This window comes from Callithrix jacchus, chromosome 13 (assembly GCF_049354715.1).
Source record: "Callithrix jacchus isolate 240 chromosome 13, calJac240_pri, whole genome shotgun sequence".
NCBI lineage: Eukaryota > Metazoa > Chordata > Mammalia > Primates > Cebidae > Callithrix > Callithrix jacchus.
This window is the reverse complement of record NC_133514.1, coordinates 63,174,275-63,303,758: the sequence shown is the minus strand read 5'-3', so window position 1 is coordinate 63,303,758 and position 129,484 is coordinate 63,174,275. Positions and strand designations below refer to the sequence as shown.

The 129,484-nt window shown below is 40.0% G+C and overlaps 1 protein-coding gene, 1 non-coding gene and 2 pseudogenes across 2 annotated transcripts; 2 read left to right on the top strand and 2 right to left on the bottom strand.

Annotated features, from left to right (window-relative positions):
* Positions 1–8,457: 8,457 nt before the first annotated feature.
* YES1 (YES proto-oncogene 1, Src family tyrosine kinase) lies at positions 8,458–118,305 on the bottom strand. Its single transcript, XM_008979575.5, has 12 exons — positions 118,138–118,305; positions 48,367–48,645; positions 44,128–44,227; positions 34,083–34,181; positions 31,481–31,584; positions 31,241–31,390; positions 28,966–29,121; positions 28,622–28,801; positions 25,140–25,216; positions 22,506–22,659; positions 18,813–18,944; positions 8,458–11,034 (listed from the first exon to the last, which is right to left on the bottom strand). Exons 2-12 carry the CDS (start codon positions 48,635–48,637, stop codon positions 10,826–10,828), a joined length of 1,632 nt encoding a protein of 543 aa, XP_008977823.1. The 5' UTR covers positions 48,638–48,645; positions 118,138–118,305; the 3' UTR covers positions 8,458–10,825.
* On the top strand, positions 66,869–67,370 carry LOC108588059 (small ribosomal subunit protein eS19 pseudogene; annotated as a pseudogene).
* Positions 97,282–97,428, bottom strand: LOC118147109 (U1 spliceosomal RNA; annotated as a pseudogene).
* LOC118146975 (U6 spliceosomal RNA) lies at positions 116,789–116,895 on the top strand. The gene has a single exon (XR_004733158.1). It is a non-coding gene; the product is annotated as a U6 spliceosomal RNA (small nuclear RNA).
* Positions 118,306–129,484: the final 11,179 nt, after the last annotated feature.

Below are 129,484 nucleotides of genomic sequence, written 5' to 3'. Positions count from 1 at the left end.
GAAGAGTAAATGAGGCCGGGCGCCTTGGCTCACGCCTATAATCCCAGCACTTTGGAAGGGCGACATGGACAGATCTTCTGATGTCAGGAGTTCGAGACCAGTCTGGCCAACGTGGCGAAACCCCATCTCTACTAAAAATACAAAAATTAGCTGGGCGTGGTGGTGTGCACCTGTAATCCCAGCTACTAGGGAAGCTGAGGCAGGAGAATCGCTTGAATGCAGAAGGTGGAGGTTTCAGGGAGCTGAGATCTCGTCACTGCACTTCAGCCTGGTAACAGAGCAAGACTCTGTCTCAATACTGGTTCTTTGAAAACATGGATAAAGTCAATAAGCCTCTAACCAGGCAAGAAAAGAGAACGCAAATTATTAATATCAAAAATGAAAGGAGGACATTACTATAGATCCGATGGACATTAAAATAATAAAGGAATACTATGAACTCTATGTCCACAAATTTGATAACCTGGATGAAATAAGCCAGTTCACTGAATGACACAATCTGCCAAAACTCACACAAGAAGAAACAGACAATCAGAATAGGCCTATATCTATTAAAGAACTTGAGTAAATACTAGCCTTCCAAAAACTGAAAGCACCAGGCCCATGGCTTCACTGGTGAATTCTACGCCAAACACTTAAGGAAGAAATTACAACAATTCTCTGAAGCTGGAAACAGCCACGAGCTGACGCTGTGGTGAATGATTAATGCTTTCTCCTTAAGATTTGGAACAAGGAAAGGATGTCTGCTTCCACCACTTCTATTTGACATAGTTCTGCAGGTTCTAGCTAGGGTAATATAACAAGAAAAGAAATAAAAGGCAGATTGAAAAGGAAGTAAACCTGTTTATTCTTGGTGACATGCTTATTCATCTTTGTTAAAAACTGTCTTTATGCAACTTATGAAGAAAGCTCCTAGAACTAATACTGAGCTTAGCAAGTATGCAGGATACAAGGTCAATTTAAAATCAATTATAGTTGATGTGCTAGTAATATAAAAATTGGAAACTGAAATTAGAAAACAATACTTTTTTAAACAATTGCATCAAAAATATAATACAAGTTTAACAAAAATATGCAAGATTTGCACACTGAAAACTATGAAACATTGCTGAGGGAAAAATATCTAAATAAATGTAGAGAAATTCATATTCTTGGATTGGAGGACTCAATATTGTTAAAATATCAGTTCTTCCCAAATTGAACTACAAATGCAATGCAATTGGCTGGGCGTGGTGGCTCACTCCTGTAATCCAAGCACTTTGGAGGGCAAGGTGGACAGATCACCTGAGGTTGGGAGTTCAAGACCAGCCTGACCAACATAGTGAAACCCCATCTTTTAAAAAATAAAAAAAAAAAATAATAAATTCAATGCAATCTAATCTGAATCCCCAGCAGGATTTTTCTAAGAAATTGACAAGTTGATTCTAAAATTTATATGGAAATTTGAATAGCCAAAATAATCCTAAAAAAGAACAAGGCTGAAGAACTTAAACTACTTGGTTTTAAGACTTACTATAAGCTACACTAATCGAGTCAATGTGAAATTGACATCAAGACAGACAAGTAGATCAATGGAACAGAAGAGGTCTTGAAATAGACTCAAACATATGTAGTAAGTTGATATTTAAAAACAGGAACCAAGGAAATTCAATGAGTAAGACAGTCTTTCCAACAAATGGTGCAGGAACAGTTGAATATTCATATGAACAAACAAACAAAACAACCCTGGATCCTTACCTTATATCATACACAAAACTCATCTCAAAGTGGAATACAGATCTAAATTTTAAGAGCTAGAATTATCAAACTGAAAACACAGGATAAAATCTTTTCTAATTAGATAAAGCAAATACACTAAAAGCATGAATCATAAAAAACACTGTAAATTATCAAAATTAAAAATGTTTTCTCTTTGATAAAAACCATTAAGGAAATGAAAAAGCAAGCTGCGGATTGGGAGAAAAATATTTGCAAAATATATCTGTTGAAGGACTTGTATGCAGAATATTGAAAAAATTATAACTTGGTAAGATGGCAACTTGATAGAAAAATGGGCAAAAGATTTTAATAGACATTCCACCAAAGCAGATATATGAATTTGAAATAAGCTTATGAAAAGACTCAACATTATGAGTCATTAGGGAAATGCACACTAAAACTACAATGATGTACTACTAACATGCACCAGGATGGCCACAATTAAAATAACTGGCAATACAAAGTATTGGCAAGGATGAGAAGCAGATGGAACTCTCATATATTGCTGGAGGGGTGTGAAAGGATATAGCTTCTCTGGAAAATAAATGGTCAGTTTCTTAGAAAGTTAAACATACAAGTACCATACAACTCAGTAATCCTACTTATAGGTAATTATCCAAGAGAACTTAAAACCTATGTTTATTTATTTAAAACAATTTTTTTGAAACAGGTTTTCACCATGTTGCCCAGGTTGGTCTCGAACTCCTGAGCTGAGGCAATCCATCTGCCTGGGCCTCCCAAAGTGCTGGGGTTACAGGCGTGAGCCACCGTGCCTGGCTCAAACCTATGTTTAAAATAAAAACTTGTGTTTGTTCATAGCAGCTTTGTGATAGTCTAAAACTAGTACCAATCTAGACATCCATCAACTGGAAAAAGGACAAAACCAAGATGTGGTATATCCATAGGAGGGAATGTTACTAAACCATAAAAAGATGAATCTCAAAAGCATTATGCTGGATGAAAGGCATCAGACACAGTGACTACATATGATTCCATTTATATAAAGCCCTAGAAATGTACAATTATAGTGACAGAAAACACTCAGTGGTTGCCAGGGGTCAGGGGTGAATGGAAGAGATTGACTGTAAAAGGGCATAATGGAGGCCGGGCGCGGTGGCTCACGCCTATAATTCCAGCACTGTGGGAGGCCAAGGCGGGTGGATCACGAGGTCAAGAAATCGAGACCATCCTGGCCAACATGGTGAAACCCCGTCTCTACTAAAAATACAAAAAAAATTAGCTGGGCATGGTGGCGCATGCCTGTAATCTCAGCTACTCAGGACGCTGAGGCAGGAGAATTGCCTGAACCCAGGAGGTGGAGGTTGCAGTGAGACGAGATCACACCATTGCACTCCAGCCTGAGTAACAAGAGTGAAACTCCGTCTCAAAAAAAAAAGGAAAAAGAAAAAGGGCATAATGAAACTTTCTGAATTGATGAAAACATTCCATGATTGTGGTAGTGGTTTCATGGCTGTATACATTTGTAAAACACTCATCTAGTGGTATACCTAAAATGGTGAGCTTTGTTGTATGTAAATTATATCTCAATAAAACAAAAATGTTGCTTTGGGGTGCTGCCTCCTCCTTGAATTTGATTCTAAGTTTGAATTTTCTTTGAAATTGCACTTAAAACTCTGCAAAAATATTTTCTTGTATTTTAGATTTAGTTTCTTCTGATTCCACAAATTTCACAAAATTTGCTGAACCGATGCCACCCTTTTCTAACTTTCTAGCAATGGTAAAGATTACAAAACCAACCAAAACAAGTTTGCCATCTAGTTCCATGACATATCCTCTCAATGTTTTAGGAGAGTTAAGACTTTCTGTGAAAATAGGTAATTATGAGTGAATAAATGGAATTTGATAAACTTTAGGGGCCACATCACATTCAGTTATTAGAATCACTGTCAACGTTTTTGGCCAACTGCAGGGTTTTACTTTCTATTTCTCTTATCCCTATTATCACAGGCTAGTGACAATTTTTTACTTTGGATTGTCAAAGTCCTCCAACTTACTCAAGTTTACTTGACTTTTAAGACTGAAGTGAAGCTGTATTGAACCCCTACCCCATGTCCCTGTGAAATCCGGTGTCTCTCCAATTATCTCTGGAAGTACTTGGACTTTTATATTTACCTGATTTAGTTTATTTGCTGAATTTATTTCCCTACTACATTTAAACTAGATTATGAAATCCATCTCTACTCTTTCTTGTACCTTGTCATTACACCTTCTGGCCATGACTAAATCCCTTTTCTTCCCTAAAGGTCACTGCCTCACAGTTGTGTGTAGCTGATTTGAAGGAAGGTTTGGGGTAACAAGGACTCTGCAAGCAGCTTAAAATTGAATATCGTATCTTTTCTTAAAGGTCCCAGGGGTTATTCCTCCTAATGGAGAATTTTCACATTTTATCTATTTAGCTTTTATTGTTTTACTAAGTCTCATTTCTAGTTTTGTTGTTTTGTTTTCTGAGACAGGGTCTCACTCTGTTGCCCAGATTGGAGTGCAGTGGTGTGATCAGTTTACTGCAGTTTCTATCTTCTGGGCTCAATTCTCCCACCTCAGCCTCCTTAGTAGTTGGGACTACAGGCACACACCACGCCTAGCTAATTTTTGTAGCGATGGGGTTTCGTCATGTTGCCCAGGTTGGTCTTGAACTCCTGGGCTCAAGCCATCATCCAGCCCAGGTTTCCAAAGTGTTGGGATAACAGGCATAAGCCACCGCATCCAGCCTCCTTCCTATGCATTTTAAAATTCAACTAATAAAATTCATTTTTGAACTGCAGTTAAATAGCGAATTGAACATCCTGTTCAACAGAAATGTTTACTAATTTTGGGAAAATAGGCATTGAAAAACTCTTTTAAAAAAAGATTTGTTTTGGGCTGGTCGTGGTGGCTCACATCTGTAATCCCAGCATTTTGGGAGGCTGAGGTGGGTGGATCACTTGAGATCAGGAGTTTGAGACCAGCCTGGCCAACAGGGTGAAACCCCGTCTCTACTAATTATACAAAAATTAGCGGGGTGTGGTGGTGCACGCCTGTAATTCCAGCTACTCAGGAGGCTGAGACACGAGAATTGCTCGAACCTGGGAGGCAGAGGTTGCAGTGAGCCAAGATGGTGCCACTTCTCAAGATTTGGTATGCTCTCTCTACAGTTAACAGTCTTGTAATTTTCTCGATAGGCTGAGAAAAAAAAAAAAGTCGTAATTTTACATTTAATATTGCATATATGGCTGCAATTTTATATACACAGCACTGAAAATGTTTTGTATAAACTGTCACTTTGATGTGATAATTTGAGTTTCCTATTTTTTGATAGAGCTGTTGGCATAATGAGTATCAGCCAGGGTCCCAACTGGAAACAGATTGTATTCTCAAATCAGGATAAATCAAGAGGCCGGGCACAGTGGCTCACACTTGGTAATTTCAGCACTTTGGAAGGCCAAGGTGGAAAGATTGCTTAGCCCAGGAGTTCGAGACCTGCATAGGCAGCATAGCAAGACCTCATCTCTAAAAGAAAAAAAACTTAGCTGGGGATGGTGGCCTGTGCTGTAGTTCTAGCTACTTTGGAGGCTGAGATGGGAGGATCCCTTGAGCCCATGAGTTGGAGATTGCAGTGAGCTATGATTATGCCACTGCCACTGTACCCCAACCTGGGCAGCAGAGACCATCTCTAAAAAACAAACAAAAAAATTTCAAATCAAGGATATTTATTTACAAAGAGGTGGGCAGGATAGAAACCACAAGGATTAATGCAGCATTAGTAGCAGCAAAACTGTCATCAGCCTTAAGGCAGAAAACATGGAAGGGAAGCTGCTACCAGTTTCCAAAAGGTGTATGAGGGAAGTTGGACAGGGAGGAGCTGAAGGACATAGCCAGCCCAGATTCTCAAGGAGGGAGCCCGGGGAATAAATACCTGGCCCTCTCTGTTTTTCTCCTGTCTGCTAGAGCTCCTCACTGGCCTCCGTAACAGGAATCGAGAGCTCCCTAAGTACAAGTCAGCCTTCTAGTAGGAGCAGGCAGTCTGGATGTGGAGGGCAAACATATGACACTGGGCACAGATTTCTTAATCAGAAGTATTGCTTTCTCTCTTAACAATTTGAAAATTAATCGGGACTATAGTCGTCAGTGGCAACAACTCAACTTGATATAGTTTAAACAAAAAAAGGAGATACTGAAAGACAGGGAGTTGATTTTAGGGAAATAGACGCTAGTGTGGCACACTGCTTTTCAACTCTGCATGTTGTTTGTTGGTTTCTTTTGTAACGCAATGGGAATCTGGTCTCCAGAAGCACTGAATGGCACCCTATGAGCAGTGTAATCAAACACAAGATGAGACTCATCTTCCAACTCCACACAGAAAGCTTAGAGAAAAACTTTATCTAAATGAACACTTGCACAAATGGGATGAGAAGCCTGATGGAAGATGCAAATTCTTAGCAAATTAGTTTATAAGCATAATGTTATCCCAACCAAAATCTCACAAATTATATAGGAATATAAAAAAATAAAGGCTAGAGTTAATCAATAATTTGTCAGGACACTAAAATTTTAAGAAAAGGAATCATGAAGGAAACTTGCTGTATTATTAAAATGCATTATCAAGTGACAGTAATCAAAATGCTTTGATGAAAGATAATTGGACAAAACACACGTAAGATATATGTGTAATAAAGGAAGGAAACCTAAATCAATTGGAATTAACCAATAATTGGTGATGAGAAAATTACCTATATGGGGGAAAAAATCATGCTACACGAAGTCATTTTTTTTTAAGGCAGTCTTGCTATCACCCAGGCTGGAGTGCAATGGCATGATCTCTGCTCACTGCAACCTCCTCTTCCTCCTGAGCTCAAGTGATTCTCCTACCTCAGCCTCCCAAGTAGCTGGGATTACAGGTATCTGCCACCACACCCAGCTAATTTTTTTGCATTTTCAGTAGAGATGGGATTTCAGCATGTTGGCCAGGCTGGTCTCGTATTCCTGACCTTGTGATTCACCCACCTTGGCCTCTCAAAGTGCTGGGATTACAGGCGTGAGCCACCGTGCCTGGCCCTTAAGTCACCTTTTATACTCAAATTCCAAATGAATTAAAATGCTTTTAAAAAAACATAACCTATAGGGCTGGGTGCAATGGCTTATGCCTGTAACCCCAGCACTTTGGGAAGCTGAGGCAGGCAGATCACTTGAGCTCAGGAGTTCTGAGATCAGCCTGAGCAAAATGGCAAAACCCTGTCTCTACAAAGTATGAAAAATTAGCCAGGCAAGTGTCTCGTGGCTGTACTCCCAGCTACTTGGGAGGCTGAAGTGTTAGGACTGCCTGAGCCTGGGAGATTGAGGCTACAGTGAATCACGATGGTGCCACTGCACTTCAACCTGGGCAAAAGCAAGACCCTGTCTCAAAAAAAAAATGCATAAACTGTAACAAAGATAGTTGAATATTAATCTTGGGGTGGACAACATCTAAGCATAAAAAAGGAAATTAAAAGGCAAACAAGAAACTAGAGCAACATTTTTTTTTTTTTTGAGAGAGAGTCTCAATCTGCTGCCAAGGTGGAATGCAGTGACAAGATCTCCGCTCACTGCAACCTCTGCCTCCCAGGTTCAAGTGATTCTCCTGCTCTAGCCTCCCAAGTAGCTGGGACTATGGGTACACACCACCATGCCCAGCTAATTTTTGTATTTTTAGTAAAGACGGGGTTTTTATCACATTGGCCAGGATGGTTTTGATTTCTTTTTTTTTTTTTTTAAGACAGAGTTTCGCTCTTGTTGCCCAGGCTGGAGTGCAATGGCTCGATCTCGGCTCACCGCAACCTCTGCCTCCTGGGTTCAGGCAATTCTCCTGCCTCAGCCTCCTGAGTAGCTGGGATTACAGGCATGCGCCATCATGCCCAACTAATTTTTTTTTGTATTTTTAGTAGAGATGGGGGTTTCACCATGTTGACCAGGATGGTCTCAATCTCTTGACCTCGTGATCCACCTGCCTCGGCCTCCCAAAGTGCTGGGATTACAGGCTTGGTCTTGATTTCTTGACCTCATGATCCGCCCACCTCGGCCTCCCAAAGTGCTGGGATTACAGATGTGAGCCATCACGCCCGGCCAAAAAACATTCTGAAGTTGAGGAACTATTGCTATATACTACAAGAATAATAAATGTTTACTAAATGAAGTGTTTTAGAAATCAGGGAAAAAGCTAATAATTTTAGATAATAGTAAAATGTAATTAACACTATTATCTTATTGAAAATAAATGCTTTTGAATGACCAAAATTTAGTCTTAATTTTATTTTCATTATATCTATATAATAATTATAAAACACACAGAGATAAGGTAAAGCTCATATATTTTTCTTGTCTAAAAAATTAGGCCCCTTAACTTATAATAAAAGTGGTCATTCTACTTTAAATTCTTCAGAGATTGTGAATAGCTCCACTCAAATTACTTAGGTTTCTGTATTATTTGTACTTGCTGGTATAATTTTAAAAAGAAGAAAATACTTGTAAAAATAATGCCACTCATTTGACATGGAAAACTGACCACAAAGAACAAGTTCAATAATGTTCTGAATTTAATAAAGGATTACATTCTGTTCAGTAGTTACAAGTAACTGAACATTTTTTTTTCCAGTGGAAGAAATTCAGAATATACTAATTTTAAAAAAACTAATGAGAATATGAATAGCAACTCAAAAGACTGACAGATGCATTTGATGAGAATTTTTTATTTCAATTATCCACAAAACAATATTACAATACTTTATAAAAATATTAAGTTTAGGCTACCATTATTCATTAAAAAAAAGTGTGCTAGAAGGCTGTTTTTGCCAACTTCCTTTTTTGGTAAAGGTTAACTTCCACATTAAGACATTGAAGACGAAAAGCTGTTGGAAAAAGAATCTTCAAATATACAAACTTGCTTATTTTTCTTGGCAAATTAAAAATACAGAACAATTTAAAATGAATACACATTAAGTTAGTGTTTTATCCCTATTATACAAGTTATTATATAAGGAACTGCTCCATTCAGTTAAAACCTAATGAATACTATCAACTTTTCCTGGCTTACTTTCCTAATCAGATTTAGTACATAATTTTGTTACCCTTCTGAATATGCTTAGACAAATTACAATATCATAGTTCACATAAAGCCCTTTAAAAATCTCATGTCACAAGTTGTTGACAAGAGGAATAATGACAGCACTCTTCTTAGGAAGACCCTCTTGGTAGAGTCAATACTAAGCAGGTTTCGTAAACATAAAAAACCACCACAATTTTTAGTACCAGAACCATTGCCAACTTGCATGAAGTCCATCTGTCACATTTTAAAATGGTTTGAATTTGAACATATATGCCATGGCACAGAATTTCAAATTTAATGATCAAATCAGGTAAATAATGATAGTTAAGAATTACATACTGAAAATAGAGGAACCTAATATAAGGCTTAATTTAAGGTGTGACTATATGAGAGTATTTTAAAACATACACAGCAGACCTTCATTTTATTTATCAGGTTCAATTTTTCCTTTGCTAGACACTTAAATCACTAGGGCTGCTATTCAAATCTGTATTTTGAAATTTTTAAGTTGCTCTTAAAAATCAGTCTTATTTTGTATGTTTCACTTTTGTACTTTAGGGTAAAAACAACTGTCCCCTTTTCCCCCCACTGTTAATATTCAGAACAAGTTTTCCTCCCAAAATCAACTATTTAATACATTCTAAAAGGGAAAAAAATGACCACCATTAAGTAGTCTTTAAAAGTGAATGCAGATTCAAACATGATTTGAAAACTGGAGTTCTAAAACTGTTTTGCATAAAAGCCATATCCTACTGGAATTAATGTGAAGCTGTAACTTCACTATTTTGAACAAATAACACCCATATAGTGTATAAGACAAATTAGTTTTATAGTTATACCTTATAATTCTTCAAAGTCTCAGAACATAGCTAAGTGAGGAGCTTTGAGTGCCAGCAAAGCCATTTTGTCACTCTATGACATCAACATTAAACATTTCATTCCATCCCTCTACTTGCAAAACTTTTACATTTTCTTATCTCGTATTTCTTTTAAATACATTTTCCTCTCTATTAATCTATATTCAACATGAGCAAAAGTGCATTCAAGTCCCTGATCTGGTCATATTTTCTATTTGTGGCACCCATCACCATAAGGACATATTAGCAAATCTCACCAGTACCAAGTCTGTTTTTTAAAAAGGGCTTTTTAAATGCTGGGTCTTACTTTGCATGCTACCTAAAGATTAAAAGATTTCCCCTTTGATTGGATAGTAGCTTCAATTACACAACGCCTTAAAAAAAAATCAGTGCAACCTCATAAGATTAACTCACTTTCTAGTTTTACCTTCATTATTCTAAGCCAAATTCTTCAAAAAGGACTGAAGTGAAAAAATTCTTATTCTACTTTTCAGTTTCATGAATATGAATATTAACATACTTTCAAATTCCACTTCTGTGGTCTAATATTTAATCAAGTTTGAGATCCTGTTTATATTCTTTTTGAAAAACCTGGCCCATGTCCATGCAAAAGGAGGCATATATTAAGATTGCATATTGACTATTTAACTTAGAAAAAACTTTTGAGAAGAATAAATGCAAGAAACTTTAAAAAACTGGAATGGAATTATTTGGTCCCATGATATTCCTTAATTTTAGATTTCATTATGGTAATAGTTTTTATCTCTCAAGTTTCATCGGTAACAATAAATAATTTTCTTTGAGCAATTCTGAGTTTGGGGAAGAAAAGAAAGAAAATGATTTATAAGCAGTAGCCTCACTGTCCTTCATGACCATGCTATCACCCACACTGTCATCAGTATCTTAGCTCTATTTTCTTTGGACCCTGAAATAGGTTGGAAAATTCATCATTGGTATGTTAGAGTTTAATACTTGGGAACAAAAAAAGTGGTTTTGTGCAACCATATCTGGGATTCCAGTTTGCCACTAAAAACATGCAGAGTAAAGAAGAATTTCTTCTTTTGATTCCTGTAGAAATTCTATACAAGTTATTTATATTTTGGCAGATTTGTGCATATAAAATAGGCTACTTGAATTATAAATTTTCTCCTGGCTGGTACTGTGGCTCTGTGGCAGTGAAGTAGTCTTCCAAGAAGGACTGAATATATTCAAATGTTGGTCTTTCATCAGGGTCCTTCTTCCAACACTGATTCATCAAGTCATGGAGGGATTCTGGACAGCCCTGAGGGCAGGGCATCCTGTATCCTCGCTCCACCTGTTCCAGTACTTCACGGTTCACCATACCTAACACACAAGATTAAAACATTAAAGAACAATGGTCCTAAGTACCACTAGGAAAACATAAACCAAATAGTCACTAACTGATTCAAAGTATATTAATTTTATTTAGTGAAATAATTCTTTTAACAAAGCAACAAAATATATTTTGAAGGAGAGTATCAAGAAAAGCTTAGAAAATGCTAACCTATGTTTTAACATGTCTAATTTTTCATTCCATCTAATATCTTATTTTTAATACCAATGTCTTCAAAAGCCAACCCCATTTGATTAATAAGAATTAGGGAGCCGCTCTGAGGTACTGGTACTTTCTAATGTTAACATTAAAGAATGACCAAACTTGGGCTACTGAGGAGTGGTGGCAAGATTGTGTCTGAAAATATTTTAAAATAGGAATTGAGAAGAAAGTTCTAGTCTTGGTTTTGCCAAATATACTAACTATGTAACTTTATACCAAATTACTTCCTTGAAACAGTGTCCTTATCTAGTATCACCTGTTTCACTTTCTTCAAGATATTACACATAGTTTCTTTTTTGTGTTCCTTTATAATTCCCCTTCCCCCAACCCCCTAACAATAAGCAGCTCATCCCATCTTATCACAGGCCAGCAAAAAGCCTCCTTTTCCAAATTTTTCCTGACAGTGTCTCACCAAGCCGACAACCCCACCATGCTTCCCATCTGGCGCATCACCTTCCCTGCCTGCCTAAGTCAGGCCATCCCTCATATCTCTTGTAAACTTTATCAACCAATCAGGAATGGTTTTTAAAATGGACTTGATTCTCTCAAGAAAATGTAATGGGGTTAAATCATTATTTAGATTTTTAGTTATTTCTTTTTGAAGAATAACTGATTTCTCAAAATAAATTTCTTAAACTATCTTTAAAAAAGCCCTATATGACATTACTTTGAAACTCAATACTTAAAAGGAAGTTTTCTGAACTTTTCATCTAAATAGGTAGTGTTATCTTCATAAGTGAAATCCGGCCAGGCGCAGTGGCTCTTGCCTGTAATCTCAGAGCACTTTGGGAGGCTGAGGCGGACAGATCACCTGAAGTCAGGAGTTCAAGATCAGCCTGGCCTGCATGGTGAACTCCTGTCTCTACAAAAATACAAAAGTTAGCCGGGCACGATGGTGGGTGCCTGTCATCCTAGATACTTGGGAGGTTGAGGCGGGAGAATTGCTTGAACGGGAGGCGGAAGTTGCAGTAAGCCGAGATTGTGCCACTGCACTTTACCTTGGTGACTTAGTGAGACTCTATATCAAAATAAATAAATAAATAAATAAAGTGAAATCCAGTATATTTTACCAACCATCAAAATACAAGAAGTTGTTTCAGGGGAGGAGAAAAGGAGCAAGGGAATTAATATTCGATGAGGGCTTACTATAATTGAACTTTTTTTCCTTTTTTTCTTTTGCTATGCTAGAAAAATCCTTTTAGTACGTTTTTTCTACTCTGTTCTTTTATTTTAATTGACTGTTAGGATTAATCAATCTAAATAAGCCAGAACCTACAAAAATAACTTCTAATTACTAATAAGCTTTCACTTCACTCTTCAGAATTCTATAATAATTAGAACTATTATTTTATGCCAACCAGGTGTGGTGGCTCACACCTGTAATCTCAGCACTTTGGGAGGCTGAGGCAGGAGGATCACCTGAGGTCAGGAGTTTGAGACCAGCCTGGACAACATGGTGAAACACCATCTGTACTAAAAATACAAAACTTAGCTGGGTGTGGTGGCACATGCCAGTAATCCCAGCTATTCAGGAAGTTGAGGCAGAAGAATTGCTTGAATCCGGGAGGCAGAGGTTGCAGTGAGCTGAGATCATGCCACTGCACTCCAGCCTGGGTGACAGAACAAAACTCTGTCTTTAAAAAAAAAAAAAAGAAGAAAAATATATAAATACTCAGCATACTGTCAATAAATGTAAGCATTTCATACCTCTTAGCATTTATCAAGGTTTATTACTGTCCCCAAATAAGAATAGTAAACAGAAGCTGTTGCTTTGAAATGGACAATCTTCTGTGAGAAGAGCATGCAGTGGAAAGGTCTGTGCTATATGTGGAAAGTTCTTTCCAAATCCTCTAAAATCATAAAAAAAAAAGACAGTAAGTGTCTATTTTCCTTTTCCTTTTTTTTTTTTTTCAGATGGAGTCTTGTGGATTGGGGTGGGCGGGGTCTCAAAAAAAAAAAAGATGGAGTCTTGCTTTGTTACCCAGGCTAGAGTGCAGTAGCGCAACTGGCTCACTGCAACCTCCATCTTCTGGGTTCAAGCAATTCTCCTGCCTCAGCCTCCTGACTAGCTGAAACTACAGACGACTGCCACCACTCCCAGCTAAGTTTTGTATTTTTCGTAGAGACAGGGTTTCGACATGTTAGCCAGGATGGTCTTGACCTCTTGGCCTCGTGATCCACCTGCCTCAGCCTCCCAAAGCGCCGGGATTACAGGCATGAACCATCACGCCTGGCCTAAAGTATCTCCTTTTCTACTTTAAAGACGGGTAACCTACAAATTGTTTAGATTTGGATTCTCATCTGAACATTGAATTTAACTAGAATATCCTGATCATATAAATGTTTATGCATTTTGAAGCTATGTAGTTACATAGCTCATTTTGGATTTTTATGTTTCCCTGCTGTACTGACCCTTTTATCATCATAAAATGTCCCTTTTTGCCCCTAGTATTATTTCTTGCTTTAAATTCAGTCTACTGCTATCCAGGCTTTGTTTCTTTGGTTAGGATTTACAGAGCACATCTTTTTCCATCCTTTTAATTTGTCATTTTTAAATACCTTAAAGCATGTATCTAATAAATGCCATTACAGTACTTGTGTATGTCTTTAAAATCCAGTCTTACCTTTTTTTTAATTGGAATGTTTAGTGTACTCTAATTTAATTATGGATGTAGCTGGGTTTAATTCTACTATCCTGTTCTTTGTTCCATCTATTCTTTTCTCCTCTCTTGCTTTTTGATTAAACAAGCATTTTTCATTGTTCAATTTTTTTTCTCTCCTCTGTTAGCTTTTTATGTTATCTTCTTCTTATTTTAGTAGTTATCATTAAGACTACAATATGCTTCCTTGGTTTATTATATTTTACTCAAAAGAAATACTTTTACCTGTTCTAAACTTAGAGCGGTTTACCTCTTATTCCTTTACCCGCTCTACCCTTTGTGTTATTGTCACAGAGTCTACTTTTATATACTTTATAAATTCAGTAAGATTTTTTTTTTGAGATGGAGTCTCCCTCTGTCACCAGGCTGGAGTGCAATGGCACAATCTCAGCTCACTGCAACCTCCAACTCCTGGGTTCAAGCAATTCCCCTGCCTTAGACTCCTGAATAGCTGGGACTACAGGCACCTGCCACCACACCCAGCTAATTTTTGTATTTTTAGTAGAGACATGGTTTCATGTTGGCCAGGATGGTCTCGATCTCCTGATCTCGCGATCCGCCTGCCTCAGCCTCCCAAGTGGTGGGATTACAGGCATGAATCACTGCACCCCACCCAGTGAGATATTTTTATTGTTAGTGTTTTATATCAGCAGTTTTCCCCCAAGCAGTTTAAAGACATAATTTCATTCTTTTCTGGCTTCCATATCTGAGGAAAAATTAGCTGTCTGCCTGTTGTTCCTGTGTAGGTAATATACAGGCTGAGTATCCCTTATCTGAAATGTTTGGGACCAGAAAGTATTTCTGAGTTTGGATTTTTGATTTTGGAATATTTGCATATACTAAGTGAGATATATTAAGGAATGAGACCCAAGTCTAAACACAAAATTGATTTATGAGCCAGGCATGATGGCTTGCATCTGCAATCCAGCACTTTGGGAGGCCAGAGCAAGCAAATGGATTTTGAGACCATCCTGGGCAACATGGGGAGACCCCATCTCTACGAAAATACAAAAATTAGCTAGATGGATGACACACACCTGTGGTCTCAGCTACTTGGGAGGCTGAGGTGGGAGGATCACCTGAACCCAGGGAGGTGGAGGCTGCAGTGAGCCCTGATTGTGTCACTGTACTCCAGCCTGGGTGACAGAATGAGACCCTGTCTAAAAAAAAATTTATGTTTCATATACACCTTATGCATATAGCCTAAAGGTAATTTTACATAATTAAAAAAATAATTTTGTGCACAAAACAAAATTTTGATGGCATTTTGACTGTGACCTGTCACATGAGGACAAGTATAGAATTTTCCATTTGTGGTGTCATGTCAATGCTCAAAAAATTTTAGATTTTGGAGCATATCAGATTTTTGAATTAGGAATGTTAAATCTGCACCACCTCCTTATAGCTGTTTGGCTTTGATTTTTGTAATTTTACCATGATATGTTTGCTTGAATTTCACTGAGTTTATTTTTTTTGTCTGAGGTTCACTGAATCTGTGGGTTGGTATTTTGTTTTATCATATTTAGAAGATTTTTCACCATTACTTTTTAAAAATGTTGCTACTGTTTCATTTTTTCTCTCTTCTGCTTTTGGGCCTCCAATACATATAAATTAGACCTTTTCACTATGGCCCACTAGTTTCATACATTCTGTTCTACTTTCTTCTTCATTAGGTTTTATCTATGCATTACCTTTGGATACTTTGTTATTGCATCTGAACCCACTAATTTTGTCTTCTACTATGCCAATCTAGTGAGTTCTTATTTTCATATAATGTTTTACAATTCTAAAATTGCGAATTGAGGGCCAGGCGTGGTGGCTCATGCCTGTAATCCCAGCACTTTGGGAGGCTGAGGTTGGCAGGTCATTTGACATCAAAAGTTTGCAACCAGCCTGATCAACATGGTGAAACCCCATCTCTACTAAAAATGCAAAACATTAGCCAGGTGTGGTGGTATGTGCCTGTAATCCCAACTATTTGGGAGGCTGAGGCAGAAGAATCACTGGAACCTGGGAGGCAGAGGCTGCAGTGAACCAAGATGGTGTCACTGCACTCCAGCCTGGGAGACAGAGCCATACTCCATCTCAAAATAAATAAAAAAATAAATAAAATTTCCATTTGATTTTTTTATAGATTCCAATTCTCCTGAAATTCTCCACTTTTTTCATTATTTTGCCAAACTTTTCTTCTATTTTAATAGTCTATATATTGGTATTTTGAAGCCTTTAGCTAACTACAAGATTTGAATTATCACAGAGTCTGCTCCTACTGATTCTGAACTCTTGATAATCAGTCATCTCTTCCCTTCTTCATATGTCTAGTAACTTTTTATTTTACGCTAGACATTTAGAATTATAAACTGTAGATTATCTGGATATCATGTTATCTTTTTCTGAAGGATGTTAAGTTTAATTCCATTTGTAATTTACTGGCAGATCATCTATCTGTCAGGGCTTAGTTTAAGGTTTTGCTCAGTTTTGCCCTTTCTCCTAGGGTATGCACTTTCTCGGGTCTCAACAAAAAGCCTAGGGTATTCTCCAGTATCTATCCACACTTTGGCTGGGCAAGAACTCCCTAGAACTCTGTAGCCTCTGAACTCTGCTTGACTCCCCAGCCTCCTAGTGGTTATTTTCTGTTAGGTCTCCCAGAGCCTGTCCCTGTGTATGTGCAGATAAGGAACTGACCAAGGACCTGAGGTGTTTTTTTTTTTTTTGAGACAGGGTCTTGCTCTCCTGCCTAGGCTGGTGTGCAGTGGTGCAATCATAGCTCACTGCAGCCTCCAATTCCTGGGCTCAAGTGATCCACACACCTCAGGCTCCAAAGTGCTGGGATTATGGGTATGAGCCACCACACCCAACTGGAATTTTAAAGCAGAATTTTTAAATTTTTTTAAAGCAGAGTTCTTTCCCTATGTTCCTTCTCTGGGACCCTGTCCTTCAGATCCCAGCACTTGGATCTCTGCCTCTTTTGCTTAGTAAGACTTATGCTTTCTCTGTCTGGGTTTTGTTGCCCTATGCCTTTTTAGAAAATACCTTCAGAAAGCAAGCCAATATAAATGTAAGGCTCATCTCATGTCCTTGCCCTGTCTTAAGGAATATGGCCTTCCTTGGTGCAATGTCCTACCAGTTCTTTTATATATTTTATCTAACTTTTGTAGTTGTTTATAGTGCTATAGTAACCTGGATATTAGGCACTCCATCACAGCTAAAACTAAAAGCTCCTCATGGTTATACATTTAAAGTGAAACTATGTTGCATGGCTGTGTTGTTTTCTCTAGCCCTGTTTGCAGGTATAGTGGAGGCAGAGTTGGATTTATTTAGTGTGGTGATTTTGCTAAGCAATGATGACGAAATCAGAGAAGGAAAAAGGGCAATGTAACTGCAAACAAGTGATTATACTGCTTCACCAGGGAATAAGGAGTAGAATGGTTTCATGAAGTGGTTGAGAAGCAGGAAAAGGTGGCAGACACAATGGAGTAAAGATCCTGGTAGCATCAAGAAACTGCTAGGGCTGGGGGAGAGAAAGTTAGCTAGAAAGACGGCAAGTGGTGGTCAGAAAGTAGATGGATGAAATAGATTCCAAAAGGATTGTAGTTATTGGCAACATTAAGGTTTAAGTTATGAAGATAGGAACACTGGCTAAGGTAGAGTGAAAGACAAGATGACACAGGAGAAGAGTTCAAGCCACACGAAACCAGGGTAATAGAAAAATCATCACCATGTGTATTAAGGTGACAATGAATTAAGACAGGAGAGGAGTTGTGTTAGAGAGGGCAAGGGTGAGTCATTAAATGAGAAGAACTTATCTGCGAATAACAGCAACAAGACAAAGTGGGTGAAAAAATTTGATGGCATTAGATCTACAGTTGGAGGTATTAGGGAAGAGTGATATGTTAGATTATATGCAAAACCCATAAGATTAGCAAAATAGTTTTTCCTAAAGACTGAATTTTACATGATTTCACTCTCAACATTAGGATGTTCAGTAGAAGAAATTGAGAAGTAACAAACTAAAATAGTACTCAATGATAGCTGAATTTCAGGAGAGCTAAATTTTCTCTTTCCCCCTAGAAACTATTCCTCTTTATTAATGGCAGATATATCTCTTAAAGTACTGGTTTTATAAATAGGTTTTGTTAGGAGAAATAAAGCAAGAAAATGATCTCAAAATAATCTACTGAAGAAAAGAAGGCAAATAAATATTTTAAAACATATACCAGGCTGGGCATAGTGGTTCAGGACTGTAATCCCAGCACTCTGGGAGGCCGAGGCATGTGGATCGCCTGAGGTTAAGACTTCGAGACCAGCCTGGCCAACATGGCAAAACCGTCTCTACTAAAAATACAAAAAAATTAGCCAGACGTGGTGGTGGGCACCTGTAATCCCAGCTACTTGGGAGGCTGAGGCAGGAGAATTGCTTGAACCCAGGAGACGGGAGGTTGCAGTGAGCTGAGACTGCATCACTGCACTCCAGCCTGGGTGACAGAGCAAGAGCCTGTCTCAAAAAAAAAAAAAAAAAAAGAACAAAACTACACCAGTCACACTACTGGAAAAGAACAATTATTTAGAGTATGGGGTGATGACCTAGTATATTTAAGATATGTGTTTTATCTGAAGGGACAGTAAGAGGCCCTTTCTAAAAATGTCCTGAGAAAGCTGAGGTGAATGTGGGGCATACCTCACGTGCTCACCCTATCAAGGATTGTGGCTTTCATTGACTGTTATCCATCTAATGCCATAGAGTAAAGGGAAGGCAGTCGGGAGAGGGAGAGGCAGGGGGACTATGAGAAGAAATAAAGGCCTTTCTCCCTTACATTTCTCTTCCTAATAAACTCCTGATAAAGCCACTCATGAGATAACCAACAGCTAATAAAATGCAAGCTTACCTGGATATGGCACTCTGCCCTTTGTTACCAGTTCTGTCTGTAGAATTCCAAATGACCAGACATCAGACTTTATTGTAAACCGACCATACAGTGCAGCTTCAGGGGCTGTCCATTTGATTGGAAATTTTGCACCTAAAATAATATTGATAATCTTGCTTAATTGTTTTTTTTAATCTATTTGTGTAAACATAGCATAAGCAGGGTTAATCCTGTCAATAGCTCTACTGTAGATAACAGTGTCAATTCTTTAAAGGTATAAGATACATGGGGAAAAAATTCTTTAATTTTTAAAATTTAAATTGAAATAAATCACATTTCTTCCTGATAAGATAGCTGATGATAAAAAAATAAGTTAGTTGTGGAGACAGAAAACAATTTGAGAAAACAGAGGTTGAAGCTCTAGTAAGCCAAAAATATGGATTATAAAATGTGTAACTTTTAAGTATAATCTGGCACCTAATAGCTGTAGTTCACTATTGGTTGACGAGTGAATATTCTATTGAGTTCTAATGTCTACTGATTTTCAACTATAATTTCTTTCCTACTTTATATATCTTTCTGGAAAATTTTACTATACTAGCATTTTTTTAAAGTCCATGTTAATTTACTCAAACATTTAGTGCATGTCTTTTCTGTAGAAGGCATTATGCTAATCATTATGGAAACCTAAAAAGCACAGCTTTCATCATAAGACTCCTATAATCTTATTTCCACAGTAAATTCATAAACTTATTGTAGAAACACATATAAATAACTTATTGTGGAAATAAGATTATAGGCATCTTGACAAACAGAAGATCAAGTTTCCTTGGCACAATCACAATAGGTTTCATTTAAAAAGTGGCAACTGGTTGGGCATGGTGGCTCATGCCTGTAATCCCAGCACCTTGGGAGGCTAAGGCAGGTAGATCACCTAAAGTTAGGAGTTCAAGCCCAGACTGGCTAACATGAAGAAACCCTGTCTCTACAAAAATACAAAAATGAGCCAGGAATGATGGCAGGTGCCTGTAATCCCAGCTACATGGGAGGCTGACGCAGGAGAATCACTTGAACCCAGGAGGTGGAGGTAGCAGTGAGCCAAGATCATGCCACACTCCAGCCTGGGAGACAGAGGAGACTCCATCTCAGAAAAAAAAAAAAGTCGGGGAAGGGGACAGCTACATCACTATCATCAGGGAAATGCAAATTAAAACCACAATGAGATACTATCTTACTCGCAACAATGCCCATAATGAAAAAGTCAAAAAAAACAGTAGTTGTTGGTATGGATGTGGTAAAAGGGAACATTTTTGGACTGATGGTAGGAATGTAAATTAGTGCAGCCACTATGGAAAATAGTATGGAAACTCATTAGATAACTAGAAGTAGAACTACCATTTAATCCAGCAATCCCACTACTGGGTATCTTCCCAAAGGAAAAGCAGTTAGCTGGGTGCAGTGGCTCATGCCTGTAATCCCTGAGCTTTGGGAGGCTGAGGTGGGTGGATCACCCGAGGTCAGGAATTTGAGACCTGGCCAACATAGTGAAACCCCATCTCTATTAAAATACAACAATTAGCCAGGTCTGGTGGTAGGTGCCTGTAATACCAGCTATGCAGGCTGAGGCAGGAGAATTACTTCAACCTGGGAGGTAGAGGCTGCAATGAGCTGAGATCGTGCCACTGCACTCCAGGCTGGGCAACAGATCAAGACTCTGTCTCAGGGAAAAAAAAAATCATTATATGAAGAAGATATGTGCACACACATTTGTAGCAGCAGAATTTGCAACTGTAGATATGGAACCAACCTAAATAACCATCCACCAATGAGTGGATAAAAAAAGTGTGGCAGATATGTACCATGGAATACTACTCAGCCATAAAAAGGAATGAAATAATTTCTTTTGCAGAAACTTAGACGAAGCTGGAGTCCATTATTCTAAGTGAAGTAACTCAGGAATGGAAAACCAAATATCGTATGGTTTCACTTAAAAGTGGGGTTAAGCTATGAGGACAAAAGGCATAATAATAATATAATGGACTTTGGGGAGTCAGGGGGAAAGGGTGGGGGGTGAGAGGTAAAAGACTACATATTGGAGGTGAAACCCCATCTCTACTAAAAATACAAAAATTAGCTGGATGTGGTGGCACGAACCTGTAATCCCAGCTACTTGGGAGGCTGAGGCCCCCAAGAATCACTTGAATCTGGGAGGCAGATGTTTCAGCGCCAAGATCACGCCACTGCACTCCAGCCTGGGCAACAGAGCAAGACTCTATCTCAAAAAAAAAAACAAACAAAATACTACATATTGGGTACAGTGAACAATGCTTGGGTGATGGGTCCACCAAAATCTCAGAAATCACCAATAAAGAACGAATCCATGTAACCAAACACCACCTGTTGCCCAAAAACTGTTGGAAAAAAAAAAAGTGGCAGCTAAATTAAGCCTTAAAGAATGGTTAGGATTTTCGTCTCATGCCTGTAATCTTAGCACTTTGGGAAGCCAAAACAGGAGGACTGCTTGGGCCCAGAAGTTTGAGACCAGCTTGGGTAAACACAGGAAAATTTCATCTCTACAAAAAAACACAAAGAATGGCTGGGTGTGGTGGCTCACTCCTGTAATCCTAGCATTTTGGGAGGCTGAGGCGGACGGATCACGAGGTCAAGAGATTGAGACCATCCTGGCTAACATGGTGAAACCCCGTCTCTAATAAAATACAAAAATTAGCTGGGCATGGTGGCGCACGCCTGTAATCCCAGCTACTCAGGAGGCTGAGGCAGGAAAACTGTTCAAACCCGCCGGGAGGCGGAGGTTGCAATGAGATGAGATCGTGCCACTGCACTCCAGCCTGGTGAAAGAGCGAGACTTTGTCTCAAAAAAAAAAAAAAAAAAGGAATTAGCCAGGTGTGTGGTTTGCACCTGTAGTTGCAGGTAATCAGGTGGCTGAGGAGGAAGGATCACCTAAGCCCAAGCAGGTCAAGGCTGCAGTGAGCTGAGATCACGCCACTGTACCCTAGCCCTGAATGAGAGAGACCCTATTTCAAAAAAAAAAAAAACAAAAAAAAAAAAACACAAAAAAACAAGATTACAGATAGGAAGGCATTCCAGATGGAGGTAACTGCACAAAAGTATGGAGGTTGAACGAAAGCACTATGTCTCAATCTCGGTACCACTACCACTTTGGACCTGATAATTCTGTGCTGTGGAGGATCTTGCCTGCACATTTCTGTACACTGTAGGAGGTTCAGCAGTATGCCCAGCCTCTACCCATTAGATGTCAGCAGTATCCCCTAGGTTGTAACCACCAAAAATGTCTCTAGATATTGTCAGCTGTCCCCTGGTGAGTGGCGGTACAGGGCAATATCTCCTCTGATTGAGACCCTCTGGCCTTAGGCAATACAATGATTTATAAAGTTTGTTAGGAAAAAAAAACGTTTGATTGGCATGTCAAAAGAAGTGTAAAGAGGCTACTACTTACTATACGTATAATGCAAAAGATACTTTAGTCAAATTCTTTCTTGGAGGAAATAACTATTAGAAAGCCACAGTGGTATTTATTGTACATGATTTTATTCATAAAATCAATGACTCTGTGACTCTTCTGAGTGAACCTAGAATGATTCTTATTCTAGAAAACCCTGTATATTCAAAAGAGTTCCGTAAAAAAAACATGGAACACTACATTACAAGCTTTTATGTAAAAGTAATTTTACCTTGTCTTGCTGTGTATTCATTGTCTTCGATTAACCTTGCTAAACCAAAATCCGCTATTTTGCACACAAGATTTTCACCTACAAGAATATTAGCAGCCCGAAGATCTCGGTGAATATAGTTCATTCTTTCAATATATGCCATACCATCAGCAATCTTGGAAAGGGAAAAACAAAAAACACAAAACATATGATACAAAGGGAAGTAGAGAGAAGACAATTATGATTAATATCAAATTGTGTCACTGAAAATCATATATCTCAAAAGGTGATGATGGAAAGAGGGCACAGTCTAGAAGATAATAGGAAAACCAGAAAACAATACAAATGCAGGTTAAGGCTGGGCGTGGTGGCTCACGCCTGTAATCCCAGCACTTTGGGGGGTCAAGGTGGGAGGATCATGAGGTCAAGAGATGGAGACCATCCTGGCCAACATGGTGAAACCCCGTCTCTACTAACAATACAAAAATTAGCTGGGCGTGGTGGTGTGCACCTATAGTCCCAGCTACTCAGGAGGCTGAGGCAGGAGAATTGCTTGAACCCAGGAGGCGGAGGTTGCAGTGAGCCAAGATCATGCCACTGCACTCCAGCCTGGTGCCTGGCAACAAAGATTGTCTCAAAAAAAAAAATGCAGGTTAAATCCAGATTTCAAAAATCTAACACTGGCTGGGTGTGGTGGCTCACACCTATAATCCCAGCACTTTGGGAGGTTGAGGTGGGCAGATCACTTGAGGTCAGGAGTTCAAGACCAGCCTGACCAACATGGCAAAATCCCATCTCTACTAAAAATACAAACATTAGCTGGGCATGGTGGTGGTGCATACCTGTACTCCCAGCTACTCAGGAGGCTGAGGCAAGAGAATCACTTGAACCCAGGAGACAGAGGTTGCAGTGAGCCGAGATTGTGCCACTGCACTCCAACCTGGGCAACAGAAGACTGCGTCTCAAAAAAAAAAGAAAAAAGAAAGAAAAAATCTGACATTACTCTGAAGAGCAAGATTAACCCTCCTAGTATATCTAGTCACCATTAGCAACATAATATCCTAATGTCCTTTGTGTTAGTGGTTAGAAGAGAGAAATCACAAGGTTATTTAGTGCCTCTGGACACAAGCTCATCAAGGTCCCTATGAAGCACAATCTAAGATGATCATCACACTCTAAGATGTGGCCTGCATTCTGTTTTTGCATGGCCAGAGAACTAAAAATGTTTTTTACATTTTACTGATTGACTGTGACAGAGGGTTTCACTCTGTGAAACCTCTATCTCAACCTCTATCTCCTGGGCTCAAACAATTTTCCCATCTCAGCCTACTGAGTAGCTGGGACTTCAGGCATGTGCCACCATGACCAGCTAATGTTTGCATTTTTTTTTTTTTGTACAGATAGAGTTTCACTATGATGCCCAGGCCTCAAAAAGTGCTGAGATTACAGGCATGAGACATTTTGCACAGTCTGGGTTTTATATTTTTAAAGGGCTGTAAAAAGAAAAAAGTATGACAGATTGGATGTGGCTCACAAAACCCAAAACTTTTTCTTTTTTTTTAACAAAAATGGATTGCCAACCTCTCCTACCATAGAGTGTCTATCTTAGAGGCATGAACTGGCCTGGCATATGCCTGTTGTCTATGTATAGTTTCTCAGTATAAAATTTCTCTAAACTGTCAGATTCTGTGGACATTTGGATGCTAAGAGGTTAGATTCCAAAACCAACATGTCAACCAAAGCCAATAATAAGGCCTCTCACATACTTACCACGTATCTGAAGAGAAACTTTTAACAGTTTTCACTGTATATTTAAAACAAAGTCAGAAGAGTAAAACTGTCCCATTTTAAACTGTATATACTATCTTAATTCTTGTGCTGACTAAAGCAAATAAAAAAATTCAGCATACGCTTTAGATTACTAATATTTTCTTTGGAAATATTAGTAATGGATGAATCAAATTAATAGTAATATTAAAATGGATGAATGGAACAGCATTCATCCATTTTAATTTTCTTAAAATATAAATACATATAGACTTTACATCTGTGGAAACATCTATTTTCTAAAAAGTGGTATAATACCAGATTGGCACTGGACTGAGAGTTATATAACTGGTTCTAATACTGGTTCTGTTACCAACAAGTCATGTGAATTTTAGATACCACTGGTCTTTAGATACTTCATTAATCTGTAACATTAAGAGCTCACATTGGATTATCTCTAATATTCTTGCCAGTTCTAAAATTCCATTTGGCCAGGTAATCCCAACACTTTGGGAAGCTGAAGTGGGACAATGCTTTGAGCCAAGGAGTTTGAGACCAGACTAAGCAACACAGAGACAACCCTGTGTCTACAAAATAAATTTTTTTTTAATTAGGTGGGCATGGTGGCCTGTGCCTGTAGTCCCAGCTACTCAGGAGGCTGAGGCAAGAGGACTGCTTGAGCCCAAGAATTCAAGGCTCTTCAAGCAGGAAGCTACCAGTGAGTACACCACCGCATTCTACCTTGGGTGACAGATGAGACTCTGTCTCTAAAAAATTAAGAATAAAATTCCACTGTTTCACTATATAAACTATAATATTCTGCTAAGATTATTTCATATCTTAATATATACTTTCAGTTCAAACAGATACATGTATATATACAGATACCTGAGCAGCCATATCAACTAGTTGTGGAAGCTTCAAATACTTTCCATCTCCTTCCTTAAGGAAATCTAGTAAGCTTCCTGTAAGAGACAACAAGATAATCATACAAAATAAGTAAATCTTATATTAGGATTGAAATGAATACTCCTCCACCCGGAATCACAACACAAAACTTCTTAGCTTTTCATTTTTTAAAATTTTGTGCAGTTTTGGAATTTCCAAATAATTATCTAGCTCCTAGAAGAGGTTTCTAAGCTGAAATTTTGAAAACTTCTACTGCTAACATATGCAAAAAGAAAATGTGTTAACTTTACCTGACAAGAGGCATTTTTTTACTTTGATTAATATCCCAATTCTGATTCAAAAAATAGTATTAAACACTTACATATTTTTAAGTAAATCTGAATCAAGAATTCAGACAACTAGGAATAACTTGGGGGCAGTTAAAACTAAATATAGGTGGCTAAATGAGTTGCTATGGAACTACATCCCTGACCAACTTCCTCTGGAACTGCAAAGTACAATAAATAACAGCAAAGAAAAAGGCTAGAAAAGAAGTCTGATTATGGTTTTTCTATTACTTGCTAAAAGCTTACCATGTACTTGAATTTAATCAAGAGAAAACATCACACAAACCCAAATTAAGGCACATTAAAAACATAAAAGTGGTCTACTCTCTTCAGAAGTAGCAATGCTATGGAAGACAGAGGAAGGTTGAGGAATGGCTCTAGATTAAAGGAGACTAAACAGAAATGACAACTAAATGGAATGCCTGACTATAAACTGGATTAGGGAAGTGTAGTTGGTGGACTGGTTCAGAGCTAGGGAGACCAATACAGGACAGCACTGGACTGAGAGTTATGTAGCTAGTTCTAATACTGGTTCTGCTACTAACAAGTTATGTGAATTCCAGGTGAAAGAAAAACATGAGGAAAATCAGGGAAACAAACAATGAGTTTGGACAGATAAAGAGTTTTAAAAATACAAGGGGCTTTTGTTATCTTGTATTCTAAATCTCTCCCGCCTGGAAATAATCCTACCCAGTGGTATGACAACATCTAATTCTATCATGTTCTCCCAATTAATTCTTAAGATTAATATACAAAGCTAAATGGGCTATTAGGCTTACTGCCATTGTATTTCTTATGCTCCCAATATATTTTTTTTAATTGTTAAAGTCTTTATTTATTTATTTATTTGAAATGGAGTCTTGCTCAGGCTGGAGTGTAGAGGTGTCCTCTTGCCTCACTGCAACCTCGGCTTCCCTGGCTCAAGCCATTCTCATGCCTCAGCCTTCCAAGCAGCTGTAACTACAGGCACAATCCACCACACCCAACTATCTTTTGTATTTTTACTAGAGACAGGGTTTCCCTGTGTTGGCCAGGCTGGGATCAAACTCCTGACTTCAAGTAATCCATCTGCCTCAGCCTGCCAAAGTGCTGGGATTAGAGGCATGAGCCACCATGCCTAGCCTGCTCCTAATATCTTGATTTAAACATCTTCCTTGTCCTTTTCTCCCTTACTTTTTTTTTTGAGACAGGGTCTCATTTTGTCACCCCATATGGAGTACAGTGGCACAATCACAGCTGACTGTGGCCCCAACCTCGGCTTCCCTGGCTCAAGCGATCCTCATGCCTCGGCCTCCTGAGTACAGGAGTACTCAGGAGTACTACATGTGGGTGCCACCATGCCCTGCTAATTTTTTTATTTTTGTAGAGAAGGGGTTTCACCATGTTCGCTATGTTGCCCAGGTCAGTCACCATGCCTGGCCCTCCCTTCCTTTCTGGTTCATCTAATCTACTCTTTGGAAGGGCATATTTGGGCTGGGTGTGGTGGTTTACGCCTGTAATCTCAGCACTTTGGGAGGCCAAGGCAGGCTGATCACTTGAGCCCAGAAGTTCCAAACCAGCCTGAGAACATGGTGAAACCCTATCTGCACAAAAATACAAAGATTAGCTGGGTGTGGTGGCATGCACCTGTAATCCCAGCTACTTGGAAAGCTGACATGAGAGGACCACTTGAGCCCAGGGAGGTCGAGGCTGCAGAGAACTGTGACTGCACCACTGCACTCCACCATGGGGAATAGAGTAAGACCCGACCTCACAAAAACAAAAAGAAAAACCAAACAAACAAATACCATATTTGGCAACTGGTTTGCAGTAGACATTCCTTCCAAAGAGCGCCGGGTGCTTTGGGTTTTTAGGTGTGTTCTGGTTATCAATTAATAGGATGTATCATTTCTTAACTTTTGGTTTCCGTCCCTTTGAGGGGAAAAATTTTCCTGTAGCAAACAAGTAACTTGTAGTTGTCCATGTCACCACTAGATGGAACTACATCACTGGTCAAGGTAGACTACTGGAGAAGGTGACATAGTGACTACTGCGTATTGCTGATTCAAGAGTAAAAATAACAATAATAAAGCAGATCAAATCAAGTAGATAAAAATCACGCCTGTCAGCTTATCTGCTTACTTACTAGTTCCTCTTCTAAAGTATCATTTGCACAGGGAAAAGAGGAAAGAGCATCAATCTTCTCTTTTCTTCCTCCTCCCCCTAACTAACCCTGTTACTGAAAAGCCCATCTTGTGGTCTAGAGTTTAGGAAAATGAAGAAATTTTCATTGAAAGTAGTGGGGAGGGCCCAGTGTGGTGGCTCACTCCTAGCACTTTGGGAGGCCAAGGTCGGTGGATCACGAGATCAGGATATGGAGACCATCCTGGCCAACATGGTCAAACCTCCTCTCTACTAAAACTACAAAAATTAGCTGGGTGTGGTGGTGGCAGGCGCCTGCAATCCCAGCTACTTGGGAGGCTGAGTCAAGAGAATCACTTGAACCCGGGAGGTGGAGATTGCAGTGAGCCGAGATCGTGACACTGCACTCCAGCTTGGCGACAGAGGGAGACTGTCTGGGGGTAGGAGGTTGAGGAGGCTGGGCACGATGGCTCATGCCAGTAATCCTAGCACCTTGGGAGGCCAAAAAGGGAGTAATGCTTTGAGCCAGGAGTTCAAGACCAGCCTGGGCAACAGAGTTGAGACCCCTATCTCTATTTTAAAAGAAAAGTAGTGGGGAAAAATTTCTTAGAAGTCCTGAATGTCGGGAATATGTTTATATTATTTTAACTTTATCTAATTTCTTTCTTTGCTTTAGTACTAAAAATACAAGTTTCTTTCTGATTTTATCATTTTAATTAAATGTGTGCAAACATTTTCTATTTTTACCTTTCTAGCTTTTGCATTTCTTTCAGTCCAACTTAATTAATTTAGCCTACCTACTATTCCTTTTAAAAGTCACACTATCCTCTAGAATAACTGGATAATCACTAACTATTCCATTAACAAAGTGTCAGGTTTCTTCTATTCAAATGTCTACATAAAAGTCTTAAATCAGGAAACAGTATATGGCAAGTCTACATGCATACAAACAGAAATAAAGACTTATAAAAATTGTCAACCTGAATATCCAAAAAGATACTAATACACGCATACCTTTTGACATAAATTCAGTGACAATGTAAATTGGCTCTTCAGAAACAACAGCATATAGTGGAACAAGTTTATCATGTCTTAATTTTTTCATTATCTGAGCTTCTTGAAGAAAAGCTTCTGGCATCATTGTACCTGGTTTTAGTGTTTTGATTGCTACTTTTGTGGTTCCATTCCATGTTCCTAAAGAAACAACACATTTTATGAATTTGTATTTTATAAAGGATTTTAGACCAAACTTCAGTAAACTGCAGTTATCTTAAATATTGAAACATATTTTATCATAAATTGTGGCACTTTAATCCATAGCTAAACAGTGACAGAAAACAAAAATTCAGGTTTCTTACCCATCCACACTTCGCCAAAGCATCCTTGTCCTAGTTTAACCTCTAGTCGCAAAGATTCTCGAGGGATTTCCCAAGCATCTTTTGCTAGACCTTGAGTCTGAGGTTTCACAGTTGGACATACAGTGGTTAACTTGTGGCATAAACCATCAGCATGTTCTAGATAAATGAATAAACTACATTGTAAAATCAATTACAAAAATTAAGGCGCATAGAGTGTATCAATATTTTAATAAGTTTAAACTAGAAAAACAAAAACAGAAGTCCTTTCAAGTTTTACTCTAAAAACACAAAACAAATAGGGAGTTCTCCATAAGAGGCCAAACATGAAGTATACATAAGTGAAACATTTTGTAAAATATAATTTTTAAGTTATTATTATGATTTTGAGACAGAGTTTTGCTCTTGTTGCCCAGGCTGGAGTACAATGGTATGACCTCTGCTCACTGCAACCTCTGCCTCCTGGGTTCAAGCGATTCTCCTGCTTCAGCCTTCAGAGTAGCTGGAATTACAGGCATGTGCCACCACACCTGGCTAATTTTGTATTTTTAGAGATACAATAGGGTTTCTCCACATTGGGCTGGTCTCGAACTCCTGACCTCAAATAATCTGCCCATCTCAGCCTTCCAAAGTTCTGGGATTACAGGTGTGAGCAATCACAACCGGCCTTAATTACTATTTACTAAATGCTTAGTAAGCTCCAGTATTGTGCTAAATCAGCACTTTACAAATATCTCATATAAATACAGCTTTGAAAACCTATGCAACTTTTCCCCCAAGGTCCCGAAGTTAGTAAGTGGTAGAGATGGGACTCAAATCCAGGTCTATCTGCTTCCAAAGTTCTGCCTTTGTAAACTGGGCTTTATTAATTCTCAAAGAGAATGCTATCATTAAATGTTACCTCTTATAGCCACTAATTTGTAAGAGGCATACAAAAAATCAAGAAAAACGTTCATTTATGAGACTGCTGTTTTTCTTTTTTTGAGATGGAGTCTTGCTCTGTCGCCCAGGCTGGAGTGCAGTGGTGTGATCTCAGCTCACTGTAACCTCCACCTCCCAGGTTCAAGTGATTCTTCTGTCTCAACCTCTGGAGTAGCTGGGACAACAGGCACACACCACCACGCATGGCTACATTTTTTTGTATTCTTAGTAAAGACAGGGTTTTGTCATCTTGCCCAGGCTGGTCTTTAACTCCTGACATCAAATGTGCCTGCTTTGGCCTCTCAAAGCGGTGGGATTACAGGTGTGAGCCACCATGCCTGGTCTGTTTTTCTTTTTTTGCAGAGATGCAGTCTCGCTATGTTTCCCAGACTGTTCTTGAACTCCAGGCCTCAAGTGACCCTCCTGCATCAGTAGCTGGGATTAAGGGCACAAGCCACCACACCTAGCAGGAGACCGATTTTTTAAATAAGGGAGACACAAAGTCAGGGACCCCTAGATTCATAACTGCTTGACTTGTGAATTCTGCTTATACAATCTTTCTTATTGTAAATGAAACATACTCCCTGCTCTTCTCACTAAATAACCACATAAATTCACATTTTAACAAAGGCAATTACAAGTGATGCCACTGCTTGGAAACAGGCTTGATCAATGTCAAGACTGCTGGTTGACTTGATAGACTCAGTTGGCAGCTAGCTGTCATTCAAGAAATTACCATGGAAACATCCCCTCTCCTAACACTAATCATGTAAAGACTTACAGGTGCATTCATATGCCAAGTTGGTAATGAAAAATTTTGAGACGGAAGATTCTAATATTAAATACCTTCAGAGGTCCTTGAAAGACAAAAATGTCTATAATTGTTATCAGTTTATTTTCTAGGATAAGAAAAATGCATCATCAGACCAAATTTCATTGGATTTATACTTTAGGAAATCTTAGGTGATCCAGCCCATGCAGAGAAAGGTAATCCTTCTGATATAATTTTTTCTGTTAAATGTTTAGTTTTACTTATTAAGTATCCATAAATATATACTTTTATGTTTATTTTCACAATGTATATGTGGTGAAATTAATGCCAATGTAAATACTATGCCAGCAAGATATGAGGACTCAAATGATGGCAGTCTAATTTTAGCATATTATCTGAGTAGCACAATGCAAGTACTAAGCATTACCTGTTCCTCCTTTTAAAACTAGAATACAACAGACATTTATTGGGGATGTATTATGTGTAAATAAGTATGTTAAATCTTAAGAGAAATGAGGATATGGATTTTGTTCTCATAAATTAGAATGTGAGAAAATAATTTTTACCTTTGAAATATTCACATACCTGTGTAGTGTTTTACCAATTTCTGCAGAGTTTCAAATTGTGCTCTAGTTGTGATATAGTATCCACCATTGTCAAGTTTCCTAATTTTGTAGTGCTTCACATTGTCACCCCTTACCTCATCCCAATCACGAATAGAGAGGGAATAAGCACCTGGGTGGAAAATAAATATTTTCATTATATCTTTCTCAAAACACTGTCCCAAGAAATTTTATACTTACACTAGTATAACAATATTCATACCTTTAGTAGTTTCACTCTCTCTTACTAAGAAAATACCTCGTTGATTTCCAGGATTCAGGAGTAATCTTTCAGCATCTTTTCTCCCCATTTTGCCAAAATACCATCTGGAAAAAAATTGTGTTTTGAATCGAAAAGTATGAGGTTCAGAAAAATTATACACAAGTGTCAGTAAGAATGGAGTGGGATAGGTTTGAATGACAAAGAATAGCTACAGAACACAGCTCAAAATATAAGAAAATGTAAGAGTTTTATTAAATAGTAATATCATAAATATTACTGTTAGCATATACTCTTAATAGTATTTCCATCTATTAACTACTCAATATGTCTCTTAAAACTCCACCTGACAGTCACAGGAACAGTAAATGGAGAAGGAAAGACAGCAAAATAACAGATCTTTTCTGCCAGTGACAAATGGAAATATTAAGACTATGATAGGAGGAACAGAAGTGGTTCCCTGGTAACAGCGTCAATCATCTGTATTCAGTAAGTATATCATACCCAAATTATTAGTAACTCTAAATGTGTGAGGTTTAATTTATAAGTTTTGTGGAAAAAAAAAAAAGACAGTATCACCGGGTGTGGTGACTCACACCTGTAATCCCAGCACTTAGGGAAGCCGATGTGGGTGGATCTCCTGAGGTTAGGAGATGGAGACCATCCTGGCCTCCATCTTTACTGTAAAGATGGGTGAAATCCCATCTTTACTAAAAATATAAAAATTAGCTGGGCATGGTGGCACACGCCTGCAATCCCAGTTACTCGGGAGGTTGAGGCAGGAAAATATCTTGAAACAGGGAGTCAGAGGTTGCAGTGAGCCACTGTGCCATTGCACTCCAGCCTGGCAACAGAGCGAAACTCCATCTTAAAAAACAAAAAAAACACTGTCTGCTGTATACTGTGGAAGACCTCACAGAATACTGGAGAAGACAAAAGAACAAAACAGAAAGCAAGAAGCACCAAAGAACAGAGTTACTGAGACACATTACATATCATTAATAAAAGCAAACAAACATTGACAGAGCACCTATCATTGCAAGGTCCTGTGTTAAGTGTTGCAATATGAACATAAACTAGCGTTTATGAATCCTAGATAAACTGGTTTGACCTATACGTAGTATGTTACTGAAGGAGAATTTTGACATTGTAAGAGTCAAAAAATAGGACACAAAACTCCCATGCATCCTACATAAACCCTACAACTAGATTCCCCAATGGTTAACATTTCGCTTTGTCATACTTTCTCTCTCTATATATGTATGTGTGTGCATGTGTATATATGCTTTTTTTTTCTGAACTAATTCTAAGTTGCAAACATGCTGAATTATTACCTCAAATACTTCAGTGTGTAATTCCTAAAAGAGAAGTATACTTTCCTACATAACTACAATGCAAGTGCCTAACTCAAGAAGTTAATGGTCATACAAAAACTAACTGAAGGTAATTATTTTTCCAGGGGCATATTACTTTTGCAATCATAAAATGGTATTAAATCTCTGAAATAGTAAAACTTTAGAGAGTGTAAGTCTTTGGACCGGGTGCAGTGTCTCATGCCTGTAATCCCAGCACTCTGGGAGGCTGAGGTGGGTGGATACCTGAGGTCAGGAGTTCAAGACCACGCTTGCCAACAGGCAAAACCCTGTCTCTACTAAAGATATAAAAACTAAGGTTGGGCGAGGTGGCTCAACCCGTAATCCCAGCATTTTGGGAGGCCGAGGTGGGTGGCTCACGAGGTCAGGAGTTCAAGACCAGCCTGGCCAAGATGGTGAAACCCTGCCTCTACTAAAAATATAAAAATTAGCTGGGCATGGTGGCAGGCACCTGTAATCCCAGCTACTCGGGAGGCTGAGGCAGGAGAATCGCTTGAATGCCTGGGGGTGGAGGTTGCAAAGAGCCAAGACCACACGCCACTGAACTCCAGCCTGGGCAACAAAGTGAGACTCTGTCACTAACAAACAAACAAAAAAAGATGTAAAAATTAGCCGGGCATGGTGGCACATGCCTGTAGTCCCAGCTATTTGGGAGGCTGAGGCAGGAAAACTGCTTGAACCTGGGAGGCAGAGGTTGCAGTGAGTTGCACTACTGCACTCCAGCCTGGGTGATAGAGCCAAGACCCTGTTTCAAAAAAAAGTAAGTCTTTGTGTCATATGTATGGTATGCATATAGACACCAATATCCCCATCCCTACCACCACACCCCCATACATAAACTGTAAGTTAAAAAAGAAGTCAAGGCAGGGAATGGGGATAATCTGAAAATTTTTGAAGTGAGACAGTCTGAAAAATATGTAAAAGGTTTATAGGTATATATTTCTTTTTTTTTCTTTATCTGCCATCTAAATTCCAAGGTATATATTTCTTAAGTGAAAACATAAAGGAGAGAGACTCAGCATAAAGAAATATAATTGATGCAGATTCTTTTATGCGTCTACTCTAAGTGAATACTATGACATTACTTATTAAGTAACATCTATTAATACAATACATTAGCTGTATAAAGCCTGGTATGTAATTCTGTGTGTGTAAAGTTGTGGCTAAGTAGAATGTGCATTAAAATATTTTTAAAATCAAAATAATTAATAAAATATGAAGCAGTGCCATACTCTTCTGCCTGAATGGAATCTGCAGGTGCTACATAATTGCTTGGGATATAACCATTCTTTCCTGTAGCGATTGATCTTGCTTCCCACCAGTCTCCTTCCCTGCAACACATAAAACAGCAATCACAGCAAGGTAGAGACTATTGCCCAAAGTACAATGAACTGCAGTGCTATCTTGTATCTGAAGTAAACAAAGGCTATTACTTTCATTTTTTATTTATGCATTTCATTGGATAAAGAATTAAAAAAATGATACTAAAAAATAGGTTACATGAATTAAAGGAAGCGTAATTGCATACTTCTACTCCAAATAAAACCCCAAAACCCTACAAACTTTTAGTTACAAGAACTCTTTAACATAATTCTTTCAACCTTAGACAGACTATAGTGAATAAAACGATTTGGGAGATAAATTTTCAAATTACTCAGTTTCTATTGTTTTCTTTATTTTATTATTTTTTACACTTTAAGATGTAATTTGCAGGCCATAAAATCCTCCCACTTAAGATGTACAATTCACTAGTTTTTAATATATTCACAGGGTTGTACAACCATTACTACAGTCAATTTTAGAACATTTTCATCACTCCAAAAAGAAACGCAGTCACTCCCCACCCCCATTCCCTCCAACCACTGTCAATCACTAATATGCTGTCTCTATGGATATGCCCACTGCATACACTTCATATAAATGGAAATATGTACATTTATGTGGTCTTCTATAACTGACTTCTTTTACTTGACATTTTTTTTAAAAGATTCATCTAGGTTATAGCACGTATCAGTAGTTCACCACTCTTTATTGCCAAATGCTTTTCTTTTTACAGTACATAAAATTGTAACATTCTTTTTTACTCATTTTAGGAGGAAAATTGAAATGCTCTAACATTCCTGTAGCCAAGCAACAAAGTTAAACACTGAATTTCTGGACCAGGCACGGTGGCTCATGCCTGCATTTTGGAAGGCTGAGGTGGGCAGATCACCTTAGGTCAGGAGTCTAAGACCAGCCTGGTCAACATGGTGAAACGCGGTCTCTACTAAAAATACTAAAAGTAGCCAAACATGGTGGTGCACATCTATAGTCCCAGCTACTCAGGAGGCTGAGGCCGAAGAATCACTCGAACCTGAGAGGCAGAAGTTGCAGTGAACCAAGATCACACCACTGTACTTCAGCCTGGGTGATAGAGCGAGACTCCCTCCAAAAACAAAACAAAACCAACAAACAAAAAACTGAATTTCTGGCCCGGTGTGGTGTCTCACGCCTGTAATCTTAGCACTTTGGGAGGCCAAGGTGGGTGAATCACCTGAGGTCAGGAGTTCATGACCAGCCTGGCCAACTTGGTGAAACCCTGTTTTTACTGAAAATACAAAAATTAGCTGAGCGTGGTGGCACATGCCTGTAATCCCAGTTACTCAGGAGACTGAAATAGGAGAATCACTTGAACTTAGGAGGCACAGTTTACAGTCAGCCAAGATCATGCCACTGCACTCCTGCCTGGGTGACAAGAGCAAAACTCTATTTCAAAAAAACCAAGAAACAAAAAACTGAATTTCTAGAGTGATGCATATTTATAAAAATGTTATCTAGAAATATTCTAGTAAGACTAAAATTAAATTACAATTTCAAACATGAGAAGTACATGTGGTAACACATAAGCTCTCACTTTTTAAAATTAATATGAAAAAAGCAAATATTATCAGTGTTTAAATAGGAAGATAGATAAGGGATTTGTTAGTAAAGATTAAATACATGTTTTGCTTCACCAGAGATAAAAACTAAAAATGTACTGTCTAAATTAAAATGTTATAAATGCTTGGGGTAAATCTGCTCTCTAGAAAATGAATGAAAAATCCCTCAGTAATTCAAATATTTAGAAAATCATACACTTGGTTTGTGGTTCCTCCTATCTACTAAGCACTTTCAGATATACAAACTGAAAACCTTGTATTCGATCCTGCTAAGCATTCATTGATTCATTCTAACATTTACTGAATACCTACTAAGTGACAGACTTTAGAACAGAGTGTGCTAGGAACAAAAGTAAAAAGACTGCCCTTGACTTCAAGGAATTCATAGTCTGGAGCTGGGTTTTGCAACTTCAGCTCTATTGACCCCTTAGGCTTGATCATTCTTTGTTGTGGAAGGCTGTTGTGTTTATTTTAAGATGTTTACCAACATCCCTGAACTCTACCCACTAGAAGATAGTGGCAGCACCCCCACTGTGACAACCAAAAATGTCTCTGAATATTGCCAAATGTCCCTTGGGTGATTCTACCCCAGGCTGAGAACCATTGGTCTAAAAAAATGACAAGCAAGTGACAAAACTATTATTCAAAATGTGATGAGATCTATGACTGAAGTTTACACAGGGTCCTACGTAAACACCTAACAGAGATACTTAATCCAGCAGGGGATAGGGACTGGGCCAGGCAGGAGGGGAAGAATGTAAGGAAAGGCATCCTTGATAAGAGACATATGAACTATATTTTGAAGGGTGAGTAGGATTAGCTAAATAAAGGAAAGAAATGGAAAGATGAGAAATAACATTCCAGAAAAAAAAAAAATGTATATGTGAAAGCACAAGAGTATGAGAAACTCCAGGATACTCAGAAAACTGCAAGTAATTCAGTATGTCTGGTAGTAGAGTTAAAAGGGGGGGAGAAGCACCCAGCAAATTCTCCGTGATTGATGCCTTTTATCATTGTTTTCCTTTTATCTGGACGGCAAGTGGTAGATACTGAATGATTTTAAAGTAGAAGGATATGATCACATTTTATGTTCTGGAACAATAACTGGTAGCAGATGGGAACAAGGATGGAAGAAAACATGACTGGAAACAAAGAGACATAAAAATATATTTTGAGAAGTTACAAAGTGGTTATTATGCTTGCTAATTTCTATTTTCTACAACAAGCATCACATTATCTACAGTATACTTCTAGACAAAAACTCTAAAAGTCACCTAAGGAAAAAGAAACAACTTAATTTCATCAACTGAAAAGTACATAGGTTCCTCACCCAACTTTTTCCCTTTGCTTTTTTTTTTTTTTTTTAAAGAATAAGATTTGAACTGAACTAAATTTAAAAAAAAAGAAAAGGAAAAGAATGAGATAAGATCTTTAAGCCACCTGGAACTTAGAAAAATAGGAGCATTGGAATGGACCCGCAAGATAACTGTTTAGGAACAGCTCAGGATTGCAGCTCCCAGTGAAAGTGCAGAGGGTGAGTGGACACTGCATTTCCAGATGGATCTTTATTGCCCACAGACCAGGAGATTCCCAGGTGGAGGAGCCCCATGGGTCGCCAATGCAGCTGTTTTGGCCAGTGTGGCTGTTTGGCCAGCTCCCTGGCAAGGCAGTTCTCCGTACAAAATACACTGGTCTGGTTGCCCATTTAAGCTGGTGATTGGAGCTCTGGGAAGGCAGAGTCTCCCATTCATCTGATTAAACAGAGGTCTGAAGCAGGGAGCCAGATCAGGAGATTCCCGGGCAAAAAACTGCCATGAATCTCATTGCCATTGTTTGAGCCGGCGCAGTGGGTCGCCGCATGGGAAATCACACAGATCCCGGTACCTTTTCAGCAGGCAACTGGAACACCTGGGAGAGAGTCAACCGTTCAACTTAAAAAAAAGGCTCTGAGGCAGGGAGCCAGGTGATCAGGCTCGGTGGGTCCCACCCCCACAAAAAGAAAACAAAAAAAAAAACCAGCAATTGGAAACGCTCTGGGTTCAGAGTTTCACGGCAAGCACAGCTGAACCCGGGAGGGTCCAGCTCTGTGGGTAAGGGGCGTCCACCATTACCGAGGCACTCCACCCCTACAGAAGTAGTCAGCCATTGCTGAGGCAGCCCCCGTTACCGAGGCAACCCACCATAACAGAGAGAGTCCGCCATTACAGAGGTGGGCCACCATTGCTGAGGGAGTTCTAACCACACACATATAAACAGGAATGCAGGGAAGTTCACAGGGTAGCAGGGTGGAGCCCACAGCAACTCAGTAAAGCCTCTGCAGGTAGACAGTGACTAGGCTGCCTCCTTGCTGGGCAGAGTAGCCCTGAAACAAAAAGGCAGCAGCACAACAGAAACTCATAAATAAAGCCCTAACTCCCAGGGACAGAGCACCTGGGGGAAAAAAAAGGGGGTTTATGAGTTCTGTTGCAGCAGACTTAAACATACCTGCCCAGCAGATCTGAATGAACAATGGAGCTCACAGCTCAGCACTTGAGCTCCTATAAAAGACAGACTGTCTCCTCAAGCAGCTCCCTGACCCCCGTATATCCAAAGTGTCACCTCACAAAGGACTGGTCAGACTGACATTTGGCAGGCATCTTTCTGGGACAAAGACAGCAGAAGAAGGAACTGGTAGCAACCCTCACTGTTCTGCAGCTGCTGCAGCTGATCCCCATGCAAGCAGGGCCTGGAGTGGACCTCAGCAGTCCTACAGCAGAGGGGCCAGACTGTTAGAAGGAAAACTAAGAAACAGAAATACTTCATCATCAACAATCCGGATGTCCACTCAGGGACCCAATTGGAAAATTAGCAACTAGTCAGACGACAGGTGGATAAATCCACAAGATGGCAAGAAATCAGCACAAAAAGGAGGAAAACACCCGAAACCAGAACACCTCGCCTCCTACAAGGGACCACAACTCCTCACCAGCAAGGGAACAAAGCTGGATATAGAATGAGTGTGATGAAATGACAGAATCAGACTTCAGAAGGTGGGTAATGAGAAACTTCCGTGAGCTAAAAGAACATGTTCTAACTCAATGCAAAGAAACTAAGAACCTTGAAAAAAGATTTGACAAAATGGTAACAAGAATGGACAACTTAGAGAGGAATATGAGTGAATTGATGGAGCTGAAAAACACAACATGACAACATCGCGAAGCATGCACAAGTTTCAGCAGCTGAATTGACCAAGCAGAAGAAAGGATATCAGAGGTCAAAGATCAACTCAATGAAATAAAAAGAGAAGGCAAGATTAGAGAAAAAAGCAGAAAAAGGAATGAACAAGATCTCCAAGAAATATGGGATTATGTGAAAAGACCTAATCTACGTTTGATGGGTGTACCTGAATGCGATAAAGAGAATGAATCCAAGCTGGAAAATACTCTTCAGGATATTATCCAGGAAAACTTTCCAACCTAGCAAGGCAGGCCAATATTCAAGTCCAGGAAATACAGAGAACACCACAAAGATATTCCTCAAGAAGAGCAACCCCAAGGCACGTAATCGTCAGATTCACCAGGGTTGAAATGAAGGAGAAAATGCTAAGGGCAGCCAGAGAGAAAGGTCAGGTCACCCACAAAGGGAAGCCCATCAGACTCACAGCAGATCTCTCAGCAGAAACCCTACAAGTCAGAAGAGAGTGGGGGCCAATATTCAACATCCTTAAAGAAAAGAACTTCCAACCCAGAATTTCATATCCAGCCAAACGAAGCTTCATAAGTGAAGGAAAAATAAAATCCTTTGCAAACAAGCAAGTACTCAGAGATTTTGACACCACCAGGCCTACTTTAAAAGAGCTCCTGAAAGAGGCACTATACATAGAAAGGAACAACCAGTACCAGCCACTCCAAAAACATACCAAATGGTAAAGAGCATCAACAAAATGAAGAATCTGCATCAACTAACAGGCAAAAAAGCCAGCTAGCATCAAAATGGCAGTATCAAATTCACACATAATAATATTAACCCTAAATGTAAATGGGCTAAATGCACCAATCCAAAGACACAGACTGGCAAATTGGATAAAAAGCCAAAACCCATCTGTGTGCTGTATCCAGGAAACCCATCTCACATGCAAGGACACACAAAGGCTCAAAATAAAGGGATGGAGGAAGGTTTACCAATCAAACGGAGAGCAAAAAAAAGCAGGAGTTACCATTCTCATCTCTAATAAAATAGACTTTAAAGCAACAAAGATCAAAAGAGACAAAGGACATTACATAATGGTAAAAGGATCGCTACAACAAGAAGAGCTAATGATCCTAAACATATACGGACCCAATACAGGAGCACCCAGATACATAAGGCAAGTTGTTAATGACTTACAAAGAGACTTAGACTCCCACACAATAATAGTGGGAGACTTTAACACTCCACTGTCAATATTAGACAGATCGACCAGAAATAAAATTAACAAGGATATCTAGGACTTGTACTCAGACCTGGAACAAGCAAACCTGATAGACATTTACAGAACTCTCCACCCCAAATCCACAGAATATACATTCTTCTCAGCACCACATCACACCTACTCTAAAGTTGACCACATAATTGGAAGTAAATCACTCCTCAGCAAATGCAAAACAATGGAAATCATAACAAGCAGTCTCTCAGTGCAATCATGTTAGAACTAAGAATCCAGAAACTAACTCAGAACCACACAGCTTCATGGAAACTGAACAACTGGCTCTTGAATGTTGACTGGATAAACAATGAAATGAAGGGAGAAATAAAGATGTTCTTCGAAACCAACAAGAACGAAGACACAACATACCAGAATCTCTGGAACACATTTAAAGCAGTCTCTAGAGGAAAATATAGAGCAATAAGTGCCCACATGAGAAGCAAGGAGAGATCCAAAATTGACACCCTATCGTCAAAATTGAAAGAGCTAGAGGAGCAAGATCAAAAAAACTCAAAACCTAGCAGAAGACAAGAAATAACTAAGATCAGAGCAGAACTGAAGGAGATAGAGACACAAAAAACCCTTCGAAAAATCAATAAATCCAGGAGCTGGTTTTTCGAAAAGATCAACAAAATAGACCACTAGCCAGATTAATAAAAAAGAAAAGAGAGAATAACCAAATAGATGCAATAAAAATGATAAAGGGAAATCACCACGGATTCCATAGAAATTCAAACCATCATCAGAGATTATTACAAACAACTCAATGCACATAAACTAGTACACCTGGAAGAAATGGATAAATTCCTGGACACTTGCCTACTCCCAAGCCTAAACCAGGAAGAAGGTGAAACCCTGAGTAGACCAATAAGAAGATCTGAAGTTGAGGTAGCAATTCAGAGCCTACCACACAAAAAAAGCCCAGGTCCAGATGGCTTCATAGCCGAATTCTACCAGACACATAAAAAGAGCTGGTACCATTCCTTCTGAAACTATTCCAAATAATCCAAAAAGAGGAAATCCTTCCCAAATCATTTTATGAGACCAACATCATCCTGATACCAAAACCTGGCAGAGACCCAACAAGAAAAGAGAACTTCAGGCCAATATCCATGATGAACATATACGCAAAAATCTTCAATAAAATACTGGGAAGCCGATTGTAACAGCACATCAAAAAGTTTATCCATCATGATCAAGTAGGATTCATCCCAGGGATGAAAGGCTGGTTCAACATACACAAGTCTGTAAAAGTAATTCACCACATAAACAGAACCAAACACAAAAACCACATGATTATCTCAATTGATGCAGAGAAGGCCTTTGACAAAATTCAACAGCTCTTTATGCTTAAAACCCTCAATAAACTCGGTATTGATGAAACGTATCTCAAAATAATAAAAGCTATTTACGATAAACAAACAGCCAGTATCATACTGAATGGGCAAACACTGGAAGCATTCCCTTTGAAATCTTGCACTAGACAAGGATGCTTTTTCTCACCACTCCTATTCAATATAGTACTGGAAGTTCTAGCCAGAGCAATCAGGCAAGAAAAAGAAATAAAGGGTATTCAAATAGGAAAGGAGGAAGTCAAATTGTCTCTATTTGCAGATGACATGATTGTATATCTAGAATACCCCATTGTCTCAGCCCAAAAACTCCTGAAACTGATAAGCAACTTCAGCAAAGTCTCAGGACACAAAATCAATGTGCAAAAATCACAAGCATTCCTATACACCAATAAGAGACTTAAAGAGGGCCAAATCAAAAATGAACTGCCATTCACAATTGCTACAAAGAGAATAAAATACCTAGGAATACAACTAACAAGGAATGTAAAGGACCTCTTCAAGGAGAACTACAAACCACTGCTCAATGAAATAAGAGAGAACACAAACAGATGGAGAAACATTCCATGTTCCTGGTTAGGAAGAATCAATATCGTGAAAATGGCCATACTGCCCAAAGTAATTTATAGATTCAACCCTATCCCCATCAAGCTACCAATGAACTTCTTCACAGAACTGGAAAAAAACATCTTAAACTTCATATGGAACAAAAAGAGAGCCCGCATAGCCAAGTCAATTATAAGCAAAAAGAACACAGCGGGAGGCATCACACTACTGGACTTCAAACTATACCACAAAGCTACAGTAATCAAAACAGCATGGTACTGGAACCAAAACAGAAATACAGACCAATGGAACAGAACAGAGGCATCGGAGGCAACACAACATGTCTACAACCATCCGATCTTTGACAAACCTGACAAAAACAAGCAATGGGGAAAGGATTCCCTGTTTAATAAATGGTGTTGGGAAAACTGGCTAGCTATGTGCAGAAAGCAGAAACTGGACCCCTTCCAGACACTTATACTAAAATTAATTCTGGATGGATTAAAGACTTAAACATAAGACCTAACAACATAAAAACCCTAGAAGAAAATCTAGGCAAAACCATTCAGGACATAGGAGTAGGCAAGGACTTCATGACCAAAACTCCAAAAGCATTGGCAACAAAAGCCAAAATAGATGAATGGAACCCAATCAAACTCCACAGCTTCTGCATGGCAAAAGAAACAGTCATTAGAGTGAATCAGCAACCAACAGAATGGGAAAAAATTTTTGCAGTTTACCCATCTGACAAAGGGCTGATAACCAGAATTTACAAAGAAATAAAACAGCTTTACAAGAAAAAAACAAACAAGCCCATTCAAAAGTGGGCAAAGGATATGAACAGACACTTTACAAAAGAAGACATACATGAGGCCAACAAACATAGGAAAAAATGCTCATCATCACTGGTCATCAGAGAAATGCAAATCAAAACTACATTGAAATACCATCTCACGCCAGTTAGAATGGCGATCATTAAAAAATCTGGAGACAACAGATGCTGGAGAGGATGTGGAGAAATAGGAACACTTTTACACTGCTGGTGGAGTGTAAATTAGTTCAATCATTGTGGAAGACAGTGTGGCGATTCCTCAAGGACCTAGAAATAGAAATCCCATTTGAACCAGCAATCCCATTACTGGGTATATATCCAAAGGACTGTAAATCGTTCTACTATAAGGACACATGCACATGAATGTTCACTGCAGCACTGTTTACAATAGCAAAGACCTGGAACCAACCCAAATGCCCATCAATGATAGACTGGACAGGGAAAATGTGGCACAAAAACACCATGGAATATTATGCAGCCATCAAAAACGATGAGTTCGTGTCCTTTGTAGGGACATGGATGAACCTGGAGACCATCATTCTCAGCAAACTCACACAAGAACAGAAAATGAAATACCGCATGTTCTCACTCATAGGCGGGTGTTGAAAATGAGAACACATGGACACAGGGAGGGGAGCACTACACACTGGGGTCTGTTGGGGGGAATAAGGGAGGGACAGCAGAGGGTGGGGAGTTGGGGAGAGATAGCATGGGGAGAAATGCCAGATATAGGTGAAGGGGAGGAAGGCAGCAAATCACACTGCCACATGTGTACCTATACAACTATCTTGCATGTTCTTCACATGTACCCCAAAACCTAAAATGCAATTAAAAAATAATAAAAAAAATAAAATAAAATAAAATAAATAAAAATAGGAGCATCATATTCTCTTCATAAAGTTTTTTTTTTTAAACTATATACTCACATATAACTGCCTCAATAACTCTTCATTCTTAAATCTCTACTGTTTATGGCAGAACCACAGCAGCACAAATTGTAGAAGCAGTAACTTCGGGCTACAGCGGCAGTGTCACAAAATACATCTAAAGCAGCCAATGCATCGTTAAACCCAGTGGGAAGCCCATGCCCTACCTCTTTCATCTCTGGATCAACTAGCTCAGGGGGTTAAGTGTAATGAACAGCTTTCTCTCAGTATTTCTCTCCCAAATTGTCATGACACTTACGTATTGTTAATTATTTGAAATCTTTCACCCTTCTTAAATGAAAGATCTTCTGTAGTTCTAGCTTCATAATCATATAAGGCCACAAATATAGTAACACCACCTATCAGAGGGAAAAAAGACCAGGGTAAATAATGCAGCTAAGTTAATAAAACAGAAAGAAGGAACTATTGCCAGAAAAAAAAAAAAGAGGGATAGTTATTTCCATAGTCTTCAGAAACTATTTTTAGAAGTTAGAGCTACTGGAGAATTTTAAAGCAGAGAAACATGACCATATTTTATGTTCTGGAACAGTAACTCACTAACTGGTAGCAATAACTAGTCTTAAATTCTCTGAAGACCTTCCATGAAACTGCTGTATTTTTTTTTTTCTTTTTTTAAGAGACGGGGTTTTACCATGTTGGTCAGGCTGGTTTCAAACTCCTGACGTTGTGATCCGCCTGCCTTGGCCTCCCAAAGTGCTGGGATTACAGGTGTAAGCCACCACTCCGGGCCTGAAACTGCTGTATTCTACAACTTATAAAAACTCTGCAGACTTGGAAAAATAAGTTTTTAAATTTTGTTTCATTTTGAAACAAAGTCTCACTCTGTCCCCCAGGCTGGAGTGCAGTGGTGTGATCTTGGCTCACTGTAACCTGCCTCCTGGGTTCAAGCGATTCTCATGCCTCAGCCTCCCAAGTATCTGGGATTACAGCCATGTGCTGCCACATCTAGTTAATTTTTTCTGTTTTTAGTAGACACAGGGTTTCACTGGGTTAGCCAGCCTGGTCTTCAACTTCTGGCCACAAGTGATTCACCCACCTTGGCCTCCCAAAGTGCTGGGAGACACTAGTCAAAGTGCCCAGCTAACGAAATTTAATTTTGCCTCATGGTTAGCAACATCTCTGGCTTGGAAATGTAGTCAAATTTCAAATCAATTCTTTGATAGAAAAAGCACCAAAGAGCACTATAAACTAGTGGAGAGCTGTTCTTCACTTTGTATAAACAATGAACAATTGCATCTAATCATTAACAGTAATAACTAAGGTTTTAGTAAAATTATTACATATTTTAACTCAAAGATAAAGTCATGTTTTGTTTTAAAAGTTAAATGGTTTCAGACAGTGACAGTGGCTTACACCTGTAATCTCAGAACTTTGGGAGGCCGAGGCGGGTGAATCACTTGAGGCCAGGAGTTAGAGACCAGCCTGGCAAACATGGTGAAACCCATCTCTACTAAAAATACAAAAATTAGCTGGGCGTGGTGGCACACACCACCTGAGTTGGCCTCCCAAAGTTCTGGGATTAGAGATGTGGGTCACTGCACCTAGCCTGTATCTTTACTTGAATGTCGAATAAGCATTTAAAATTTATTACAAAACAAAGCTCTTGATTTTTCTCCTCTAACCTATATTTATTTACCCAAGTCTTTCCTATCTAAATAAATGGCCCCACTATCTAATCGGGTATTCAAGCCGAGTCCATTACTAGTGCTATCAGTTTTACTTCTAAAACACTTATCATTTACTTTCCATTTCCACGGCTGCTACCCTAACCCAAGTCCTTGTCATCTCTCACTGGGGCTGGGGGAACTACTGAGAGTGCAGCAGTCTCTTTAGCTGCTTCTGTACTGCTTCCCTACCATCCATTCTTCACACAGCTGTCAGTCAGTTTTTCTCAAAAGAAAATTCAATCATGCAAATCCTTTACTTCATCTCTTCAGTAGTTTCTTCCTAGCTTTGAATAAAACCTAAACTCCTTACCAGAGTCTACGGAGGTCCTGAGTAACTGTGGTCTCCTAACTCTTCAATCCCATATAATACAATTATCCCCTCTGTTTACCCTGATCTCCACACTAAAACTCAAAACTTCCTAGACTCCCTGTATCTCCTATATTTTGTTATTCCCAAAGCTGTTTCCCAGAATTTCACATAGGTAGGTCATTCTCACTAATTTAATTTCTGCTTAAGGCTGGGGGTGGTGGCTTCAGCATGTAATCCCAGCCATCTGGGAGGCCAAGGCTGGCGAATCACCTTAGTCAAGAGTTCAAGACTAGCTTGGCCAACATGGTGAAACCAAGTCTCTACTAAAGTACCAAAAAAAAAAAAAAAAAAACCCCAGGTGCCCTGTTGCATTTCTTGTAATCTCAGCTATTCCGGAGGCTGAGGCAGAACTGCTTGAACCTGGGAGGCAGAAGGTTACAGTAAGCTGAAATTGTGCCACTGCACTCCAGCCCGGGTGACAGAGAGAGACTTCATCTACAAAAAAAATCTCAGCTCAAATGATTTCTTCTTGAGACAGCTTTCCCTGATTAACTGCAAGGCTTTCACCATCATTCTAGTTAGCTCCTTCATAGCATTTAAGAACCATTAATTATCCATCCTGTTATTTATTCACTAATTTTTCTCCAACCCTCGAAAACATAAGCTCCATCAGGGCAGAAACCTTGTTTGCCTTGCTCACTTCTCCATACCTGGTACACAGACAGTGAATGTGCATTGAGTTAACAAATGAATACCCCTGAATGCAGTATCTTACGTAAGTAAATTGCTTTAGGTAACTAAAGTATGTCTTTAAGTATCAACATTTATTTTAACCATTTTGGATTACTATCTTTCCCAAACGTAATTCTGAAAATAATTTAAACGTTTGCTAGTGATTGAGAAATGCCCTCATGGCCATCTACTACTAAGTATTCAGAGTCAGGGGGCTGTAATTAAGATGGTAATTGACTCTGACATTCGTAACTCCCCAAATGAAGTCTAACGGAATCAATGTATAGCAATCCTCTAGCATTGTCTTTTTTTTTTTTGGAGACAGAAGTCTTGCTCCATCACCCAGGCTGGAGTGCAGTGGCACAATCTTGGCTCACTACAATCTCCACCTCCCGGGTTCAAGCACTTCTCGTGCCTCAGCCTCTCGAGTAGCTGGGACTACAGGCTTGCATAACCACACCTGGCTAATTTTTTTTGTATTTTTAGTAGAGATAGGGTTTTGCCATGTTGTCCATGCTGGTCTCGAACTCCTGTGCTCAGGCAATCTGCCTGCCTTGACCTCTGAAAGTGCTAGGATTACAGGTACAAGCCACCATGCCTGGCCTGGCCATTGTTTTTGGTTCAGATGGAACAGACTGAAGAGACAAATTTATAGTCCATGCTTGTAGTGGAGATTTATCTTTTTTCCCCACTGGCTGTTAATAAGAACATATATTGCTTGATTTAATGCTGGCAGCTGTTTCCCCAAGCCTAAGGATAAAGCAGACACTCCCAAGGGCTGCAGAAGAGAGATGAAAGAAATCTGAGTCCTTGATGACATCACAGAACTGCTGTATCATGGAATCCTGAAACTCACCCAACCTTTGTTTTGTTACTTCAATGAAAAAGCATTCTGATACAGGACCCTTTACAAAAGAGCTCATTTTCTCTCTTCTAAAACTTTTTGAATCTATTTTTTTAACAGCCTTCTGTCTCCACGAAAGGTTGTCAACTATCACTTCTTGCTATTCTCTAAAAGGATATGATAATGTATTGGAATGCTGGAATAGGACATTAAATCAGAGCTCTCCCACCCACTATCTGTGACTTGGGGGAAAAATAATTTAAACTCTCCAAGCTTTAGGATTTTTCTTTTCCTTTTTTTTTGAGATGGAGGTTGGCTCTTGTTGCCCAGGCAGGAGTGCAATTGCACAATCTTGGCTCACCTCAACCTCCACCTCCCGGGTTCAAGTGATTCTCCTGCCTCAGCCTCCTGAGTAGCTGGGATTACCAGCATGTGTCACCACACCTGGCCAGGACTTTTCTTTTTTAAATTAGCATCATCTGGGAGAAATATTGTATTATTATTACTTTACTGTCATTTAATTAACATCTTTTAAGTAACTACTGTAAGACTTTAATACTGCAAAGCACTTTACAATCCTGAGAAGTTGTCAAATTATTGAGGGAAAGGTATGTTTTTAATCTTTATGTTCCCAGTGCCCACCCACACAATAGGAGACTCAATAACTATTTGAATAATGAGCTAAATAAAATAATAAATGGTATGATCCAGTCTATAATCACCATCAGGTTACCATGAATTTCCCATAACGATACCCATGTATACAATAAGACTTTAATTAATGTTACAGACTAATTTTCACATACAATTATTTGAAAAGTCCTCCAGTAAGATTATTGTTCTTAACAGCAGACAAGCCTTAAGTATACATTATCCAAGGTTATATTCTTAAACAGACAACATAACTGTCCATTTAAATCTCACCTGTTAAACCAGCAGGATATGAACTTGGCACCACTGAGAATGAGGAAGATGCACCTCCAAAAGGTGTTACCCCTGAGGATCCTCCAAATGGTGTCACGGAAAGACTGCTGAAATTAACTGCTGTTCCCTTTGCTGAAGATGATGGACATGGTGACGCTGCAGTGGGTTCTGCTCCATAATGGCTTGCACTTGTACTGACAGGCTCTGAAGTATTTTCAGGTCTATATTTAATGGCTGGACTTTTGTTTTCTTTACTTTTAATGCAGCCCATTATCAAATCTACAGAGACAATAAAACAAATATTTTGAGAGTAAGTTAACACACAGGATACTTCAAAAAGAGGATTAGGCTGGACACAGTGGCTCACACCTATAATCCCAGCACTTTGGGAGGCTGAGGTGGGCAGATCACCTGAGGTTGGGAGTTTGAGACCAGCCTGGCTAACACAGGGAAACCCTGTCTCTACTAAAAATACCAAATTAGCCAGGCATGGTGGCGCATGCCTGTAATCCCAGATACTCAGGAGGCTGAGGCAGGGGAAGCACTTGAACCTGGGAGATGGACTGTGCCACTGTACTCCTGCCTGGGTAACAAGAGCGAAACTGTCTCCAAAGAAAAAAAAAAAAAAAAATTCAAAAAATGATTTAAAAAAAGCATCTGCCATCCCCACAAAAAGGAATATTAACAAAACAAAACAAAAAAAAAGAGGCAACTGAAAATGAAGTCTCTTCCCCTCATTTATCTTTATTACAATTTGCTCCTGGCTTCCCACTTAGTAGCTGGAGTGATCTCAGGTATGTTGCTTAACCTCTAGGCACTCCAGTTACTTGAAGAAGTATCTAGGGGCCAGGCGCGGTGGCTCATGCCTATAATTGTAGCACTCTGGGAGGCCGCGGCAAGCCAATCACTTGAGGTCAGGAGTTCAAGACCAACCTGGCCCACATAGTGAAAACCTGTCTCTGCTAAAAATACAAAAGTTAGCTGGGTATGGTGGTGTGCATCTGTAATCCCAGCTACTAGGGAGGCCGAGGCAGAATTGCTTGAACCTGGAAGCCAGGGAGGGAGAGGCTGCAGTGAGCTGAGATCATGCCAGTGCACTCCAGTCTGGGTGACAGAGTAAGACTGTCTCAAAAAAAAAAAAAAAAAAATCTGGGTGATGAAAAGAAAACACAATAGAAAACTAAAGACAGAGAAAACCTACCTCATAAGGTTTCCTATGAGGATTAACTTTATTACAAATTCTAGACAATCTGGCACACAGTGGGTACTCGCAAATATTGTTGTATTCTGTTGACACCAGCACTATGTCAGTAGAAATATACTCTAAAGTCACAAATGTGAGCTGCATAAGTTTAAATTTTCTAATTTAGTGTAGCCACATTAAAATAGTACAAAGAAACAAGTAAAATTAACTTTAGTATTTTATTTAATCCAGTATATGTAAAACATTTATTTCAAAATGTAACCAATATAAAAATTCTAATGACATTTTTTTCATACTGAACCTTAAAAATCTAATGTGTATTTTGCACTTGAAGCACATCTCAATTGGACAAGACATAAATTGTCTCTGTCCAAAATATCCTCCCTGCCTCTCTACCTGCTAAAATGCTATCCTTTCACTGATGGTCATCACAAATGTTCTTTTCCATTCAGGTTTTCCTTACAATCAATAACATATCTTTTCTCTTAAACTCACAGTATACCCTTGGGGAGATTTTGTTATGAGGCTCACTTTATTCCATTTTATATACCATTTTTTATTTACCAGTCTAATCCCAACCTACCCCCAAATTCACAGCAATACACTTCTTCAGAGCAAAAGCGGTGCTTTACTCATCGCTTACCTACTGGATTATCTACCATACAGCAGGTTTACTAACATTACAAAATCTGCATTATTCTATTCACCTTCTGCAGAAGCATTAATAGAGAAATCATTAATTCACTTATTTTCAAAAATCATTCTTATTTGTATAGTTTTCCCCTTACTATGACATTCAAAAGAAAGTAGGCGAGTGATAACCACCTCATAAATTCTGAAAGACTGAACATTTACAACCTCAGCTGTATAATAATAATTTAAAATATAGTTACAAATATTAGAATAGAAGCAGTCTCAGAACCTCAGAATCGGGTTTTCAGATCACTCTCTTAAATGGGTATATTCTAAATATGTGACAGTTAAGTATAAGCATCAGAACAAAACCAGGGCCAGGAGCAGTAGCTCATGCCTGTAATCCCAGCACTTTGGGAGGCCAAGATGGGCGGATAACCTGAGGTCAGGAGTTTGAGACCAGCCTGGCCATCATGGTGAAATCCCATCTCTATTAAAACTTCAAAAATCAGCTGGGCATGGTGGTGGGCACCTGTAATTCCAGTTACTCAGGGAATTACAGGGCAGGAAATCTCTTCAACCTGGGAGACGGAGGTTGCAGTGAGCCAAGATCGTGCCATTGCACTCCAGCCTAGATGACAAGAGCAAAACTTCGTCTCAAAAAAAAAAAAAAACAAAACAAACAAACAAAAAAAACCGTAAAAAACATAACCGAATCTGGAAATGTAGTATACAGTTAGACTTTTCTATCTATGGGTTCTGCATCTATGGATTCAATCAAGATTCAAAAGTTTCAGAAGAAAATTGTGTATTAAAAAATATGTAGAGGCCGGGTGTGACGGCTCATTCCTGTAATCTCAGCACTTTGGGGGGCCAAGGTGGGTGAATCACAAGGTCAGGTGTTTGAGACCAGCCAGACCAACACGGTGAAACCCTGTCTCTACTAAAAATACAAAAATTAGCTGGATGTGGTGGCACGCACTTGTAATCCTAGCTACTCGGGAGGTTGAAGCAGGAGAATTACTTGAACCTGGGAGGTGAAGGTTACAGTGAGCTGAGATTGCGCCACTGCCCTCCAGCCCGCGTGACAGAGTGAGACTCTGTCTCAAAAAAAAAAAAAGTATGTACTTTTTTCCCTTGTCATTATTCCCTAAACAACAGAGTATAATCAACAACTATTTACATTGTTTTAGATATTCTAAGTAATCTGGAGACAATTTAAAGTATACAGGGGGACCGAGAGTGGTGGCTCATGCCTGTCATCCTAGCACTTTGCAGGGCCGGGATGGGAGGATCACCTGAGGTCAGTAGTTTGAGACCAGCCTAGGCAACATGGTGAAACCCCATCTCTACTAAAAATACAAAAGTTAACCATGTGTGCTTGTGCATATCTGTAGTCCCAGCTACTCTGGAGGCTGAGGCAGGAGAATCGCTTGAACCTGGAAGGTGGAGGTTGCATAAGCTGAGATTTCGCCACTGCACTCCAGCGTGGGTGAAAGAGTGAGACTCTGTCTTAAAAAAAAAAGCATAGGGGGATGTGCACAAGTTATATGCAAAAACATGCCATTTTATATAAGGATCTTGAGCATCTGGGGATTTTGGTATATCCACAGGAGGTCCTAGAATGCTCTACAATTTCCCACTGATCTTGAGGGGTGACTAAAGTGAAAATATTGTGAAGGAATTGTAAGCTAAATATATAAAAGGCAGTTGCTTCTGTAAGTATTAGAAAAAACTAAAGGTAAATAGTTTCATAAGCTAAAGTTGGAAAAGCCTTTTAAAGTAAAAAGTAAAAGTAGAAACTTTAAAGGAAAAGACTAACAGATGAGATTATGTAACTTCCTTATCAAGGGCAGGGGTGAGGGAAAAAGCTTAAGAGACACTAAGGGGAAAATATCTTTTTTTTTTTTTTTTTTTGAGACAGAGTCTTGCTCTGTCACGCAGGCTGGAGTGCAATGGCACGATCTTGGCTCACTGCAACCTCTGCCTCCCAGGTTCAAGTGATACTCCTGCCTCAGCCTCCTGAGTTGCTAGAATTACAGGCATGTGCCACCACACCCAGCTAATTTTTGTATTTTTAGTAGAGACAGGGTTTCATCATGTTAGTCAGGCTGGTCTCAAACTCTTGACCTCGTGATCTGCCCACCTTGGCCTCCCAAAGTGCTGGGATTACAGGTGTGAGCTACCGTGCCTGGCCTGAAAAATCTTTGTACTTACTCATGCTTTATTGTTCTCTCAATATATAAAAAATGTACACATGTGGAATCTGGCTGACATTGTTAATACAGACAACTCTTATTAATGAAAAGAAAAAGCCCAACAGAAAAACAGACAACCCTTATTCATGAAGAGAGACAATTCACAAAACAGGAAAGACCAACTAACATATAAAAATGCATCCAATGGGCTGGGCGCGGTGGCTCATGCCTGTATTCCCAGCACTTTGGGAGGTCAAGGCAGGTGAATCACTAGGTCAAGAGTTCAAGACCAGCCTGGCCAACATGGTGAAACCCCGTCTCTACTAAAAAGACAAAAAAATTAGCTGGGCGTAGTGGCGAGTGCCTGTAATCCTAGCTACTCGGGAAGCTGAGGCAGGCGAATCACTTGAACCTGAGAGGTAAAGGTTGCAGTGAGGCAAGATCGCCACTGCACTCCAGCCCAGGCAACAGAGTGAGACTCAGTCTCCAAAAAAAAAAAAAACCCAAAAAAAGAAAATATATCCAACCTATCTAGTCTTCCAAGAAAGCACATTATAAGAGATTTATCTTCGTGATTTTCAGACTGGAAGATTTTGACTCAATATACTTAAGGCTGAAGGGAAAACTGTAACAATCAATATATATTCACAAAATACGTAAAACAGAGAGGGAAAGGTCCACTGTTCCCCACCCCACCTTCTGTAGGGGCCAAGCACTGCTCTTTGTCTTAAAAAAGTTCAACTGTAAAAAGTCAGTTCAAGGGATTTGCAAAACTACCTACATCACAAGTCTAAATATTAAGAAAATAGTATTAACTATTACATAAATTATACTTTAAAAGAATAGCAGTTGTATGAAGAAGAAAAATTATGAGGGAAAGCCAATAATACTGTAATTTAAATTCTGACAGGGCCAACTGGGAAATACCATGTCAATTCACAACAGACGCTTCTATAATTACCCACCCACTTCAGCCGAATTCATCTTCACCTTCTTTATCCATAACCATCTTAACTTCAAGTCCTCTTCCCTCAAAAGTCACACCTTTTCTCCTCATCCTATCAAGTCTTTCATTACTATGCCTAACCTGTCCTCCAGCCTCATTTCCTTAATCCAGAGTCTTGAGCCTAACACCTCACATCTACCTACTTATCTTTCCAATAACTCCAGGATAGCCCACCATTTTCAGTCCAGTTCCATTAGCACCCCAGTATGAATGCATAGAACTCATCATTGTTGCTCATCTCATTTACAAATATTAGCAATGTCATATATGATTCGCATTTTTAAGTAAACTTCAGGTGCAATATAAGTTAAACTGATTTTTATGGGTTGTTTTACAAATGTAACACTGTTTCAAACATTTACATGGAAACCTACCTATTGGATATTATACTGATTATCTGGGAGACAAAATTCATCTGTAGGCCAAATCACCACAACACACAATTTACCCATGTAACAAACCTGCACATATATATACCCTTTGAATCTAAAAGTTGGAAAGAAAAAACACCTAAAATAAAAAATAAAACATTTATATGGAAAAGTTTCTTCCAAGTTTCAAGGTACTGACTTATATATTTACTAATAATGTATATTATGGGATAAAAAACTATATACTGGGTAAAACATACACTACTCAGGTGATGGGTGCACCAAAATCTCAGAATTCACCACTACATAATTCATCCATGTAATGGAAAACCACTTGTACCTCAAAAGCTATCAAAATAAAACAAAAAACCAAAAAACAATGTATATTAGACTCTGTAAAAGGAGCTGGGAGGACAAGGAATGGTTCCTTTTAATTAAAAGGTCACAAATGTAAGAAACGAATACAATATTGTAAACTGTGAAAAATGCTAGTGTGTGACAAAATATTAGAGTGGAGGTATATACAAAATACCAATATAACAAATGTTATCAGCTCTGCTTTAAGTGCTTAGGAAAAAAAGTTTTGCAAAGGAAGTGGCATCAGTTTGGTCTTGAAGAGTTGGAGATTTGGGGAAAAGAAAATAGGATATTTCAGGAAGAATGAAAAGTATTCAGAACGGTTCAGATGCTTGAAACAGCATGGTTCATTTTAGGAACAGAAAATTTCTCTGTTGCAAGAGCGTCAGGGCTGTTTATGAGCTGGGTAGGACAGGCAGCTAGAAGTAGAGGAGACCTAATACAGAAGATTATTTGTTGTGCAGTAACTATGACAACAAAAAGCTCAATTATACAGCCTGGAAAGAAGAAAAAATAATGACAACCATTAGATAAGTTATAAAACGACTGCAACTGACCCATGAAAGAAAAGACAAAAGAGGCCAGCCAGGTGTAGTGGTTCATGCCTGTAATCTCAGTATTTTTGGAGGTCGAGGTGGGAGGATCACTTGAGCCTAGAAGTTTGAGACCAGCCTAGGCAACATGGCAAAACTCTGCCTCTACAAAAAATACAAAAAATTACCCAATTATTTTTGTTTGTTTGAAGAATTTTATAATTTAACACTTTTTAATAAGTAAAATAATAAGTGGGAATAAATAAACTTTCAGAAAGAAAATGACTAATAGTGTTAAAGACAAAATGAAGTAGCATGTAAAATGATTTTTTTAAAGACCAGCTGATTAGTAATTAGGAGCTCACTGGTGACTTTAGCAAGAGCATTTCTTAACATGAAGACAAAAGCAAGACTGCAGTAAGTTGAAGAATAATCAGTAAGCTATGAAACAAGATGATTTTTGGAATATCTTCATAACTTGGGAACACATGTATTATCAAGATGTTTCCTATTATTTGTCTGCTTCACCGATCCTCTCCTTCACAGTCTTAGTGTAATCAAATACAGCAGTCACTTGGTTAGTCAACAGCTATTCTTCCTCTTCTTTGATTAAAAGAACTGTGATTTTCTTGATCCTTCTTCCATTTGCCAAGTCCTTCAGGGGAGGCTCAGTGTCTGTCCAGCCCTACTTAGTAAATAGGGATTTATTTAAGCCATTCAAACAGTCTTATATCTCCATTGCCAGTTGGATGGCTGAGCCATGAGCATGGGCTTCTAGGAATTTGTCCTTACTTGTAAAGAGGAATACAAGACAAAAATACTCTATTTTCTTTCTGAAGATGTTATCCTCTACGATGCCTAAATCAAATTTCTTGCTCTACGTCCTTAGCACTTATTAACAGTTTTTCAAAAACTGTTAATTAAATGTAAGGTTTTTGTTGTTGTTGTTGCTTTTTTTTTTTTTTTTTTGAGACGGAGTCTTGCTCTGTTGCCAGGCTGGAGTGCAGTGGCACAATCTCGGCTCACTGCAACCTCCGCCTCCTGGGTTCAAGCAATTCTTCCATCTCAACCTCCCAAGTAGCTGGGACCACAGGCATGTGCCACCATGCCTGGCTATTTTTTGTATTTTTAGTAGAGACAGGGTTTCACCATGTTGGCCAGGATGGTCTCGATCTCTTGACCTCGTGATCCACCTACCTTGGCCTCCCAAAGTGCTGGGATTACAGGCGTTGAGTCACCGCGCCCGGCCTAAATGTAAGTTAATGGAATACTATGCAGCCATAAAAACAGATGAGTTCATGTCCTTTGCAGGGACATGGATGAAGCTGGAAACCATTATTCTCAGCAAACTAACACAGGAACAAAAAACCAGACACTGCATGTTCTCACTCATAAGTGGGAGTTCAACAATGAGAACACATGGGCGCAGGGAGGGGAACATCACATACCAGGGCCTGTTGGGTGCTGGGGGTCTTGGGGAGGAATAGCATTAGGAGAAATACCTAATGTAGATGATAGGTTGATGGGTGCAGCAAACCACCATGGCACGTGTATACTCACCTGCAGGTTTTGCACATGTATCCCAGAACTTAAAGTAACTTTAAAAAAAGTTAAAACTGCAAAAGGATATCACTATATGATTAGTGAAAGACGATTATCCTTTCTATGTTTTGGTATTTATGGAAGTATTCCCAACTCTAATGGCTGCTTTCCAATTTCTCATTCTAATTAGTGTGTAGTGATAGACCTTGGTGGTATTAGTTTACATTTCCCTAATGACTACACCTAATTTTGAGTATGTTCTCATGTGCTTATTTGCTTCCCATCTCTTCCTTGGTGACATGGCTGTTCAAATCAGTTTTTTTTTTTTTTTTTTTTGAGACAGAGTTTCGCTCTTGCTACCCAGGCTGGAGTGCAATGGCGCGATCTCGGCTCACCGCCATCTCCGCCTTCTGGGTTCAGGCAATTCTCCTGCCTCAGCCTCCCGAGCAGCTGGGATTACAGGCACGCACCACCGTGCCCAGCTAATTTTTTGTAATTTTAGTAGAGACGGGGTTTCACCATGTTGACCAAGATGGTCTCGATCTGTTGACCTCGTGATCCACCCGCCTCGGCCTCCCAATCAAATCAGTTTTTAAACTGAAGTGTCTGTTCAAATCAAATTTTTAATTGGGTTGTCTTCTTTCTGTTATGTTCTAGAAACAAGAATATCTACTTTAACACTATTATATTCTTTATGTATTCTGGACTCTAGATTTTTGTCAAATGTTTATACTGTGATATTTCTCCCAGTACATAGATTGCCTTTACATTTTTATAACAGTATCCTTGAAGATGCTTTTAAATCTTAGGTTCAATTAAAATTTTTTATTTTTATGGTTTATGTTTTATGTGTCCTGACAATTCTTCACCAGAAGATTTTTTTTTTTTTTTTTTTTTTTTTTTTGAGACGAAATCTTGCCCTGTCGCTGGAGTGTAATGGTGCAATCTCAGCTCACTGCAACCTTCACCTCCTGGGTTTAAGCGATTCTCCTGTTTTAGCCTCCCGACTAGCTGGGATTACAGGACTGTGCCACCATGCCCGGCTACTTTTTTTGTATCTATTTTTTTTTTGAGACAGAGTTTTGCTCTTGTTACCCAGGCTGGAGTGCAATGACGCTATCTCGGCTCACCGCAACCTCCGCCTCCTGGGTTCAGGCAATTCTCCTGCCTCAGCCTCCCGAGCAGCCGGGATTACAGGTACACGCCACCACGCCCAGCTAATTTTTTGTATTTTTAGTAGAGACGGGGTTTCACCATGTTGACCGGGATGGTCTCGATCTCTTGACCTCGTGATCCACCCACCTCGGCCTCCCAAAGTGCTGGGATTACAGGCTTGAGCCACCACGCACCCGGCCCTGTATCTTTAGTAGAGATGAGATTTCACCGTGTTGGCCAGGCTGGTCTTGAACTCCTGACCCCATGATCTGCCTGCCTCAGCCTCCCAAAGCACTGGGATTGCAAATGTGAGCCACCACGCCTGACCCACAAGAAGATTTTCTATGTGCTCATCTATAAGTTTGAACTCTTCCGTAAGTCAGGCTTATCGAGCCATTTTAAGCTAATTTTTGAATATGTTTTAATAGTCTTTAGGTTTAAAAATATTCTTTTTTGAGATAAGGTTTGGCTCTATCATCCAGGCTAGAGTGCAGTGGCATGATCATGGCTCAATGAAATCCCCTCCTCCCAGGCTCAAGTCATCCTCTTATCTCAGCCGTCTGAGTATCTGGGACTACAGGTGAGCACCACCACACCTAGCTAATTTTTGTATTTTTTTTTTTGTAAAGACAGAGTTTAGCCATGTTGTCGAGGCTGGTCTGTAAGTCATGAGGTCAAGCAATTCGCCTGCCTTGGCTCCTGAAATGATGAGATTACAGGCATGAGCCACTACACTGAGCCCTATGTTCAACTTTTTTAAAAACTCAGTATCTAGTTCTCCTAGCACAATTTGTTGAAAAACCTATCCATTTCCCACTGAATTACCTTGTTACCTTTGCCAAAAAGCAATTAACCATGTATGTGTAGTTCTGTTTTCATTCTCTATTTTTCCCATTGTCCTGCATGTCTATATTCATGTCAATCACCATAGTCATCATTACTGTAGCTTTACAATATCTTGATATTATTATAGTATAAAGTCTTAGTTTTTTCTTTTTCTTTTTTTTTGGAGACAGTCTTGCTCTGTGCCTAGGTTGGAGTGCAGTGGCATGATCTTGGCTCACTGCACCCTCCATCTCCTGAGTTCAAGCAATTCTCCTGCCCCAGCTTCCCATGTAAGCTGGGATTACAGGCATGCCCTGTCACACCTGGCTAGTTTTTGTACTTTTAGTAGAGATGGGGTTTCACCATGTTGGCCAGGCTGGTCTCAAACTCCTGACCTCAAGTGATCTGCCCAGCTTAGTCTTCCAAAGAGCTGGGCTTATAGGCATGAGCCACTGCGCCCAGCCTTCTTCATCTTTTTCAAAATTGCTTTAAATACTCTAGGGCAGGGTCAGCAAATTTATTCTGTAAAATATTTTAAGCTTTGTGGACCATATGGTGTCTGTAACAACTACTCCACTCTGCTGTGTTATTGCAAAAGCAGGCTTAGACAATACACAAACATATTAAGTGTAGCAATGTTAAAAAACAGTTTCCAAAAGCAGGCTTAGACAATACTAAGTGTAGCAATGTTAAAAAACAATTTCCAAAAGCAGGCAGTGGGCCAGATTTGGCTTGCAAAGATCTGCCAAACCATGCATGATGATCTTTGCATTTCCATACAAAGTTTAGAATTTCTACAAATTTTAATCATACACATTTTAGAATCTCTACAAAAATGCATGCTGGGACTTTGGGATCATTCATTCATTCATTCACTCATTTATTTTTTGAGACAGAGTCTCACTCTGTTGCTCAGGCTGGAGTGCAATGGCATGATCTGGGCTCACTGCAACCTCTGCCTCCTAGGTTCAAGCGATTCTCCTGCCTCAGTCTCCTGAGTAGCTGAGACTACAGGTGTGCACCACTACATCTGGCTAATTTTTGTATTTTTAGTAGAGACCGGGTTTCACTATGTTGGTCAGGCTGGTCTTGAACTCCTGACCTTGTGATCTGCCCGCCTCAGCCTCCCAAAGTGTGGGGATTACAGGCGTGAGCAACCAGTGTGCCTGGCCTGAATGGAATTATTGTTAATCTACAGATCAGTTTGGGGAGAAATTATATTTTAAGAATACTGTCTTGACTTCCACTTGATCCATCAATGTGGTATTTCATTTAATTAGGACTTTAAAGATTTTTCTCAGCAGTGTTTTGTAGTTTTCAGTGTACAGTTTATCTCTAGACATTATGGTTTATGCCATTATAAACGTTATTACTTTATTTCTAACTCTTCATCGCTAACATATACCATCATGTGTGTCATAACAACATTTTGATCAAAGAGAGACACATATATGATGGTGGTCCCGTAAAATTATAATACTGTATTATTACTGTACCTTTTCTTTGCTTAGATATGTTATTTATTTATTTATTTTTGAGACAGGGTCTTGCTCTGTCACCCAGGCTGGAGTGCAGTGGTGTGATCTTGGCTCACTGCAACCTCCACTTCCCAGTTTCAAGCGATTCTCGTGCCTCAGCCTCCCAAGTAGCTGGGATTACAGGCATGTGCCGCCACACCTGCTAATTTTTTATTTTTATTAGAGACGGGTTTTCACCATGTTGGCCAGGCTGGTCTAGAACTCCTGACCTCCAGTGATCCGCCCACCTTGGCCTCCCAAAGTGCTGGGATTACAGGCGTGAGCCACCGTGCCTGGCCCTAGGTATGTTTAGATACACAAATACTTACCCCATTGTGTTACAACTGCCAAAAGCATTTAGGATAGTGATACATTTGTAGCTTAGGAGACATAGGTGCATAACAAGCTGTACTAACTAGGTTTATATAAGTACACTGTATAATGTTCACACAATGATAAAATCGCCTAATGATGCAATGTCAGAACATATTCCTGTCTTTAAAGTGATGCGCAACCATATACATACTTGGTATCTGTATACCCTGTTCTTGTGACTCTACTAAACTCACTCATTTGTAGCACTTTTATAGGTTCTATACTATTTTCTACATTCAAGATCGTGTGTACAAATAAACACTGGCTTACTCTTTACTTTCCTACATAAGTCTTTTTCCCCGCTTCCCTTATCTACTGACTAGTACCTCCAATCTAATGTTGAACAGACGTGATGAGAGGGAATAAATAGCTTTGCCTTGGTTCTCAAATCTTAAGGGGAAAGTATTTAGTCTATCACTATTAAGTATGATATTAGCTGTAGGATTTTTGTATTATAGTGGAAGGTCATAAGGTCAAGTAAAGTTCCCTTCTTTGTTTGCTACCAGTTTTCATTATAGAGTGCTGAATTTTGTCAAAAGCTTCTCTACATGTACTTAGATTATCATATAGGTTTTTTCCTTTTATTCCACTGATGTAGTGAATTATACTAATTGATTATTCAATGTTAAGTAAACCTTGGGACCTTTGCATTCTTGAGATAAAATCCAATTGGTCATAGTGTATTAATTACCCTTTTATATATTCTTGAAAGCTAATATTTTGCTAAGTATTTTTGTCTATGGTCAAGAAGCCCATTATTCTTTAGATGTATTTTCCTGTAATTTCTGCTTTTGATATCAGGATGATGGTCTCACAAAATGAATTGGGAAGTATATTCTCTTCCTGTTCTATTTTTTTAAGAGTTTAAGATTGGTATTATTTCATCCTTAAATGTTTTAAAGAATTCACCAATGAAGCTATCTGGGCCTGGAGTTTTCAATAAAAAATTCAATATCTTTAATATATAGGGGCTATTAATACTCCTAATTTTTTTGTGTGTTACTTAGGACCATGGCTCTTTGGGGGTTTCCACAACTGTTCTGAGTGATCAGCAAGGACTTTCCCCTCTACCTAGTAAAAACTCAAATGCTTCTCAGCCCCCTGTGACCTCTGATGTCTGTCAGTTCCAATCAATCTGGTTGCTCTTTGTCTCGCTTTACAGTTTCACTCCATGCATGTTCATTCTAGAATTCAGCAAAAAGTCAGAGACTTCTATGGATAGCATTATATTTTGACAGTGTCCTTCTGCTGGAACTTTCTCCTAAAACTTCTTGCTGCCTCAGCTTCCATAAATTCTGATCTCTATCTCTTCATCTTGTTCTTTGTTGAAGATTCCCTGTCCCAGACCTACAATTTGGAATGTGCCCCAGGCAAAAAGCTACGGTGGGTGAGTGACTGTAAAGCTCATCTTGTTTGTGTCCCTTCTTTCAGGGATCATAGTCCTGCACTGCTGCTGTCCAAAGTCTAAAACCCATTGTTTCATTTATTTTGTCCAGATTATCAAGGTTTTTGTGTGTTTGTGGAGGTTTGGGGGTTGAGAGATGGTAAACTCCATCATGGTCACTTAAAAATTCTAAAAAGTTGCCAGAGTGGTGACTCATTCCTTTAATACCAACACTTTGAAAGGCTGAGATGGGGGTATTGCTTGAGAGCAGTCACTGTTCGAGGCTGCAGTGAGCATCACTGTATTCTGGACTGGACAATGAAGAAATATTCCGTCTCAAAAAAAACAAAATCTGAAAAGTTAAATAAAACCTTTCATTTAAAGTTAAAACATTTCATTCCCTCGTGTTAATAATCATTCAAGTGATGGATGGGCATGGTGGCTCATGCCTGTAATTCCAACACCTTGGGAGGCCCAAGCAGGTGGATCAGTTGAGGTCAAGAATTCGAGACCAGCCTGACCAACATGGCAAAACCTTGTCTCTACTAAAAATACAAAAATTAGCTGGGCGTGATGGTGCGTGCCTGTAATCCCAGGTACTCAGGAGGCTAAGACACAAGGCGAAGGTTGCAGTGAGCTGAGATCATGCCACTCCACTACAGCCTGGTGACAGAGGGAGACATCTCAAAAAAATCGTTCAACGCCTGTAATCCCAGCACTTTGGGAGGCTGAGGCAGGTGGGATAACCCGAGGTCAGGAGTTTGAGATCAGCATGGCCAACATGGTGAAACCTTGTGTCTACTAAAAATACAAAAATTAGCTGAGTGTGGTGGCATGCCCCTGGAATCCTAGCTACTCAGAAGCCTGAGGCAGGAGAATCACTTGAACCTGAGAGGCGGAGGTTGCAGTGAGCAGAGATCTCGCCATTGCAGTCCAGCCTGGGGGATGAGAGTGAAACTCCGCTCCCCCACCCCCCAAAAAAATTATTCAAGAGCAAAAAGTATTAATTTCTAAAATGAACTGGTACTTAACTTTTTATTATAACAGATAAAATATTTATTCCTTTAAAATCACCCTCAAGTTGGGCGTGGTAGCTCACACCTGTAATCCCATCACTCTGGGAACTTGAGGCAGGCAGATCAAAGTCAGGAGTTTGAGACCAGCCTGGCCAATATGATGAAACTCCATCTCTACTAAAAATACAAAAATTAGCTGGGTGTGGTGGCACACACCTGTAGTCCCAGCTACTAGAGAGGCCAAGGCAGGAGAATCACTTGAACCCAGGAGGCGGAGGTTGCAGTGAGCCAAGATCACATCACTGCACTCTAGCCTGGTGACACAGCAAGACTCCATCTAAAAAAAAATCACCTTCAAGTAAATTAACATTTTAAGTGTTTTACTGATATCTGTTAAAGGACTCTGTGGCATTTTTCTTTTGTATTATTTCAAAAAAGAAAAGCTTTGAGATGGGGTTTTGCTTTGTCACACAAGCTGGAGTGCAGTGGCCCCGATCATGGCTCACTGAAGCCTAGACCTCTGGGCTCAAGTTACCCTCCCACCTCAGCCTCTCCAGTAGCTAGGACCACAGGTGCAGGACACGACGCCTGGCTAATTTTTGTATATTTTCTTAGAGACAGGGCTTTCTCATGTTGCCCAGGCTGGGCACAGCGATCCTCCCATTTCAGCCTTCCCTGGGATTATGGGTGTGAGCCATTACACCTGACCTGCAAGAAAAAATGTTAAAAAGTATTTCCTTATGTATCTGCTTGGTAAGTCTAAACATTTATACTCAGCTTAATGTCGGGCTCTTTTAGACTGAAGAAGCTATTTTATTGTAAAGATTAAAATGGTAATAAGGAATAGGCAAGAATTTCACATAATAATCAGAAATTACAAGACAGTCTGATCATACACCCAAAAGTATGTTCAAGTTTGAATGCAGGTCTTGATGCTAGGTAAACATTGCTTTGTATTCTGGAACTTATTGGTTCCCTACCACAGTGTGGAATAAACATCTTTCTTTTTTTGAGATGGAGTCCCCCACTCTTATCACCCAGGATGGCATACAATGATGTGATCTCGGCTCACTGCAACCTCCGCTTCCTGGGTTCAAGAGAGTCTCCTGCCTTAGTCTCCTGAGTAGCTGTGATTATAGGTGCACGCCATCACACCCAGCTAATTTTGTGGTTTTAGTAGAGATGGGATTTCACCATGTTGGTCAGGCTGGTATTGAACTGCTGACCTCAGGTGATCCACCCGCCTGGGCCTCCCAAAGTGTTGGATTACAGGCGTGAGCCACCTCGCCTGGCCAGCATCTCTATTTCTGAACTTCTGATGTTTTTTTTACTAACTACTTTACTCTCTACTGGCATACCTATTCTCTACCTCATAACTTCTACTTACTCTTAATTTTTATTGACTTGGGGTCTACTCCATGTTCTCTCAGTCTTCTGCAGCACTTGATTTGCCTATTTCTGAGTTTGCATTTGCATTGCCAAGAGTAAAAGCAAAATAAGATAAACTGCTATCTAACTGCGATAACCTGCTGATCAGTTATGATTTGGCTATAGGCAGGTCCTATGGTTTCCTTAAGAGGCTGTGGACTAGAAGGTACTATAATGACTGGCCTCTTTAGCACATTCTCTTAACATGAGGTCTCCTAGATTGATCCCGCTTTAATAGCTAGTAGAAAAACACATTTTAGCAAAATGCACTAAAAGTAAAAACTTTTCAAACTGAAACAAATTTCTACATTAGATTTTTTATTTAATGGAGATGAAGTAAAAAATCTGGAAGATTAATGTTTAATGGTGATCTAGCTCTACTAAGTCACCTGCCATTACCAGAGGGAGGAGTCAGGTCAGTAAAGAAAGCTTTACCTTGTTCCCTCCTCATACCTGAACTACTTTCATCTGCCTGGATAATGGGCAAGAGAAGGTAGAGAAGAACTAAAAGAGCTTTGCTGATGGGGCAAGTTCCCAGGAGCAGAGAAGTAAAACGACACCTTTCCTATTTCTTTTTTTTAATATAATTTTTTTTTTTTTTTTTTTAATAAAGATGGGGTTTCACCATGTTGGTCAGGCTAGTCTTGAACTCCCGACCTCAAGGTGATCCACCCACCTTGGCCTCCAAAGTGCTTGGATTACAGGTGTGAGCCACCATACCCGGCCTTTTTTATAATTTTTTTTTTTTTATAAAGATGGCCTTTCCTAGTCCTTACATGGCTATCTTGTCACCCCCTAAAAAAGGGTAAATCACTGTATTCAAAAACCTGAACCATGACACTTGTCTTTGGATTCAAAATCCTGCAGGAAATAAAAGTTAGGTAAGACAGTGAGGAAAGACAGACACTAAGAAATGCTACCAGGTGTTTAAGATGGTCCAGGCATCTCTTCTCTTTAAAAACCTCTAGACTTTCATAGTCCTGTCCCTTGTATAACTTTCCTGCTGCTTTTCCATATATCCCACTTCTTTTAGCAAATTTTGTTCCAACTTTCCCATGTTTGAAACATTCACTTAAAATACAATCTGATCCAATGTTAATAATAATAAAAGAAAAATAGGGAAAAAAGTACACTGAATTTTTTTAATTACTTTTTTAAAATTTAAATTTCTGCCTGCCTGCTGCTTCCACTATATTAAAACTGCTCATTAGCCTCCCCAAATAATTCTGCTTTGTTGTTTGGCCAATGGCAAATTTTCAGTCCTGTCATCTTGCTTGTCAGCCACATTTGACAAAGAAGATCATTCTGTGCTTTAAAACACTTTTCCCACCTGCTTTCTAAGACATCGCCCTCTTGGTTTCCCTCATCTTACTGCTCCTTCTTAGTCTCCTTTGCGGGTTGTTCCTCATCTCCCTGACACCTATATGGTGGAATGTTGCAGAAAGAACTTCTCTATTTACATTCATTCTTTTGGTGTTATCACCCAGTCTTATATCTTTAAATACCACCCACACATTGATGATTACCAAATTTATATCTTTATGGACTTCTGGACTTCTCACTGTATGCAGTATCTTCACTTGGACATCTAAAAAGGATTTAAAATTTAACATTTCCAAGAATCCTAATCTTCCTCCCCAAACCAACTCCTCTTGCAATCTTCCCCATCTAGATAAATGTTAATGCCATTCTTCTAGTTGTTCAGGTCAAAACTCCAAAGTCATCCTTATTATCGATTTCACACCCTTAAATTCCTCAGTAACTTCCCTGACCCTATTTTTAAAATATATTCAGTATCTGAAAACTTCTCTCCACCTCCCACTGCTACCCTGGTCTAAGTCACATCATCTTTCACTAATTCAACAACACTGAATTATTCTAAAAGCCTAACTGGTCTCCCAGTTCCTGTCATTGCACCTTTTACAGGCATGTCTCAAAGTAGATATCCTTTTAAAATATAAATTGTTTAACATCATTCCTCTGCCAAATTCCATCCAAAGACTTCCAACTGCACTTTGAGTAAAAGCCAAAGTTTCTACCATGGCCTTCAACATCCGATAACCTACTATGTAGCCTTCAATTCCTACTGCCGTGCCCCAACTTGCCTCACTTCTGCCACACTGGTCTTCTTGCTATCCTTCAGACAGACCAAGCATACTACCATCTCAGGCCATCACACTTTGTTATCTCTCTCTGCCTGAAAAGCTACCTGCATGATTCATTCTCTCATCCTTTTTAGGTCCTTGGCTGTTTTCACCTTCTCAATGAGACCTTCTCTGACCTATATAAATTAGCACAAAAAGTCTCCCAGAGCACTGCCTATTTTCATTTAACTTGCTTTATTTTTCTCCATAGCATTTATTACTGTGTAAAGCATAGTGGCTGAGAGCAAACTGTTTTGTTATCTGTTTACTGTATGTATAGCAGAGCACAGACGTCAGAGACAGAATGCCTGGGTGCAAAATCTGAGTCCATCACTTACTAGCTGGGTGAGCTTCAGCAAGTCACTCAACCTTTCTGTGTCCCAGTTTCCTCATCTGTAAAATGGGGATAATAAAAGTAAACCTCACAGAGTTGTGAAGACTAAATGTGTGTGTGTGTGTGTGTGTGTGTGTGTATAAAACACACCTAACACAGTGCCTGGTATATGAAGCACGAATGTTTGCTACAACAGTGATCATTTTTATAAGAGTGGCTCTCCTCCATAGCATGTAAATATGGGCAAATTTTAAAAAATTTATTGAAACATAGCACAAAAAATACATATAAATGTACAGGTAAATGAATTACATAAACTCAACACTAATGTACTCACCAACCTGACCAAGACACACTGTCAGCACCCAAGAAGTCTATCGCATTCTATCAACCCTGCTAAGTTCCTCTTAACCACCATCCTGACTTCTAACATTACAGTTTAAGTTTTGCCTGCTTGTAAGGCTTCTTATAAATGGAGTCGCTTTTTCCCCTGGCTGGCAGCACGGAGGCCGCACGATGTCTGGAGTTACTGTAAAATATGTGAACCAGCAGGAGTTCGTCAGAGCTCTGGCAGCCTTTCTTAAAAAGTCCGGGAAGCTGAAAGCTTGCTTCCTACAATGAGAACTGGTTCTACACGTGAGGTGCTTCCACAGCACAGCACCAGTACCTCCAGGGTGGCGCTGGGGTTGGCTCCATGACCAAGATCTATGGGGGAAGTCAGAGAAACGGTGTCACGTCTAGCCACTTCAGCCAAGGCTCCAAGGGTGTGGCCCACCAGGTCCTCCAAGCCCTGGAGGGGCTGAGAATAGTAGAAAAGGACCAAGATGGGGGCCGCAAACTGACACTTCAGGGACAGAGAGATCTGTACAGAATCGCCAGACAGGTGGCAGCTGCCAACAAGTGGCATTAGAACAAACCATACTGGGTTAATAAATCACCTCATTCATTAAAAAAAAAAAAAAAAAAAAAAAAAAAAAAAAAAAGGAAATCATGGCTGGGTGTACTGGCTCATGCTTGTAATACCAACACTTTGGGAAGCCAAGGCAGGAGGATTCTGTGAGCCCTAGAGTTTGAGATGAGCCTGAGCAACATAATGAGACCTCATCTCTACAAAAAGTAAAAAAGTTAGCTGAGCATGGTGGCATTCACTTGTAGTCCCAGACACCTGGGAGGCAGAGGTGGGAGGATTGCTTGAGCCTGAGAGATGGAGGCTACTGTGAGCTGTAGTTGTGCCACTGCACTCCAGGTTGGGTGACAGAGTGAGACCTTGCCTCAAAAAATAAAAAATAAAATGGAATCATATATAATGCTTTCTTTTGTGTCTGGCCTCTTTCATTTAAAGATGCTTGTAAGACTCATCTATATTAACAGGAACAGCTGTACTTTGTTTTCAATGCTGTGTAGCATTCTTTTACATGAATATACCGTAGGTAAGGGGTATGAACTGTTTCCAGTATTTTTGTTCCTGATCCCTCTCTTGGTACATATGTATGCATATTCTACTGGACATACACCTTGCAATAGATGCTGGGTCAAAGTGTCTCCACTGCTAAACAGTTTTCCAGAGTGGCTATACCAGTTTACACTCTTGCCAGCAAGTATGAGAGTTACCATTGCTTTACATCATCAATAACTTGGTATATTTGATCTTTTGTGTGTTTGTTTTTGAGATGGAGTCTCCCTCTGTCACCCAGGCTGGAATGCAGTGATGCAATCTTGGCTCACTGCCACCTCTACCTCCGGGGTTCAAGAGATTCTTGTGCCTCAGCCTCCTCCGTAGCTGGGATTACAGGTGCATGCCACCATGCCTGGACAATCTTTTAAAATGTATCTGTTCTGGTGGGTGTGTAGGAGTCTCTCATTGTGATTTTAATTTTATGTTCATAATTACTAATGAAGTGGCACCTTTACATGTGTTTATGGGCCATTCTCTTTTGTGAAAGGTCTGTGTTCAACACATTTATCTATTTTTCTATAGGGTTGTCTGTCCTTTTCTTATTGTCCTATAAGGCATTCTTTAATTTTCTGCATATTGGAGTAGGATTTAGTGCATTTACTCCTGTATCCCCAGAACCTAGAAGACAGCCTGTAACATAAAAAGCATTAATAGGGCTCGGGTGCAGTGGTTCATGCCTATAATTCCAGCACTTTGGGAAGCTGAGGCGGGTGGATCACCTGAGGTCAGGAGTTCAAAACCAGCCTGCCAACATAATCAAACTTCATCTCTACTAAAAATACAAAAAATTAGCTGGGTGTGGTGGTGGGCATCTGTAATCCCAGGGACTTGGGAGGCTGAGGCAGGAGAATCGCTTGAATCCAGGAGGCACAGGTTCCAGTGAGTGGAGATTGTGCCACTGCACTCCAGCCTGGGCAACAAGAGTGAAACTCCACCTCAAAAAACAAAAAAAAACAAAAAAAACAGCAATAATAAATTATTTTTACAAGAGGGTGGGCATGGTGGCTCACATCTGTAATCCCAGCAATTTGGAAGGCTGAGGCGGGCCAACTGCCCGAGGTCAGGAGTTCAAGACCAGTCTGGCCAACTTGGTGAAACCCCGTCTCTACTAAAAATACAAAAAACTTAGCCAAGTGTAGTGGCATACATCTGTGATCCCAGCTATTTGGGAGGCTGAGGCAGGGAATTGCTTGACCCCGGGAGGTGCAGGTTGCAGTGAACCAAGATCATGCTACTGCATTCCAGCCTGGGCGACAGAGCAAGACTCCATCTCAAAAACAAATCGTTTTTTTTTTTTTTACATGAATGAATGCTTGGCTGTTTGTTTTTAGATCCAATTATACCCATTTCTATAATTCTAACTCATAATCTGACAACATATGGCGATTCCTAACCTCCACTCCAACCCAAGAAGGTCCTAAAATGTTGACCTGCCTAATAATCTTTATAAAGTAGAATTCTGTCTATAACACTCTCCTGGATACTTCTGCCAATGGCTTCCTACTACCTATGGAATAAAACCTCAACCCTTAGCCAGGCATTCTAGGTTAACTTCCCCAACTTATTCTTCTAATACGCCTTCCCAATCATCTACTAATCTTCCAATACACCTATTTGCAGTTAAGAAAAACAAAAAGGCCAATTAGACATTAACCACAAAAATCAGGGAGCAAAAAAAATTTTTTTTGTTCTTTTGTTCTAGAAATTATCTTTTAAGCAGAGGCAGCAGGATGTGCAAAAGCTCATAAACAAGAGAGAACAAAGTAAGGTTTTAAGTTGTAACTAGTTTAGTGCTGGTGAAATACAATATAGAAGAAAAAGAAGGGGAGGAGGCCAAAACAGCAACAGGAAACAGAGTCTATGACTCAAGAATCTTATATTTCCTTTTACTTAGCACTAATTGCTTTATATATGCATATAAGGACATTCATTTAATTTTTGTTGAAAAAATAAATCACTGAATTATAACTTGATTCTGATTAATTCTATCCAACAACGTGCCTGACATTTATATTCCTCCCTCCTCCAAAAGCCAAGCCTAACAAAAATTCTAGAAATACTTGTAGGTTTTACAACTATTTCATAACTTACCAAGTCCATACGTTGTCTGAAAAAATTCCAACTTAATATTAGGTGGTCATCTATCAGAATTACCTATATCAGGCCGGGTGCACTGGCCTGTAATCCAGCACTTTGGGAAGCCGAGGTGGGACGACCACTTGAGGTCAGGAGTCCAAGACCAGCCTGCCAACATGGTGAAACCCTGTGTTTTACTAAAAATACAAAAATTACCCAGGCAGGGTGGTATATGCCTATAACAACAGCTACTCAGGAGGCTGAGGCAGGAGCATTGCTTGAACCCAGGAGGCAGAGGCTGCAACGAGCTGAGATTGCATCACTACACTCCAGCCTGGGCAACAGAGCAAGATTCCAGCTCAAAAAATAGAAATAAAAAAAAATTTAAAAAGGAATTACCTATATGAGAACCACTTTATAGCAGTATATTCAGTAAAGTTATAACAATTTGAAATAAGTTTATAATGTATCTGGTTCAATCATTAACAGTTAACACGGTATGTTGTACACACACACATTATGTTGTACAATGTGTTATGCTGAAGTATGTTGCTTTTAATTTTACACTTTGACAGTGCTTTAGGTCTCCAAAGCTCTTTGTTATTATTATTCGATCCAAAAATAATCCCAATATGTTACCAGGATAAGTATGCATAATTTCTACATTTTACACTTGAAGAAACTGAAATGGAGGGAGGTTATTACATGCTTTGCTCAAGGAGATGAGAGAAAAAGTAGGAAAAACTAGGGAACCAGGTTTTCTGACTTCTAGACTGCATTCTTTCTACTACCCATACAATCTTTAGTGAAGCCTTGTATATAACATTCTTTGTTCATTGGTAGGTTATTAAATATTAGCCTTTTAGAAAATGTAACAAACATGATAACATTATTTACAACCAGCTGCACTGCTCAACCTATGGCATACATCTGAACTTCTTAAAAAAATTAAATGTACATTATTTCTATAAATGAACTCTAATAAGCTAACCAATTGTGACATTACCTGGTCTGTCTAGTTGGGGGGAAAAGCCCTAGTTTGGCATTTTGCCAAGATAGCTTCAATTTACATACGGGTTTTGAATCTTTAAGAAATCCTAGAAAAATAAATGTACAGACTAACTTCATAAAACATGAAATGAAAAACTTCCATATGTCACAGTGTTCTATAGGCCATAAACACAATCTACGATTTTTCTCTAACTTTCATTTTTAAATCTCCACCCTTTGGCATAAATCACAAAGGATAGGCAGGAACGTAAGAGAGAAAACATAGGCAGAGAGAAGGAAGCAGCAGACTACTAAAGGGCGTGCACTTTGTCTTGTAAAAGCAAACAAAGAACTTAATTTTCCAAGAGTCAAAGGAGAAAAAAAATGTTAGCAATGGAAAACTGATCTTGCAGGGCTCGGTAATGGTAGCAATTTTTTATCATCTTCTTTTTTCTTTTTTTGCCCTTTAGATATACAAACAATTGACGGTAAAGAAAAGTAAGTCAATTCCTTCTAAATTCCTGGAACCTCGTGGTTTCTTTAATAAAGTCTGACATAGGATCAGTCATGAGAAGAGCCTGATGTAAAGAATACGTAAAGATTTGTGGGGGAGGATCCAAGATGGCCGAATAGAAACACCTCTGGATTGCAGTTCCCAGTCAAAACACATAGGGTTAGTGATCACCACATTTCCAAACAAATTTTTACTGCCCACAGACCAGTGGATTCCCAGGTCGAAAAGTGCCACGAGTCTCCAGTGTGGCTGTTACAGCTGGCACAGCAGGTCTCCGCACAAAAACTCACACAAATCTGGGTGCTATTTCAACTGGTAACTGGAACGCCTGGGAGACAGAGTTGCCCGTTCAACTGAAAAAAAGGGGGCTGAAACAGGGAGCCAGGTGATCTGGCTTAGCCGGTCCCACCCCCACAAACACCGGCAATCTGAAACGCTCTGGATTGAGAGTTTCACAGCAAGCACAGTTGAACCCGGGACGGTCCACCTTTGTGGGGAAAGGGGAAAGGGCATCTGCCACTACTGAGGCAGTCTGCCAATACCGAGGCAGCCCACCATTACAGAGGCAGTCCGCCATTACCTAGGCAGTCTGCTGTTACTGAGGCAGACAGCCATTACCAAGGCAGTTCCAACTATACCCCTATGAACAAAACTGCAAGGAAGTTCACATAGCAGCTGGGCAGAGCCCACGGCAGCTCAGCAATGCCTCTGCCGGCAGACTGTGACTAGGCTACCTCCTCCCTGGGCAGAGCACCTCTCAAAAAAGGCAGCAGAATGATAGGAACTTATAAATACAGCCCCACCTTCCTGGGACAGAGCAACTGGGAAAAAAAAGCAGTTATGACTTACGCTGCAGCAGAGTTAAACATACCTACCCAGCAGCTCTGAACAGAACAACGGAGCTCACAGCTCAGCACTTGAGTTCCTATAAGGGACAGACTGTCTCCTCAAGCAGCTCCCTGACCTCCGTATAACCAAAGAGACACCTCATAAGGGGAGCTCAGGCTGACATCTGGCAGGTATCCTTCTGGGAGAAAGATAACAGAAGCAGAAACTGGCAGCAACCCTTACTGTTCTGCAGCTGCTGCAGGTGATCCCCAGGCAAGCAGGGTCTGGAGTGGACCTCTAGCAGTCCTACAGCAAGGGGGCCTGACTGTTAGAAGGAAAACTAAGAAACAGAAAGAAATAACTTCATCAGCAACAAAAAGGATGTCCACTCAGAGACCCCATCTGAAAGTTACCAACCACAGAGACCACAGGAGGATAAATCAAAAAGATGGGAAGAAACCAGTACAAAAATGATGAAAATACCCAAAACCAGAATGCCTCTCCTCCTCCAAGGGATCACAACTCCTTACAAGCAAGGGAACATGGCTGGATGGAGAATGAGTCTGATGAATTGAAAGAAACAGGCTTCATAAGGTGGGTAATAAAAAACTTCTCTGAGCTAAAAGAACATGTTCTAACCTAATGCAAAGAAACTAAGAACCTTGAAAAAAGGTTTGATGAAATGCTAATGAGAATAAACAGCTTAGAGAGAAATATAAATGAATTGATGGAGCCGAAAAACACACCATGAGAACTTTGTGAAGCATAGACAATTTTTTTTTTTTTTTTGAGATGGAGTTTCGCTCTTGTTACCCAGGCTGGAGTGCAATGGCGCGATCTCGGCTCGTTTTGATAGCCGAATCGACCAAGCAGAAGAAAGGATATCAGAGACTGAAGATTAACTCAATGAAATAAAATGAGAATGCAAGATTAGAGAAAAAAGAGTAAAAATAAATGAACAAAAGAAATATGGGATTATGTGAAAAGACCTAATCTACATTTAATAGGTGTATCTGAATGTGATGGAGAGAATGAACCCAAGCTGGAAAACACTCTTCACGGTATTAACCAGGAGAACTTCCCAAACCTAGCAAGGCAGGCCAACATTCAAGTCCAGGAAATACAGAGACCACCACCAAAATATTCCTCAAGAAGAGCAACCCCAAGGCACATAATCATCAGATTCACCAGGGTTGAAATGAAGGGAAAAATGCTAAAGGCAACCAGAGAGAAAGGTCAGATTACCCACAAAGGGAAGCCCATCAGACTCACAGCAGATGTCTCAGCAGAAACCCTCTTAGCCAGAAGAGAGTGGGGGCCAATATTCAACATCCTTAAAGAAAAGAACTTTCAACCTAGAATTTCATATCCAGCCAAACTAAGCTTCATAAGCAAAAAAGAAATAAAACCCTTTATGAACAAGCAATTGCTCAGATATTTCATCACCACCAGGTCTGCTTTACAAGAGCTCCTAAAAGAAGCACTAAACATAGAAAGGAACAACCAGTAGCATCCACTCCAAAAACTTACCAAATGGTAAAGAGCATCAACAAAATGAAGAAACTGCATCAACTAATGGACAAAACAACCAGCTAGCATCAAAATGGCAGGATCAAATTCACATATAACAATATTAACCTTAAATGTGAATGGGCTAAATGCCCCAATCAAAAGACACAGACTGGCAAATTGTATAAAAAGTCAAAACCCATCGGTGTGCTGTATCCAGGAAACCCATCTCACATGCAAGGATACACACAGGCTCAAAATAAAAGAGGAAGATCTACCAAGCAAATGGAGAGCAAAAAAAAAAAAAAGCAGGAGTTGCAATCCTAGTCTCTGAAAAAACAGACTTTAAACCAACAAGGATCAAAAGAGACAAAGAAGGGCATTACATAATGGTAAAAGGATCAATGCAACAAGAAGAGCTAACAATCCTAAATATATACGCGCCCAATACAGGAGCACCCAGATACATAAATAAAGCAAGTTCTTAATGACCTACAAAGAGACTTAGAATCCCACACAATAATAGTGGGAGACTTTAACACTCCACTGTCAGTATTAGACAGATCAACCAGACAGAAAATTAACAAGGATATCCAGGAGCTGAACTCAGACCTGGACCAAGCAAACCTAACAGACATTTACAAAACTCTCCATCTCAAATCAATAGAATATACATTCTTCTCAGTACCACATCACACCTACTCTAAAACTGACCACATACTTGGAAGCATATTACTCCTCAGCAAATACAAAAGAACGGAAATCATAACAAACAGTCTCTCAGACCACAGTGCAATCAAATTAGAACTCAGAATTCAGAAACGAACTCAGAACCGCACTTCTTGGAAACTGAACAACTGTCTCTTGAATGTTTTCATAGGAAAATTTATAGCAATAAATGCCCACATGAGAAGCAAGGAAAGGTTTAAAATCAACACCCTATCATCAAAACTGAAAGAGCTAGAGGGGCAAGATCAAAAAAACTCAAAAGCTACCAGAGGACAAGAAATAACTAAGATCAGAGCATAACTGAAAGAGACAGAAACACAAAAAAGCCTTCAAAAATATCAATAAATCCAGGAGCTGATTTTTTGAAAAGATCAACAAAATAGACCACTAGCCAGATTAATAAAAAAGAAAAGAGAAAATAATCAAATAGATGCAATAAAAATGATAAAGGGGATATCACCACAGATTCCACAGAAATGCAAACCACCATCGGAGATTACCACAAACAACTCTATGCACATAAGAAATGGATAAAATACTGGACACTTATGCCCTCCCAAGCCTAAACCAGGAAGAAGTCAAAACCCTGAATAGACCAATAACAAGGGCTGAAGTTGAGACAGCAATTAATAGCTTACCAACCAAAAAAAGCCCAGGTCCAGATGGGTTCACAGCTGAATTCTACCAGCCATACAAAGAGGAGTTGGTACCACTCCTTCTGAAACCATTCCAAACAATCCAAAAAGAGGGAATCCTCCCCAACTCATTTTATGAGACCAACATCATCCTGATACCAAAACCTGGAAGAGACTCAACAAGAAAAGAAAACTTCAGGCCAATATCCATGATGAACATAGATGCAAATATCTTCAATAAAATACTGGCAAGCCGATTGCAACGGCACATCAAAAAGCTTATCCACCACAATCAAGCAGGCTTCATCCAGGGATGCAAGGTTGGTTGAACATATGCAAGTCTATAAATGTAATTCACCACATAAACAGAACCAAAGACAAAAACCACATGATTATCTCAATAGATGCAGAGAAGGCCTTAGACAAAATTCAACAGCCCTTTATGCTAAAAACTCTCAAAAACTAGGTATCGCCAGAATGTATCTCAAAATAATGTATCTCAAAAAAAGCTATTTACAAGAAACCCACAGCCAATATCATACTGAATGGGCAAACACTGGAAGCATTCCCTTTGAAATTGGCACTAGACAAGGATGCCCTCTCTCACCACTCCTATTCAATATAGTATTGGGAGTTCTAGCCAGAGAAATAAAGGGTATTTAATTAGGAAAGGAGGTAGCCAAATCATCTCTATTTGATTGTCTATTTAGAAGACCCTATCATCTCAGCCCCAAATCTCCTTAAACTGATAAGAAACTTCAGCAAAGTCTCAGGATACAAAATCAATGTGCAAAAATCACAAGCATTTCTATATACCAATAACAGACTTAAAGAGAGCCAAATCAAGAATGAACTGCCATTCACAATTGCTACAAAGAGAATAAAATACTTAGGAATACAACTAACAAAGAATGTAAAGGACCTCTTTAAACAGAACTACAAACCACTGCTCAATGAAATAAGAGGACACAAACAGATGGAGAAACATTCCATGCTAATGTTTGGGAAGAATCAACATCATGAAAATGGCCATACTGCTCCAAGTAATTTACAGATTCAATGCTATCCCCATCAACTACCAATGACCTTCTTCACAGAACTGGAAGAAACCACCTTAAACTTCCTATGGAAACAAAAGAGAGGCCGCATAGCCAAGTCAATTCCAAGCAAAAAGAACAAAGCTGGAGGCAGCACACTACCTGACTTCAAACTATACTACAAGGCTGTAGTAATCAAAACAGCATGGTACTGGTACCAAAACAGAAATATAGACCAATGGAACAGAACAGAGGCCTCGGAGGCAACGCCACACATCTACAACCATCTGGTCTTTGATGAACTTCACAAAAATAAGCAATGGGGAAAGGAGTCCCTGTTAAACAAATGGTGTTGGCAAAACTGGCTAGCCATGTGCAGAAAGCAGAAACTGGACCCCTTCCTGACACCTTACACTAAAATTAACTCCAGATGGATTAAAGACTTAAACATAAGACCTAACACCATAAAAACCTTAAAAGAAAAGCTAGGCAAAACCATTCAGGACATAGGCATAGATAGGCAAGGACTTCATAACTAAAACACCAAAAGCATTGGCAACAAAAGCCAAAATAGACAAATGGGATCTAATTAAACTCCAGAGCTTCTGCACAGCAAAAGAAACAATCATCAGAGTGAACTGACAACCAACAGAATGGGAAAAAAGTTTTGCAATCTACCCATCTGACAAAGGACTTATATCCAAAATCTATAAAGAACTAAAACGGATTTACAAGAAACAAATAAACAAACCCATTCAAAAGTGGGCAAAGGATATGAACAGACACTTTTCAAAAGAAGTCATATATGAGGCCAAAAAACATATGAAAAAATGCTCATCATCACTGGTCATTAGAAAAATGCAAATCAAAACTACATTGAGATACTATCTCCTGCCACTTAGAATGGCAATCATTAAAAAATCCAGAGACAACAGATGCTGGAGAACATGTAGAGAAATAGGAACACTTTTACACTGTTGGTGGGAGTGTAAATTAGTTCAACCATTGTGGAAGACAGTGTGGTGATTCCTCAAGGACCTAGAAATAGAAATTCCATTTGACCCAGCAATCCCATTACTAGGTATATATCCACAGGATTATAAATCATTCTGTTATAAGGACACATGCACATGTATGTTTACTGCAACACTGTTTACAATAGCAAACACTTGGAACCAACCCAAATGCCCATCAATGATAGACTGGACAGGGAAAATGTGGCACATATACATCATGGAACACTATGCAGCCATAAAAAACGAGTTCATGACCTTTGTAGGGACATGGATGAACCTGGAAACCATCATTCTCAGCAAACTGACACAAGAACAGAAAATCAAACACCACATGTTCTCACTCATAGGTGGATGTTGAACAATGAGAACACATGGACACAGGAAGGGGGCATCACACACTGAGGTCTGTTGCAGGGGACTAGGGAAGGGACAGTGGGGGGTAGGGAGTTGGGGAGGGATAATATGGGGAGAAATGCCAGATATAGGTGATGGGGATGGAGGCAGCAGTCCACATTGCCATGTATGTACCTATGCAACAATCCTGCATGTTCTTTACATGTTCTTCAAAACCTAAAATGCAGTAATTTATACATATATATATAAAAGGAATTGTATGGTCGGGTACAGTGGCTAATCCCAGCACTTTGAGAGGCTGAGGTGGGAGGATCACTTGAGTCCAGGAGTTCAAGACAAGCCTGGGCAATATAAGGAGACCCCACCTCAACAAAAAACTTGAAAATTAGTCAGGCATGGTGGTGCACACTTGTAATTCCAGCTACTCAGAAGGCTGAGGTGGGAGGACAGCTTGAGCCTGGGAGGTCAAGGCTGCAGTGAGATAGGATCGCACCACTGCACTCCAGCCTGGGCGAAAAAGTGAGACTAAAAAAAAAAGAAAAGAAAAGAAAAAAAAAATGTAGCAAATACTTAATCTTTTTGTTATAGATTATAGTAACAAAAATAACTTACAAATTATCTCAAGATTAAAAAAAAATATATTAAACACAGATCAGACCTGAATCATGAAGATCTCAGTATAAATTACCTTCAGCCACCTTAGGCAATTATTAAAGGCAGTTTGTTGGTAGCAAGGCACCTGTGAAGTACTATTATTCATCATTCCCTCTAAAATCCAGTCAACTCAAAAAATAAGCTGACCATACACATATCTCAAGAATCTTTATTCTTTCAGATTTTCACATTTACTTCCCGGTTTTTGTCAAGATTTTTAACCAGCAAATTAGAGTAAACAATTACATACCACTTTCAAATCCTTATGTCAATTAAATGCTCCTCAGGCACTACATGTACTTTTCTTTAGCTGGGGTTTTAAACCTTAAAAACACCATCCAGCTGTTTCTATAACAATGTATGTAGTCATTTTTTTCCCCTTAAATCTCTTTAAGAAAGACTAAACAGGCTGGGGGCAGAGGCTCACACCAGTAATCCAGCACTTTGGGAGGCTGAGGCAGGTGAATCACCTGAGGTCAGGAGTTCGAGACCAGCATGACCAACATGGTGAAACCTTGTCTCTACTAAAAAAACAATAATTAGCTGGGCATTGTGGCACACACCTGCTACTTAGAAGGCTGAGGCAGAAGAATCGCTTGAAGTGGGGAGGTAGAGTTTGTAGTGAACCAAGATCTTGCCATTGCACTCTGCACTCCAGCCTGGGTGACGGAGTTGAGACTCTGTCTCCAAAACAAACACACAAACTTAATACCCAGTGAGACAGTATTGAGAGGGATGCCTTTAAGAAGTGATTGGATCATGAGGGCTCTGCCTTTATTAATAAATTAATTCATGCATGGATTAATAAAGGGTAAAGGTCATCATGGGAGTACAACTGGTGGCTTTATAAGAGGAAGAGAGATCTGAGCTTAGCACAATAGCACACTCAGCCCCCTCACCATATGATACCCTGCACCATCTAAGTAGACAAGGGTCCTACCAGCAAGAAAGCCCTTCCCAGATGCGGCCCCTTGACCTTGGACTTCTCTGCATCCAGAACTGTAAGAAATAAATTTCTTTTCTTTATAAATTACCCAGTTTCAAGTATTCTGAAAATGGACTAAGACACCCTCCCCCATGCCACGTATGGCCAACTGTCACAAGGACTTGACCATACTGCCCTGTAATCTCTGAAATTCTTCCATTCCCCCCCAGCTAATTACTACTTCCCTTGACTACTACTTATTTAGTGTCCAAATTATTGCAAAAGCCTCCTTAGCTGACTTGCATCCCTCTATAGTATTAGTTCTCCAATCCTTCCTGGCTGTAATGTGAAAAATATTTGTGTTCTCTAGAAAAGAAAGTCTGATTATAAGCCTTTGATGATCCAGCCCCCTCTTTCTCCCAATATAAAGTCCAAAGTCCTTAACATAAAATGGAGGCATTGGCTGGACACGGGGGCTCACACCTTTAATCCCAGCACTCTGGGATGCTGAGGTAGGTAGATCACCTGAGGTCAGAAGTTTGAGACCAGCCTGGCCAACATGGTGAAACCCCACCTCTACTAAAAATATTTTTAAAATGCTGGGCATGGTGGTTGGAGCTTATAATCCTAGCTACTCGAAAGGCTGAGGCAGGAGAATCACTTGAACCTGGGATACAGAGGTTGCAGTGAGTTAAGATCGCACACTACACTCCTGCCTGGGCAATACAGCAAGACTCTGCCCCCACCTCCAAAAAAACAGAATAAAAAAGTAAGAAATCTGTGAGCCGTAGTATATCTTCTTCCAATTCCCTACCCCCAACAGATTTTTCTAAGCTTCAACATATATCATCAATTTTTCTTTTTCTTTTATGTTTTTTTTGAGATGGAGCTTCAAAAAAACTGGGCATGGTGGTAGGCGCCTATAATCCTAGCTACTCGGAAGGCTGAGGCAAGAGAATCACTTGAATCTGGGATACGGAGGTTGCAGTGAGTTAAGACTGCACACTGCACTCCCGCCTGGGCAACACAGCAAGACTCTGCCCCTCCGCCACCCCCCCCAAAAAAATGGGATAAAAAAGTAAGAAACCCGTAAGCTGTAGCATATCTGCTTCTAATTCACTACAGATTTTTCTAAGCTTCTACATGTATCATTAATTTTTCTTTTTATTTTCTTTTTTTTTTTTTTTTGAGATGGACTTTCGCTCTTGTTGCCCAGGCTGGAGTGCAATGGCGTGATCTCAGCTCAATACAACTTCCACCTCCCAGGTTCAAGTGATTCTCCTGCCTCAGCCACCCAAATAGATGGAATTACAGGTGCCCACCACGATGCCCAGCTAATTTTTGTAGTTTTAGTGGAAACAGGGTTTTTTACCATATTGGCCAGGCTTGGTCTTGAATACCTGACGTCAGGTGATCCACCCACCTTTGGCCTCCCAAAGTGCTGTGATTACAGGCATAAGCCATCATGCCCGGCTCATTAATTTTTCATTTTATTAATATTTGTAATATACAATAAACACTAAAAGTTTTTTTCTTTTGAGGATAATGGAAAAAATCCATTTCCTATATTAAACAAAACAGGCATAATATGCAATTTTCCCAGTCAAATTTCATACTGGCAAAAAAATGCTCATTATAAAGGCACATCTTGTCACATATATGGCCAAACTTTTCTTGTAATTTTATATGTCCATGGGACAGTTACTATGTCTAATTTCTTATATTTCAATAAGAATTAAGACAAATAATTCAATTATTTTTTTTCTTTTTCATTACAAATTTTCTATATGCTCACCATATTAAAATGTAAATAATAAAAATGTATATGCTGAGCATGGTGGCTCACACCTGTAACCCCAGGACTTTGGGAGGCTGAGGCAGGTGGATCACCTGAGGTCAGAAGTTCGAGACCAGCCTGACCAACAAACAGAGTGAAACCCTGTCGCTACCAAAAATACAAAAAAATTAGCCAGGAATGGTGGTGAGTGCCTGTAATCCCAGTTACTCGGGAGGCTGAGACAGAAGAATTGCTTGAACCCAGGAGGCGGAGGTTGCAGTGAGCCAAGATTGTGCCATTGTACTCCAGGCTGGGCAACAAGGGCAAAAACTCCTTCCAAAAAAAAAAAATGAAAGACGTATGTAAGTGTGTATGTTGGATGCACTAAGTTATTTAATCCAGGCAATAACCACTGAAGATATGTGTTGTTATTATCCCTGCTTTACAGATGAGGAAACTGAGGCTGGAGAGGTTAAATAGGTTTTGGTTCTATGTCACAAAACTAGTAAGTTACAGAGCCAGAAGCTGAGAATGAACTCAGAACATCTCATCTCAGTGTCCATTAATTATTGCTGCTACAACAGATTACCACAAATTTAGTGGCTTAAAACAATACAGACATACTTCTCTTAGAGTTCAGAAGTCTGACACTGGCGTCACTGGGCTAAAATCAAGGTGTCAGCAGGACTGCATTTCCTTCTGCAGATTCAAAGAGAAAATCAGTTCTTGCCCTTTCTAGCTTGTGGGGGCTGCTCACATTCCTTGGCTCACAGATTCCTTCCACTTTTAAGGCCTGGAATGTTGTCTCTTTCTGACGCTGCTTTGTTGTGACATTTCTTTGACTTTCCTGCTTTTCATTTCCACCCTTAAAAACCATTGTTATGGCCCGGTGTGGTGGCTCACGCCTGTGATCCCAGCACTTTGGGAGGCTGAGGTGGGTGGATCACAAGTCAAGAGACAGAGACCATCAACATGGTGAAAACTGGTCTCTACTAAAAATACAAAAATTGGCCAGGCATGGTGGCACATGCCTGTAGTCCCAGCTACTCAGGAGGCTGAGGCAGGAGAATCACTTGAACCCAGGAGGCAGAGATTGCAGTGAGCCATGATCGTGCCACTGCACTCCCAGCCTGGTGACAGAGCAAGACTCTTTCTCAAAACAAAACAAAACAAAACAAAACAAAACAAACACCATTGTTACTATAATGGCCCTACCTGGATAAGTTAGGATAAACTCCCTATTTTAAAATCAGTTGATTAGGAACCTTAAGTCTACCTGAAACTGTAACTCCTCTTTACCATGTAACCTAATATAGTCACAGGTTCTGAGAATTCACAGAACACGGACATCTTTGGGGAGACAAGATACTGCCTACCACAGTATCCGTGCTTACAATCAGTATATTACAAAAATGCTCATGTGTTAGGGTTCAGAGAGTCAGTATGCTTCCATACTAAGCAATATAACTTGGCTAAATTAGGAGAATCACGGGTGTTCAACCCTTTGAATGTGAGGACTATTTTGCTTATCTGTGGTGGCGGATATCACAAAAATCATGCACAGTGGGTTTTTTTTTTTAATCAGCCATTGTTAGTGTTACTGACTTTTTTTATTTTGTTTTGAGACAGAGTTTCACTCTGTCTCCAGGCTGGAGTGCAATGGCACGATCTTGGCTCACTGCAACCTTCAATTCCTGGGTTCAAGTGATTCTCCTGCCTCAGCCTCCCGAGTAGCTGGGACTACAGGCCTGTGCCACTATGCCCAGCCAATTTTTATATTTTCAGTAGAGATGGGGTTTCACTATGTTGGCCAGGATGGTCTTCATCTTTGGACCACATGATCTGCCTACCTTGGCCTCCCAAAGTGCTGGGATTACAGGTGTGAGCCACTGTGTCTGGCCAGTGTTACTGTATTTTATGGGTGGCCCAAGACAATTCTTCCAGTGTGACCCAGGAAAGCCAAAATGTTGGACACTGGTAGAAATTATTAACTTTCAAAGTAAAACAAAGTGATTGAGTCAATGGAGTTAACAACTCATCCATCTAAATAGGTCTTTTTAAATATTTTATTTTATTTTATTTATTTATTTTTTTTAAGACGGGGTTTCACCATGTTGGTCAGGCTGGTCTTGAGCTCCCGACCTCAGGTGATCCACCCGCCTTGGCCTCCAAAGTGCTTGGATTACAGGTGTGAGCCACCACACCCGGCCCCTAAATAGGTCTTAAAAGGAAACAAGCCAATAAGAGACACCATGTTCCCCTCTCCTTACCAAACTTTTGAAGTATATAATACTAAGTGTTAGGAGGAGAAAGAGGAACAAGTAAAGATGGGCTTGTTCTAAGTAGCTGGAAGGAGAAGCACTGAGTCCTGGTCATAGGGCTGTGGTTGGCATTATATCCACCCTGTTCAGATGATACTCTATTCTATGGTTTGAGTGTGTCCCCAAAGTTCACGTGTTGGAAGCTTAATCCCCAAAGCAACAGTGTTGAAAGGTGGGATCTTTAAGATGTGAGTCGTAAGCTATTCACATCTTAAAGATCCCACCTTTCAACACTGTTGGGTTAATGTTACTATCATGGGAGTGGGTTTGTTATAAAAGGGATTTGTCAAGACCAGCCTAAGCAACACAGTGAGACCTTGTCACTACAAAAGGAATTAAAAAAAAAAAAAAGCCAAGCACTGGTAAGCACCTGTAATCCCAGCTACTTGGGAGCCTGAAGTAGGGAGGTACATTTGAGGCCAGGAGTTCAAGGCTACAGTGAGCCAGGATTCTGCCACTGCACTCCAGCTTGGGCAAAAGAGTGACTTTTTTTTTTAAGTGAGTTTCTCTCTTTCCCTCACTCCAACCCTCTCTCAGCCTCTCACCTCCCACTATGGAATAACACATCAAGAAGGCCCTTGCCAGCTGCCAGTACTTTGGTATTCGACCTCTCAGCCTCCAGAACTATGAGAAGTAAATTTCTCTTCTTTATAAATTACCCAAATCTGTAGTACTGTTATAGCAACACAAAATAAACTAAGAAACCCTAAGATGTAATTGTTCTTCAAATAACCTCTAAATGAGAACTTGGCAGAAAGCTGGTCTCCTCACAAAAATTACTCAAATCACCAGGACTGAAAGATGAGGTGGAAGTGGGGGTGGGGGTTGAGGGTGACTTCCTTCTTTGTCACAATACCAAACCTGAAGACTTTTTCCCTTTTTTCTCCCTCCCTAGAGTGGGAGGAAGGGGAGCTTGACATAGGAGTGTGAAGTTTGAGGGGCACTGGCAAGAGAACTAAGGAAACCTAAAAGAGAATCTTTATCTATTATGGTTAGCCTAGAAGGCACTCCGCAATATTCACTACTATAAACATCATCATTAAAAATTACACACACACACACACACACACACACACACACAGATATTCCTATCTTGGATTTCGTATTTGTGAATTCAACTGCTTGCTAAAATTAGTACCATATCAGTTCAGGATGGCAATAACAACTGATAATATCGATTTCTGCATTACTGATTACTTAGCAACTGCTATTGTTTCCACTCAGAAATAAGAAACTTAGAGGCACTTGAATAAAAATGTATGGGAAAACAGGATTTGTTACACATTAAACTTTTATATGATCAAGCTTCAAGTACCATATCTATATCATAAAGTCAAATATACCTGCATGACATGTTCTGAAGGACTTCATTCCATTTACGTTTTAATAGATATAAGACATCTTTGAACAGAAGCACACATATAACAAGGTTGTATAATTTCTTTAAAAAAGCTCATAGGATTGAGTTCTTCAGCAACTTAAATATAGAAAAACAAACAAAAGCTCATAGGAGGCTGGGCGAGGTGGCTCACACCTGTAATCCCAGCACTTTGGGAGGCCGAGACAGGTGGATCACGAGGTCAGGAGTTTCAGACCAGACTGATCAACATAGTGAAAACCTGTTTCTACTAAAAATACAAAAATTAGTGGGGCATGGTGGCATGTGCCTGAATCCCAGCTACTAAGGAGGCTGAGGCAGGAGAATCGCTTGAACCCTGGAGGCAGAGGTTGCAGTGAGCTGAGATCCCGCCACTGCACTCCAGCCTGGGTGAAAAAGCAAGACTCTGTCTGAAAAAAAAAAAAAAAAAAACTCATAGGAACCTAACCCTAACGCTGTATTCCCTCTAGGAGGAATGGTTTGATCTTTGATAAGTTAGTGTTCATAATGATTTTATAGAATATAACTAGCATAAATAATGAGAACTAACTGTATATGAATACTGATAGAAAAGATGGCCACAATTATGTTATTGTTGGGCCAGGCTCATTGGCTCAAACCTGTAATCTCAGCACTTTGGGAGGCGAAGGCAGGTGGATCACCTAAGGTCAGGAGTTCAAGACCAGCCTGGCCAACATGGTGAACCCTGTCTCTACTAAAAATACAAAAATTAGCTGTGCATGGTGGCACATGCTTGTAATTCCAGCTACTCCGGAAGCTGAGGCAGGAGAATTGCTTGAAACTGGAAGGCAGAGGGAGGCTGCAGTGAGCTGAGATCATGCCACTGCACTCCAGCTTGGGCAACAGAGACTCTGTCTCAACAACAAAAAAATTCTTTTTGTTGAATTATCGATTATTTTCCCCATCAACATTTAGAACCTGACCCAAACTGATAAAAAAATTAATGTTTGAATCTATTTTTTAATTGAAGAGTAGAGATTAAAGAGACTGATATTAATCTAATCGAGTCCAGGTAGGGCATGAATGCTGAGTAACAAGAAAACGACAGCTATATGAGAAAGGCAGGATGCATGCTATTTCCAGCCAATCCTGATATTTATATTTTGACTCTTTGCATCCATTTACATTTTGAATCTCCCAACTATACGAACTTGCCTCGTTTGGGTCTTTGAAGTAAAAAAAGTTAACATGGAAATAGCATGAATGGTTTCATTCTAGTTCAATACAGCTGTTATATTAAAAAGAGCTATGAAGTTTCTGATTTTAAAAAGTTGATGTTTCCTTTTTTTTCTGTTGTTTTTTTAAAGATGGGGTTTTACCATATTGGTCAGGCTGGTCTCAAACTCGACCTCCCATAGTGCTGGGATTACAGGTGTGAGCCACCGCGCCCAGCTTTTTTTTTTTTTTGAGACAGAGTTTTGCTCTTGTTGCCCAGTATAGATGCAATGGCATGATCTTGGCTCACTGCAACCTCCACCTCCCAGCTTCAAGTGATTCTCCTGCCTCAGACTCCAGAGAAGCTGGGTTTACAGGTATGTGCCACCAGGCCTGGCTAATTTTGTATTTTTAGTAGAGAGGGGGGTTTCTCCACGTTGATCAGGCTGGTCTCAAACTCCAGACCTCTGATAATCTGCCTGCCTCAGCCTCCCAAAGTTCTAGGATTACAGGCGTGAGCCGCTGTATCTGGCTGATGTTTCCTTTCTTTCTACTTTCGTATTACATGGGGAGCCTTTTAGCATGTGCTATAAATGATCATTTATATTCAACTTTTCATTCCTTAGGATGACCTAAAAATTAAAGCAAGAACTTCATATTTCTGGGATATTGCTTACTTCTGGCTACACTATTTCGACCCTAAAATCATTGTTTAAAATATGTACATAACTATGTGTATATATAAGTTAAAAATTTATAAGTTTTATTGTTTTTCAAAGTTTAGCATATACAGGTATGGATGTTTCCACCTAAAAAGGCACAAATATTCTGTGGAAAACTATTTTAGAATGCAATAATGTTAAGAATTTTTGTAATTCTGATACTATTTTGTGCTCTGAAAACATTATTAGGGCTGGGTGCAGTAGCTCACACCTGTAATCCCAGCACTTTGGGAGGCTAAGGCAGACAGATCACTTGAGGCCAGGAGTTTGAGAACAGCCTGGCAAACTTGGTGAAACCCTGTCTCTACTAAAAATGTATTTTTTAAAATTAGCCAGGTGTGGTGGTGTGTGCCTGCAGTCCCAGCTACTTGAGAGGCTGAGACACAAGAATCACTTGGACCCAGGAAGTAGAGGTTGCAGTGAACTGAGATCTCTCCACTGCACTCCAGCCTGAGTGACAGAGTGAAAGACTGTCTCAAACAAACAAAAACAGTATGATAAGTATTTGCTTGCTCAGGGCATGTAAAAAAGTTTGTTGAACTGAATCATATAAAGATTTATCATATTATGGTCCCCATTTTATAACATTAGTTTTGAGAATAGATAAATTCCATGAAATTACCTATAAATGCTTTAGTTGCTTCTGACTAAAAACAATTTTTTCATCGTTGTTTAGCATTCGCTGAGTACTGATAACCGAATATATGCTTTAAAACCTAAGGAAATGGTAAACAAGCTGTTTTTTCCAAGTTTTCTTAAGTGAGATAACTATATTAAAATATTCATGATGCACTACACTTATGTCAAAGAGAGAACAAAGCCCGCAATTATAAAATTACAACTTTGCTAGCTGGGCGCAGTGGCTTACACCTATAATCCCAGCACTTTGGGAGGCCAAGTCGGGTGTATCATAAGGTCAGAAGTTCGAGACCAGCCTGACCAACAAAGTGAAACCCCATCTCTGCTAAAAATACAAAAATTAGCCAGGCACCAGCTACTCGGGAAGCTGAGGCAAGGAGAATCGCTTGAACCCGGGAGGCAGAGGTTGCTGTGAGCTGAGATTGGGCCACTGCACTCCAGTCTGGGTGACAGAGCAAGACTCTGTCTCAAAATAAATAAATAAATAATAAAAGATGACTTTGCTAGGCATGATGGCTCACGAATGTAATCCCAACACTTGGGGAGACTGAGGAGGGAGGATGGCTTGAGCCCAGGAATTCAAGATTAGCCTGGACAACATAGGGAGACCCTGTCTCAACAAAAAATTTAAAAATCAGCCAAGTGTGGTAGTGCATGTCTGTTGTCCCAGCTACTTAAGAGGCAGAAGTAGGAGGATCTCTTGGGAGGTCAAGGCTGCAATGACCCATGACTATGCCACTGCACTTCAGCCTGAGCAAAAGAGCAAGACCCTGTCTCAAAACAAAAAAAAAAACAAAAACAAAAAGCCCCAAAACAACAAAAAAAACAACTTTACCAGTGAACTACAGCAAAGGTTGTATTCAGAGCAAAGTTCACAGCCTTACACACATTATTACTAAAAAGGAAATAATATAAAAAAATGAATTGAGGAATTTGGGAAATTTTAGGAAGAAACAAAATTAGGGAAATTTACAATCTAAAAAAAATGACCAGGTGTGGTGGCTCAAGACTGTAATGCCAGCACTTTGGGATGCTGAGGCAGGCGGATCATCTGCAGTCAGAAGTTCGAGAACAACCTGACTAACATGGTGAAACTCCATCTCTACTAAATACAAAAAATTAGCTGGGTGGCACCTGCCTGTAATCCCAGCTACTGGGGAGGCTGAGACAGGAGAATTGCTTGAACCAGGGAGGTAGAGGTTGCAGGGAGCCAAGATTGTGCCACTGCACTCCAGCCTGGGCAACAAGAGTGAGAAACTCTTGCATAAAAATAAATAAAAATAAAATAAACAAAAGAAACCCCCAGGTACAGTGTCTCAGTCCTGCAATCCCAGCACTTTGGGAAGCCTAGGTGGTCGGATCACCTGAGGTAGGAGTTTGAGACGAGCCTGGCCAACATGGTGAAAACCCATCTCTACAAAATTAGCCAGGTGTGGTGGCCCATGCTTGTAATCCCAGCAACCTGGGAAAGGCTGATGCAGGAGAATCGCTTGAACCCGGGACGCAGAGGTTGCAGTGAGCTGAGACTGTGTCACTGAACTCCAGCCTGGGCAACAAGAATGAAACTCTGTCTCAGGCAGGAGGGAAAAAAAGAAGCCTCCCAAAAAATTTTTATTTCTAAATCATACTGAGATTTCTTTTTCTTGTTTCTAATTCATTGCCTTTTCTTTTAATTTTCTCTTATTCTAACAAAAAAAATCCAGTATGATATTTACAAATAAACATCAATGAAACAGATAAATCACTGGATTTCATCATAATCAAGAAACAAAAAGGGTTGGGCAAAGTGGCTCACACTTGTAATTCCAACACTTTAGGAGGCCAAAGCAGATGGATCACCTGAGGTCAGGAGTTTGAGACCAGCCTGACCAACATGGAGAAACGTTGTCTCTACTGAAAATATAAAAATTAGCCGGGCATGGTGGTGCATGCAGGTAATCCCACCTACTTGGGAGGCTGAGCCAGAAGAATCACTTGAACCCTGGAGGCGGAGGCTGCGGTGAGCCAAGATGGCACCACTGCACTCCAGCCTAGACAACAAGAGTGAGACTCCGTCTCAAAAAAAAAAAAAAAAAGGGAAAAAAAGGAAAAGGGAGTGTACACAATATTAGGTATGAGAAGGGTATGAGAGCCACAAATGATTTGAAAGGAAAGTGATAACTTTGTATAATTCCTGCCAATAAAGTTTTCAGAACTAGATGAAATGGCTAACCAGGCAAATAAAAATAACTCAGTTAAAAGATAGGAGACCTAAATAAAGCAATAACCATTAAAACAGTTTAAATCTTCTTTTAAAAAAAACGCTATCAGAAAAGAACAAATATTATATATTTCCTGAGTACAGGATGCTTTCTTGGTTGTAGCATCCTTCTAACAGACATTCAGGATTAACAAAAGAGCTCCTTCCCAACTGTTTCTCAAAAATTCTCTATATGCATTCATTAATTAAAAAAAAATTTTTTTGAAAGTCTATGCTGGGCGCAGTGGCTCACACCTGTAATCCCAGCATTTATGGAGGCCAAGGTAAGTGGACCACCTGAGGTCAGGAGTTCAAGACCAGCCTGGCCAACATGGTGAAACCTCCATCTCTACTAAAAATACAAAAATTAGCCGGGTGTGGTAGTACTCACTTGTAATATCAGCTACTCCAGAGGCTGAGGCAGGAGAATTGCTTGAGCCCAGGAGGAGGAGGTTACAGTGAGCTGAGATTGTGCCACTGCACTCCAGCCTGGGCGACAAGAGTGAAATTAAAAAAAAAAAAAAGTAAGTCTAGAAAGTAGAGATGTGACAGTGAACAAAACAAGGTTCCAGGCATCATGCAGCTTGCATTCTTATTAGGAATGGTAACAGATAACATTAAGTGGTTGCTACGTGCTAAATACTATCCTAAGTACTCTTTTTTTTTTTTTTGAGACGGAGTTTCGCTCTTGTTACCCAGGCTGGAGTGCAATGGCGCGATCTCGGCTCACCGCAACCTCCGCCTCCTGGGTTCAGGCAATTCTCCTGCCTCAGCCTCCTGAGTAGCTGGGATTACAGGCATGCGCCACCATGCCCAGCTAATTTTTTTGTATCTTTAGTAGAGATGGGGTTTCACCATGTTGACCAGGATGGTCTCGATATCTTGACCTCGTGATCCACCCGCCTCGGCCTCCCAAAGTGCTGGTATTATAGGCATGAGCCACCGCGCCCGGCCTATCCTAAGTACTCTCATGTACACTTACCCATTTAATCCTTTTAACTACCACCCTTTCAGTGAAGTACTATTTTCACTCACCCCTTAGAGATGAGGAAACTAAGGCACAGAGATTAGGTAACTAGTCTAAGGTCAAAGATGCTCTCAGGCAGTTTGGCTCCAGAACAGTACTGTTCAACAGAAATATAATACAAACCACAAATATAAGCCACATATGCAATTTTAAATTTTCTAATAGCCAGATGTCCAGATATTAATTTTAATATCTTATTAAACCTAATATATTAAAAACATTATCAACCTGCAATTAATATTTAATAGTTGAAAAATTCTAGATTCTTTTTACCTTATTAAAATCTAGTGTGTATTGGGCGGGGCACGTAGCTCATGCCTATAATCCTAGCACTTTGGCACGTCAAGGTGGGTGGATCACTTGAGGTCAGGAGTTTGAGATCGGCCTGGCCAACATGGTGAAACCCCATCTCTACTAAAAATACAGAAATTAGCAGGAGGTATTGACATGCACCTGTAAGCCCAGCTACCTGGGAGGCTGAGACGGGAGCATTGCTTGAACCCAGGAAGCAGAGGCTGCAGTGAACTGAGATCGTGCCATTGCACTCCAGCCTGGGTGACAAGAGCAAAATGCTGTCTCAGAAAAAAAAAAAAATCTGGTGTGTATTCTACACTTACAGTACATCTCAATTTAGACTAGCCACATTTCAAGTGCTCATCTAGTACAATGAACAGTGTTCATAACTACTATTCTAGGCTTTTCTACTAAAAAAAAAATAGTGTATTCTCAGGAGGTAAGAATGGTTTCATTTTAGGGTCTGTTAATAATATCAATTCATCATATTAAAAAATAAGGAAATGTAGCCGAACGTGGTGGTACGCGCCTATAATCCCAGCTACTCTGGAGGCTGAGGCAGGGGAATCACCTGAACCTGGAGGCAGAGGGTGCAATGAGCTGAGATCATGCCACTGTACTCCAGCCTGGATAACAGAATGAGATAAATAAAAAAATATTTATTTTTTCATCTAAAAAAATAAATAAATAAGGCACATTGATCATTTTGGGTTCAGGTTAAAAAAAAATAAAGAAGTCAGGTACTGTTGCACACACCTGTAGTCCCAGCTACTCAGGAGGCTAAGGCAGGAAGACACTTGAGGCCAGGAATTCAAGGCTGTAGCATGCCATGATCACACCTGTGAATAGCCCCTGTACTCCAGTCTCAGCAGCATACTGAGACTCATCTCTTTTAAAGAAAGAGGGTAGGGGGAAGGGGAGGGAGGGGGGGAAAAAAAGAGACAGAGAGAGAGAGAGAGAAAGAGGCCAGGTACAGTGGCTCAAACCTGTAATCCCAGCACTCTGGAAGGCTGAGAAAGGAGAATTGCTTGAGGCCAGGAGTTCAAGATCAGCCTGGGCAATACAGCAAGACTGTGTCTCTATTTTTAAAAAGAAAAAGCAGAAAAGCTATTTATTTCAATAAAAGCCAAGGGAAAAAAGCTTAAATCAACATCCACCCCTCCTTTTTAATAAAATAACTCTTATGAACTAGAAATAGAAGAATCTTTCCATAATATTATATATCTATAGCTAAAATTCAAGTCAACTCTGGCATTACAGCTTAATGGCAAATATGAGAAATAGTCTTATTAAGGTTTGTTATAATTATTATTTGAGATGAGGTTTGACCCTGTCACCTAGGCTAAAGTGCACTGACATGATCATAGTTCACTACAGCCTCAAACTCCTGGTCTTAAGCAATCCTCCCATCTCAGCTTCCTGAGTAGCTAGGGCTACAGGCATGCACCACCACACTAAGCTAATTTTTAAATTTTTTGGAGAAATGGGGTCTCAACTAAATTCCTCAGGCTGGTCTCAAACTCCTGGGCTCCAGAGTTTGAAATTCCCCCTGTATTGGGGACCATATATAGCCATGTAGCCCTTGGGGCTCAAGTTAAGGAAAAATTTGATCCTCCCACCTCAGTCTCCCAAAGCTCTGGGATTAAAGGTGTGAGCCAGTGTGTCTGACCTGCAGGATCCCTTGTAAGAGATCATGTAAGAGAATTAACTGAAAAGGTATCAGACACAGACTTCTATTACAACTAGTTGACTATGATAGTCCATAAGTCACTCTGATAACAAATAAATGAGGACAGGAAGGTTCTCTCTTAAAGAATCCCAACTAATAAACTTGGAATATGAGAGCTAGAAAAGTATTATTTTACAACTCTTACTGCAATAATTAATTCAGCCAAGGAATCATCAATGAAAGTGAAAACTGTTTCCCTATTTATAATTTGTTTAAAAAGAGAGAAATGCTAATTTTACAGTGAAAAAACCTGACAGACATCACTTAACTAAGTAATCAAAGTTAATACTGCCAGTAGTAGGACGAACACAGCATACCTCCTGATGTGTTGTACTCTGAAGAACATAATAGCCTTTAAGTGGTACTCCCACATCAAATCATAATCTAAACTGAATCATGAGGAAACAGCAAACAAATCCTCACTGATGTACACTATACAAAACCAGTAGTCTAATTTTTAAAAAATATCAGTGTTGGCCAGGCACAGTGGCTCATGACTACAATGCCAGCACTTTGGGAAGTCATGGGCAAATCACGAGGTCAGGAGATTGAGACCATCCTGGCCAATATGGTGAAACCCTGTCTCTACTAAAAATACAAAAAAATTAGCTGGGCATGGTGGCACATACTTGTAGTCCCAGCTACTTGGGAGGCTGAAGAAGGAGAACTGCTTGAACCCAGAAGGTAGAGATTACAGTGAGCTGAGATAACACCACTGCACCACACCCTGGGCGACAGTGCAAGACTCCATACCAAAAAAAAAAAACCAAAATTAGCTGGGCATGGTGGCATATGCCTGTAATCCCAGCTACTTGGGAGGCTGAGGCATAAGAATGGCTTGAACTGGTGAGGTGAAATTTGCAGTGAGTTGAGATCAGGCCACTGCACTCCAGCCTAGGTGACAGAGCTAGACTCTGTCTCAATTTAAAAAAAAAAAATCAATATCATGAAAGATAAACACTGAAGAACTGTTCAGATTAAAGGAGACTAAAGAAACATGACAAATAAGTGCAACACGTATTTCTAGATTGGATTTTGGGTTTTTGTTATAAAGAACAATTGGAAAATGTATAAACTACTGTATTAGTTTCCTCGTCACCTTTCCTTTATCATTCCCCCACTAGGGCTGCTGCAGAAAAAAATGGCTTATTATCTCATAGTTCTGGAGGCAGAATGTCCAAAATTAAGGTGTCAGCAAGGCTATGCTCCTCCTGAAACTCTGGATACAATTCCTCCTTGCCTTCTTCTGATGGTAGCTGGCAATCCGTCCTGCTCCTGGCTTACAGCTGCATCACACCAGTCTCTGCCTCTGTTGTCACAAGGCATTCTTTTCGGGTGTCTGTCTTCACATGTGGAGTGTTGTTTTTTTTTTTTTTTTTTTTTTTTTTGGGGACAGAGTCTCACTCTGTTGCCCAAGCTATAGTGCAGGGCGCACAGGGTCTCTGCTCAGTGTAACCTCCACCTCCCAGGTTCAAGCCATTCTCATGCTTCAGCCCCCTGAGTAGCTGGTATTACAGGTGTGTGCCACAATGACCAGCTAATTTTTGTATTTTTAGTAGAGACAAGGTTTCACCACATTGGTCAGGCTAGTTTCGAACACCTGACCTCAAGTAATCCACCCGCCTTGGCCTCACACTCACAAAGTGCTGGGATTACAGGTGTGAGCCACCACACCTGGCCCACGTGTGTTTTTCCTCTTATAAGGACACCTCTCATATTGGATTAGGGTCCACCCTAATTTAGAATTACTTCAATGTAACTTAATTGTACCACAAAGATGCTATTTCCAAATAAGTTCCCATTCAGAACTACTGAGGATTAGGACCCTTTTGGGGAACATAATTCAATCCACAACTGGAAATTAGGTAACTGTATTATAGTGATGTTGAACTTCTTGAATTCAGTAACTGTATGGCAATTGTATATGAAAATATCCTTGCTTTAGGAAATACATATTGAAATATTTAAGGGTATTGAGACATGATGGTTGCAATTAACTCTCAAATGGTAGTGGTGGGGACACACATACACACATACCCAACGAGGGAATCATAAAGGAAATGTGACAAAATGTTAACAACTGGTAAATCTGGGTGGAGGGTATCCAGGAGGTCTTTGTGCTACTCTAACAATTCTTCTGTAACTTTGAAATTATTTCTAAATAAACCTACAGCATTATTTACAATAGCAAAGACTTGGCACCAACCCAAATGCCCATCAACGATAGACTAGTTAAAGAAAATGTGGCACATATACACCATGGAATACTATGCAGCCATAAAAAAAGAATGAGTTCATGTCCTTTTTGGAGACATGGATGAAGCTGAAAGCCATCATCCTCAGCAAACTAACACAGGAACAGAAAACCAAACACTGAATGTTCGCACTCATAAGTGGGTGCTGAACAATGAGAACACATGGACACAGGAAGGGAAACATCATGTACTGGGGTCTGCTGGGGAATGGGGGGAAAGGGGAAGGAGAGCATTAGGACAAATACCCAATGCAAGCAGAGCTTAAAACCTAGATGACGGGTTGACAGGTGCAGCAAACCACCATGGCAGATGTACATCTATGTAACAAATCTGCAAATTCAGCACACGTATCCCAGAACTTAAAGTAAAGTTCGAATAAAAAGAGAAACAAAAAAACAGCCGGGCGAGGTGGCTCACACCTGCAGTCCCAGCACTTTGGGAGGCCGAGGCGAGTGAATTATGAGGTCAGGAGTTCAAGACCAGCCTGACCAACATGGTCAAACCCCATCTCTACTAAAAATACAAAAATTAGCTGGGCATGGTAGTGGGTGTCTGTAATCCCAGCTACTCAGGAGGCTGAGGCAGGAGAATCGCTTGCACCCAGGAGGTGGAGGTTGCAGTGAGCCAAGATCGTGCCATTGCACTCCAGCCTGAGCGACAGAGTGAGACTCCATCTCAAAACACACACACACACACACACACACACACACACACACACACACAAATAATACCTATGAGTAAGTAAAACAAATACTTAGAGTCTATATAAGAAAATAAAATTGGGCCCGGGTGTGGTGGCTCACGCCTGTAATCTCAGCACTTTGGGATGCCGTGGCGGGCGGATCACCTGAGGTCAGGAGTTCAAGACCAGCCTGGACAACATGGTGAAACTCTTTTTAAATTTTTAAAATATTTAAAAAAAGAAAATAAAATTGGGATATAAAAGACAATCTCAAAAACTAAACACATCATTTATTTTTAGAAGATACATTATAAAGATGCCTATCCTTCCTATATAAATCTAAGTAACATTAACTCAAAATCACAATGAAATTCATATGAAAAAGTGAATGTATATGAATAGCTGAGAAAGTTTTGAAAAGGAAAACAGAAAATTTGTCCTTCTAGGAATCACAACCTCATGGTTAAGAGTACAGGCTCTGGAGTTCCTTGTAATCTGAGTAAATTTAACCTCATGAAGACTATTTCTTTATATGTTAAAATAAAGATATCAAGAATACCTAATTCTTGACAGTTTTGTGAGAAATGAGTTAGCTAAATATGTTAAAGTATTTATAAGAGGGACTGTCACACAGTCAATTATCAATACACATTAGTTGCTGTTGTTATCATGGCTATAATCAGCAGCATCAAGCTATGTGGTATTCCCATAGAAATAAACAATTAAATCCATCAAAAATAAAGAGAGCCCAGAAACAGGCCCAAGAGTAAAAAGAATTTGTAATGCTAAAAGGTGATATTTTGAACAAGTGTGAAGATAGATTTAATAACAAGCACTAGTGACGTATATCATCTGAGGGAAAAAAAAGAATTCTTATTTCACAACATACATAAAATCCAGAGTAAAGAGCTAAATGACTTTGTAAGATAAAACAAAACAAAAACTTCTAAGTAGAATTTTTAACATCATCTTCAAGTGGAGAAAATGTTCTTGAAACACAAATTCCAAAAGTTATAGAAGGAACATTATGCACAGGCATGGAAAAAGTCTTTGTAACACAAAGACAAAGAAAGAATTAACATCTATAATATATTCAAGAGTCCCTAAAAATCTATAAGAAAAAGACAAATATCTCAATAGCAAAACTGGCAAAAGTTATGAGCAAGCAGTTCACCACAAGGAGAGATGTATATGGCCTTCAACTGAAAAAGCAAATTAAAATAATTTTAAGACATCCTCAAATATATAACAAAAATAAAATGATGTTCAGTCAATCCCCCTAAAAACACTGGTAAAATATAAAAAGAGCTTTAAATCTGCTAATATCCCCGGCTGTTTATCCCCAAAAAGAAAATGCAACACCTATCATGCCATTAGAAAACTTTATCATGGAAAGCGTAAAAAAAAAAACCAAAAACAAAACACAGGTAGAAAAGCAATCACTGAACCATACTGTTAGAAGGAAACTAAGCTTATCAGGTCTGACCACTCACCAACACAAGAAAGTATCACTGACAATGACCTATATGCAGAATTTACTCAAACTCATAAAGTACTACTAAACAACTTTTAAAAATTACTTCTTTACAGTCTTCCAATTGCTTATAAATGAAAACAAACATCTATTTAACAAACTTTTAAAAAATTTTGTCAGGAATCAAAGGTAACTTTCAGTGTCTTCATTTATTAGCATTCACCTTTTAAGGCATCATCTAATTAATCATTTTTCTGGGATATCTACCTGTCTCCATGATTTCTCTCTTACTGGTAGGACCCTGGAAGTATCAGAAATGTCTTTCAGAACCTTGGGAAATAATTGTTCTAGACTTAGAGACTTGAAATCATTTAAAGCTAGATGACTCTTACTATTTTCTTATTAATTGTTTTTAATATCATAAACTTCACACTATGATCTCTTACTTGACAAATGACAGGGGAAACCACAAACATAGTCCCTCGCTACTACAAATTCTGCATTTGGGGAAATCACAGGGTTCAACACAACCAGAGTGCAATGGATGAGCCTCACCCTGGGAACCACCTTCACGGTCATGGTATATCCCCTGCCAGTATATTACCTGTTTTCTTTTTGTTTGTTCTAGTTTTTCTAATTTAAAGAGCAACTTCTTGTTACAGAAGTGAGCAGATTAAAAGGAAATATACTAGGTGTTCTGTGTCACATATTATGTCAAGTTTCCTGAGGTGTAGATTCATGACTTCGTACTCTAGCTATAAGTTTATCTCTAAGAATCATCAATATTGTTTTTCCTTTTCTTAAACATCAGTCATTGGTAAAAATACTATTCATCCTCTGACAACATCCTAAGAGGTTTACGACCCTCTCTTCTACTTGACATGTGTTATGAGTTCCTCCTTCTGACTTACAGTCTATTCATTAAAACAAAAACAAAACAAAACAAAAACTAAGACCCAGTTGGAGTGACTGATGGGGTGGGGTAGGAGAAAAGGGGAGATGGTGAGAAGATGCTCTGGGGGTGTGGCTTTAGCTCCACCCTAATTTCCACCTGCTACTACCCTCACCAAATTCTTTGATATGGCTAGTTAGTATCTTTTCTCAATCACTAGAAGTGCTATGTAAATGGACATATAATACCTATAATTCCTGTTCTACTCTGTCTGCCTTCCCTCCCACCACTGTGCTTCCTAACCTTTCATATAAGTAGTTTGGGGCATTTTAAGACTTTTCACTCCTTCAGGGGGTACACTGTCCATTAGAATCATAAGCCTCACTCTTACTGGTTTTCCAATGCTTCCTAAAGTCTAGTGCACACATCTTAAAATCCAGAACTGTCTTTCTTGCTACTTTTAATATAAACCCAAGATGACATGACTCCTATCTCCAAAGGTTCTTTCTCTAGAATTTGCCTATCACTAGCTTTTTTTTCTACTGATCCTAATTAAGTTCAAAATAGCAAGTATCTTTATAGCTTTGCAACCTCAAATATAAAATTAACTAGTCAGATGCTCTGCTTTAAGAAACACATTTCCAGAAGGTGTTGGACTAACCAGTTGCTTTATACCAATATTGTAGCCTGAATTAACATACCATTGATACCCATACCTTTCAAATACTCTAACCACATTTGTACAACCAAATAGTATTTTCCATACAGATGTCTAACTTGTGTAACTACTGTACTTTCCATTCCCTTCTGTGACAGAGATAACTACCTGTTCTCCTAAAATTCATTCTCCCCTTCTATGTTTGGCATGCAGTTGTCACTGGGAGGTGGCTGACCTGCCAGGAACTATTTTTTCCAACTCTCCTTACACTCAGATAAATCCATATGACTTGTTATAACAATGTAACGTAAGAGGAAATGATGTGCGCCAGTTTTAAAAAGTATAGTTGCGAGGCTGGGCACAGTGGCTCACGCCTGTAATCCCAGCACTCTGGGAGGCTGAGGCAGGCAGATCACTTGTGGTCAGGAGTTCGAGACCAGCCTGCCCAACATGGTAAAACACCACTTCTACCAAAAATACAAAAAGAAGCCAGGAAAGGTGGTGCATGCCTGTAACCCCAGCAACTCAGGAGACTGAGGCAGGAGAATTGCTTGAACTTAGGAGGTAGAGGCAGCAGTGAGCGGAGATTGTGCCACTGCACTCCAGCCTGCGCAGCAGAGTGAGATTACCTCAAAAAAAAAAAAAAAAAAAAAAAGAGGAAGAAGAAAAGATGGCACTGTAGGAGCAACTCAGGATTGCAGCTCCTAGTGAAACCGCAGAGGGTGAGTGGATACCGCATTTCCAGACGGATCTTTATTGCCCACAGACCAGGAGATTCCCAGGTGTAGGAGCCCCACGGGTCGCCAGCGCTGCTGTTTCAGCTGGCATGGCTGTTTCGACCGGCGCCACAGCGCAGCGGCACTCCATACAAACTACACTGGTCTGGTTGCCCTGTTAAACCGGCAATTGAAGATCTGGGAAGGCAGATTAGCATGTTCATCTGATTAAACCAGATGTAAACATAAAGCCAGGCCAGGAGATTCCCAGGCAGCAATGTTGTTTCAGCCGGCACAGTGGGTCGCCGCATGGGACATCACACAGATCCCGGCATCTTTTCAGCAGGCGACTGGAACACCTGGGAGAGAGTCAACCATTCAACTTAAAAAAAAAGGGCTCTGAGGCAGAGAGCCAGGTGATCTGGCTCAGTGGGTCCCACCCCCACAAAAACAAACAAACAAACAAAACCCTGCAATTAGAAATGCTCCGGATTGAGAGTTTCACGGCAAGCACAGCTGAACCCAGGACAGTGCAGCTCAGTGGGGGAGGGGCGTCCGCCATTACCAAGGCACTTCGCCCCTACGGAAGTACTCGGCCATTGCTGATGCAGCCTGCTGTTGCCGAGGCAACCCACCAAAACAGAGAGAGTCCACCATTACAGAGGCGGGCCACCATCGCCATGGCAGTTTTAACTACACCCATATAAACAGGACTGCAAAAAATTACACAAGGCAGCAGGGCGGAGCCCACGGCAGCAGGGCAGACCCCAGAGTAGCTCAGTATAGCCTCTGTAGGCAGGCAGTGACTAGACTGCCTCCTTGCTGGGCAGGACGCTGCAACAGATACTCATGAATAAAGACCTAACTCCCCGGGACAGAGCACCTGGGGAAAGAAAAAAGGGGGTTTATGAGTTCTGCTGCAGCAGACTTAAACGTACCTGCCTAGCAGCTCTGAATGAACAACAGAGCTCACAGCTCAGCACTTGAGCTCCTATAAAGTACAGACTGTCTCCTCAAGCAGCTCCCTGACCCCCGTATATCCAAAGAGTCACCTCACAAAGGACTGATCAGACTGACATTTGGCACGCATCATTCTGGGACAAAGATAGCAGAAGAAAGTGGCAGCAACCCTTACTGTTCCGCAGCTGCTACAGGTGTTCCCCAGGCAAGCAGGGCCTGGAGTGAACCTCAGCAGTCCTACAGCAGAGGGGCCAGACTGATAGAAGGAAAACTAAGAAACAGAAATACTTCATCATCAACAACCCGGACGTCCACTCAGAGACCGAGTTGGAAAATCAGCAACTAGTCAGATGACAGGTGGATAAATCCACAAAGATGGGAAGAAACCAGCACACACAAAAAAAAAACACCCGAAACCAGAACACCTCTCCGCCTACAAGGGACCACAACTCCTCACCAGCAAGAAAACAAAGCTGGACAGAGAATGAGTGTGATGAAATGACAGAATCAGACTTCAGAAGGTAGGCAATGAGAAACTTCCGTGAGCTAAAAGAACATGTTCTAACTCAATGCAAAGAAACTAAGAACGCTGAAAAAAGATTTGACAAAATGATAACAAGAATGGACAACTTAGAGAGGAATATGAGCGAATTGATGGAGCTGAAAAACACAAGAACTTCATGAAGCATGGACAAGTTTCAACAGCTGAATTGACCAAGCAGAAGAAAGGATATCAGAGGTTGAAGATCAACTCAATGAAATAAAACGAGAAACCAAGATTAGAGAAAAAAGTACAAAAAGGAATGAACAAAGTCTCCAAGAAATGTGGGACTATGTGAAGAGACCTAATCTACGTTTGATAGGTGTACCTGAATGTGACGAAGAGAATGAATCCAAGCTGGAAAATACTCTTCAGCATATTATCCAGGAAAATTTCCCCAACCTAGCAAGGCAGGCCCATATTCAAGTCCAGGAAATACAGAGAACACCACAAAGATATTCCTCAAGAAGAGCAACCCCAAGGCACGTAATCGTCAGATTCACCAGGGTTGAAATGAAGGAGAAAATGCTAAGGGAAGCCAGAGAGAAAGGTCAGGTAACCCACAAAGGGAAGCCCATCAGACTCACAGCAGATCTCTCGGCAGAAACACTACAAGCCAGGAGAGAGTGGGGGCCAATATTCAACATCCTTAAAGAAAAGAACTTCCAACCCAGAATTTCATATCCAGCCAAACTAGCTTCATAAATGAAGGAAAAATAAAATCCTTTGCAAACAAGCAAGTACTCAGAGATTTTGTCACCACCAGGCCTGCTTTAAAAGAGCTCCTGAAAGAGGCACTATACATAGAAAGGAACAACCAGTACTAGCCACTCCAAAAACATACCAAATGGTAAAGAGCATCAACAAAATGAAGAATCTACACAACTAACGGGCAAAACAGCCAGCTAGCATCAAAATGGCAGAATCAAATTCACACATAACAATATTAACCCTAAATGTAAATGGGCTAAATGCACCAATCCAAAGACACAGACTGGCAAATTGGATAAAAAGCCAAAACCCATGGGTGTGCTGTATCAAGTAAACCCATCTCACATGCAAGGACACACAAAGGCTCAAAATAAAGGGATGGAGGAAAGTTTACCAAGCAAAGGAAGAGCAAAAAAAAAGCAGGAGTTGCAATTCTCATCTCTGATAACATAGACTTTAAAGCAACAAAGATCAAAAGAGACAAAGAAGGACATTACATAATAGTAAAAGGATCGATACAACAAGAAGAGCTAACGATCCTAAATATATATGGACCCAGTACAGGAGCACCCAGATACATAAGGAAAGTTCTTAATGACTTACAAAGAGATTTAGACTCCCACACAATAATAGTGGGAGACTTTAACACTCTACTGTCAATATTAGACAGATCAACCAGAAAATTAACAAGGATATCCAGGACTTGAACTCAGACCTGGAACAAGCAAACCTGATAGACATTTACAGAACTCTCCACCCCAAATCCACAGAATATACATTCTTCTCAGCACCACATCACACCTACTCTAAAGTTGACCACATAATTGGAAGTAAATCACTCCTCAGCAAATGCAAAAGAACTGAAATCATAAGAAACAGTCTCTCAGACAATAGCACAATCAAGGTAGAACTCAGAATTCAGAAACTAACTCAGAACCACACAGCTTCATGGAAACCGAACAACTGGCTCTTGAATGTTGACTGGATAAACAATGAAATGAAGGCAGAAATAAAGAAGTTCTTTGAAACCAACGAGAACAAAGACACAACATACCAGAATCTCTGGAACACATTTAAAGCAGTCTCTAGAGGAAAATATATAGCAATAAGTGCCCACATGAGAAGAGTAGAGAATCCAAAATTGACATCCTATCGGCAAAATTGAAAGAGCTAGAGGAGCAAGATCAAAAAAACTCAAAACCTAGCAGAAGACAAGAAATAACTAAGATCAGAGCAAAATTGAAGGAGATAGAGACACGAAAAACCCTTCAAAAAAATCAATAAATCCAAGAGCTGGTTTTTTGAAAAGATCAACAAAATAGACCACTAGCCAGATTAATAAAAAAGAAAAGAAGAGACTAACCAAATAGATGCAATAAAAAACGATAAAGGGGAAATCACCACAAAACCCACAGAAATTCAAACCATCATCAGAAAATATTACAAACAACTCTATGCACATAAACGAGTAAACCTGGAAGAAATGGATAAATTCCAGGACATTTGCCTCCTCCCAAGCCTAAACCAGGAGGAAGTCGAAACTATGAATAGACCAATAACAGGGTCTAAAGTTGAGGCAGCAATTAAAAGCCTACCTCACAAAAAAAGCTCAGGTCCAGATGGGTTCACAGCCGAATTCTACCAGACACACAAAGAGGAGCTGGTACCATTCCTTCTGAAACTATTCCAAATAATCCAAAAAGAGGGAATCCTTCCCAAATCATTTTATGAGACCAACATCATCCTGATACCAAAACCCGGCAGAGACCCAACAAGAAAAGAAAACTTCAGGCCAATATCCATGATGAACATAGATGCAAAAACCTTCAATAAAATACTGGCAAGCCGATTGCAACAGCAAATCAAAAAGCTTATCCACCATGATCAAGTAGGATTCATCCTGGGGATGCAAGGCTGGTTCACCATACGCAAGTCTATAAATGTAATTCACCACATAAACAGAACCAAGACCAAAAACCACATGATTATCTCCATTCACACAGAGAAAGCCTTTGACAAAATTCAACAGCCCTTTATGATAAAAACCCTCAATAAACTCGGTATTGACAGAACGTATCACAAAATAATAAAAGCTATTTACGACAAACAAACAGCCAATATCATACTGAATGGGCAAAAACTGGAAGTATTCCCTTTGAAATCTGGCACTAGACAAGGATGCCCTCTCTCACCACTCCTATTCAATATAGTACTGGAAGTTCTAGCCAGAGCAATCAGGCAAGAAAAAGAAATAAAGGGTATTCAAATAGGAAAGGAGGAAGCCAAATTGTCTCTATCTGCAGATGACATGATTGTATATCTAGAAGACCCCATCTGTCAGCCCAAAAACTCCTGAAACTGATAAGCAACTTCAGCAAAGTCTCAGGATACAAAATCAATGTGCAAAAATCACAAGCATTCCTATACACCAATAAGAGACTTAAAGAGAGTCAAATCAAGAACAAACTGCCATTCATAATTGCTACAAAGAGAATAAAATACCTACAAATACAACTAACAAGGAACGTAAAGGACCTCTTCAAGGAGAACTACAAACCACTGCTCAACGAAATAAGAGAGGACACAAACAGATGGAGAAACATTCCAAGCTCATGGTTAGGAAGAATCAGTATCATGAAAATGGCCATACTGCCCAAAGTAATATACAGATTCAATGCTATCCCCGTCAAGCTACCAATGACCTTCTTCACAGAACTGGAAAAAACCACCTTAAACTTCATATGAAACCAAGAGAGCCTGCATAGCCAAGTCAATTCTAAGCAAAAAGAACACAGCAGGGGGCATCACACTACTGGACTTCAAACTATACTACAAGGCTACAGTAATTAAAACAGCATGGTACTGGTACCAAAACAGAGATATAGACCAATGGAACAGAACAGAGGCATCGGAGGCAACACAACATATCTACAACCATACAATCTTGGATAAACCTGACAAAAACAAGCAATGGGGAAAGAATTCCCTGTTCAATAAATGGTGTTGAGAAAACTGGCTAGCCATGTGCAGAAAGCAGAAACTGGACCCCTTCCTGACACCTTACACTAAAATTAACTCCACATGGATTAAAGACTTATGACATAAGACCTGGCACCATAAAAACCCTAGAAGAAAATCTAGGCAAAACCATTCAGGACATAGGAGTAGGCAAGGACTTCATGACCAAAACACCAAAAGCATTGGCAACAAAAGCCAAAATAGACAAATGGGACCTAATCAAACTCCACAGCTTCTGCATGGCAAAAGAAACAGTCATTAGAGTGAATCAGCTACCAACAGAATGGGAAAAAATTTTTGCAGTTTACCCATCTGACAAAGGGCTGATATCCAGAATTTACAAAGAACTCAAACAGATTCAAAAGAAAAAAACAAACAAGCCCATTCAAAAGTGGGCAAAGGATATGAACAGACACTTTACAAAAGAAGACATACATGAGGCCAACAAACATAGGAAAAAATGCTCATCATCACTGGTCATCAGAGAAATGCAAATCAAAACTACTTTGAGATACCATCTCATGCCAGTTAGAATGGCGATCATTAAAAAATCTGGAGATAGCAGATTCTGGAGAGGATGTGGAGAAATAGGAACACATTTACACTGCTGGTGGGAGTGTAAATTAGTTCAACCATTGTGCAAGACAGTGTGGCGATTCCTCAAGGACCTAGAAATAGAAATTTCATTTGACCCAGCAATCCCATTACTGGGTATATATCCAAAGGACTATAAATCGTTCTACTCTAAGGACACAGGCACACGAATGTTCATTGCAGCACTGTTTACAATAGCAAAGACTTGGAACCAACCCAAATGCCCATTGATGATAGACTGGACTAGAAAAATGTGGCACATATACACCATGGAATATAATGCAGCAATCAAACACGATGAGTTCGTGTCCTTTGTCGGGACATGGATGAATCTGGAGAACGTCATTCTCAGCAAACTGACACAAGAACAGAAAATGAAATACCGCATGTTGTCACTCATAGGCGGGTGATGAACAATGAGAACACATGGACACAGAGAAGGGAGCACTACACACTGGGGTCTATTGGGGGGAATAGGGGAGGGATAGCAGGGGAGGGGAGTTGGGGAGGGATAGCATGGGGAGAAATGCCAGATGTGGGTGAAGGGGAGGAAGGCAGCAAATCACACTGCCACGTGTGTACCTATGCAACTATCTTGCATGTTCTGCTCATGTACCCTAAAACCTAAAATGCAATTAAAAAAAAAGAGAAAGAAATTTTAAAATAAAAATTAAAATAAAAAAATTAGCTGGGCATAGTGGTGTACACCTGTAATCCCAGCTACTTGGGAGGCTTTGGTGGGAGGATCGCTTGAACTCAGGAGGCAGAGGTTGCAGTGAGCCAAGATCATCCCACTGCAGTCCAGTCTGGGCTACAGAGCGAAACTCTGTCTCAAAAACACACACACACACACACACACACACACACACACACACACACACAAATGAAGGATGGTTGCTGGACATATATTTATGGAATATGAGATAAAGAAACAAAATTCCCTTATTGTAAGTGGGTAGCTATGCTTAGGTTAAGTACTGCTCTTTAATATTTATAAGCTATTAAACTGAATCAAACCTTAATTTCTCCATCAGACTCAAATAGAATGCTTATTTGAAATTCATCCTAAGCATTAATGATACTATGTTAGCACAAGTCTGACACTTCAAGAGAGTCTCTTTAGTGTCTTGAGTAAAAAACATCTGTGGTTACTACACGAACTTCTAGTGAAGAACTACTTGTTATTTCTTTCTCTCATGCCCATGATAGGCAGACAATGCCAGCTGACTGTTGCATGTTCCTACAATCAAAAATATTTAGCAAGTGTCTATACATCATTATTCTATCTGCTTGGAACAACTTTAGTAACCAAAACGAAGATCCCTTTCCTCCCGGAGCTTACATTCCAGTGGCAGCCATTCCAGTCATTTGGAGTTGGTACAATGGCAGTTCAAAGGCTATCTGTCAAACTTTATGTAAAGACTTAATAAACATGGGCAAAATAAACTGTTAGAGTTAACATGTGAAGGAGGTGTACTATAGATATTCTTTATGGGATAATAATGCTACAAAAATTAAGCTAGTATTCCCACTAGAAAACAATGTTCCAGCTTATTAGGGAGGACGAAGTGTACATTCTTGGATAAAATTAGAGAAATCAAAGAAAGCCAAAGAAGAAAAGGCTATTAAGATGGTGAAGGAAATTATCGTTAATGTAAGAACTTGACAAAGTGGCAAAAGAGTGGTGAATAAAATTTTCATTGGTAGCTTTAGATGAGACTCTTATTCTGGACAGTGAAGTTCATATAACAATATTTACAGGGCCAGAGGTGATGGCTCATGCCTATAATCTTATTACTCCGGGAGGCCAAAGTTGGGGGGGGGGGTCACTTGAGCTCATGAGTTTGAGACCAGCCTGGGTACCAGAGAAAGACCCTGTCACTGGAAAAAATAAAAATAAAATTAGCCAGGTATAGTGGTGCACATGTGTGGTCCCAGCTACTGGAGAGATTAAGGTAAGAGGATCGCGTGAGCCCAGGAAGATGAAGCTGCAGTGAGTGGTGATTATGACACTGGACTCCAGCCTGGGAGACTGCGTGACATCCTGGCTCAAAAAAATGATTTATAGGAACAAACTAGTATGGAAGACTGTAAGAATGAGGAGCAAGACAGTATGGAAGAATCTTAGCTTCCTCTAAAAGTACAGCCTTGAATGGCTGATGAGTTTGTACCAAGATGTAGGGAACTGCTATTGTGACAGGGCAAATTAGAAAATGGTTGTCTTTCTACAACATGCCTGAAATGTGACTGAATCATTAGGCAATGAAGACCTTCCATCTATTTCTACTAACTCACCTAGAAATAAATTATATAATTAGTAGAAATAAAGGCAATACCGTCTAGTAGCAATTTGATCCAGCTTTTGAGGCATAAGACACAGATGAGTAAAAGCTATATATATATATGTATAGAGAGTACGTGTGTGTGTGTGTGTGTGTGGAGCGAGAGAGAGAGAGACAGAGAGAGAGACAGAGAGAAAGAGAGAGAGACTATGTAGACTTTACAAACCCAAACCTACAAAAGAGCAACACTTGCTACAGTTTAGTGTAATAACTCATCTTTTGCATGTTTGTTTATTTATTTATTTAAGACGGGATTTCACCATGTTGGCCAGGCTGGTCTTGAACTCCCAACCTCAGGTGATCCACCCACCTCAGCCTCTCAAAGTGCTGGGATTACAGACATGAGCCACTGCACCTGGAGGTTTCTTCCTTCTTTTGATGAATTAAGTTTAGAAAAAAAGAAACTTGATTGGGAAAACGTGCTCTGTTAATCTGGCTGAACATCTTATTTTATTAAAAGATGACGAATGTTTTGGACTTAGCATATCATTTTCAATTATAAACTCAAACTTACAAAAAGCATTTGCCACAGTTTTGTTAGTGTAATAACCCATCTTCTTCAGTTAATGAATATATTTAATATCCGACCTTAATTAATAATTGGTGTCTATTGTAAGACATTCACACCACAAAGCTACTTCCATTAAAAAGAAAGGTGTAGGCTGGGTGTAGTGGCTCAAGCCTGTCTCTGCTGCTCGGGAGGACTACTTGAATGAAGGAGTTTGAGGCTGTGGTGAGCTATGATCAATGCACTCCAGCCTGGGCAACAGAGCAAGACCCTATCTCTTAAAAAAGAAAAAAATAAAATAACTTAAAAGTGTTAAGTAACTGAACATTCTTTGGCAACAATTCAAATTCACCATTTAATGAAGAAGAAAAAAGACAACAAATCTCCCTTTCCATCACTGCTCCTTATTCCTAAGAAAGTTATGGCCTAGGGAAAAGGCTTTTAGTCAACCCTAGATTTAAATCCCAGTTCTGCTAGTTGTGACCTTAGCAAATTATATATACTTTTTGATCCTCAGTTTCTTAATCTGTAATAAATACCTACCTCAAGGGGCCCACCACGGTGGCTCACACCTGTAATCCTAGCACTTAGGGAGGTCAAGTCAAGCAGATCAATCAAGCCCAGGAGTTCAAGACGGCCTGTGCCACATGGTGAACACTTTATTCTAATAACTAAAAATAAAAAACAGGCCAGGCACGGTGGCTCATGCCTGTAATCCCAGCATTTTGGGAAGCCGAGGTGGGAGGATCCCTTGAGCCTAGAGGTTCAAGACCAGTCTGAGCAACATGGTGAGACCCCATTTTAAATTAAAAAAAAAAAAAAAAAAAGCTTGGTGTGGTGGCTCACAACTGTGGTCCCAGCAGCTACTCAAGAGACTAAAGTGGGAAAAACATGTGAGCTTGGGAGGCGGAAATTGCAGTGAGCTGAGGTTTTGCCACTGCACTCCAGCCTGGGTGACAGTGAGACTATCACAAAAACAAAAAATAAATACTATCTCATTCCTAATTTTTCTGTATATTTTGGAAACACATTTCAAAGATTCAAGTCATATGTGATAATGCATATAAAAGTGTGGCACAGCACCTATCTTAGGACAGGCTTTCTTCTTTCTCTACCCAATGCCTAAGAGGAGTGAATGGGTGGGAAATAAAAAGGGTCAGAGCAGGTAAAGTTATAAATTCCATATTATAACACTCCTCATTTTCCCAAGCTTCTTTCAACTATTTTTGTTTATTACTTCCAATCTTGTGAAGTTTTTCTATACTTCATACCGTCCTATAGGGTTAGAGTATGAGGCAGGTTTCACAGTGCCTAGCAAGCAGGTGGGGAAACCAAGGGAAGTTTCTGTACTTAAATTAAGCTTAATAGTAATGCCTCAATGGGAGAATCTGAGTACCCTAATAGGAAACTTGAAACAGTGATTTTTAAATAGTAAGGAGCTGGGAAGGTGGGAAAGGAGGGTGACTGGAAAGGCTACAGGTTCATCCACTTCATAATCAAAGCATTTGTAGACCAAATTTTTATTTGTTCAAAGAGCTCAGCAGTTAACAAAAACAAGGCAAAAACTAAGAACCAACCAGAAAATATTTTGCCACCAAAATTTTATTTTACCTGTTTGTGAGGTTTTATAAGACTCCAATGGGCTACCTAGAAATCAGGCCAAAAGGCTTATGTTACTGAAAAGACTTCCTGGAAAAACAGATTCCAATTTTCAAAAAACCAACTTACAAACTTTCGGAACACTATGATTTTAGTTTGTTTTAGAAAATCTATTTTACAAACCTTAAAAAGCTAACCATTTTCCAATGCCAAGCTTGTCTTGTTCTAAATATTAACTGAATGCATTAAAGACAAATATCCAGAACAAGTTGTCCACACTTTTGTCAATTAGAAAAGTAAATGTAAATTTTGATGATGGTGGCTATTTTTCTGATATAATGTTGCAAAGCCTTCAAACAGCCACAATTACTTGTTAACTGACATCATAACTATCTACTTCAATGCATTAAGTCATTTTTCTAATTTTCTTATGAATAAAATATGAAATGCTTTTTCAAAGCCTTGCTTTCAAATATGTCTATTAAAGCTTGTATGTGAATATTGTGGAGCCTGTGTATCTGAGCCACAAACACCTGTAATGAACTAAAATCTAGAAAAACATTAAATCCAATCTTCCTGCTAGAGGATTCAATCAATTTACTGGAGGCTAAATCTATTCAGTGAAAAAGAATTTATTACAGTTTCAGAGGCATCACACAATGCCATCAAAAACCAAAAGTGTTATAATGGATTATCACACAATAAAGATCTACTGGCCGGGCACCGTGGCTCACGCCTCTAATCCCAACACTTTGGGAGGCTGAGGGGGGCAATCGCCCAAAGTCAGGTGTTCGAGACCAACCCGGCTAACATGGTGAAACCCTATCTCTATTAAAAATATGAAAATTATCTGGGCATGGTGGTACACCCCTGTGATCCCAGCTACTCAGGAGGCTAAGGCAGGGAGAATTGCTTGAACGCGGGAGGTGGAGGTTGCAGTGAGCCGAGATCACACCACTGTACTCCAGCCTGGGCAACAAAGTGAGACTGTGTCTGCCTGTCCCTGCCCCCATACCCACACAAAAAAGGCTGGGTGAGAGGGCTCACACCTGTAATTCTAGCCCTTTGGGAGACTAAGGCGGGCCAATCATCTGAGGTCAGGAGTTGGAGACCAGCCCAGACAACATGGTGAAAACCCATCTCTACTAAAAACACAAAAATTAGCCAGGCATGGTGGCACATGCCTGTAATCCCAGCTACTTGGGAGGCTGAGGCTGGAGAATGGCTTGAACTCAGGAAGCAGAGGTTGTAGTGAGCTGAGATCGAGCGACTGCACTCCAGCCTGGGTGACAGAATGAGATTCCAAGTCAAAAAAAAAAATAAACCCCAAATTAGCATAGTATTTGTCACATCACAGGTTAAATAAATGTTTTCTTAATTAGTATAACTGCATTTGCTTGAAAAAGTTCTGTGCCAAGTCCATGGGTCAGTTTTTTACTATAATCATTAATTACAGCTAATTTGATTCCAAATTTTAGACTCAAACATTTCCTTAAACTTTTATCCATACAGTCATGCATCACTTTACATATATTTTGAGAAATGCCTCATAAAGGCCATTCTGACATTATGTGAACACTCTAGAGTGTACTTATAAAAACCTACATGGTATAGCTGACTACAACCTCAGCTAAATAGTATGGCCTATTTCTCTCAGGCTACAAACCTGTACAGCATGCAACTATACTGAATACTGCAGGCAACTGCAACACAGTAAGTATTTGCATATTTAAACATTATTAAATGTAGAATGGATGTAGTAATAACACAGCACAAAAAATGGTACATCTGGGCCGGGTGCAGTGGCTCAAGCCTGTAAGCCCAGCATTTTGGGAGGCCAAGGTGGGTGAATCACGAGGTCAAGAGATCGAGACCATCTTGGTCAACATGGTAAAACCCCATCTCTACTAAAAATACAAAAAATTAGCTGGGCATGGTGGCGCATGCCTGTAATCCCAGTTACTCAGGAGGCTGAGGCAGGAGAATTGCCTGAACCCAGGAGGCGGAGGTTGCCGTGAGCCGAGATCGTGCCATTGCACTCCAGCCTGGGTAACAAGAGCGAATCTCTGTCTCAAAAAAAAAAAAAGGTACATCTGTATAGGGCAGCTCTACTGTAATCTTAGAGGATCACCATCATTGACTGAAACTTCCTTAAGCAGAGCATGACTATATTATAACAACAACAACTGTGGCAGAGCACACATTTATATAAAGCTGAGAAACTATTAGAAACCATCAGGCCCAACTACCTTTTGTTTCAAATTGCAAAACTGAGGCCCAGGGGGTTTACGAATTGACCAAGGCTACACAGCTCTTCATTGTCAGAAATGAAACTAAACTCTAGATAGTGCTCTACCTTCTAGTCCTTTCCTTATAACACCATATTGCCTTCTGTGCTCCTTCCAGATGTCGGACTGCTATTTTTTTAAAGTGTCCTTATCTGTAAAATACTAATCGCATCAGAAGAAAAGTTAGAAATCAATACATTTGCCAGGAAATATCGTGAAGTATTAACTTTTACACAACAACCAACTTTCTCCACCTCACCCCAATTTCCACTTAATGCTAACAAACTCAAAGTTATATTTTAAAAAGTGGAATCCTCTTAAAGTCAGTTGAAGAAAACCTAGAATCTACATTTTTCTGGAAACAGGCTGAAAACAAGACAATCTTGAAGTTTCAGTGGTCAGTTCTTTTCCTCCCAGCATTTCCTGTCCCGTCCTCACTGCTACTAACCCAGCAAAAATATACATATGAATTATGCATTCCTTCACATACATTACAGCAAGAATATCAGGACTTCTTTTGCTTTTTGTCTTGGGTGGATATGAACAAGTCATAATTGTAATACTTATTATCACTACTAATGTGATATGATACCAAAAGCATTTTTTAAAAATCTAGGATTTTTCTTTAGCATAACTTGGACTTTCTTCATTCACTAAAATAGTACTAAGTATTCAAAATAAACCTTACTAGAGACTAGTTTAACTTCAACTACAACACATTTTTCAGTTCACATTAGAAATATAAAAATGACCTTTAAATTCACATTTGCAAGATTGTTTAAACTCTTTTGTAAAATCACCTTCTAGAACAAAACCTTGAGAGCAAAAATCTGAAGAATTAACTTCAAGCTATGAAAACTATAGTTTTTATAACATTTTAGTAGAGGTGTACTTTAAAGATGTGTTGTGTTTGCAAAAAGTCTGTAGTCATAAAGTCATATAAACGACATCTCTACATACAATATAGAATTTAGTATTTATTATGCTGGGGCTGTTCTCAAAGATTGCTATAAAACAACTCCTTGACACAGTGAATACTAGGTCAAGAATAACAGACAAGCCTGGAAAGAAAGAATTACGATGCAAGGAGAGGTGTGTTTTGAGGTTAAGTGTTTTGTGGGAGCACAAAGAGGTCATAACACCAATGTCTTGCTAAGTATAAGCCATAATGATGTGTACTTCCTAATGTTCAAATGTATGGGTCTTCCTGCACCTCATCCTTCCTTCTGGTTATACAAGTTTGAGCACTACTTTTCTCAATACTCTCTAATTTCCATCCCAAATTTGCCAAACCCCGAACTACCAAATTCAAAAGACAAGATTAATCAAAGGAATTGTCTCCAGATTTTCAGTAGATATTAGTGGTAAAAGCAAGGACAAGATGCTGCTGTGGCTGGGTGTGGTGGTCTGTAATCCCAGCATTTTGGGAGGCCCCGGCAGGTGGATCGCTTGAGCCTAGGAGTTTGAGACCAGCCTGGACAACATGGAGAGACTCCATCACTACAAAAAATTTAAAAAATTTAACAATTTAAATTTAACATGGTGGCACATACCTGTGGTCCCAGCTACTCAGGAGGCTAAGGTGAGAGGATCCCTTGGGTCCCAGAGGTCAAAGCTACAGTGAGCTGTGATTGAGCCACTGCACTTCAATCTGGGCAACAAAGCAAGACCATGTCTCAAAAACAAAGCAGACAAACAAAAAAGATGCAACTGCTACTATTTACTGGGCATATTTATAAACCAACCAACATTTTAGAAACAGCAAAATTTGCCTTTGGCATCTTCCAGTCTGGGGATTGCCATATATAGCTGATAATGTCTCTGCAACTGTTGATGTCCATCTTCTCAAACACCAGGGATAAAGAAAGAACAAAAGGAAGCCAGGCACTTTGGGAGGCCGAGGTGGGTGGATCACCTGAGGTCAGGAGTTCAAGACCAGCCTGGCCATCATGGTGAAAGCCCATCTTAAAAAAAAAAAGAAAGAACAAAAGGAAAAGAATGCAGAGTTCCTACTAGCAAAATTCAGGCAGCCACAGGGGATATGCAATGTATAGCTAGTTCTAGAAGTCATCCATCTTGAAGGCCTTCCACTTTCTAGGTGAAAGTAGAGAGTGCAAAGAACCTACATGCCAGCAATTCTACCCACCTCCCCCAAACAATAGTGAAAGCAGCAATTCTAAGAATCACAGCTTAAAGTGAAATTAAGATGCTTGAAGGAACCTGCAGTCTCACAGCTTACTGTGCATTTAAACAAAAGAAACTGAAAGGCACTGCTACCCTAGATGGCGGGAAGGGGGAGTTGAGGTAGCACAGAGGCTTGTAACTCAGTCCATTAGCACCTCAACTGTACATTAGTCTATACTCTAAAATTACAGGATTCTCTGTCTTTCCTGGAGTGGGCTTTCATTCTGAAAGGTAAACCCAATCCAGACTGGGATATATTGCCATCAAGTCTGCTAGTTCCAAGACAACAGTAGTGCTGCTGCAGCCAATGATTCCTTGGCATAGATATGTGAAAATGATATTGGCGGCAGCACCGGCTCTTCTCTTTCACCCTCTGCTGTTACTATAGCTCCTTTTGCTAAATCTGCCTCTGAGTTTAGACAGGAGCTGGATGGTTAGTAATCACCCAGCAGCTGCAGCTGAGCAATACTTAGCCTAATTGTGGCACTGGAGCAGCTGAGAGGAAGAAAAGAGATAATACATACCCTACCATAGCCATACACGAGCTACCAATAAGACAAGAAGACACTTTAACAGGAACAGATTATTTCCTTTAAAGAAAAGCAGTTGTACCTCACTACTGGACTTATATTTATATTGTAAACCTGTTTAAATGTGAACTGAAGGTGACCCAAGCCATGTAGGGTTCTAAACAATGGAAGATCTTACTAAAACTTCCTGTAAATATTCACATAACAAAGCCTGCACCACAAACATCACCTTTATAACATGACAGAAAGTTCCTGTGATATAAGAATTTGGCACAGATGTGATCTCTTCTTCAACTCTGCAATAATGTGAAGACACAACATCAACAACTAAAATAGCAAGCCATTACATAAAGCAAATAAAATAGCATGACCCAATGATTCTTTGCATTTCTGAAGCTCCAACACCATTTGTAATTTGCTTTCTTTTGAACCAAAACATATCCATCCTTCATTCAGGTGCTATAAATCTTCATAAACTTTAAACAAAAATTTATTTTATGCTGAAATTTTATGGCATTCTTAAGAATATAAAAACTAAGGCCAAAATTACTGATCGAAAGAATTACTGTTCTAGAAAACTGAAAATAGTTTTGAGTTTTGTCATGTAATTTTCAGAAAAACAGAGTATTTGATAACAAAACAGTATCCATTAGTTCAATAAACATTTTGATTACCTTCTACTGGTTATTTACAAAATATAAGCCAAAGCAGATTTTAATTTTGTAAAACCTGTGTCTGTCAAAAAATTAACTTATTAAAAAAAAGCAAGTAGAAATTTAGAAGATTTTTCCAAAAATTCTCTAATTACTGTACATTTGGGAGTATTTGACATTTTGTTTCTGTTTTTTATTTTGTTATACTTGTTGAGACAGAGTCTCACTCTGTTGACCAGGCTGCAGCGCAGTGGCACTACTATTTCAGCTCACTGCAACCTCTGTCTCCCAGGTTTGAGCCGTTCTCGTGCCTCAGCCTCCCAGGTAGCTGGGATTACAAGGGGGCACCACCACACCCAGAAAGTTTTTGTACTTTTGTGTTTTTGTTTTTGTTTTGAGACAGAGTGTTGCTCTGTCACCCAGGCCGGAGTACACACTGCAACCTCCTCCGTCTCCTGGGTTCAAGCAATTCTCCTGCCTCAGCCTCCCAAGTAGCTGGGAATACAGGCGCTCACCACCACGTTCGGCTAATTTTTGGATTTTTGTATTATTATTATTTTTTTTTTGAGATGGAGTTTCCCTCTGCAGCCCAGGCTGGAGTGCAATGGCGCAATCTTGGCTCACTGCAACCTCCGCCTCCTGGGTCTCGGTTCAAGCAATTCTACCTCAGCCTCCCAAGTAGCCGGGATTACAGGCACAAGCCACCAAGCCCAGCTAATTTTTGTATGTTTTAGTAGAGACGGAGTTTCACCATGTTGGCCAGTCTGGTCTTGAACTCCTGACCTCGTGATCCGCCCGCCTTGGCCTCCCACAGTGCTGGGATTACAGGTGTGAGCCACCATGCCCAGCCTAACGTTTTCAAAGTAGTTACATATACTAGTTGGTATATGACAACTATGATTTAATAAATTTAATCCTATTGGCAGAGGATAGCCTAGGTGGTGTTCTAAAGTTAGTCACCAAATATATTCTTAAACAAAGCACCTTATTTGTTTTTTTTTTAGTTTTATTATCCAAGTTTGGGTGACACCAGAGTTTAGCATCACTTAAATTTTTTTTTGAATTAGTTTTTTTTCTTACTACAATGCTAATAGAGTAAGTGATGCCTACACTGATTTTGTAAAGAAAAACTACCCATAGTAATAAATTATTTACTGCCTAACATAATGCAAATTTCAACTTTGAATAAGTCTTACACCATGGGTTGGTAGTATTTCACTTATACAGGGTTACTTCTTTCCTTTTAGCACATTCATTCTTTTATCATTACATACCGTGGAGGAATTTTACTCGCATAGACATTTTTCAGCTTGTGAATTTCCCGAACACACACACACACACACACACACACACACACACACAGAGCCCATGTATTATTATACTTTGACCATAAGACAAATTCCACCTATGCCAAGAAGACAGGTCAAAGCTGTATTTTCACTTTCAGATGAACAGAAAGGAATCAATTTTGTGGTTTATGAAGTCAGCAAAACCTAACTGCAAAATTAAAGCTATTATAACATTACGGTGGTTACAGCAGAGTACATATTTTAAGAGCCCTTTTATCTTTTATCCTGGAAACAGGGATATAAACTGTTTTGTTTTCAGATCAAAGGCAATTGTCTTTTTCAAATGTAGAGCCCTCTGAATAGTCAACCAGCATTTAAAATCTCCACTGACTTTTAGCTAGTCCAAAAACTAAAATACAATTTAACTTCCTTTTCTTACATGTCAACTGTAGCAGGGGTCTTATATTTATAAAGAAACAAAGTGCTCGCTTCGGCAGCACATATACTAAAATTGGAACGATACAGAGAAGATTAGCATGGCCCCTGAGCAAGGATGACACGCAAATTTGTGAAGCGTTCCATATTTTTTTAATTTAAAAAAATAAAAAGAAAAAAACCATATATATGACTTGCTAAAGTAAAACTTTCTTAATGTACAATATATGAAAATCATGATGCAAACAAGATCCTTGGCTAATACAAGACACTCCTTTATTACCTGTCCATTCAAAATGCTTCCTGTCCACTGTGTGCCAAGCACTGTGATAGTTATCAGATTTACCACGCACTTTTCCTTAAATGCAGTCACGTGTATAGATTTAGTAATATTTTCCTTAGGCATAAAGACACTACAATCATATTATATATATATGTGAAATCAACTATGTGAAAACACACACCCGTAGAACGAATGTACATAAACGATATGGACATAAAATTGTGCTTCCACCAAAGACTTTTCATTATTTCCTTTAATAATTTATAAATTATTAGACTGTATGTTATTCCAAGCCTACATCAATTAATTATGCAGAAAATAATTCAACCAAATCCGAACTGTTAAGTCTTACTAGAAAACAGCACTAAAGTCCCTACACCAGACTTATTTTCAAAGAGCTTCCTAAAACAACTCTGCCCCATGCCCAAAAAAGTGAAAGCTGGAAGCAATTAAGAAGAAAAACACACTTTAAAACAAAATTTTCTTTAACACATGTGGACAGGGCACCGAACGCAATGGGAGGCGGTGTGGCAAGATTCTGTAGAAGTGGACGCTGAATAGTAAATTTCACAACCCCCAATCCAAAACAAAGGAAAACTTTAAACATGTTGCGGTTTTCAATCAAACCAAGTAAAGCCAGAGGCTCACCCACTCGCCCCACACACCCGCTCCTCTCCCCGCACAGCTGCTACCGCTGTTAGCCGACATACGGAACCCCAGCCTTTAGGACCGAAAGGGGCCGCTTCCCTCGCCCCTACTTCGGCCGGGCGGGCAAAAATAAACCTCGCCCCACGTCGCGGGGCGGTCCACACGACCCCAAAGACAAGGGGTGTGGAGTGTCCCCACGCCCCTGGGACCTCAGGTCGAACTTGGGCGGGACCCGGCAGGACTGGACGGGGCAGGGACCGAGTCAGGGGTCGAGCAGGTAGCGCGTGGAAGGAGACCAGCCCGCCGGGCGAGCCGGGGGAGGGGAGAAGTTTCTTCCTAACTTCCCGACTCTGGCCCGCGGGGGCGGAGAACCGCGGCGGCAGTGGCGGCTCCCGGCGCCGGGGCCTAGCGCTGTCCCTGCCGGGGTGGACCCCTCCGCCCGCAGGGCCCCACCGGGTCCTTACCTGTTTTATGGTCGCGCTCTCATGAGTCGCTGCTGCCGCAGCTCGGGGTGGCGGGCGGGGGCGGCGGACGGAGGCGAGGCCCGCGGGCCCTCTCCCTCCTCCACCTCCTCGTCCCGGGGCGTCCGGCGGCAGCAACGACGGCAGTGCCGGCCCGGGACGCGCTACTTCAGGAGGAGGGAGTTCCCGGGCTCCCCACCCGCCGGCCTCACTCTCCACCTCCTCCCCTCCTGGCCCCGCCCCCTCACTCCTCACGGGGGCGGGCGCGGGGCGGGGGCTGCGGCTACCTGCGCGCGCCGCAGCCGGCTCGCCGGAACTCGGGCCTCGGTGGCCCGGCTCCAGAGTTCCCAGCTTTCTGGCGCCTACGCCCCCCTCGCGTCCGCTCCACGGACTCCGGGCCGCTTTGCTGTGGTCAGATTAGGCAGCCAGTCCGTGTCATTTTTCCCGACCCAACATGGCGGCGGGGTCCGGGGCGGATATTCCGGGCGGTGCAGACTGAGGGGGCGTGAGGAGGAGGAGGCGCTTCCCCGCCGGGAGAGCAGGCCCGCGGCGCCCCTGCCCACCCGGGAACCCACCGACGCTCGGCTGCCACGGGGATTGAATGGGGCGCCCCTCTGCCTTTCTCTTTTCCTTGGCCCGGCTCTGCCTAGTACCCAGGGCTTTGGGGCTTGTTTTTGTGGGGAAGGACGGGGTTGAGTTTATTTGGTTGACTATTTGCTTCTCTGCACTAAGCTTCCGCACTCTTTGTCGTTAGTAGTAAAATCTCAGCCCAACCGCGTGAACCGGAGCGTTACTCACACCCTCATCACCATCCTGATCGCTGTCCAAAAAACGTTCATGTCTGGCCTCTTTCCGAGGCTGGGACCCTGTCCCTGCCCCCAGGAGCTTCCTGTTGACTGTAGGTCGAACCAGCCTTGCCGGGAGGGTAACCAAAGCTGAGTTGTGTTTGGCGACTATCCCAGTAATGGTGGCTTTGGCTTATGTTGGGACAGCATATTTCTATATGTTGCTGGCAGTAGACCAGTGAGGGAAGTGAGATAAGTATGGTCACCCTGCTCGACAATCGTGGGAACAGCGACCCCGAAACTGGAGGAGCAGCAGCTGGAATCCTATCCATCTGAATCCACACACCTTTCCTATGAGCCTTGTAGCCAATTGCGGAAGAAGGGGGAGGACCAGGAAGGATGGGGTGGGGGCGTAAAGATGAGGGACGGTTAATCAGGGTCCTCATGGAGCCTTGAGGCTCTTCTGCTGCAGTCACTTCTGCCTTGTCAAACTTTTCGAGTAACTTCCTCTCTGTATTTCCTCTTTGGTGGGTTATCACAATTATTGTGTGACTGTTGGTTTCCTTTGCGGTTTTTAGTGAAATTCAGAATCATCTTAAACAGATACGAAATAGTGCAATCTTATGTGTCAGTGTTCCGGTATTCTAGGAACTTAAGGAAATGCGTATAAGGGTTTGAAAACTTTTTCTTCAGCTCACTAAATGAACGAAAGGTAGGCACAGGCATTCAGAGGAACAAAAAGATACACATAATGTAGAACGATGCTGTATTTTCTTTTTTCTTTTTTTTTTTTTTTTTTTGAGATTGAGTCTCACTCTGTCGCCCAGGCAGGAGTGCAGTGGTGCGATCTCGGCTCACTGCAACCTCCGCCTCCTGGGTTCAAGTGATTCTCCTGCCTCAGCCTCCTTAATAGCTGCCATTACAGGCATGTTGCACCACGCCCAGCTTATATATCTATATATAGATAGTTTTTTTTGTTTTGTTTTTTTTTTAAGAGATGGAGTCTTGCTCTGACGCCTAGGCTGGAGTGCAGTGGCGCAATCTCGCAATCTCGGCTCACTGCAATTTCTGCCTCCCGGGTTCAGGTGATTCTCTTACCTCAGCCTCCCAAGTAGCTGGGAGTACAGGCATGAGCCACCACGCCCAGCTAATTTTCATATTTTTAGTAGAGACGGGGTTTCACCATGTTGGCCAGTTTGGTCTCGATCTCTCGACCTCGTGATCCGCCTGCCTCAACCCCACAAAGTGCTGAGATTACAGGCGTGAGCCACTGTGCCCGGCCTAATTTTGGTATGTTTAGCAGAGACGGGGTTTCACCACGTTGGTCAGGCTAGTCTCGAACTCCTGACCTCGTGATCCCCCTGCCTTGGCCTCCCAAAGTGCTGGGATTATGGTAGTGAGCCACCGTGCCCAGCCTGCTGTATTTTCTTTAGCTAATAAAACTTCATTTGGGTCAGGCCTGTGGCTCACACCTATAATTCCAGCACTTTGGGAGGCTGAGGCAGGCAGATCACCAGAGGTTGGGAGTTCAAGGCCAGCCTGACCACCATGGAGAAACCCCTTCTCTGCCAAAAATACAAAATTAGCCGCACACGGCAGCAGATGCCTGTAATCCCAGCTACTTGGGAGGCTGAGGCAGGAGAATCCCTTGAACCCGGGAGGCCGAAGTGTCAGTGAGCTGAGGTCAGGCCATTGCACTCCAGCTTGGGCAATAAGAGCAAAACTCCGTCTAAAAAATACTTCATTTGCCACTGTCTTGGGCATTGAAATTTTATGTAGGTTTATATTCAGCTTTTATTAGAAAATTCCTTGAGCTGTTGCCTTACTTCACTAAATAAGATAGAGATGTTTTCAGCTTTCTAAATACTCAGTCTCCAAAAATCAGTTCTAAAATAGGCTGGGCACGGTGTCTCACCCTTGTAATCCCAGCATTCTTGGAGTCCAAGACAATCACTTGAGCTCAGGAGTTGGAGACCAGCCTGGGCAACATGGGAGACCACCTCTCTTATTAGTAAAGTATATTTTAAAAATAATAATAAAATAAAATAAAATGGTAGTTTGCCCAGTTTAAGGGGTAAGGTGGCTTTGAATATGTTCTATATGGAGTTTTAAAGTTGGGAGACTATGTCGGACTGTCAACTACAAGTTATAGATTACATTGACTTACGGAGTGCTTTTCTTTGCCCTCACTTTGATTTTTTTACTACCTCCTTTCCTGATTTCTTTTTCAGTGTATTCATCATCCAATGCCAAACTTCAGTCTAAATAACCTGGAAAATTTTCAATTTTATATTTGGTGGCTCACTTGTTTCCAGGAATTTTTTTTTTTAATTTTTTAATGAGGAAGAGAAAATCTGGAAAGTCTCACTGAGTTTGTTATAGCAAAAATTGCTTTTAATCTGTTTATCCTGAAACAGACAAATAAGCTTGCCCCTACTTTTTCCTCCTGCACAGCATAGAGGTATGGTATGTATATATGTGTTATGGAGTGATAAGGAACTTAAGTCTTGAAACCCCTGGAAAACTCTGCTGGAGGAAAAACCTAGGGGAAAGCTTTAAACAAACAAAATTTATAAAATATGTTAGGTCCCTATAAAAGTAAAATGTTTTCATTTATGTATGTTTATTAATGCTTAAAATTATTTGGCTGGAAGTTTGAAAGGTTGAAATTTGAACTAGGGCCCACTTAATACAACATTGGAACCTGTGATTCTACCAGGCAATGTTTTGTTTAGGATAAACCTCTCCTACATGCTATCAGTGATATGCTGCTGCTGCTGCTGCTTCCATCACTGAGGCTATGATAATGATTTTCTCTTCCTAGTAACAGTAAAAAAGGCTGCAGCCCACAGGGTGCATGTATTGCCTTTTCTCTAACAACCATCCCCCTCACCACCTCCTCATATCCATTCCGTGCCTGATGTTATCTGTACCACCTTAGCCTTGCCTTTTCCACCTGGCCAAGGCTGCTCATATGCCCAGTTAGGAAGGATATGAGGACTCCTCTAAGCAAAAATTTTGAAGATCAGGAAAAAGGGAAGTATTTCTCCTTGAGTGTTAGGGCCATTGTGCCAAGCTCAGTGGAGAAATGCACCAACCCATCACGTTCTCAATGCTCCTGATGTCTTTCTTCATTGCCTCAAGGACTGAGGTTCCTATATTACAGTTTTATTTCCCCCAACTGGGAAAGGACTGTCTAAGCAAGCTAAATAAATGAATATATAAGGACAATGAATAGATGCAATGCATAGATGTCAATCAAATATATTTTGCAATTATTAAATGTGAAACATGGCAATCTTACATGAACTTCAGCAAGTCTACCTCCATCTTCTTGCTCCCTTTTGTTGCTCTCTCTAGCTTTTAACTTCTTCAATACCTGGTTTACAGTCTTAGTATTTCCCCCTGTGCCCATTATGCCTTCTCCACTCTAGAACTATTTTCTGGCAGTATACTCTTTACTGCTAGAATCTACTTTGGGGATAGCTCTTGTTTTATTTCTGACTTCACTTCTTTCTAGTTCTGCAGTTTGATGCAGGCCTGTTTTATCTACCAAAGTCCCTCGTTTCTGATCTAGCTTCTGATACCACTCTGCTTATTCCTAGGTAGTTTTAACCACAACTTTAGACTTTCATAGGCTTAGCTTGGTTTCTCACTCTGTTTATCAGCAGCAGTTTCTTTTTTCTTTCTTTTTTTTTTTTTTGGAGAAAAAGTCTCACTCTGTCATCCAGGCTGATGTGCAGTGGCACAATCTCAGCTCACTGCAACCTGTGCCCCCCCGGGTTCAAGCAATTCTCCTTCCTCAGCCTCCCGAGTAGCTGGGATTATAGGTGCCTGCCACCACGCCTGGCTAATTTTTGTATTTTTAGTAGAGACAGAGTTTTGCCATCTTGGCCAGGCTGGTCTTGAACTCCTGATCTCATGATCCACCTGCCTCAGCCTCCCAAAGTACTGGGATTACATGCATGAGCCACCGTCCTCGGCCAGTGACAGCAGTTTCCAGGCTGGATGAGCACCTTACGTCCTCTCACATGCCCTCTGCCAAGTAGAATACAGCGTGTAGTAGACACCTCTTTAGGGTGCCTGTTTAACTGAAGTTCCTCTTTTCTGAGAATTAATCCTTCAATAGGTGGCATGTAGGTCTATGATCTGAGTACTGCTAATCCCAGGCTCCAGGCTGAAAGTTTGAATTTTGAGGAGTAACACGAAAGTGACTCAGTGATTATTCATGGTGGCCACGGTGGAGTTGAGCCAAATGGAAGAAAGTAAGTGTCCAGGGGTAGAGGATTCCAGTGCTGGTGGTGCCTACATCGTGAACATACCATCCCCGTGGCAGAACCTGGACTTTGTCTCGCCTTCCTTGCTTCCTGCCTGAGCCTGCTCCTCTAATCTTCCTGTTGATTCTCACCTTCCTCCAATAAATTCCCTTTCTGCTTAAAGAGAGACCATTTTTGTTCTTTGCCTATGAAAACCATTACTTAGTCTTTGCTACTTACTTGAACAGCCAACAGTAAACTCAGGAGCTGTGAGGGCAGCAACTCCTGCCACGTGATGAGAGAGGTTGTGGGAGTGGGACAGGGGATCCAGTTTTCACAGAAGATGAAGCAGGCACAGCCAGAGGCAGGAGATAAGAGATTGTGAGGCTCTAACACTGCGACTTGTGACTTGTGCCATGTAAGACCCCAAACCTAGAAGAGAGCTGACAGGTCTGTTCCTCCTGCTTGCCCATGGCAGTCATGGCTTTTAGACTATGGCATAGCATATACTGTCTCCCAGAGCATTAACACCACCCCCATAGTCCTTCTCAACACAATTCAGGCAACAGCCACCACAAAACTGGAGTCAGAATATGTTGAAAACCACTTAATGTCTGTGCCCCATCGGCCTATAATTTCCTCCATAGATCTATATTTGCAATTCCTGTAGTCGGTACCAAGTATTTGGCCTGTACTTTTCTGATATCTACATAGCTGATATGTAGTCATGACAGTGTCTGACATTGAGTTTGGACACCACTAAAATTGTTACCAGATTGCCACTTCCTGGCAATCTTTACAAATGGGTTATGAAAAGAAGAACATAACTTTGCTTGAAGGCAAGAAGTTAAAGTAGACTGTGTACCTGCATTGCGTGTTTAGAAAAGAAACTATAAAACAGGCACTTATCTTTAAAATTAATGAAAGCTAATGCCCATTTTGGCCTTAGCCCACCGGCACCCAGGTGAATTAAAAAAATAAAATAAAATAAAGTTAATGGACATCAGATCATGAAATATAAGAGGATAGTATTAAGGAAATTTTTATTACTAGATGTTTTGCAAGGTAACACTATGCCTGGGGTTTTCTTTTCTTTTTTTTTTTTAATGTGATTAGAATAAATCCATGCTTTTGAAAAACTTGTTTTAATCTCCTTTCTAAAGCTAAATATTCTTTATGCATTTTTGGCTGTATAGATCATTATTTTTCACATTGAACAAATTTTAAATTCTGACTACAGATCTTTCTATATGATGTAAACAATAAAACAGACTGGGAATGGTGATTCACACCTGTAATCCCAGCACTTTGGGAGGCTGAGTCAGGTGGATCACTTGAGGTCAGCAGTTCGAGACCAGCCTGGCCAACATGGTGAAACCCCATCTCTACTAAAATACAAAAAATAGCTGGCATGGTGGTGAACACCTGTAATCCCAGTTACTCAAGGGGCTAAGGCAGGAGAATCACTTGAACTTGGGAGGTGGAGGTTGCAGTGAGCAAAGATTGTGCCCCTGCACTCCAGCCTGAGCAACAGTGAGACTCTGTCTCAAAAAACAAAACAAATCAAAACAAAAAACAATAAAACATTTAATCCTTTAACAAATTATATTCACTCTTGTTTGACTTGTATATGAACAGGGCTTTTGATTACTTGAAACAGCTAATTTTTCTTTTTTCTAAGGAAAGCACATATGCAGCAAATGTTTAGTGTAAGACCCATGCTTTGATGAAAGGTGTTTTAGGTCATGTGAATGAATGAATTAATCAGTGCAGACACTAGGATTGATAAACAACAGCAGTAGCAATGGCTATCTTTTACTGAGCCTTCACCATATGCCAGGTGCTTTACCTACATCAGTCACTGAATGCACACAGTAACCTTAGAGGTTGGTAGTATCCCTGTTTACTGATTGGATCCCTCAGGCTTAGAGGGGTTAAGCAACAGGCAACTAATAAGAGGAGTTGCTCCAATGCCTAATCACTCAGTCACTGTGATTACAGAAAAGAAATTATTTTTAAATGTTATTTCAATGACCATGTAAAATAGCATTCCTCTAAATTCTGGAATCATAAAAATGGGTAAATTTCCTTTAAACTTAGGAAGATATAGCTAAGAAATGTGAGAGCATACAAATTCATAGGAAATCCTTCTTTATATTACAATCATACAGCCCTAAGAAAGGGTTGACACAAACAGATGTATGAGAGACTAGCCTAAAAAGAATGAATTCACTCCGGAAAAAAATAGTATGTATTAAATATAACTTTCTGTAGAGTTAGTTATTTGCATCTATCAAGTCAAACTTCCATTGACACTGCCCTAAAATCATGGTCTTCCAACAAGGAACCAAATATGGGAAATGACTATATACATGTAGCATAATTACCTTACCAAATACAAAATGCCGAAGTTATGTCAATAATAAGGTTTATATTTTAATCTGCTCTGTCTGTGTAACTGTAATTAAGCCTTCCATGGTAACTCAGTGATAAGAGTCAATAGCAGTTAATAATAGCCCAACACTAGGTAAGATTGTTTAATATTTTTAAAATCAGCTTATTCATTCACTCGTAACAGGTGTCTCCTGATAAATTCTGTGTATTTTGGCCCATATTATATTAAGAGAGATCTTGTAACTTTATTAACTTAGAGATAAATACCAGGACATATTGTATAGAAACCCAAGGAGTGTGGACATTAATAGATTTTCAAAAACTTTATTAAAATTTATTTTCAGAGATAAGGGAATTAATATTCTACCAAACTTTATGTTAAAATACACAGGTGTCTGGCCAAGTGCAGTATCTTGTACCTGTAATCCCAGCACTTTGGGAAGCTGAGGTGGGCAGATCATGAGGTCAGGAGTTCGAGACCAACCGGGCGAAGATGGTGAAACCCCGTCTTCACTAAAAATACAAAAATTAGCTGGGCATGGTGGCACACGCCTGTAATCCCCAGCTACTTAGGAGGCTGAGGCAGGAGGATCATTTGAACATCCTGCCTCACAGAGCAAAATTCTGTCTCAGGAAAAAAAAAAAACACGTAAAGGTTTCTTTTGGAAGTTTTCGTTTGAGACTAATAAAATCTGTTTTTACAGTTTATATCTAATTTGATTTTAAATTTGTTTTGATTAAAATAACCAGCCATGGCTGGGTGCAGTGGCTCACGCCTGTAACGCTGGTAATTTGCGAGGCCAAGGCATGTGGATGTCTTGAGCCCAGGAATTCAAGACCAGCCTAGGGAACATAGTGAAAGGCCATCCCTAGTAAAAATATAAAACTTTCTCAGTGGCTCACGCCTGTAATCCCAACACTTTGGGAGACCAAGGTGAGTGGATCACTTGAGGTCAGGAGTTTGAGATTAGCCCAGCAAACATGGTGAAACCTTGTCTCCACTAAAAACACAAAAATTAGCTGGGTGTGGTGGTAGGCGCCTGTAATTCCCGCTACTTGGGAGACTGAGGCAGGAGAATTGCTTAAACCTGGGAGGGCAGAGGTTACAGTGAGCCAAGATGGCACCAATGAACTCCAGCCTGGGCAACAGAGCAAAACTCTGTCTCAAAAAAAAAAAAAAAATATTGTCTAGCTTTATTACCATTATTATCATTTTCATTTCTTTGTAGTGGACTAATCTACAATCATTTCAAATTATTTGAGCCCTGAGTTCTGATCAATTTGCATGTATATATGTTCTGAATGCTTGAAAACACATTTACTAAAGATTGAACAACCATGCACTGACGATTCAAAGTGTATACAATGATTCTCACAGTTTAAAGGGTGTTATTTAGATTATCTAAACACAACTAATGCAGAGATTTTTCTTTTGGAGACCTAGTAATTTTGGCATAAAATAGAAAGTTGGCAGTCATGTTTATTTTACGTAAAATTAATTCCAAGTTTAAAATAGAAGTAATGCAGGAAATCAAGAAATGGATATTTTGAAAACCAGAGACTGGAAAATTGTTTTATGTTATAATGAGTGACTTATAAAATTTATATGAACTCAAATTCAGGAAAATATTTAGGTTCTCCTTAATCCTTTTAAGGATGTATTGTCCAGTCATGGATTCTATTTGAAAACTTTGAAACAGAAAATAATCCTCCATTTAATAAAAGCCTCCAAAATAAACAACCTCTTTAAGCATTTTTCTGACGTCTCACATATTCTTGGTGAAAATTACCAGTCTCATTTCCTTTGAGATGGTGTGCTGTGCATCCAAAGAACAAAGCATTTCCTGAGTCTGTTTAGAATATGTAGAACCCATTCCTAAGTGTTTGCCATGTATCCTCAAGAATCTGGCATATATTTGAAAAAAACAATAAAAAAACCCAAAGAATACAGAAACTCATATAAAAGTTTGAGATAGTTAATGGCACAGAACTGTGCAGTCTTAGCAAGTATTTGATAATTTGATTATTTAGATATTAAATACTAAATAAAACTTTACTTACCTAATCAATTTGAATCTCCATATATATGACTATGACAATGCAAAGAATCTTTGGACTAGAAGTGAAATATAAGTACTGGTTCCACTGCTAGTGGGTACAAGATTTCTTCTTGGAGTGATAAAAATAGTCTGGAATTATATACTGGTGATGCTTGCACAGCTTTGTGAATATACTAAAAATCACTTTGAACGGTGAATTTTACTGTATGTAAATTATATCACAATATAAAAAAATTTCTGCTACCAGAATTTTATGCCCTTTTATAGCTATTAATCTTAAGCAAGCAAATTTTTCAATTTCTCAAAGACTTCAGTTTTTTCCACTGTAAAGTGAAGGGATTGTATTAGGTCACGATTCTGAACTCTTTACGTGTTAACTCAATCCTCACCACACACTATGAAGCAGAACAATTGTTATGGTTCTTTCATTTTATAGACAAGGGAAATGAAGGAAAGATAAATTAATAACTAAGACAAAATTACTTTTCTCCATTGCCTCCACAGATTAAAAAGGTGTTCCCAGCCCTGCAGTTTTTCTTACAAAGCTTGCTTCCTTAACCATGTATCAGTAAATTTCAATTGCAGCCAGGCGAGGTGGCTCACACCTGTAATCCCAGCACTTTGGGAGGCTGAGGCAGATCATCTGAGGTCGGGAGTTTGAAACCAGCCTGACCAGTGTGTTGAAAACCCATCTCTACTAAAAATTTACAAAAATTATCCAGGCATGGTGGCAGGTGCCTGTAATCCCAGCTACTTGAAAGGCTTGAACCCAGGAGAATTGCTTGAACCCAGGAGGCAGAGGTTGCTGTGAGCTGAAATCACACCATTTCACTTCAGCCTGGGCAACCGAGTAAGACTGTCTCAAAAAAAAAAAAAAATTCAAGTGCATGTTGTATATGTCTTATGCTTTTTCCAAAAGTTGAAATTTGATTTTTTATTATGGATTAGAATCCTTACATAAAGGAGTATTTTTGGATATTTGCCATGAACAGATGATTTTGAATCTCAGTTATAGATGTTGATTAATTTCCTTATTGTCAATAATAACATTATAAACAAATTATTTTTTTTCTAAACAAAGTATTTTTTCTTTGTAACTCATTTGTTCTTTTTAGTCTTCTTGGAAGAAAAAAATATTTTACATAATATTCCTGTTATCAAGCATTTTCCTCGTGTAGCTTGTGAAAACTCAGGACATTGCAACGAAGTGACTTCCCAGTTTCTCATACTGAGTCAGCAACAGAAAATCATTATTGTTACTCAAGACATGCTTACTCTACTGGATGAAACAATGAAATATAAACATATCCTTCTTAAGAAGCTTAACATTAGAATATTATATACAAACATGAATAGTAGCTTCTATTTGATAAATGCTGATGAGGAGTACAGAAAATAAAATCTTTGGGAATTTAGAGTAGGGAAGATCTTAGTAGGCGGAGGAAACTGACAAGAGCTTTGAAAAGGCAGTGGAATAATCAAGAGAGACAGCTCTGGAAAGGCATTACAGAAAGGGGAGATGAGGGCAGAGGCAGAGTTTCAGTTTGAGTAAATGTGCACGAAATAGAGTGCTCCATTATGCCAAAAGTAGAGGATTTGCATGGGAGTAGAGTAGGAGATAAGGGCCCTAGATGAGTCAACATTTACAACTCTTACACTTTGAACACTAATTTTTCTATCAAATGCCTCTAGGTCTCACTCTACTAAACTCCTTGAAGGGTGGGGACTTTTATCTTATCGACCTTGATACCTTCAGTGCCTGGTACAGAAAAGGGAGTCTGTAAGTATTTGTTGAATGAATGAATTAATGAATCTCAGATAGATTAAGTGAATTTCTCAAGGTCAAACAACTGGT

Excerpts from the sequence above, each read along its gene's own strand:
- YES1 (XM_008979575.5), bottom strand. The coding sequence starts at position 48,637 with ATGGGCTGCATTAAAAGTAAAGAAAACAAAAGTCCAGCCATTAAATAT. Across the intron at positions 31,391-31,480 it reads AGAGAGTGAAACTACTAAAG|GTGCTTATTCCCTCTCTATT; the intron begins GTATGAATATTG and ends TTTTCCACCCAG. Across the intron at positions 22,660-25,139 it reads TAGTTGATATGGCTGCTCAG|ATTGCTGATGGTATGGCATA; the intron begins GTATCTGTATAT and ends TCCCTTTCCAAG.